Below are 144,179 nucleotides of genomic sequence, written 5' to 3'. Positions count from 1 at the left end.
AGAATATACAGTGACTATAAGATGTGTTTCATGATAGCCATCCCCATGTGCCACCACATCTTACATACACTATAGTATATTCAAGGTCTTCATCTAAACATCTTATAGTATGTCACAACATAATAATATGATAAAAGATAAAGTAAACGCCTTTATAAAAGTGTAAATTATATTAAACAAAAGATTGTTTATACATAGAGTCATAAAAGCCCTTAGCCACAAGTTGGCTCACCGGGCACCCACTCTTTCAGGAACTCGACAACCATTGCACCTGGTATAACTCAACTCAGAGTCTCTGATAATACCATTAGCTCATACCAACCTCCCAAGGTTGAACATACTGATCTTGGAACTAAATCCCAACGGATTCTCAATAGTCAAATTGCTCCCTTTGCCGAACGCATCAGTCTCAGCACTGAACGATCTAACTCGTCGATTCCCTAGTCAATCCTGGGAAATACTTGTGCTCGAAGTAACTTGCCACACAATACGTCTCAGATTATCGTTTATTGCTACCACGCAATATCTTTGACAAATAGTCCGCACGGATGTGACTCACGGCTTGAAAGAATAACTTGATCCTTCACGATCTTGCGAAATCTTCTATCCTAAAGGCAAACCTCGTTGGCTACTAAGTCGATCCTTGACTATCTCTGTCATTTCAGAGACATCGTTCATCACACGCTAGAAGACTAGTGACACATCCTGCTAGATCTCGACGATCAGATCCTAGCTAATGTCACACAGATCAGACAACTGATGTTTCCTTGTTAATGTCCATTAGCATTTCCAACTACTCGTCGGATCCAACCACAACGGTACACATAGATACCCTCACTTAACCGAAATGTCCGGTCAACAATCTTCACTATTGTTGTTCAATGGAAAACTCTCACATGAAACAACAACATGATCCTTTCCTGACCTATTGCTATCACTAAGAAATTGATTGGATCAATATCAGCTTCCTTCTTAACAAGAATGCACTATACTGGAAACTACCAACTCCTTTGTTTGTCTCCACTGTCAAGTTAACACCTAACTTGATCATACAAGTCTACTTGCAATCTTTTAATAGATTCGTCTCTAGAAAACCTAGAGATTCTAAATCATCCGAATTGTCAAATGTTCTGAGATGGTATCCAGTACTCATCCCATAAGAACTATTCGAAAAATACTACTCTAAGTATTTTCTTAATGGCTACATCCTGATCAACCCTGATTGGCTCAACCAAATCGAACTCGTTGATCAACTTAGGCTCGCACTTATCAGATCAAACCACCACTGATCATCCAACCTACATGGCTCGGTCAATAACCATTACTTAGATGCCACAAAGAACCATTTCCAAACGTTGTCAGATCACAGTACATAAGTAGTTTACTTAGCACAATTCTTGCGCCTTTTCAGCACTACTAACCGCTGCTTTGTATTCTGAACTTAATCATCCTAACTCTGACAGAGTTACCCAATAACCACTAGTAGTCACTAGCACAGATCCTGTGCCACCTTAGCACTACTAATCGTTGTCTTGTTCACCCAAGGAAAACATCAAGAGAAACTAAGCCCATTTCCATTCCATGGAAAATCCTACGCTCAATCTCTGAAAATATCAGGCAGTACTTAGCGCAACCACTGGACTCAATACCCTTACCTCGTTCATTCAGAATGAACACCACGGCTCGTCAAGTCCAAGAAGAATAACTAAAGAATCCCAAAGATTTCCTAAAATCTTCGAACACTCTCCTGATCATATCCCTTGTTAAGATTGTGCAACAGTTCAAGACTAAGGTAGCTTACCTCAATAACCCACCTGGACAACCACCAAGGTTTCACGATCATAGGCCACGCTTCCCTCACATCTCAAATCGTCCTGCACAATAATCAACATCTGATATAATCCAATACTGATGAAGCCAATCATCAAGGAGTAGTCCTCGTATTCGAGTTGAAGTCTTAAAATAGCATCCCATCCAAGTTCTTGGATAATTACTATCACAAGGAAATTCTAACCACAACTCTGATGACAACCCATAGCCATCGCTGGTAGAAATCCGTCCACATACTAGATCCACACGTCTAGCAGTAACCCAAAGGTAAAAACCTAACTGCTCAGAATACACACTTATCAAGGAAATCCCTCCAAGACTGGTTCCCATGGCAGAATACTCAATATATATCTCTGGCACACCAGACGATATCGAACCATCGATATCAAACCTGATATCTAATCCAAGGTCATACCTCGTCGTGACTACTACCAAATCCGTAGACTGAGTAGCCTTCCCACTGCCATATCCTGAAGCACCAAGGCTCCCAGATAACCTCTGAAGTACAAGGACTCCCAGAGTAACACTGGCATAGGGTCGCGCCCCATCACGTCTGGTCATGGTCATAGTCCACAACTCTCGGCATATATTGGACTTGGTATCCCTGATGAAAACCTATCATCACAAGCCTCAACCTAACAAAGGTCAGACAACCTACTATTTCAAGAAACAACCTAGAACAAAGCCCAAATGTTCTGATCCGAACAATATCCTTAATGCCTCTAGATGAGTCCACTCATCGCTGGCACTAACATAGTCCACTGACTAACTAGGTCAATCCCAGGAAAACGCCTAGACTAACAACAAGTCATACAGTCACAGTTGGCTCACTCAAATCTCATGAGTTACAGCAGTTGAATACTAATCAAATAAAACAATGTCAATCCTAGCAAAATCACTCGCAATCATTCACGAATTGCTGGATAAATAAAACATGTATCATTGCATCCATTTATGTACAATTTCTCAATTACAATTCCATGTAATATATACAGTATTCAAAATACAATGAAATGTACAATCGAACTTGAAATGATACAACCAAAGTATGATGATTCATTACAACTGAAATACTGTTTACAACTACATCAATACAGTCTTTAAATCATCGTACTAGTCTTCGTTTCTTGAGCATGAAGCTTCTAATCTACACACGCATCGATACAAGCATACTCCCGACCAAGTCTCTCTACACGTCCTCTCTACAAGTCTCTCTGCGTCAGTGCATGTCAGTAAACTCCTTCTGCTCACGCCCTACCATCAGCATTCTTCTCGTAACCAAATCATGCTTTTGAACATGAAGTTTCCCGTGTGCCTACCGAAAGCATCGATATCAGCATACCGGCAAAACCATGTTTTGCATGAGGTTAAAGACCTCACGCTCGAAACCTGTCATGCTTTAGGCACTCGAGGCATTCTCTGGTGAAGGTCTATCTGACAATCTCTCCAACTACGACTGGAGAATTTTTAGAGTAGTGTCATCATGGTATGGACGATACAGATGCAAGCATCAAGTGCATCCCATCCAATGCTATGCCACTGCCTCTGACATCCGGTACTCGATCCAAAACTAGGATCCACCTGAGTAGAAATCTTGAAAACTCGAACACAATCCATCACTCCTGTCCGCACTTGCTGGAATCCCATAAGCCAAATCTTCAGAAATCCTGCCGATGATGATAATCTCTGGGAAAACTAATTGCCGCATCATCACTTCTTCCAAGGTCTCATCAATCCTATAAGGATAACCCAAAGTCTCATTACTATATCCCAAGTCTCTTGCATGCATATGCTCTGATACCAATAAATCTAGTGACCCTACCCGGATCCACCACCTAATCAGAGTTAAGAGAATAATTAAACATGCATTAAATAAATCGCTGCGGAAGACTTAAATAAAAACAGATCGGCTGAATACAACCGGTTAAATAAATTCAATTTATACAACCAAATCGAATAAATAGCCTAAAGGCAAAACCTACAGCTAATCCTGCTGTCTTCACTGGTCACTGGCTACTCCAAGCACCGGGTGCTCAATCCTGCACCTAGAACTGCCCCGTCGAATGGGGTGTCCAGATACACAAAAAAGACTGGATGTGAGCTCTAAGCTCAATACGAAAGCCCTGGGTAAAACATACAGATATGATGCATGCAAATGATAGGGTATCCATATCTGGGATAACTGTATATAACTGCTCAGTAATGGCGCCTAGGATATGAGTGGTACAACCCGGGGATCAAACCCTGCGTACACTGCTCATTCCTACAGGACGTGGACCGTGTCCCCCGATGTTAGCCACCCATGACCCGTCAGTCACTGAGCACTAGTCATCAACCGTCCAGACAGGGCTGAGCAGCCCTACATGGCTCATCTCACAAGATGGACAGACACAATATGATATGCACATGCTGCATAATAATATGACACACAAATGCAACATATAAGCATGCAAAACCCGCTGACAATCTCAGTATGTACTTGCGTACCTTACTACAGGCAGTTCCTAGCAGTCCCACTCTAGGTTCCAAGCCTATATCAGCTCTACAATGCAAATATCAATGCATCAATAATTAAGCTCTAAAAGCCTTAACTAAGCTATTGCATACTCCTAAATAATTTAAGGAGACCATAGCTATACCTGCGTCTGTCGTCAGCCCACTGATGACAATTTCCTCCAAACTAGACCACAGCTCCGCCTCGATGCCTGGATCTCTATGCCACTTCCGGATTCCCAATAGGATGCCTAGAACTCCCTAGATCTGAGTTATAAGGCTTAGGAATCAGAGAGGAGAGAGGAAAAAGGTACACTTGAAAATGAAATCTCGGCCCCCTATTTATAGACGAAGTTCGGAGCCTCCGAACTCGGTTCGGATCGTCCGAACATGATCGGATCCTCCGATCCTATCTTCGGAGCGTCCGATCGCCTAATATTACGTCAGCCATGACATCACCTTGCTGATGTCAGCGATGACACATGCCCTGGTCCCGATCAGAGCGTCCGATCTTACCGACGGAGCTTCCAATCCACTTCGGAGCCTCCGATCCTCAGTTCGGATCCTCCGATCCAGTTCGGAGCCTCCTGACTTGGTTCGGAGCTTCCGAACCCTCCGGACCTTCGGGACCTTTCTGGCTATTTTGAGTGTCCTGAATCCATTTCTGGACTCCGTTAACCCTTTTGGGATTTCCTTAATCATGTTTTACTTAATCTAAACATGATTACAAGATTAATATACTCATTAATCGCAAATTCTGGATACGGGTTACTACATTAGGAATGAGCAGTGTACGCAGGGTTTGCTCCCCGGGTTTTACCACTCATGTCCTAGGCGCCATTACTGAGCATTTGTATACAGTTATCCCAGATATGGATACCCTATAATTTTCATGCATCATATTTGTATGTTTTACCCAGTGCTTTCGTATTGAGCTTAGAGCTCACGTCCAGTATTTTCTGTGTATCTGGACACCCCATTCGACGGGGCAGGTGTAGGTGCAAGATTGAGCACCCAGAGCTTGGAGTAGCCAGTGACCAGTGAAGACAGCAGGATTAGCTGTAGGTTTTGCCTTTACGCTATTTATTCGATTTGGTTGTATAAATCGAATTGGTTTAACCGGTTGTACTCTGCCGGTCTATTTTTATTTAAGTCTTCCGCAACGATTTATTTAATGCATGTTTAATTATGCTCTTAACTCTGATTAGGTAGCGGATCCGGGTAGGGTCGCTACATTTATTGGTATCAGAGCATATGCATGCAAGAAACTTGGGATATAGTAATGAGACTTTGGGTTATCCTTATAGGATGGATGAGACCTTGGAAGAGGTGATGATGCTGCAATTAGTTTGCCCAGAGACTATCATCATCGGCAGGATTTCTAAAGATTTGGCTTATAGGATTCCAGCAAGTGCGGACAGGAATGATGGATCGTGTCCGAGTTTTCAAGATTTCTACTCAGGTGGATCCTAACTTTGGATCGAGTACCGGATGCCAGAGGATTTGTAGTGGCCCTGCATGGAATCACCTACTAACTTGCAACTATTAGCATGCATTAAACTTAATACAGCAAATACTTAACAGAGTAAAAACGTGCGGAAACTTAACCATAATTTACATATCAGCTTAGTATAAAAGGGTCAAGATTTTTCATCAGTAGTGATACAACTATATCGAAATACTTAAAAGTAAACATTATACAGCTATATCGAATCCTGCTGTATAATTAACTCCTCAAGGCCTGCTCCCTAATCCTGCCTTGAACCACCAAGTCCGTCCATCCTGCGACCTGCCCCATGGAATAGGGTGTCCAAGATAACAACTAGGACGTGAGCGCTAACGCTCAGTACATAGACATGAGTAAACATATGTATATAATGCATACAACATGATGACTGGTAAAGGGTCATCTGAAAAGTCATGATCAGTACTGGCGCCACATGAGTGCTGCCACCGCACGGATCAACCTCTGGGTGCAACCACACTCATCTAGTACACTAGAGTAGACAGACATAAATGCCCCCGCCGTCGCGGTACTCTCAGTGACAGACTATCGAGTATAGAGCTGAGCGGCTCTATAGTCAGGTATAACAAGGTATAGGCTCAACGTGTATATGCACATGACATATGACTATAGTATGCGATAAATCATATATCATGCCATATAATAATTCCAAATAAATGCAACATATAAACATGTATACTCGCTGGCAATCTCAGTCAATGTGTACGTACCTCTAGGCTAGTTCAAGTATAGTAGGATCATAGGTTCCAAGCCTATATTCAAAAGTTCACCGTATCACTACATAAATTCTATAAGCCTTAACTAAGCTAATAAGTACTCTCAAAACTTAAATAGATTCCCGGACCATACCTTCGTCCGTAGATAGATTTTTGGAGTCGCTAGTCCCGGATGACTATAACCACTCCTTGGTTATTCCAGAACCTCTATTATAACCGATAGGGCCCTCAAGTGTATATCTCACACTATATAACTGAAGAAAGAAACTCGTGAATTCGTATTTAGAAATGAATCTGGGAAGCCCTATTTATAGGCAAAATTTTCGGCCAGGATCGGAACTTCCGATTTCGGGATCGGAGCTTCCGATCCAGCTCACACCTTGCATGCATGACACGCCGGGATCGGAACGTCCGATCCGATGATCGGAGCTTCCGATCTCGCCTCTGATCAACACTTGTCAAAACTCGTGGCTGATTCATCGGGTAAGCATATACACGTTGAGCCTCCGATCAACGCTTTCAGCTCATGAAATGACTCCTCACAATCCGAGGACCATATGAAGGCAACATCTTTCCGTGTAAGCTGTGTCAAAAGCCTGGCCAACTGTGCAAAATTCTTGATGAACCGACGATAATATCCAGCTAGTCCCAAGAAACTACGAATCTCAGCAACCGTCGTCGGACGAGACCAGTTCAGCACTGCCTCTATCTTACTAGTATCAACAGATATCCCTTCATTAGAAATCACATGACCGAGAAACACTACCCGATCAAGCTAGAATTCACACTTGCTCAATTTCGCATACAGCTGCTTATCTCGTAACGTCTGTAAAACAATTCTCAAATGTTGTGCATGTTCATCCTTGTGATAAGAATAGACAAGAATATCATCAATGAACACGATGACAAATCTATCCAGATATTCTCGAAATACCTGATTCATCAGATTCATAAAGACTGCCAGTGCATTCGTCAAACCGAATGGCATCACCAAAAATTCATAATGCCCGTATCTGGTCCTAAAAGCAGTCGTAGAAATATCTGAGTCCTGTACCCGCATCTGGTGGTATCCAGATCTCAGATCTATCTTAGAATAGACAGAAGTACCCTGTAATTGATCGAACAAATCATCAATCCGCGGCAAAGGATACTTATTCTTGACGGTGACACGATTCAAATGCCTGTAATCAATACACAATCGCATCGATCCATCTTTATTTTTGACGAACAAAACAGGTGCTCCCCACGGAGAAACACTCGGACGAATATATTCCTTATCAAGAAGATCCTGTAACTGCTGTTTCATTTCCCTCATCTCTGACGGTGCCAGACAATAAGGTTCTCGGGATATAGGCGTAGTTCCTGGTACTAAATCAATACCAAATTCAACCTCTCGCACCGGAGGAAAACCAGGAATCTCATCAGGGAATACATCAGGAAACTCACTGACTAACGGTAATTGATCAATACCCGTACTACTCATGGACATATCAACTGCATAGATAAGGTAGCCATCCCCACCTGACTCCAAGACATGACATGCCTTCAGAGCCGAAACAAGTGGCATCGGAGGTCGCGCACCCTCACCATAAAAATACCAACTATCACCCTCTGCAGGATGAAACTGTACCAGACGCTGATAACAATCCACAGTAGCATGATACAAAGTCAGTATATCTATTCCCAAAATACAGTCAAAATCTGTCATCGCTAATATCATCAAATTAGCCGATAACGTATTACCCTCAAACTCTAGAAGGCACCCCATCACTAGACACTTAGTTACTATCTCCTGCTCCAGCGGAGTAGATACAACTAAATCCATATCTAATGATACATAAGGTAATCTATGTCTCTTAACAAAGCGACTAGAAATAAAGGAATGCGATGCTCCAGTATCAATTAAAACAAGTGCAGGAATACCACATAACAAAAAGGTACCTGCCAAAATGCGATCGCTTCCCTCAGTAGCCTGTTCTTGAGACAGAGCAAATACCTGCCCTTGAGACTGGGGACGGTAACCAGAAGAACTCTGTGGTGCTGGCTGCTATCATGGAAAAGTAGAAGCTTGAGATCCAACCCGTGATCCCGATCCACTAGCAGAACCCATGCGCTGAGGACAATCTCTCTGCAGATGTCCCTGCTGACTGCAAATATAACAAGCACCAGTAGCTCTCCGACATGAAGCTGCAGGATGCCTCCCTCCACAGTGACTAAAAAACTCCTCCTTCTTCTTTTTCCCAAAACGGAACATACCTCGTGAACCACGAGATCCAGATGAAGTAGTAGGAGTAGAAGAAGACGTAGGTCCAGATTGCACAACAGATTGAGCTCTAGGCTCAAAAGATCCACTAGGCTGTGCTGGCATCATCAAATGTGCCCGCCTGTTTCTGATCTCTACAAGACGGCAACGGTTCACCAAAGTCTCATAAGATACCGGGTCATCACAGACAACAACCTATGAGTAGATATCTTGGTTCAGACCTTGTAGAAAGAGATCATACTTCAATGCATCACTCTCATTAATATGAGGACAGAAAGGTAGCAGATCAAGAAATCGTTGCTGATATTGATCAATAGTCATTGATCCTTGCCTCAGAGTAAGCAACTCCATCGATCGTGCTTGGCGAACAGCTGGAGGAAAATACAGTTTCTGGAACTACTGATAGAAATCTCCCTAAGTCACCTGTCCTCTCTCAGTACGTGCCTGAGCGGCTTTGGCATCCCACTAAAAACGTGCTCGATCCTCTAGAACAAATTCTAGAACTTCAAATTTCTGATCCTCAGTACAATAGAAAGCACGAAAAGTACTCTCGAGTTTAGACATCCAACTTCTTGCTTGTTCAGGATTCTCGCCTCCCACCAAAGGTTTCGGTCCTACTTGCATGAATTTATTGATAGAGTAGCGACGTCTACCCTCATGATGACGATGTTGATCATCATGATGGCGGTGATGACGATGATGATGACCACCTCCCTGGCCAACACTACCGTGACTCTCGTCAACCATATCCTGAAAAGAATTGCACATTAAAATCCCAAATGCGCAAGAATTACTCAAAACTAATTCTAAATCCCAAGTACTAATCCCAAAATCTAAGCATGCTCTGATACCAAAAATGTAGTGACCCTGCATGGAATCACCTACTAACTGGAAACTATTAGCAAGCATTAAACTTAATACAACAAATACTTAACAGAGTAAAAACGTGAGGAAACTTAACAATAATTTACATATCATCTTAGTATAAAAGGGTCAGGCTTTTTTATCAGTAGTGATACAACCATATCGAAATACTTAAAAGTAAACATTATAAAGCTATATCGAATCCTGCTATATAATTAACTCCTCAAGGCCTGCTCCCTAATCCTGCCTTGAACCACCAGCTCCGTCCATCCTGCGACCTGCCCCATGGAATAGGGTGTCCAAGTTAACAACTAGGACGTGAGCGCTAACGCCCAGTACATAGACATGAGTAAGCATATGTATATAATGCATGCAACATGATGACTGGTAAAGGGTCATCTGAAAAGTCATGCTCAGTACCGGTGCCACATGAGTGCTTCCACCGCACGGATCAACCTCTGGGTGCAACCACACTCGTCTAGTACACTAGAGTAGACAGACATAAATGCCCCCGCCTTCGCGGTACTCTCAGTGACAGACTATCGAGTATAGAGCTGAGTGGCTCTATAGTCAGGTATAATAAGGTATAGGCTCAACGTGTATATGCACATGACATATGAATATAGAAAGCGGTAAATCATATATCATGCCATATAATAATGCCAAATAAATGCAACATATAAACATGTATACTCGCTGGCAATCTCAGTCAATGTGTACGTACCTCTAGGCTAGTTCAAGTATAGTAGGATCCTACGTTCCAAGCCTATATTCAAAAGTTCACCGTATCACTACATAAATTCTATAAGCCTTAACTAAGCTAATAAGTACTCCCAAAACTTAAATAGATTCTCGGACCATACCTTCGTCCGTAGATAGCCCTTTGGAGTCGCTAGTCCCGGATGACTATAACCACTCCTTGTGTTGGAGAACTGTGATCAGATCAATCAGAATTGATACCCGGTGCAGCGGAAGTTTAAAAATTTTATATGGAACGATTCCATAATGGGTATCAAAACTTTACGATTAAATTGTGTGTGTAAAAATTAAATAACAATTATAAATTTTTACCTCCAATCTCGAATCGAGATTATGGACACCAACAGATTACTCTGCTCTTGTTGTATATCCCAGGAACTGATGGACGAACTGTTCTTCAATCAGGTCCACGAACAGAGATTTAATCCCTCTGATAGATTGCACTAGAAAATCTATCAGAAGTTTCTACGAAGAGAATTAACGAATTTGATCCGTTAAACCAGACTGTAATTCAAAATTCACAGGCTGGATTTTTCCCGAGTAGAGGGGAGGGGGGCAGCCACTTTTAGAGAGAAAACTAGGGTTTTTTCGAAAATTGTGACCTGTGATGTGTAATTTCTGTACTGCAATAACTTATTTATAATGTAGCCGCTAACAGCTTAGGGCCCATTAGTCATAAGTTCAAGCCTGACAAGCAAATCCCGCATGTTCAGAAATTAATATAAAATTCATCGTGACTCTGATTGATAAACCGATTTTACCAATGTTCACAGAAACCATTTTTGCACCTTTTAAAGTCAAGATAAATTTTTCTGAATCCGAATTCAGTGATTTCCAAAAATGCCCATCCCTATGTCATTTTAGGAAATCTTACTCCTCTACTCTTAAATAAGAAGTCCCACTTCTTTGTTCATTAAATTTAACTCTTTAAATTTAACTATCTCAACGGGGATTAAAAATCCATTACTCTGTGTGACCCTCAATGGTTCAGGGATACAGCTAGCCGTGGGCTCACAACTCCTTGTGACTCGGAACAACAATTTCCGACTTGCCCATCGAATCATGGTAAGAGCGCCTAGCAACATCGCCCCATGATTCCCTAGGTATCACTGATAGTGCCTGCAAGAACCAATAGATTTTGGTTAGCGTACAGTACGGTCCCTTCATCCATATATCCCGATCAAATCAACAACCATTGGTAAATCGAGAGTCGTTCGAGATTCGATAACTATGCAATGCATCTTGAAGATCAAATAGTGACATCGCATGTGCTACTAAGAAACCATTTCTTAAAACACATCATGTACTCTGGCCAGAGATTCATCACACTAATATCTCCTCAGATTTCATAGGATATCCACACTCGCAAGTATGTGGTGAATCCTTGACAACAAAGCATCGACTCCTATATGTGTCGTAACTGTACCCAATCCCGACACCTGATGACCCCAATAGAGTCGGTAAACGAGTCAAAGCACAGTAATAGCATATAGAGTCTCAATGATGTTTCAAGTAGTAAGGACTAATGATGTACAACCAAAACCGCGGACTTTATCCACTCGATAAATGATAACCACTTGGAAAGTCCGAATAGGGTAGTTCGATCATTCATCGTATGAATATCCATTTGCATGCTTCGAACATCTCTATGTTCCTTACCAATGAAACGTGGTACTCTGCATCGCAAATGCTAGTCTCAAACTTGAGCGATCCTTATCCTTATTTACGGACGGCTCAATCGACTAGGAATCATTTAGAATATACAGTGACTATAAGTTGTGTTTCATGATAGACATCCCCATGTACTACCACATCTTACATACACTATAGTATATTCAAGGTCTTTATCAAAACAACAATAGTATATCACAATATAACAATATGAAGAAAGATAAAGTTATTGCCATTAATAAAAGTGTAAATTATATTAAACAAAAGATTGTTTATACAAAGAGTCATCAAAGCCCTTAGCCACAAGTTGGCTCACCGGGCAACCACTCTTTCAATCTCCCACTTGTCCTAAAGCCAACTAGTCATACTACGTAGACCCATTGCTTCGCTATGTTTGTCAAATAATGGTCCTGGCAAGGGCTTAGTAAGTGGATCAGCGATATTGTCTGCAGAGGCCACTCTCTCAACAGTGATGTCTGCTCTTTCCACGATCTCCCGGATGATGTGGTATTTCCTTAGTACGTGTTTGGATCTTTGATGAGACCTTGGTTCCTTTGCCTGAGCAACGGCACCCGTGTTGTCACAGTACACCGGGACTGGACCAACAACTTCCGGAATAACGCCCAACTCTTGGACGAAATTCCTCATCCAAACGGCCTCTTTAGCAGCAGCTGATGCTGCAATGTATTCTGTCTCAGTGGTGGAATCCGCTGTGGTGTCCTGCTTGGAACTCTTCCAAGAGACAGCACCGCCATTGAGCATGAACACAAATCCAGAGGTTGACTTCGAGTCATCCACGTCACTTTGGAAGCTAGAGTCGGTATAGCCTTCCAATTTTAGATCTCTTCCTCCATATACCATGAACATATTCTTAGTCCTTCGTAAGTACTTAAGAATGTCCTTCACGGCTTTCCAATGCATTTGACCGGGATTATCTTGATATCTGCTCGTGACACTCAGAGCAAATGCTACATCCGGTCTGGTAGATATCATCCCATACATGATACTACCTATGGCTGACGCATATGGTACATGTGTCATTTTCTCTATCTCTTCATCAGTCGTGGGACACATAGACTTGGATAGAGAAACTCCATGACACATGGGTAGATGTCCTCTCTTGGACCCATCCATTGAAAACCTTTTCAATATGGTTTCGATGTAAGTTGATTGAGTGAGTCCTATCATTCTCTTAGATCTATCTCTATAGATCTGTATCCCTAGAATATAAGATGCCTCACCCAAATCCTTCATCGAGAATCTACCTGATAACCATATCTTTGTTGACTGAAACATCCCTACATCAATCCCAATGAGTAGGATGTCATCAACATAAAGTACTAAGAATGTCACAGCATCCTTAAATACTTTCTTGTACACGCATGGTTCCTCCGGGTTCTTGATGAAACCAAAATTCTTTATTGTTTCATCAAATTTCTGGTTCCAACTTCTTGATGCTTGTTTTAGACCATAGATTGATCTCTGAACCTTGCATACCTTATGCTCGCTTCCCATGGATGTGTATCCCTCAGGCTGCGTCATATAGATCTCTTTCTTAATGTTTCCATTAAGAAATGCAGTCTTCACATCCATTTGCCATATCTCATAGTCATACCATGCAGCTATGGCAATAAGGATTCTTATGGACTTGAACATTGCAACTAGTGAAAAGGTTTCATCATAGTCAACTCCTTGTCTTTGAGTATAACCTTTCGCCACCAATCGTGCCTTGTAGGTCAATACCTTACCATCAGGCCCAAGCTTTCTCTTGTATATCCATTTACACCCTATTGGAACAATTCCATCGGGAGGATCTACTAAAGACCAAACTTGGTTTGTATGCATCGAATCTATTTCCGATTGCATAGCTTCAAGCCATAAATTTGAATCCGCATCAGAAATTGCTTCCTTGAAGTTTCTTGGATCACATCCAATGTCGGGATCATCTTGATCCCCCTCAAGAAGAAGACCATATCGAATTGGAGGTCTAGAAGTCCTCTCGGATCTTCTAGGTATAGGAGTGTCCATCAATAGTTCCTGAGGTGTAGGATCATTATTTTGTATTTCGGGTTCTTCTCGAATTTCTTCGAGTTCCATCATCTCGCCTTTCTTATCCAATAAGAACTCCTTCTCCAAGAAGGTGGCATTCCTTGAAACAAACACTTTTGTTTCATTAGGATGATAGAAATAATATCCGATTGAATTCTTTGGATACCCTACAAAATAACATAAGGTGGATCGACTATCCAACTTATCTCCCACTGTCTGCTTCACGTAAGCAGGACATCCCCAAATCCTCAAGTACGAATACTTAGGAGCTTTGCCATTCCATAACTCGTATGGTGTTTTGTCCACTGCTTTGGTGTGGACGTTGTTCAACAACAACACCGCCGTTTCAAGTGCGTAGCCCCAAAACGAAGGTGGAAGCTCAGTGAAGCTCATCATGGATCGAACCATGTCCAACAAAGTTCGATTACGACGCTCCGATACACCATTCAGCTGTGGTGTCATAGGAGGAGTCCACTGAGAGAGAATCCCATTCTCTTTCAGATAGTCCAAAAACTCGGTACTTAAGTATTCTCCACCTCGATCTGATCGAAGTGCTTTAATACTTTTACCTAGTTTGTTTTCTACTTCAGCCTTGAATTCTTTGAACTTTTCAAATGCTTCAGACTTATATTTCATTAAATATAAATACCCATACCTAGAATAATCATCAGTAAAGGTAATGAAGTAGGTGTGGCCATATTGAGTACCAATTTTAAATGGACCACAAACATCTGTATGGATCAAATCCAACAGATTTTGACTACGCTCAGGTTTCCCCTTAAAAGGAGATTGTCATTTTTCCTTTCAGGCAGGACTCACAAGTAGATAGAGAGTTAATATCAGACATATCAAACATGCCCTCTCCCACTAGCTTGTTCATCCTCCTTGAGGAAATATGACCTAGCCTAGCATGCCAAAGGTTTGCCGGGTTTTGACTATCGATTTTCCTTTTGTTCGTTGTTACCGGTTTATCAACATAATTTATTGGAACGTCTTTTAATTTTAAGTTATATAGATTGTTTTCAAGTTGTCCATTTCCAATCAAACATTCATTTTTGTAAATATTGCAAATCTCATTCACAAAATTGCAAGAAAAACCATCTCTATCAAGCATAGAAACAGAAATAATGTTTTTAATCAAATCTGGAACAAATAAAACATCTCTCAAAAGTAACTTAAAATCGTTCTGCAAAATTAAATAAACATCTCCCACAGCTTTAGCTTCAACTCTGGAACCATTTTCGAGCCTCAACTGGGTCTCACCCATTCTAAGCTTGCGACTTCTTGTCATCACCTGCAAATCATTGCAAATGTGAGATCCACATCCGGTATCCAATACCCAAGAAGTAGTATTAAGTGAAACATTTATTTCAATATAGAACATACCCTTCGCAGTTCGCAACTGCTCTAGATATTCCTTGCTGTTACGTTTCCAATGACCGAGTTTCTTGCAGTAATGGCAAACATCCTTGGAATTTTCCATGTTTGAAGCCGTTGTCTTGTTCTTCTTCTCGGGTCCGGTTTTCTTGGGTGGGGCAGAATGTTTCTTACCCTTTGTACTTGGCCCCTTCTTAGCAGAAGAAGAGGAGCCCACCAAGAAAGCCGGTTTATCCTTCTTTAAAGTGGATTCATATGTTACAAGCATATTGACCATCTCTTCAAGGGAGGCCTCTATCTTGTTCATATTGAAATTCACCACAAATCCGTCAAACGAAGAAGGAAGAGAGAGAAGTAATAAGTCCACGTTGAGTTCATGCTCCAACACCAAATCAAGCGTTACCAACTTCTGTATGAGCCAAATCACTTGTACCCCATGATCACGGACCGAAGTCCCTTCATGCATGCGACACGTCATTAGCTCTTTTACAGTAGCGAACCTTTCAGCTCTCGATTGAGCCCCAAAAAGTTCCTTGAGTTGTACGTGAATGTCAGCAACATTCACGGTATCCTCAAATCGCCTCTGGAGTTCATCAGACATCGAGGCTTGCATATAGCATTTGGCCTTGATATCATGGTCCCACCATGTATCAAGTTAGGCGAACTCTTCCGGACTTATATCAGCTGGTGCTTCCTTCGGAGGAGATTTTTCTAACACGTAGAACATCTTCTCCGAGGTCAAGACAATCTTCAACTTACGGAACCATTCCGTATAGTTTGCGCCAGTCAATTTATTTTGTTCGAGGATAGAGAATAGTGGATTGCGCGAATTCATCTTTATGAAATACTGAAAAGAAACAGACAATTATCAGTGATTGTTTAATTAATTTACTAAGACATAAAATAGGCGAAATTTATTTTATGAATCTCACTCCCACTATTTTAACGATTTCACTACCCTCTAGTGAAAACGGGAAACTGTTTTCCTTAGTGAGAACATGGAGTCCAATTGACAAACTATGCTCCCGAATAATATCATCCAACCATAATTTTCAAAAGGTAGAGCCCAATTTCTTCCAAAGCAACCTCCACGTTTTTACCTCATGTCCAATAAGGGCCCAATAATATGACGCCGTTTATTGTGACATGTCAAGATGACCCATCAATATTAAGTTGTGATGGACGGTCGCCATGTGGATCCCCCAATAATATGAGCCGATCCAATGGAAGTTCCACCCAACTTACAACATGTGTCGATCCAATGTACAACTTTCCGACGAACGGGCCCCCTCAATAATATGAGCCGGACCGTATCCGCGGGTAGCATCTCATACATTGATCGTTGATGGAAGGTAGGAACATTTAAACAATTTTAAATTTCCTTTATTTATCTTGATATCAATTTTAAATCATATTTAAAATGAGGGATTTTAATTTTGAAAATTTTTCTCATCATTTTATAAATTTGTATGCTTGCGGGATTCATACAATTTTGTCTAAAACATGCATACAACGATAATATCATATATTATATAGGATGATCGATTCCATTTCTAATCGACCCGTGGTTGCCAATCACGAGTCTTAGTCCAATCCTAGGTAATATGCAGTATGCAATGCAATCCTATTACATTGAGCTTCCAATTTACATTTCTTCTGTCTTTATTGTCTGCTGGGCCCACCTTCATCTTCAAATCTTCATCTCCCACTAAGTCTAATGTATTTATAATAAATAATCATGACAAGTATGGGATACATTTCAAGGGGTGGGAACGGGCCATAAACCAGGCCCACTTTTATTACATATGACAATTCATATTGGGCCATAAACCAGGCCCATTAATAAATCCAACAACAATAAAAACAAATGTAAATTCCTAACATACACCTACAAAATTGGTCATGGCAATCGATCATCCTTATCCAATAATATTTAATTCAAAATTAATTTATTGGATAACATGCAATGGCAATTTAAATTAAAAGGATAAAATCATATTCCATATATAAAATCTTATTTTACATACAAAATCATATTTTATCTTTTTATCAAATAAAATCATATTTTAAATATAAAATCCAATTTTACTCAATATTTCCATAAGATCATATCTTATCATCAATTGTACCAAAAATAATTAATTTCATAAAATCTGATTTAACGGATAAAATATATAAATTTTCCAAAAATTCAAATTTATCCAAAAATCAATTTAAAAATTTTCGAACTCGAACAATTCGATCCGACGCCTCGTGGACCAATCAAAAATAATTTTCGATCGGACCAAAAATAGAAATTTAACATATTAAAATTTTAATTTTTAAAATTAAAAATTAATTTTTTTTCGCGGGCCGCCTGGGACGCTCCCGGGCTGCCCGCTCCCCAAAAAGGGCTCGGGCCAGGCAGCCCGGCTGCCCCTAGCGCAGCGCCTAGCGCTGCCCGGGGCAGCGATCCAATCGCTGCCTGTGTTTTTGCCCGAAAAATTTTTAATTTTAAAAAATTTATTTTGTTTCAAAAAAAACCGAGGCTAAAAAAATTTTTGTACAATCGATTAATTTAATCGCTTGATCTGAGCAACCTGGCTCTGATACCACTGTTGGAGAACTGTGATCAGATCAATCAGAATTGATACCCGGTGCAGCGGAAGTTTAAAAATTTTATATGGAACGATTCCATAATGGGTATCAAAACTTTACGATTAAATTGTGTGTGTAAAAATTAAATAACAATTATAAATTTTTACCTCCAATCTCGAATCGAGATTATGGACACCAACAGATTACTCTGCTCTTGTTGTATATCCCAGGAACTGATGGACGAACTGTTCTTCAATCAGGTCCACGAACAGAGATTTAATCCCTCTGATAGATTGCACTAGAAAATCTATCAGAAGTTTCTACGAAGAGAATTAACGAATTTGATCCTTTAAACCAGACTGTAATTTAAAATTCACAGGCTGGTTTTTTCCCGAGCAGAGGGGAGGGGGGCGGCCACTTTTAGAGAGAAAACTAGGGTTTTTTCGAAAATTGTGACCTGTGATGTGTAATTTCTGTACTGCAATAACTTATTTATAATGTAGGCCGCTAACAGCTTAGGGCCCATTAGTCATAAGTTCAAGCCTGACAAGCAAAGCTCGCATGTTCAGAAATTAATATAAAATTCATCGTGACTCTGATTGATAAACCGATTTATCAATGTTCACAGAAACCATTTTTGCACCTTTTAAAGTCAAGATAAATTTTTCTGAATCCGAATTCAGTGATTTCCAAAAATGCCCATCCCTATGTCATTTTAGGAAATCTTACTCATCTACTCTTAAATAAGAAGTCCCACTTCTTTGTTCATTAAATTTAACTCTTTAAATTTAACTATCTCAACGGGGATTAAAAATCCATTACTCTGTGTGACCCTCAATGGTTCAGGGATACAGCTAGCCGTGGGCTCACAACTCCTTGTGACTCGGAACAACAATTTCCGACTTGCCCATCGAATCATGGTAAGAGCGCCTAGCAACATCGCCCCATGATTCCCTAGGTATCACTGATAGTGCCTGCAAGAACCAATAGATTTTGGTTAGCGTACAGTACGGTCCCTTCATCCATATATCCCGATCGAATCAACAACCATTGGTAAATCGAGAGTCGTTCGAGATTCGATAACTATGCAATGCATCTTGAAGATCAAATAGTGACATCGCATGTGCTACTAAGAAATCATTTCTTAAAAGACATCATGTACTCTGGCCAGAGATTCGTCACACTAATATCTCCTCAGATTGCATAGGATATCCACACTCGCAAGTATGTGGTGAATCCTTGACAACAAAGCATCGACTCCTATTGTGTCGTTACTGTACCCAATCCCGACACCTGATGACCGCAATAGAGTCGGTAAACGAGTCAAAGCACAGTACTAGCATATAGAGTCTCAATGATGTTTCAAGTAGTAAGGACTAATGATGTACAACCAAAACCGCGGACTTTATCCACTCGATAAATGATAACCACTTGGAAAGTCCGAATAGGGTAGTTCGATCATTCGTCGTATGAATATCCATTTGCATGCTTCGAACATCTCTATGTTCCTTACCAATGAAACGTGATACTCTGCATCGCAAATGCTAGTCTCAAACTCGAGCGATCCTTATCCTTATTTACGGACGGCTCAATCAACTAGGAACCTTTTAGAATATACAGTGACTATAAGATGTGTTTCATGATAGACATCCCCATGTACTACCACATCTTACATACACTATAGTATATTTAAGGTCTTTATCAAAACAACAATAGTATATCACAATATAACAATATGAAGAAAGATAAAGTTATTGCCATTAATAAAAGTGTAAATTATATTAAACAAAAGATTGTTTATACAAAGAGTCATCAAAGCCCTTAGCCACAAGTTGGCTCACCGGGCACCCACTCTTTCACCTTGGTTATTCCAGAACCTCTATTATAACCGATAGGGCCCTCAAGTGTATATCTCACACTATATAACTGAAGAAAGAAACTCGGGAATTCGTATTTAGAAATGAATCTGGGAAGCCCTATTTATAGGCAAAATTTCCGGCAAGGATCGGAACTTTCGATTTCGGGATCGGAGTTTCCGATCCAGCTCACGCCTTGCATGCATGACACGCCGGGATCGGAACGTCCGATCCGAAGATCGGAGCTTCCGATCTTGCCTCCGATCAACACTTGTCAAAACTCATGGCTGAGTCATCGGGTAAAGCTGGCAGCCAGAGATCGGAACGTCCGTTCCGGGATCGGAGCTTCCGATCTCGGTGCTTCCGCTGAGCTTCCGAAGTGGCTGGGATCGGAGCTTCCGATCTAGGTTCGGAGCTTCCGATCCTGCCCAAAGTCAAAAGCCCAAATTCTCTTCCGAAGTCTAATAACACTCCAAAATTGATTAATTACCAACCCTTAATCATGTTTATCATATTATTATCTTAAAATGGAATCTGGGTTACTACAGGATTGGTGGGGACTTACTTCATGCTTGCATCTGTACAGTCATTACCATGTTGACACTACTCTGAAGATTCTCCAGTCGTAGTTGGAGAGATTTTCATGCGGAACATAGTTTTGCCGGTATGCTTGTATCGATGCGTTCGGTAGGCACACGGGAAACTTCATGTTGAAAAGCATGATATGAATACAAGAAGAACACTGATGGTAGATCGTGAGCAGAAGGGGTCGACTGACATGCACTGACGCAGAGCATAGCTGGTTAACTATCACGAGTCATTTCTCCGGAGTTCTTCGTAGGAGGACATGTAGAGAGACTTGGTCGGGAGTATGCTTGTATCGATGCGTATGTCGATTAGAAGCTTCATGCTCAAGGAACAAGATTAGTACGATGATTTAAATACTGTATTGATGTAGTTGTAAACAGTATTTCAGTTGTAATGAATCATCATACTTTTGTTGTATCATTTCAAGTTCGATTGTACATTTCATTATATTTTGAATACTGTATGTATTACATGAGATTGTAATAAAGAGAATTGTACATAACTTGAAATAAGTGATACATGTTTTATTTATCCAGCAATTCGTGGATGATTGCATGATTGTGCGGAAGTTTGGATTGGGTTTAGTTGATTAGCGTTCAACTATTGCAGCTCATGGGATTTGAGTGGGCCGACTATGACAGTGTGACTTGTGGTTAGTCTAGGCTTTTCCTAGGATTGACCTAGTTAGTCAGTGGACTATGTTAGTGCCAGCGATGAGTGGACTCATCTGAAGGCATTAAGGGTATTTTTTGGTTTAGAACATTGAACTTTGTTCTAGGTTGTTTCCTTAGAACAGGCTGTTTGACCTTTGTTAGGTTGAGGCTTGTGATGATGGGTTTTCATCGGGATACCAGGTCCAGTATATGGCGAGAGTTGTGGACTATGACCAGGACTGGACGTGATGGGGCGCGACCCTATGCTAGTATTACTCTGGGAGTCCTTGTACTTCAGAGGTTATCTGGGAGCCTTTGTGCTTCAGGATTGGCGGTGGGAAGGCTACTCAGTCTAGGGATTTGGTAGCAGTCACGACAGGGTATGACCTTGGATTAAGATATCAGGATTAATATCAATGGTTCGATATCGTCTGGTGTTCCAGAGATATAGTTTGAGTTTTCTGCTGTGGAACCAGTCATGGAGGGATTTCCTTGACGAGTGTATACTCTGAGCCGATAGGTTTTAACCTTTGGGTTACTGCTAGACATGTGGATCTAGTAGGTGGATGGATTTCTACCAGCGATGACTAGGGGTTGTCATCAGAGTTGTGGTTAGAATTTCCTTGTGATAGGAATTATCCAAGAACTTGGATGGGATGCTGTTTTAAGACTTCAACTCGAATACGAGGACTACTCCTTGATGATTGGCTTCATCAGTATTGGATTATATCAGACGTTGAGGATTGTACATGACTATTTAAGATGTGAGGGAATCAAGGCCTATGACCGTGAAACCTTGGTGGTTGTCCAGGTGGGTTATTGAGGTAAGCTACCTTAGTCTTAAACTGTTGAACAATCTTAGCGAGGGATATAATCAAGATTGTGTCCGAAGATTGTGGAAATATTTGGGATTCTTTAGTTATTCTTCTTGGACTTGACGAGCCGTGGTGTTCATTCTGAATGAACGAGGTAAGGATAGTGAGTCCAGTGGTTGCGTTAAGTACTGTCTGATATTTTCAGAGGTTGAGCGTAGGATTTTCCATGGGATGGAAATGGGCTTAGTTTATCTTGATGTTTGCCTTGGGTGAACAAGACAATGATTAGCAGTGCTAAGGTGGCACGGGATCTGTGCTAGTGACTACTAGTGGTTATTGGCTAACTCTGTCAGAGTTAGGGTGATTAAGTTCAGAATACGAAGCAGCGGTTAGTAGTGCTGAAAAGGCGCAGGACTTGTGCCAAGTAAACTACTCATGTACTGTGATCTGACACCGTTTAGAAATGGTTCTTTGTGGCAGTTGAGTCATAGTTATTGATTGAGCCACGTAGGCTTACATGATCAATGGTTGTCTGATCGAATGAGCGCGAACATCAGTAGTTCGATGAGATCGATAGGATAAATCCAATCAGTGATGGTTTGGATATAGCAATCGAGAAATACTTGGGATAATATTTTATTGCTTAGTGCTTAGGAGATGAGTACTTGGTATAGTCTCAGAGCATTTGACAATTTGGATGATTTAGAATCTCTAGGTTTGCCAGAGACGAATCTATCGAAATATTGCAAGTGGACTTGTATGATCAAGTTAGGTGCTAACTTGACAGTGGAGACAAGCAAAGGAGTTGATAGTTTCCAGTATAGTTCATTCTTGTTAAGAAGGAAGCTGATATTGATCCAATCAATTGCTTAGTGATAGCAATAGGTCAGGAAAGGATCATGTTGTTGTTTCATGTGAGAGTTTTCCATTGAACAACAATAGTGAAGAGTGTCAACCGGACATTTCGATGAAGTGTTCCTGCGAGGAAATCTATGTATACCGTTGTGTTTGGATCCGACGAGTAGTTAGAAATGCTAATGGACATTAGCAAGGGAACATCAGTTGTTTGATCTGTGTGACATTAGTTGGAATCTAATTCTCGAGATCTAGTAGGTCGTGTCACTAATATTTCAGCGAGTGATGTGCGATATGTGACTGAGATAGTCAAGGATCGACTTAGTAGCCAACAAAATTGTTGTGGGAATCAAAGATTTCGCAAGATCGTGACGGATAGAGTTTGTTCTTTCGAGTCAGTTAGTCACATCTATGCAGACTGTTTGTCAAAGATATTGCGTTATATCAATAAACGACAATCAGAGACGCATTGTGTGACAAGTTACTTCGAGCACAAGTATTTTCCAGGATTGACTAGGGAATCGATGAATTAGATCGTTCAGTGCTGAGACTAATGCATTCGGCAAGGGAGCGATTTGACTATTGAGAATCCGTTGGGATTTAGTTCCAGGATCAGTATGTTCAACCTTGGGAGGTAGGTATGAGCTGATGGTATTATCAAAGACTCTGAGTTGAGTTATACCAGGTGCAATGACTGTCGAGTTTCGAGACGGAATAGGAAGAGTTTCCATATGTCTGTGCACTGTGGAATGTCCCAGTCGAGCATATTGGTGGAATCTTGCCTTAGTCATGATGTGCGTACAGTGGTTGCGGTTATGTATAACTATCAGGAGGATGTTTATCGACCAAATTCATGAGGTGAATAACCTATGATCGAGATGGTGTAGATCATCAGAGGTGTAATGACTTCTATTTCAATGTATGCGTGATTTCGCAGGCCAATGGCTAGGAGCTGACATAGCATCATGAATTGCAAGTGATGATATGTAAGGCCCGGGATTAATTAATATTAATCCGACTTTATTTAATTTTAATCCGCGTATATTTAATTTGGGAATATTTAGAGTTTTGATTTAAATTCTAATTTTCTTAAATTATTTAGGATTGAAATTGATGTAGAATAAGGGCCGAGGACCAAATTGCTATTATTGAGGAGTTGAGGGACTAAAGTGCAATTGGATTGAAAGTTATCAGATTATTTTGCATGTGCAACGTGTAAGAAGGATAATTTGTTCAGAAACTTTCGAAAAGTAGAACAGAGAGCCCGTTTTCTTCAATTTCCTTTGCAACTTTGAGTTTCAATTTGCCGTAACTTTTGAACCGGTTATCCGATTTCGATTCCGTAAAGTGTTCTGAAATCCTTACGACGAGGGCTTCTATCTCGTGTAAGTTTTATGTTGTGTTATATGAATTTCGAAATCAATAAAGGGCAGATATAAGATTTTGAATCATTGATCATGTTTTTGAGTTTGTATCGTTTCTATTTTCAAAACCGGATGAAGAGCTTATGTTATTATGTTGAATCTTGATGCTAGCATGTTTTATGATTGTTATGGATGTTTGTGCTGAGGTTTTGAAGATTATATCAGCTGGTTTTCTTGATTGAGAGCACGTACACATGGTTTGAATAAAAGAAATGATTTCAGGATTACGTCGGTTACCGATTTTGAGTCGCTATGTCGTTTAATCAAGTTTTGGAACTGTTTTGATAGCCGATTTCTGAGTTGAAGGTGTTGTTGCAATGTTATGAATGTTATAGTATTTTTATTATTCAGTTTCAGTTGAGTTTGAAGGCTAAACGACACAAGACACCGACGTGAACTAACGAAGAAAGAGTTGAGGTTTGAAATGCGATTGATTGATGAATTCTTGATGGTTTTGACTCATTTCTAAAATGATAGATTGATATGGAGTTTGATATATGTATTTTGATTATATATTACAGATTTGAAGAGTTCAAAACCTCAATAAAAGAAGGTATAATGACGACATCGCGAAGTAGGGACTTTGAAACTCAAGAACGACTAATCTTGAGTTGGCCCGCAAAAACCACATACTTGTTTATGTTTTTGATTTGATTGTGATGTTTTCGATCCATCTCAGGTAGTGGATATTTATATTCGAGTTGATATGATGCTATATTGATTCGATGATGCTATATTGAATCGATTCTATGCCAAGGTTGCGGTTAACCTTATTTGCGAGTCGTTTACAAACTCGTTAGATGGATATCCATGTCAAGATCGTTTACGAATCTTGATGGCACGAAGTTATATGAATCAATTCTTAGTCGAAGCGTTATTTACTCTATTTGTTGAATCGAGTTTAAATAGAGTCGATATGATTTATTTAACGCTTTCTATATATATGTTGGTTATACTGAGAATCGTTTCTCACTGGAGTTCATCCGGCTGTTGTCTTGTTTTGTATGTGTGCATGACAACAGAAGGGGCAGGAGCTAGTCATCGACGTCATTGACAGTTGGGAGAGAGTCTAGCACGTGAGGACTCGGGTTGTAGATGATGTCTTGAACTTTAGAAGCAAGGAACCTTGGTCTAGTTTGTTTTGGACTACATGTATGAAGTATGAAATAATTGATGTCGTTTACCAATATTTAGCGACTTGTTGATGTAATAAAATACATGTATAAATGCTTGAGAACTTTTTTGTATGTAGATGCATGTTCCAGATCTTTTAAACAATGTTTTGCATTGATGTTGGTGATAGGAATTGATGGTGCACGGTTTGACAGCAAAATGTGATCTGCAAATTTTCTGGACTTTGAAGGCCGCTCGATCGGTATATATTGATGGATCGAGCGAGCCTTGTAATTTTGCAAATAGAGGATTTTAGTTTTTAGCTTGCTCGATCCGCAGAAGTTGACCGATCGAGCGAGGCCAAATTATTTTCCATCCGAGAGCTGAGCAATTGTGCTCGCTCGATCGGAGACACTGAATTTTTTTTAAAAAAAAAATTTACTTGGCTCTTGGTTTATTCAATTGATGTTTAATGAATGTTATTTCTTTAGTAATTGCTCTAAATGTGTAAGGCCCCGAAATTATTTATTGCGGATTAGCAAAATTGATTATTTTTTTTATTTTGGATATTTATTTGAGCCGGGACTGAATTGATTTAATTGGGAGTTTCAGGGACCAAAATGCAAAAAGTGGATTTTTTATACAATTTTATCCCTCCTAGTTGACTAAGCCCATACCCCCCATACTCTCTTCCTCCCCTACTCTCTCTCTCTCGATTCCTCTCTCTCCCGGAAGCCATGGAAACCATTTCTTCAAGCTTTCTTTTCATTCGATTCGCACGATCTGACCGTTAGATTTCTTTTCCGAGTTGAGTTTCACGATCACCGCAACTAGAGCTTCATTTGGACGTAAGTTTTGCTACGATCTCTTGAACTTCATTTTGTTGGGTTGTTAGAATTTGATAATCTTGGAGTATGTTGTTCTTGAGCTAGCATAGATCGTGTATTCGAAGTCGAATCGGAAAAAGAACGAAGTTTGGATTTTATATGATTTTTGGAGTTAAATTCGAATGGGGTTGTGAGATTTTGTTGGATTTTGATGGTTTTTGATTTGTTTTGTTGATTGAGGAGTTGTTTTGGATGATTTGGGATTGTTGGTTGTTATCGAAGATTTTTGGTTTGGCCGATTATAGCCGTTATGTCGTCGGAATCGAGTTTGGATTATTGATTGTTTTGTTTCGGTTTGACTTCCGGGTTTGATTGAATTGGTAGATTGTTACCGAATCCGTATATTCTTCATTTTCAGATTTGGATTGGATTCTTGGAATTGGATTGAACTTGGAAGTTGAGTCGTGTCGAGAACTGAAGACGGTATATTGATTGAATTTCCTTGTTATGAAGTTTTGTGATTCGATTGATTATTTATTTGAGTTCGTTATTATTTTCAGATTTGAATCTTCGACGGACTCGAAAGGTAAAAGATGACTTTGAATTGAATGGGGTTGAATACTCGAGTTCGATTGATTCTCGAGCCCCAAAAATCACATACTACATGTTTATTTGCTTGTGTGAACTTGTTTGAGTATCTTGTTACACTTGCATTCATATTGAGCCGATTATTCAATTCGTTTGAATTTAGACGATTTAGAGAGCTATATTGAAGTGGGCTTAGATTTTGAGTTTTTCTAAGTACCAGAATACTTCTTATAGTTGCTCTGAAGTCTAGGGGTTGAGTTGAGCGACATCCACCCCGAATGGGCGTGTCGGTGAGTTGTTGTGAATACTGAAAGAGTGGGTGCCCAGTGAGCCAACTTGTGGCTATGGGCTTTGATGACTCTTTGTACAAACGATCTTTTGTTTAATATAATTTACACTTTTATTAATGGCAATGACTTTATCTTTCTTCATATTGTTATATTGTGATATACTATTGTTGTTTTGATAAAGACCTTGAATATACTATAGTGTATGTAAGATGTGGTAGAACATGGGGATGTCTATCATGAAATACATCTTATAGTCACTGTATATTCTAAACTGTTCCTAGTCGATTGAGCCGTCCGATAATAAGGATAAGGATCGCTCGAGTTTGAGACTAGCATTTGCGATGCGGAGTACCACGTTTCATTGGTAGGGAACATGGAGATGTTCGAAGCATGCAAATGGATATTCATAGGATGAATAATCGAACTACCCTATCCGGACTTTCCAAGTGGTTATCACTTATCGAGTGGATAAAGTCCGCGGTTTTGGTTGTACACCATTAGTCCTTACTACTTGAAACATCATGGAGACTCTATATGCTAGTACTGTGCTTTGACTCGTTTACCGACTCTATGGGGGTCATCAGGTGTCGGGATTGGGTATAGTTACAACACATATAGGAGTCGATGCATTGTTGTCAAGGATTCACCACATACTTGCGAGTGTGGATATCCTATGCGATCTGAGGAGATATTAGTGTGACGAATCTCTGGCCAGAGTACTTGATGTGATTTAAGAAATGGTTTCTTAGTAGCACATGCGATGTCACTAATTTGATCTTCAAGATGTATTGCATAGTTATCGAATCTTGAGCGACTCTCGATATACCAATGGTTATTGATTCGATCGGGATATATGGATGAAGGGACCGTACTGTATGCTAACCAAAATCTACTGGTTCTTGTAGGCACTATCAGTGATACCTAGGGAATCATGGGGCGATGTTGCTAGGCGCTTTACCATGATTCGTTGGGCAAGTCGGAAATCGTTGTTCCGAGTCACAAGGAGTTGTGAGCCCACGGCTAGCTGTATCCCTGAACCATTGAGGGTCACACAGTGTAATGGAGTTTTAATCCCCGTTGAGATAGTTAAATTTAAAGAGTTAAATTTAATGAATAAAGAAGTTGGACTTCTTAAATAAGAGTAAGGGAGTAGGATTTCCTAAAATGACATAGGGATGGACATTTTTTGGAAATCACTGAATTCAGATTCATGAAAATTTATCTTGACTTTAAAATGTGCAGAAATGGTTTCTGTGCACATTGGTGAAATCGGTTCATCAATCGGAGTCACGATGAATTTTATATTAATTTCTGAACATGCGGGCTTTGCTTGTCGGGCCTCAACTTATGACTAATGGGCCCTAAGGTGTTAGTGGCCTGCATTATAAATAAGTTATTGCAGTACAGAAATTAAATACAACAGGTCATAATTTGAGACAGGTTTTTCGAAAACCCTAGCCTCCTCTCTCTCAAATCGGCCGCCCCCCTTCCCTTCTCTGCGTGAGAAATTCCGGTCTGTGATTTTGAATTGCAGTCTGGAATAGCGAATCAAATTCGTTTATTCTCTTCGTAGAAAACTTCTGATAGATTTTCTAGTGCAATCTATCAGAGGGATTAAACCTCCATTCGTGGACCTGATTGAAGGAAAGCTTGTTCATCAGTTCCAGGGAGATACAAGAAGCGCAGAGAAATCTGTGTGGTGTCCAATAATCTCGCTTCGAGATTGAAGGTAAAATTTAATAATTGTTATTTAATTTTACACACACAAATAATTTAATCGTTAAACGGTTGATACCCACACTATGGAATTGTTCCATAATAAAATTTTTAAACTTCCGCTGCACCGGGTATCAATCGTGATTGATCTGAGAGCCGCGTTTTCCAACAGTGGTATCAGAGCCAGGTTGCTCAGATCAAACGATTAAATTAATCGATTGCACAAAAATTTTTGAGTCTTGGTTTTTTAAAACAAAATAAATATTTTAAATAAAAAAATTTTTTCGGGCAAAACCCGGGCAGCGATTGGATCGCTGCCCCGGGCGGCGCGCACAGCGCCGCCAGGGCAGCGCAGCACAGAGCGCTGCGCAGGGCGGCGCACGGCGCCGCCAGGGCAGCGATTGTCGCTGCCCTAAAGGGGCAGCCGGGCTGCCCCGGCCCGCGCCCACGGGTGCGGGCCGGCCCGGGAGTGTCCCGGGCGGCCCGCGGGAAAAATTATTTTTTTTTATTTAAATTAATTTTAATGTGTTAAAATTTTATTTTTGGTCCGGTCAAAAATTGTTTTTGATTGGTTCACGAGGCATCGGATCGAATTGTTCGAGTCCGAAAATTTTAAAATTGATTTTTGGATAAATTTGAATTTTTGGAAAATTTTAATATTTTATCCTTAAATTGAATTTTGAAATCAATTATTTTTGGTACAATTGATGATAAGATTTGATCTTATGTATATATTAAGTAAAATATGATTTTATCTATAAAATTAGATTCTGTAGATAAAATATGATTTTATTTAATAAAAGGTAAAATATGATTTTATATGTAAAATATGATTTTATATATAAAATATGATTTTATCCTGTTTAAATTTAAATTGCCATATGCATGATATCCAATAAATTAATTTTGAATTAAATGTTATTGGATAAGGATGATCGATTGCCATGACCAATTTTGTAGGTTTATGTTAGGAATTTACATTTGTTTTATTGTTGTTGGTTTTATTAATGGGCCTGGTTTATGGCCCAATATGAATGTCATATGTAATAAAAGTGGGCTTGGTTTATGGCCCGTTCCCACCCCTAAAATGTATCCCCTACTTGTCATTGCTATTTATTGTAAATACATTAGATTTAGTGGGAGATCAAGATTTGAAGATGGTGGGCCCAGCAGACAATAAAGACGAAGAAATGTAAATTGGAAGCTAATGTAATAGGATTGCATTGCATACTGCATATTACCTAGGATTGGACTAAGACTCGTGATTGGCAACCACGAGTCAACTAGAAATGGAATCGATCATCCTATATATAATATATGATATTATGATTGTATGCATGTTTTAGACATAATTGTATGAATCCGGCAAGCATACAATAAATTGAAAAATGATGAGACAAATTTTCATAATTAAAAATCCCTCATTTTAAATATGATTTAAAATTGATATCAAGATAAATAAAGGAAATTTAAATTTGTTTAAATGTTCCTACCTTCCATCAACGGTCAATGTATGTGATGCTACCCGCGGATACGGTCCGGCTCATATTATTGGGGGGGCCCGTCCGTCGGAAAGCTGTACATTGGATCGACACATGTTGTAAGTTGGGTGGAACTCCCATGGGATCGGCTCATATTATTGGGGGATCCACATGGCGACCGTCCATCACAACTTAATATTGATGGGTCATCTTGACATGTCACTTTAAACGGCGTCATATTATTGGGCCCTTATTGGACATGAGGTAAATACATGGGGGTTGCTTTGGAAGCAATTGGGCTCTACCTTTTGAGAATTATGGTTGGCTGATATTATTCGGGACCATAAGTTTGTCAATTGGACTCCATGTTCTCACTAAGGAAAAAGTTTCCCGTTTTCACTAGAGGGTAGTGAAATCGTTAAAATAGTGGGAGTGAGATTCATAAAATTAAATTTCGCCTATTTTATGTCTTAGTAAATTGCTTAAACAATCATTGATATATGTCTGTTTTTCTTTTCAGTATTTCATACAATGAATTCGCGTAATCCATTATTCTCGATCCTCGAACAAAACAAGTTAACTGGCGCAAACTATACGGAATGGTTCCGGAAGTTGAAGATTGTTTTGACTTCGGAGAAGATGCTCTACGTGTTAGAGAAATCACCTCCGAAGGAAGCACCAGCTGACGTAAGTCTGGAGGAATTGGCCAAACTTGATGCATGGTGGGACCATGACATCAAGACCAAATGCTATATGCAAGCCTCGATGTCTGATGAACTCCAGAGGCGATTTGAGGACACCGTGAATGCTGCTGACATTCACGCTCAACTCAAGGAACTTTTTGGGGCTCAATCGAGGGCTGAAAGGTTCGCTACTGTTAAGGAGCTAATGACGTGTCGCATGCGTGAAGGGACTTCGGTCCGTGATCATGGGGTACGAGTGATTTGGCTCATACAAAAGTTAGCGACCCTTGATTTGGTGTTGGAGCATGAACTCAACGTGGATTTACTGCTTCTGTCTCTTCCTTCTTCGTTTGACGGATTTGTGGTAAATTTTAATATGAACAAGATAGAGGCCACCCTTGAAGAGATGGTCAATATGCTTGTGACATATGAATCCACACTTAAGAAGGATAAACCAGCTTTCTTGGTGGGCTCCTCATCTTCTGCTAAGAAGGGGCCAAGTATGAAGGGCAAGAAACGTTCTGCCCCACCCAAGAAAGTCGAGCCCGAGAAGAAGCACAAGACAAAGGCTTCAAACAATGGAAAATCCAAGGATGTTTGCCATTACTGCAAGAAGCCCGGTCATTGGAAGCGCAACTGCAAGGAATATCTAGAGCAGTTGGGAACTGCAAAGGGTATGTTCTATATTGAAATAAACATTTCACTTAATACTACTTCTTGGGTATTGGATACCGGATGTGGATCTCACATTTGCAATGATTTGCAGGTGATGACAAGAAGTCGCAGGCTTAGAATGGGTGAGACCCAGCTGAGGCTCGGGAATGGTTCCAGAGTTGAAGCTACAGCCATTGGAGATGTTTGTTTAATTTTGCAGAACGGTTTTAAGTTATTTTTAAGAGATGTTTTATTTGTTCCGGATTTAATTAAAAACATTATTTCTGTTTCTATGCTAGATAGAGATGGTTATTCTTGCAATTTTGTGAATGGGATTTGCAATATTTACAAGAATGAATGTTTGATTGGAAATGGACAACTTGAAAACGATCTATACAACTTAAAACTAAAAGACGTTCCAATAAATTATATTGATAAACCGGCGACAACAAACAAAAGGAAAATCGATAGTCAAAACCCGGCGAACCTTTGGCATGCTAGGCTAGGTCATATTTCCTCAAGGAGGATGAACAAGCTAGTGGGAGAGGGCATGTTTGATATGTCTGATATTAACTCTCTACCTACTTGTGAATCCTGTCTAAAAGGGAAAATGACTAAATCTCCTTTTAAGGGGAAGCCTGAGCGTAGTCAAAATCTGTTGGATTTGATCCATACAGATGTTTGTGGACCATTTAGAGTTGGGACTCAATATGGCCACACCTACTTCATTACCTTTACTGACGATTATTCAAGGTATGGGTATTTATATTTAATGAAATATAAGTCTGAAGCATTTGAAAAGTTCAAAGAATTCAAGGCTGAAGTAGAAAACAAGCTAGGTAAAAGTATTAAAGCACTTCGATCGGATCGAGGTGGAGAATACTTAAGTACCGAGTTTTTGGACTATCTAAAAGAGAATGGGATTCTCTCTCAGTGGACTCCTCCTATGACACCACAGCTGAATGGTGTATCGGAGCGTCGTAATCGAACTTTGTTGGACATGGTTCGATCCATGATGAGCTTCACTGAGCTTCCACCTTCGTTTTGGGGCTATGCGCTTGAAACGGCGGTATTGTTGTTGAACAACGTCCACACTAAAGCAGTGCACAAAACACCATACGAGTTATGGAATGGCAAAGCTCCTAAGTATTCGTACTTGAGGATTTGGGGATGTCCAGCTTACGTGAAGCGGACAGTGGGAGATAAGTTGGATAGTCGATCCAGCTTATGTTATTTTGTAGGGTATCCGAAGAATTCAATCGGATATTATTTCTATTATCCTGCTGAAACAAAGGTGTTTGTTTCTAGGAATGCCACCTTCTTGGAGAAGGAGTTCTTATTGGATAAGAAAGGCGAGATGATGGAACTCGAAGAAGTTCGAGAAGAACCCGAAATACAAAATAACGATCCTACGCCTCAGGAACCATTACTGGACACGCCTGAACCTAGAAGATCCGAGAGGACTTCTAGACCTCCTATTCGATATGGTCTTCTTCTTGAAGGGGATCAAGATGAACCCGACATTGGATGTGATCCAAGAAACTTCAAGGAAGCAATTTCTGATGCGGATTCAAATTTATGGCTTGAAGCTATGCAGTCTGAATTGGATTCAATGCATACAAACCAAGTTTGGTCTTTAGTAGATCCTCCTGATGGAATTGTTCCAATAGGGTGTAAATGGATCTACAAGAGAAAGCTTGGGCCTGATGGTAAGGTATTGACCTACAAGGCGCGATTGGTGGCGAAAGGTTACACTCAAAGACAAGGAGTTGACTATGAGAAACCTTTTCACCAGTTGCAATGTTCAAGTCCATAAGAATCCTTATTGCCATAGTTGCATGGTATGACTATGAGATATGGCAAATGGATGTGAAGACTGCTGTTCTTAATGGAGACATTAAGGAAGAAATCTATATGAAGCAGTCAGAGGGGTTCACATCCATGGGAAGCGAGCATAAGGTAAGCAAGCTTCAGAGATCAATTTATGGTCTAAAACAAGCATCAAGAAGTTGGAACCAGAAATTTGATGAAACAATAAAAGATTTTGGTTTCATCAAGAACCCGGAGGAACCGTGCGTGTACAAGAAAGTAGTTAAGGATGCTGTGACATTCTTAGTACTTTATGTTGATGACATCCTACTCATTAGGAATGATGTAGGGATGTTGCAGTCAACAAAGATATGGTTATCAGGTAGATTCTCGATGAAGGATTTGGGTGAGGCATCCTACATTCTTGGGATACAGATCTATAGAGATAGATCTAAGAGAATGATAGGACTCACTCAATCAACCTACATCGACACCATATTGAAACGGTTTTCAATGGATGGGTCCAAGAGAGGACATCTACCCATGTGTCATGGAGTTTCTTTATCCAAGTCTATGTGTCCCAAGACTGATGAAGAGATAGAGAATATGACACATGTACCATATGCGTCAGCTATAGGTAGTATCATGTATGGGATGATATCTACCAGACCGGATGTAGCATTTGCTCTGAGTGTCACGAGCAGATATCAGGCTAATCCTGGTCAAATGCATTGGAAAGCCGTGAAGGACATTCTTAAGTACTTACGAAGGACTAAGAATATGTTCATGGTATATGGAGGACGAGATCTGAAATTGGAAGGCTATACCGACTCTAGCTTCCAAAGTGACGTGGATGACTCGAAGTCAACCTCTGGATTTGTGTTCATGCTCAATGGCGGTGCTGTCTCTTGGAAGAGTTCCAAGCAGGACACCACAGCGGATTCCACCACTGAGGCTGAATACATTGCAGCATCAGCTGCTGCTAAAGAGGCCGTTTGGATGAGGAAGTTCGTCCAAGAGTTGGGCATCATTCCTGAATTTGTTGGTCCAGTCCCGGTGTACTGTGACAACACGGGTGCCGTTGCTCAAGCAAAGGAACCAAGGTCTCATCAAAGATCCAAACACGTACTGAGGAAATACCACATCATCCGGGAGATTGTGGAAAGAGGAGACATCACTGTCGAACGAGTGGCCTCTGCAGACAATATCGCTGATCCGCTTACTAAGCCCTTGCCAAGACCATTGTTTGACAAACATCGCGAAGCAATGGGTCTACGTAGTATGACTAGTTGGCTATAGGGCAAGTGGGAGATTGAAAGAGTGGGTGCCCAGTGAGCCAACTTGTGGCTATGGGCTTTGATGACTCTTTGTACAAACGATCTTTTGTTTAATATAATTTACACTTTTATTAATGGCAATGACTTTATCTTTCTTCATATTGTTATATTGTGATATACTATTGTTGTTTTGATAAAGACCTTGAATATACTATAGTGTATGTAAGATGTGGTAGAACATGGGGATGTCTATCATGAAATACATCTTATAGTCACTGTATATTCTAAACTGTTCCTAGTCGATTGAGCCGTCCGATAATAAGGATAAGGATCGCTCGAGTTTGAGACTAGCATTTGCGATGCGGAGTACCACGTTTCATTGGTAGGGAACATGGAGATGTTCGAAGCATGCAAATGGATATTCATAGGATGAATAATCGAACTACCCTATCCGGACTTTCCAAGTGGTTATCACTTATCGAGTGGATAAAGTCCGCGGTTTTGGTTGTACACCATTAGTCCTTACTACTTGAAACATCATGGAGACTCTATATGCTAGTACTGTGCTTTGACTCGTTTACCGACTCTATGGGGGTCATCAGGTGTCGGGATTGGGTACAGTTACAACACATATAGGAGTCGATGCATTGTTGTCAAGGATTAACCACATACTTGCGAGTGTGGATATCCTATGCGATCTGAGGAGATATTAGTGTGACGAATCTCTGGCCAGAGTACTTGATGTGATTTAAGAAATGGTTTCTTAGTAGCACATGCGATGTCACTAATTTGATCTTCAAGATGTATTGCATAGTTATCGAATCTTGAGCGACTCTCGATATACCAATGGTTGTTGATTCGATCGGGATATATGGATGAAGGGACCGTACTGTACGCTAACCAAAATCTACTGGTTCTTGTAGGCACTATCAGTGATACCTAGGGAATCATGGGGCGATGTTGCTAGGCGCTTTACCATGATTCGTTGGGCAAGTCGGAAATCGTTGTTCCGAGTCACAAGGAGTTGTGAGCCCACGGCTAGCTGTATCCCTGAACCATTAAGGGTCACACAGTGTAATGGAGTTTTAATCCCCGTTGAGATAGTTAAATTTAAAGAGTTAAATTTAATGAATAAAGAAGTTGGACTTCTTAAATAAGAGTAAGGGAGTAGGATTTCCTAAAATGACATAGGGATGGAGATTTTTTGGAAATCACTGAATTCGGATTCATGAAAATTTATCTTGACTTTAAAATGTGAAGAAATGGTTTCTGTGCACATTGGTGAAATCGGTTCATCAATCGGAGTCACGATGAATTTTATATTAATTTCTGAACATGCGGGCTTTGCTTGTCGGGCCTCAACTTATGACTAATGGGCCCTAAGGTGTTAGTGGCCTGCATTATAAATAAGTTATTGCAGTACAGAAATTAAATACAACAGGTCATAATTTGAGACAGGTTTTTCGAAAACCCTAGCCTCCTCTCTCTCAAATCGGCCGCCCCCCTTCCCTTCTCAGCGTGAGAAATTCTGGTCTGTGATTTTGAATTGCAGTCTGGAATAGCGAATCAAATTCGTTTATTCTCTTCGTAGAAAACTTCTGATAGATTTTCTAGTGCAATCTATCAGAGGGATTAAACCTCTATTCGTGGACCTGATTGAAGGAAAGCTTGTTCATCAGTTCCAGGGAGATACAAGAAGCGCAGAGAAATCTGTGTGGTGTCCAATAATCTCGCTTCGAGATTGAAGGTAAAATTTAATAATTGTTATTTAATTTTACACACACAAATAATTTAATCGTTAAACGGTTGATACCCACACTATGGAATTGTTCCATAATAAAATTTTTAAACTTCCGCTGCACCGGGTATCAATCGTGATTGATCTGAGAGCCGCGTTTTCCAACAAATACTTAGCCCCGGGATCCCAACCGAGTATCGATTGATATTTCGATTATCTGATTTGATAGTCCCGAGTTTTAAAGTCATGCATACATCCCTTTTCTTTGAAGTTGTTGATGTTTGTGGATTTTGATACGAGGTGTTTATTTGATATTGCATGCCTGTCTCTTTTACTTAGAAATTATATTTCTAACCGGATTATTCCGGCTGTTGTCTTTGTTTTGTATGTGTAACTTGGCAACAGGAGGATCAGGAGCTGGACCGAGTCGTCTTGGTTAGCTTGGGGTGAGATGGATAGAAGTGAGACTCCGCGTCGTAGGGTCGAGTCTTTTGAACTTGTATTAGTTTTGTTAAGTCGTTGGAACTCTGATTTTAGAACTCGACTTGTTTTGTATTGCGGGAAGGATTTAGAACTTGTGGTATGTTCTGATTTCGTGTTGTATTGTATGTTGGAGCTTGGATTTGATTTGATTCGTGTTTGGCTTGATTTTCTCCAGGTTCCCCTGTTTTCTGTTCATTTGGCCTGCGCGCGCGAGCTGCCTGAAGTGGCTCGGGTACTTTTGCCCGCGCGCGCGCGAGCCCCTTCCTCACGCGGGCGCGAGCTTCCCTTGAGGCCACTGGCCCTTTTTCCTGCGCACGCGCGAGGCGATAGCTCGCGCGGACGCGAGGCTTGTCTTTTAAAAAAAAAAAAAAATTTTTGATTTGTTCCCGCAACTTACCGTGTTCGATTATGTTTAATTATTTCGAGTTTAGAATCGGGGTCTCACATTAAGTGGTATAAGAGACATAAGATTCTTGGAGTCGAACTAGAGTGAGCGGGGTAGATCGAGTCCGCATGAATTGAATTCTCGCATGTGTTTGATTTATTTTAATGATTATTTTAAATACGTGCGAGCATGCTTTATCGATTCTTGAATTAATTAAAATTACATGAGTTGTGATTTAAGTTATAAAGAATGAATTTCGTGAGATATATTTGTCCTTGTGCTATTATCCGTTTCCGAATATTGTTGAGATTCTTGGGTACTCAGAGCAGAGTTTTGGAAACCGAGGTTATGTGTTTGAGATTGTGTTTGAGATTTTGTGTCCTAACCCTTTGGTATCAGATGGCACCTCGACGATCTTTGAGAAGGAACCAACCACCTTTGACTCCTCCTTCGACTGAGAATCCGCTGCCAGTGATAACTCCTCCGAATGATCAGGACAGTACAGGAGTGGATGAGTTTGATGCTACTGCAACCCCGATGGAGACTCTTTTGAAAAGATTCGGATCGTTTCGACCGCCTACCTTGACTGGTACCGAGAACTCCATCGATTGTGAGAGTTGGCTAGATGACATGGATGAACTCTTCGATTCTCTTGACTACAACGATGACCGCAGAATCAGGTTAGTCAGTCATCAGTTGCAGGGTGTTGCCAAGAAATGGTGGACTACGACCAAGAGGGCGAACGAGAACCGAGGCACCATGATTACTTGGGGTGTATTCAAGACTGAGTTCTACAAGCGGTTTTTTCCTGTCTCGTATCGTAAGGAGAAAGGTGCCGAATTTTCGAATCTGAAGCAAGGAAATTTGAGCATCGAGGACTATGTGAGCAAGTTTGACAGCCTTTTGAGGTTCGCACCTCATGTTGCCAATAACGAGGAAGCCAAAGCCGACCATTTCATTAATGGCTTGAACCTAGAGATCTTTACCTTAGTCAATGCCGGGAGACCCAAAAACTTTGCAGATGCCATGGATCAGGCGAAGGGAGCCGAAGCTGGGATTTTGATGCAACGAGAAAATCAGGCAGCTCCTCAGCAGCAGCAGAGATTTTTTCAGAATCCGCCTGTTCAGTTTCAGCCTCAACAGTCTCAGTATCAGTACCAACCTTCTCCGCAACCGAATCAGTCTCAGAGGGTTGATGGAGGCAACAGTGGCAGAAACCGGCGAGATCAGTATCGACCGAAGGGGAATACTTTTATGAAGTCTGGGAACAGTTCCTCGAGTTCCAGTGGTTCTAGACAGTTCAGTTCTGGGCAGAGTTCAGGGTTCTCTGGAGTATAATGCAGCAAGTGTGGAGGACGCCATCCATCGGATCAGTGCCGTGGTGTGTTTGGTAGTTGCAACATCTGCCAGCAACCGGGTCATTTTGCTAGAGTCTGTCCTCAGCAGGGATCCGATAGAGCTCAGAGCGGTAGTTCTTCTTGACCGTCCTCTCAGCCCGAGAGGTCATCTTCTGCAGTTCATTCCTTTCATCCCCAGCAGCAGACTCGACAGGGAGGTAATCAGAATCAGAACCAACCTCCTCGACAACAGGCGAGAGTGTTTGCATTGACAGAGGATCAAGCCAATGCAGCCCCAAATGATGTAATAGCAGGTAACTGTTCGATTTTTGGTTATCCTGCGTTTGTGTTGATTGATACAGGAGCTTCTCACTGTTTCATTTCTGTAAGGTTTGTCTTGATGCATGATTTATTTGCTGAGCCTTTATATGATGTTGTTTCTATTACTTCACCTTTGGGTGGAGGAATTGTTTCGGTGAGATTAGTTTGTAACTGCGTCTTAGAATCCGAGGGGAATTCGATTGAGATTGACTGCATTGTACTTGGGTTATCTGATTTTGACTGTATCATTGGGATTGACGCACTGACCAAGTACAGGGCAACGGTAGATTGCTTTCAGAAAGTAGTCCGATTTAGACCTATTATGGCAGACGATTGGAAGTTTTTCGGTAAGGGTTCTCGATCTCGAATCCCTTTGATTTCAGCTTTGTCCATGACTCGTTTGTTACAGAAAGGAGCAGAGGGATATTTGATCTATGCAGTGGATGTTATGAGGTCTAGCCCTGAGTTGACAGGATACCAGTGGTTAGCGAGTTTCCTGATGTCTTTCCAGAAGAGATTCCCGGATTGCCGCCGATTCGAGAGATCGAATTCAGCATTGAGCTTGCATCAGGTACTCAGCCTATTTCCAAGGCACCTTACCGAATGGCTCCTTTAGAATTGAAAGAGTTGAAGGAACAGTTGGAGGATCTGATTTCCAAGGGATACATCCGACCTAGCGTATCGCCTTGGGGTGCCCCAGTCCTTTTTGTGAGGAAGAAAGACGGTTCTATGCGACTTTGTATCGATTATCGCCAGTTGAATCAGGCTACCATTAAGAACAGATATCCTCTCCCTCGAATTGATGATCTTTTTGATCAGTTACAGGGTTCTGCAGTGTACTCGAAGATAGATCTGAGATCAGGGTATCATCAGCTGAGAGTTCGCGACGAGGATGTGCCTAAGACAGCTTTCAGAACCAGATATGGGCATTTTGAGTTCTTAGTCATGCCTTTCGGTTTGACGAACGCTCCAGCGGTTTTTATGGATTTGATGAACCGTGTCTTCCAGCAGTATCTAGATGAGTTCGTCATTGTCTTTATCGACGATATTCTGGTCTATTCGAAGAACCGTTCAGATCATGCCGAGCATTTGAGGACTGTGTTGCAGATTTTGAGATCCGAGCAGTTGTATGCGAAGTTATCAAAGTGCGAGTTTTGGTTGGACCGAGTCGTCTTTCTTGGCCACATTGTATCAGGAGAGGGAATATCTGTTGACCCCAGCAAGATCGAGGCAGTTATGAATTGGCCGAGACCGACATCAGTGCCAGAGATTCGCAGTTTCATGGGTTTAGCAGGGTATTACCGTCGATTTATCAAGGGCTTCTCTTCCATTGCAAAGCCGATTACCCAGTTGACCCAGAAGAATGCACCGTTTGTTTGGTCCGAGCAGTGTGAGGACAGTTTCATTGAGCTGAAGAAGAGATTGACCAGCGCTCCGATCATGTCTATTCCATCACGTACTGGAGGTTTCTCCGTGTATTGCGATGCTTCTCACCGTGGTCTTGGATGCATTCTGATGCAGAGGAAGCACGTCATAGCTTATGCGTCAAGGCAGCTGAAGCCTCACGAGACTCGTTATCCAATCCACGATCTTGAGCTAGCTGCAATCGTGTTTGCTTTGAAGACTTGGCGCCATTATCTGTATGGCGAGTCGTTTGAGATATTTTCTGACCATAAGAGCCTCAAGTACTTGTTTTCTCAGTCTGAGCTGAACATGAGACAGAGGCGATGGATGGATCTGCTGAAGGATTTTGACTGTGAGATCAAGTATTATCCTGGAAAATCGAATGCAGCTGCAGAAGCTCTTAGTAGGAAGCTTTGTTCTTTATCTCTTTCTACGATTGGTGTCTCTCGTTTGATTGAAGATTGTTGTACTTCTGGGTTGGAGTTTGAGACCGATAGGAGATCCATCAGAGTTTTTGCGATTCAGGCCGAGCCGGAGTTGTTTCAGTTGATCAGAGAGGCACAGAGGTCAGATCCGAGTATTCAGAGTTCGATAGAGAGAGTCCGATCAGGCCACCAGTCCGAGTTTCAGGTCAGGGATGATGTTTTGTTTGTGAATAGCCGTATTGTTGTGCCCGATGTTTCTGAGTTGAGACAACGTATTCTTCGAGAGGCGCATTGCAGTCGGTTCAGTGTTCATCCTGGAGGCCGAAAGATGTATAACGACTTGAAGACTCAGTTTTTGTGGAAGCAGTTGAAGGAAGCCTTCACGAGGTTTGTGTCCCGTTGTCTGAATTGTCAACAGGTGAAAGCCGAGAGGAAGAAGCCCGGAGGTTTATTGCACAGTTTTCCTGTTCCGGAATGGAAGTGGGATCACATCACTATGGACTTCGTCACGAAGCTACCACGTTCATTCAGAGGTTGTGATGCAGTTTGGGTAGTGGTTGACCGGTTGACGAAGTCTGCTTGTTTCATTCCGTACCGCATGACGTACCGCCACGACCAGATGGCCGAGTTGTATGTTAGAGAGGTGGTGAGATTGCACGGTGTGCCGAAGTCGATCGTATCAGACAGAGATCCGAGGTTCACTTCTCACTTTTGGCACAGTCTTCAGGCGGCATTGGGTACTCGTTTGCACTTGAGCACAGCGTATCACCCTCAAACCGACGGTCAGTCCGAGCATACGATCTAGACTTTGGAGGATATGCTTCAAGCCATGGTACTTGATTTTGGCTCAGGATGGCAGGATTCTTTGCCTTTAGTAGAGTTTTCGTACAATAACAGTTTTCAAACGAGTATTGGGATGACACCGTTTGAATCTTTGTACGGGAAGAAGTGCAGATCTTGTTGGAGAACGCGGCGATCAGATCAATTAGGATTGATACCCGGTGCAGCGGAAGTTTAAAAATTTTGTATGGAACGATTCCATAATAGGTATCAACCTTACGATTAAATTGTGTGTGTAAAAATTAAATAACAATTATAAAATTTTTACCTTTAATCTCGAATCGAGATTTTGGACACCAACAGATTTCTCTACTCTTGTTGTATATCCCTGGAACTGATGGACGAACTGTTCTTCAATCAGGTCCACGAACGGATAATTAATCCCTCTGATAGATTGCACTAGAAAATCTATCAGAAGTTTCTACGAAGAGAATTAACGAATTTGATCTGTTAAACCAGACTGCAAATTCAAAATTCACAGGCTGGGTTTTTTTCGAGCAGAGGGGAGGGGGCGGCGGCCACAATAAATAAAATTAGGGTTTTCGAAAATTATTTTATGACCTGTTGTGTGTAATTTCTGTACTGCAATAACTTATTTATAATGTAGGCCACTAACAGCTTAGGGCCCATTAGTCATAAGTTCAAGCCCGACAAGCAAAGCCCGCATGTTCAGAAATTAATATAAAATTCATCGTGACTCCGATTGATAAACCGATTTCACCAATGTGCACAGAAACCATTTCTGCACCTTTTAAAGTCAAGATAAATTTTTCTGAATCTGAATTCAGTGGTTTCCAAAAATGTCCATCGCTATGTCATTTTAGGAAATCTTACTCATCTACTCATTATTAAGAAGTCCAACTTCTTTGTTCATTAAATTTAACTCTTTAAATTTAACTATCTCAACGGGGATTAAAAATTCATTACACTGTGTGACCCTCAATGGTTCAGGGATACAGCTAGCCGTGGGCTCACAACTCCTTGTGACTCGGAACAACAATTTCCTACTTGCCCATCGAATCATGGTATGAGCGCCTAGCAACATCACCCCATGATTCCCTAGGTATCACTGATAGTGCCTACAAGAACCAATATATTTTGGTTAGCGTACAGTACGGTCCCTTCATCCATATATCCCTATCGAATCAACAACCATTGGTATATCGAGAGTCTTTCGAGATTCGATAACTATGCAATACATCTTGAAGATCAATTAGTGACATCGCATGTGCTACTAAGAAAGCATTTCTTAAATCACATCATGTACTCTGGCCAGAGATTCGTCACACTAATATCTCCTCAGATCGCATAGGATATCCACACTCGCAAGTATGTGGTGAATCCTTGACAACAAAGCATCGACTCCTATATGTGTTGAAACTGTACCCAATCCCGACACCTGATGACCCCAATAGAGTCGGTAAACGAGTCAAAGCACAGTACTAGCATATAGAGTCTCAATGATGTTTCAAGTAGTAAGGACTAATAGTGTACAACCAAAACCGCGGACTTTATCCACTCGATAAGTGATAACCACTTGGAAAGTCCGGATAGGGTAGTTCGATCATTCATCGTATGAATATCTATTTGCATGCTTCGAACATCTCTATGTTCCTTACCAATGAAACGTGGTACTCTGCATCGCAAATGCTAGTCTCAAGCTCGAGCGATCCTTATCCTTATTATCGGACGGCTCAATCGACTAGGAACAGTTTAGAATATACAGTGACTATAAGATGTGTTTCATGATAGACATCTCCATGTTCTACCACATCTTACATACACTATAGTATATTCAAGATCTTTATCAAAACAACAATAGTATATCACAATATCACAATATGAAGAAAGATAAAGTCATTGCCATTAATAAAAGTGTAAATTATATTAAACAAAAGATTGTTTATACAAAGAGTCGTCAAAGCCCTTAGCCACAAGTTGGCTCACCGGGCACCCACTCTTTCAATCTCCCACTTGCCCTATAGCCAACTAGTCATACTACGTAGACCCATTGCTTCGCGATGTTTGTCAAATAATGGTCCTGGCAAGGGCTTAGTAAGTGGATCAGCGATATTGTCTGCAGAGGCCACTCTTTCGACAGTGATGTCTCCTCTTTCCACAATCTCCCGGATGATGTGGTATTTCCTCAGTACGTGTTTGGATCTTTGATGAGATCTTGGTTCCTTTGCCTGAGCAACGGCACCCGTGTTGTCACAGTACACCGGGACTGGACCAACAACTTCAGGAATAACGCCCAACTCTTGGACGAAATTCCTCATCCAAACGGCCTCTTTAGCAGCAGCTGATGCTGCAATGTATTCAGCCTCAGTGGTGGAATCCGCTGTGGTGTCCTGTTTGGAACTCTTCCAAGAGACAGCACCGCCATTGAGCATGAACACAAATCCAGAGGTTGACTTCGAGTCATCCACGTCACTTTGGAAACTAGAGTCGGTATAGCCTTCCAATTTTAGTTCTCTTCCTCCATATACCATGAACATATTCTTAGTACTTCGTAAGTACTTAAGAATGTCCTTCACGGCTTTCCAATGCATTTGACCGGGATTAGCTTGATATCTGCTCGTGACACTCAGAGCAAATGCTACATCCGGTCTGGTAGATATCATCCCATACATGATACTACCTATTGCTGACGCATATGGTACATGTGTCATTTTCTCTATCTCTTCATCAGTCTTGGGACACATAGACTTGGATAGAGAAACTCCATGACACATGGGTAGATGTCCTCTCTTGGACCCATCCATTGAAAACCGTTTCAATATGGTGTCGATGTAGGTTGATTGAGTGAGTCCTATCATTCTCTTAGATCTATCTCTATAGATCTGTATCCCAAGAATATAGGATGCCTCACCCAAATCCTTCATCGAGAATCTACCTGATAACCATATCTTTGTTGACTGCAACATCCCTACATCATTCCCAATGAGTAGGATGTCATCAACATAAAGTACTAAGAATGTCACAGCATCCTTAACTACTTTCTTGTACATGCATGGTTCCTCCGGATTCTTGATGAAACCAAAATCCTTTATTGTTTCATCAAATTTCTGGTTCCAACTTCTTGATGCTTGTTTTAGACCATAAATTGATCTCTGAAGCTTGCATACCTTATTCTCGCTTCCCATGGATGTGTACCCCTCAGGCTGCTTCATATAGATTTCTTCCTTAATGTCTCCATTAAGAAAAGCAGTCTTCACATCCATTTGCCATATCTCATAGTCATACCAAGCAGCTATGGCAATAAGGATTCTTATGGACTTGAACATTGCAACTGGTGAAAAGGTTTCATCATAGTCAACTCCTTGTCTTTGATTATAACCTTTTGCCACCAATCGTGCCTTGTAGGTCAATACCTTACCATCAGGCCCAATCTTTCTCTTGTAGATCCATTTACACCCTATTGGAATAATTCCATCGGGAGGATCTACTAAAGACCAAACTTGGTTTGTATGCATCGAATCTATTTCCGACTGCATAGCTTCAAGCCATAAATTTGAATCCGCATCAGAAATTGCTTCCTTGAAGTTCCTTGGATCACATCCAACATCGGGTTCATTTTGATCCCCTTCAAGAAGAAGACCATATCGAATAGGAGGTCTAGAAGTCCTCTCGGATCTTCTAGGTACAGGCGTGTCCATCAATGGTTCCTGAGGTGTAGGATCATTATTTTGTATTTCGGGTTCTTCTCGAATTTCTTCGAGTTCCATCATCTCGCCTTTCTTATCCAATAAGAACTCCTTCTCCAAGAAGGTGGCATTCCTTGAAACAAACACCTTTGTTTCAGCAGGATAATAGAAATAATATCCGATTGAATTCTTCGGATACCCTACAAAATAACATAAGCAGGATCGACTATCCAACTTATCTCCCACTGTCCGCTTCACGTAAGCAGGACATCCCCAAATCCTCAAGTACGAATACTTAGGAGCTTTGCCATTCCATAACTCGTATGGTGTTTTGTCCACTGCTTTAGTGTGGACGTTGTTCAACAACAATACCGCCGTTTCAAGCGCATAGCCCCAAAACGAAGGTGGAAGCTCAGTGAAGCTCATCATGGACCGAACCATATCCAACAAAGTTCGATTACGACGCTCCGATACACCATTAAGCTGTGGTGTCATAGGAGGAGTCCACTGAGAGAGAATCCCATTCTCTTTTAGATAGTCCAAAAACTCGGTACTCAAGTATTCTCCACCTCGATCCGATCGGAGTGCTTTAATACTTTTACCTAGCTTGTTTTCTACTTCAGCCTTGAATTCTTTGAACTTTTCAAATGCTTCAGACTTATATTTCATTAAATATAAATATCCATACCTTGAATAATCATCGGTAAAGGAAATGAAGTAGGTGTGGCCATATTGAGTCCCAACTCTAAATCGACCACAAACATCTGTATGGATCAAATCCAACAGATTTTGACTACGCTCAGGTTTCCCCTTAAAAGGAGATTTAGTCATTTTTCCTTTTAGGCAGGATTCACAAGTAGGTAGAGAGTTAATATCAGACATATCAAACATGCCCTCTCCCACTAGCTTGTTCATCCTCCTTGAGGAAATATGACCTAGCCTAGCGTGCCAAAGGTTTGCCGGGTTTTGGCTATCGATTTTCCTTTTGTTTGTTGTTGCCGGTTTATCAACATAATTTATTGGAACGTCTTTTAGCTTTAAGTTGTATAGATCGTTTTCAAGTTGTCCATTTCCAATTAAACATTCATTCTTGTAAATATTGCAAATCTCATTCACAAAATTGCAAGAATAACCATCTCTATCAAGCATAGAAACAGAAATAATGTTTTTAATCAAATCCGGAACAAATAAAACATCTCTTAAAAGTAACTTAAAACCGTTCTGCAAAATTAAATAAACATCTCCCACGGCTTTTGCTTCAACTCTGGAACCATTTCCGAGCCTCAGCTGGGTCTGACCCATTCTAAGCCTGCGACTTCTTGTCATCACCTGCAAATCATTGCAAATGTGAGATCCACATCCGGTATCCAATACCCAAGAAGTAGTATTAAGTGAAACATTTATTTCAATATAGAACATACCCTTTGCAGTTCGCAACTGCTCTAGATATTCCTTGCAGTTACGCTTCCAATGACCGGGCTTCTTGCAGTAATGGCAAACATCCTTGGATTTTTCCATGTTTGAAGCCTTTGTCTTGTACTTCTTCTCGGGTTCGATTTTCTTGGGTGGGGCAGAACGTTTCTTACCCTTTGTACTTGGCCCCTTCTTAGCAGAAGAAGAGGAGCCCACCAAGAAAGCCGGTTTATCCTTCTTTAATGTGGATTCATATGTCACAAGCATATTGACCATCTCTTCAAGGGAGACCTCTATCTTGTTCATATTGAAATTCACCACAAATCCGTCAAACGAAGAAGGAAGAGACAGAAGTAGTAAGTCCACGTTGAGTTCATGCTCCAACACCAAATCAAGGGTTACCAACTTCTGTATGAGCCAAATCACTCGTACCCCATGATCACGGACCGAAGTCCCTTCACGCATGCGACACGTCATTAGCTCCTTTACAGTAGCGAACCTTTCAGCCCTCGATTGAGCCCCAAAAAGTTCCTTGAGTTGAACGTGAATGTCAGCAGCATTCACGGTGTCCTCAAATCGCCTCTGGAGTTCATCAGACATCGAGGCTTGCATATAGCATTTGGTCTTGATATCATGGTCCCACCATGTATCAAGTTTGGCTAACTCCTTCGGACTTACGTCAGCTGGTGCTTCCTTCGGAGGAGATTTTTCTAACACGTAGAGAATCTTCTCCGAAGTCAAGACAATCTTCAACTTACGGAACCATTCCGTATAGTTTGCGCCAGTCAAATTATTTTGTTCGAGGATCGAGAAAAGTGGATTACGCGAATTCATCTTATGAAATACTGAAAAGAAACAGACAAATATCAGTGATTGTTTAAGCAATTTACTAAGACATAAAATAGGCGAAATTTATTTTATGAATCTCACTCCCACTATTTTAACGATTTCACTACCCTCTAGTGAAAACGGGAAACTGTTTTCCTTAGTGGGAACATGGAGTCCAATTGACAAACTTATGGTCCCGAATAATATCAGCCAACCATAATTTTCAAAAGGTAGAGCCCAATTGCTTCCAAAGCAACCTCCATGTTTTTTACCTCATGTCCAATAAGGGCCCAATAATATGACGCTGTTTATTGTGACATGTCAAGATGACCCATCAATATTAAGTTGTGATGGACGGTCGCCATGTGGATCCATATGAGCCGATCCCATGGGAGTTCCACCCAACTTACAACATGTGTCGATCCAATGTACAGCTTTCCGACGAACGGGACCCCCCAATAATATGAGCCGGAACGTATCCGCGGGTAGCATCTCATACATTGATCGTTGATGGAAGGTAGGAACATTTAAACAAATTTAAATTTCCTTTATTTATCTTGATATCAATTTTAAATCATATTTAAAATGAGGGATTTTAATTATAAAAATTTTTCTCATCATTTTTAAAATTTTTGTATGCTTGCCGGATTCACACAATTATGTCTAAAACATGCATACAACTATAATATCACATATTATATAGGATGATCGATTCCATTTCTAATCGACCCGTGGTTGCCAATCACAAGTCTTAGTCCAATCCTAGGTAATATGCAGTATGCAATGCAATCCTATTACATTTGCTTCCAATTTACATTTCTTCTGTCTTTATTGTCTGCTGGGCCCACCTCCATCTTCAAATCTTGATCTCCCACTAAATCTAATGTATTTACAATAAATAACAATGACAAGTAGGGGATACATTTTTAAGGGGTGGGAACGGGCCATAAACCAAGCCCACTTTTATTACATATGACATTCATATTGGTGTTGGAAAACTGGCGAGTTCCCAGACCAATTACGATTGATACCCGGTGCAGCGGAAGTTTAAAAATTTTTCATGGAACGTTTCCATGGTATGGGTATCAACCGTTCATCGATTGAATTACGTGTGTGTAAAATTTAAATAACAATTAAATAAATTTTACCTCAAATCTCGCAACGAGATTAATGGACACCAACAGAACAATTCTGCTCTTGTTGTCTCTCCCTGGAACCGATGAACGCCTTCAATCAGGTCCACGAACAGAGGTTTAATCCCTCTGATAGATTGCACTAGAAAATCTATCAGAAGTTTTCTGCGAAGAGAATACACGAATTTGATTCGTTATTCCTTACTGCGATTCAAAATCACAGACTGGAATTTTCTCTGACAGAGTAGGGAGGGGGCGGCCAAAAACGTTTTGAGAGGCTAGGGTTTTCGATTTTTTTTGCTTCTCAAAAATAATGACCTGTTGTGTGTAATTTCTGTACTGAAATAACTTATTTATAATGCAGGCCACTAACACCTTAGGGCCCATTAGTCATAAGCTGGGGCCCGACAAGCAAAGCCCGCTCGTTCAGAAATTAATATAAAATTCATCGTGACTCCGATTGATGAAACGATTTCACCAATGTGCACAGAAACCATTTCTGCACGTTTTAAAGTCAAAATAAATTTTCCTGAATCCGAATTCAGTGGTTTCCAAAAATGTCCATCCCTATGTCATTTTAGGAAATCCTACTCCCTTACTCTTATTTAAGAAGTCCAACTCCTTAGTTCATTAAATTTAACTCTTTAAATTTAACTATCTCAACGGGGATTAAAACTCCATTACACTGTGTGACCCTCAATGGTTCAGGGATACAGCTAGCCGTGGGCTCACAACTCCTTGTGACTCGGAACAACACTTTCCGACTTGCCCAACGAATCATGGTAAAGCGCCTAGCAACATCGCCCCATGATTCCCTAGGTATCACTGATAGTGCCTACAAGAACCAGTAGATTTTGGTTAGCGTACAGTACGGTCCCTTCATCCATATATCCCGATCGAATCAACAACCATTGGTATATCGAGAGTCGCTCAAGATTCGATAACTATGCAATACATCTTGAAGATCAAATTAGTGACATCGCATGTGCTACTAAGAAACCATTTCTTAAATCACATCAAGTACTCTGGCCAGAGATTTGTCACACTAATATCTCCTCAGATCGCATAGGATATCCACACTCGCAAGTATGTGGTGAATCCTTGACAACAATGCATTGACTCCTATATGTGTCGTAACTGTACCCAATCTCGACACCTGATGACCCCCTCAGAGTCGGTAAACGAGTCAAAGCACAGTACTAGCATATAGAGTCTCCATGATGTTTCAAGTCGTAAGGACTAATGGTGTACAACCAAAACCGCGGACTTTATCCACTCGATAAGTGATAACCACTTGGAAAGTCCGGATAGGGTAGTTCGATCATTCATCCTATGAATATCCATTTGCATGCTTCGAACATCTCCATGTTCCCTACCAATGAAACGTGGTACTCAGCATCGCAAATGCTAGTCTCAAACTCGAGCGATCCTTATCCTTATTATCGGACGGCTCAATCGACTAGGAACGGTTTTAGAACATACAGTGACTATAAGATGTATTTCATGATAGACATCTCCATGTTCTACCACATCTTACATACACTATAGTATATTCAAGGTCTTTATCAAAACAACAATAGTATATCACAATATAACAATATGAAGTAATATAAAGTCATTGCCATAAAAGTGTAAATAATATTAAACAAAAGATTGTTTATACAAAGAGTCAACAAAGCCCATAGCCACACAGTTGGCTCACTGGGCACCCACTCTTACAATCTCCCACTTGCCCTATAGCCAACTAGTCATACTACGTAGACCCATTGCTTCGCGATGTTTGTCAAACAATGGTCCTGGCAAAGGCTTAGTAAGTGGATCAGCGATATTGTCTGCAGAGGCCACTCGTTCGACACTGATGTCTCCTCTTTCCACAATCTCCCGGATTATGTGGTATTTCCTCAGTACGTGTTTGGATCTTTGATGAGACCTTGGTTCCTTTGCTTGAGCAACGGCACCCGTGTTGTCGCAGTACACCGGGACTGGACCAACAAATTCAGGAATGACGCCCAACTCTTGGACGAAATTCCTCATCCAAACGGCCTCTTTAGCAGCAGCTGATGCTGCAATGTATTCAGCCTCAGTGGTGGAATCCGCTGTGGTGTCCTGCTTGGAACTCTTCCAAGAGACAGCACCGCCATTGAGCATGAACACAAATCCAGAGGTTGACTTCGAGTCATCCACATCACTTTGGAAGCTAGAGTCGGTATAGCCTTCCAGTTTGAGTTCTCGTCCTCCATAAACCATGAACATATTCTTAGTCCTTCGCAAGTACTTAAGAATGTCCTTCACGGCTTTCCAATGCATCTGACCAGGATTAGACTGATATCTGCTCGTGACACTCAGAGCAAATGCTACATCCGGTCTGGTAGATATCATCCCATACATGATACTACCTATAGCTGACGCATATGGTACATGTGTCATATTCTCTATCTCTGCATCAGTCTTGGGACACATAGACTTGGATAGAGAAACTCCATGACACATGGGTAGATGTCCTCTCTTGGACCCATCCATTGAAAACCGTTTCAATATGGTATCGATGTAGGTTGATTGAGTGAGTCCTATCATTCTCTTAGATCTATCCCTATAGATCTGTATCCCAAGAATGTAGGATGCCTCACCCAAATCCTTCATCGAAAATCTACCTGATAACCATATCTTTGTTGACTGCAACATCCCTACATCATTCCCAATGAGTAGGATGTCATCAACATAAAGTACTAAGAATGTCACCGCATCCTTAACTACTTTCTTGTACACGCAAGGTTCCTCCGGGTTCTTGATGAAACCAAAGTCTTTAATTGTTTCATCAAATTTCTGGTTTCCAACTTCTTGATGCTTGTTTTAGACCATAAATTGATCTCTGAAGCTTGCATACCTTATGCTCGCTTCCCATGGATGTGTACCCCTCAGGCTGCTTCATATAGATTTCTTCCTTAATGTCTCCATTAAGAAAAGCAGTCTTCACATCCATCTGCCATATCTCATAGTCATACCATGCAGCTATGGCAATTAGGATTCTTATGGACTTGAACATTGCGACTGGTGAAAAGGTTTCATCATAGTCAACTCCTTGCCTTTGAGTGTAACCTTTCGCCACCAATCGCGCCTTGTAGGTCAATACCTTACCATCAGGCCCAAGCTTTCTTTTGTAGATCCATTTACACCCTATTGGAACAATTCCATTGGGAGGATCCACTAAAGTCCAGACTTGGTTAGTATGCATCGAATCCAATTCTGATTGCATAGCTTCAAGCCATAAATTCGAATCCGCATCAGAAATTGCTTCCTTGAAGCTTCTTGGATCACATCCAATGTCGGGTTCATCTTGACCCTCTTCAAGAAGAAGACCATATCGAACTGGAGGTCTAGAAGTCCTCTCGGATCTTCTAGGTGCAGGCGTGTTCAGCAATGGTTCCTGAGGTGTGGGATCGTTATTTTGTATTTCGGGTTCTTCTCGAACTTCTTCGAGTTCCATCATCTCGCCTTTCTTATCCAATAAGAACTCCTTCTCCAAGAAGGTGGCATTCCGTGAAACAAACACCTTTGTTTCAGCAGGATAATAGAAATAATATCCGATTGAATTCTTCGGATACCCCACAAAATAACACAAGCTGGATCGACTATCCAACTTATCTCCCACTGTCCGCTTCACGTAAGCAGGACATCCCCAAATCCTCAAGTACGAATACTTAGGAGCTTTGCCATTCCATAACTCGTATGGTGTTTTGTCCACTGCTTTAGTGTGGACGTTGTTCAACAACAATACCGCCGTCTCAAGCGCATAGCCCCAAAACGAAGGTGGAAGCTCAGTGAAGCTCATCATAGATCGAACCATGTCCAACAAAGTTCGATTACGACGCTCCGATACACCATTAAGCTGTGGTGTCATAGGAGGAGTCCACTGAGAGAGAATCCCATTCTCTTTCAGATAGTCCAAAAACTCGGTACTCAAGTATTCTCCACCTCGATCCGATCGAAGTGCTTTAATACTTTTACCTAGCTTGTTTTCTACTTCAGCCCTGAATTCTTTGAACTTTTCAAATGCTTCAGACTTATATTTCATTAAATATAAATACCCATACCTAGAATAATCATCAGTAAAGGTAATGAAGTAGGTGTGGCCATGTTGAGTCCCTACTCTAAATGGACCACAAACATCTGTATGGATCAAATCCAACAGATTTTGACTACGTTCAGGCTTCCCCTTAAAAGGAGATTTAGTCATTTTCCCTTTTAGGCAGGATTCACAAGTAGGTAGAGAGTTAATATCAGACATATCAAACATGCCCTCTCCCACTAGCTTGTTCATCCTCCTTGAGGAAATATGACCTAGTCTAGCGTGCCAAAGGTTTGCCGGGTTTTGACTATCGATTTTCCTTTTGTTTGTTGTCGCCGGTTTGTCAATACAATTTACTGGAACGTCTTTTAGTTTTAAATTGTATAGATCGTTTTCAAGTTGTCCATTTCCAATTAAACATTCATTCTTGTAAATACTGCAAATCCCATTCACAAAATTACAAGAATAACCATCTCTATCAAGCATAGAAATAGAAATAATGTTTTTAATTAAATCTGGCACAAATAAAACATCTCTCAACAATAATTTAAAACCATTATGCAAAATCAAACAAACATCTCCAATGGCCGTAGCTTCAACTCTGGAACCATTCCCGAGCCTCAGCTGGGTCTCACCCATTCTAAGCCTGCGACTTCTTGTCATCACCTGCAAATCATTGCAAATGTGAGATCCACATCCGGTATCCAATACCCAAGAAGTTGCATTAAGTGACATGTTTATTTCGATATAGAACATACCCTTTGCAGTTCCCAACTGCTCAAGATACTCCTTGCAGTTGCGCTTCCAATGACCCGGCTTCTTGCAGTAATGGCAAACATCCTTGGATTTTCCATCGTTTGAAGCCTTTGTCTTTTGCTTCTTCTCGGGTTCCACTTTCTTGGGTGGGGCAGAACGTTTCTTGCCCTTCATACTTGGCCCCTTCTTAGCAGAAGATTAGGAGCCCACCAAGAAAGCTGGCTTATCCTTCTTAAGTGTGGATTCATATGTAACGAGCATATTGACCATCTCTTCAAGGGTGGCCTCTATCTTGTTCATATTAAAATTTATCACGAATCCATCAAATGAAGAAGGAAGAGATAGAAGCAGCAAGTCCACATTGAGTTCATGCTCCAACACCAAATCAAGGGTCGCTAACTTCTGTATGAGCCAAATCACTCGTACCCCATGATCACGGACCGAAGTCCCTTCACGCATGCGGCACGTCATCAACTCCTTAACAGTAGAGAACCTTTCAGCCCTCGACTGAGCCCCAAAAAGTTCCTTGAGTTGCGTGTGAATGTCAGCAGCATTCACCGTGTCCTCAAATCGCCTCTGGAGTTCATCAGACATCGAGGCTTGCATATAGCATTTGGTCTTGATGTCATGGTCACACCATGCATCAAGTTTGGCCAATTCCTCCGGACTTATGTCAGCTGGTGCTTCCTTCGGAGGTGCTTTCTCTAACACGTAGAGCATTTTCTCCGAAGTTAAGACAATCTTCAACTTCCGGAACCATTCCGTATAGTTGGCGCCAGTCAGCTTGTTTTGTTCGAGGATCGAGAATAAAGGATTTCGCGAATTCATTGTATGAAATACTGAAAAGGAAAAACAGACATATATCAATGATTGTTTAACAATTTACTAAGACATAAAATAGGCGAATTTAATTTTATGAATCTCACTCCCACTATTTTAACGATTTCACCACCCTCTAGTGAAAACGGGAAACTTTTTCCTTAGTGAGAACATGGAGTCCAATTGACAAACTTATGGTCCCGAATAATATCAGCCAACCATAATTCTCAAAAGGTAGAGCCCAATTGCTTCCAAAGCAACCCCCATGTATTTACCTCATGTCCAATAAGGGCCCAATAATATGACGCCGTTTAAAGTGACATGTCAAGATGACCCATCAATATTAAGTTGTGATGGACGGTCGCCATGTGGATCCCCCAATAATATGAGCCGATCCCATGGGAGTTCCACCCAACTTACAACATTTGTCGATCCAATGTACAGCTTCCGACGGACGGGCCCCCCCAATAATATGAGCCGGACCGTATCCGCGGGTAGCATCACATACATTGACCGTTGATGGAAGGTAGGAACATTTAAACAATATTTAAATTTCCTTTATTTATCTTGATATAAATTTTAAATCATATTTAAAATGAGGGATTTTATTTATAAAATATTTGTCTCATCATATTTAATTTATTGCATGCATTGCCGGATTCACGCAATTTATGTCTAAACATGCATACAATCATAATATCACATATTATATAGGATGATCGATTCCATTTCTAATTGACCCGTGGTTGCCAATCACGGGTCTTAGTCCAATCCTAGGTAATATGCAGTATGCAAATGCAATCCTATTACATATGCTTCCAATTTACATTTCTTCAGTCTTCATTGTCTGCTGGGCCCACCATCTTCAAATCTTGATCTCCCACTAAATCTAATGTATTTACAATTAAATAACAATGACAAGTAGGGGATACATTTTTAGGGGGTGGGAACGGGCTATAAACCAAGCCCACTTTTATTACATATGACATTCATATCGGGCCATAAACCAGGCCCATTAATAAAACCAACAACAATAAAGACAAAATGTAAATTCCTAACATACACCTACAAAATTGGTCATGGCAATCGATCATCCTTATCCAATAACATTTAATTCAAAATTAATTTATTGGATAACATGCTGTGGCAATTCAAATTTAAACAAGATAAAATCATATTTTATATATAAAATCACATTTCACATATAAAATCATATTTTATCTCCATATCAAATAAAATCATATTTTATCTATAAAATCCAATTTTACAAATAAAATCATATTTTACTTAATATATCATAAGATCATATCTTATCATCAATTGTACCAAAATAATTGATTTCAAAATTCAATTTACGGATAAAATATTAAAATTTTCCAAAAATTCAAATTTATCCAAAATCAATTTTAAAATTTACGGACTCGAACAATTCGATCCGAAATCTCGTGAACCAATCAAAAACAATTTTTGACCGGACCAAAAATAAAATTTTAAATATTAAAATTAATAAAAATATAATTTTTCCCGCGGGCCGCCCGGGACACTCCCGGGCCGGCCCGCAACCAGGGCGCGGGCCGGGGCAGCCCGGCTGCCCCCTTAGGTCAGCAACGTTTGCTGCGATTGCGGCGCCTGGCGCCGCCGCTGGGCGGCGCCGTGCGTCGCCCTGGGCGGCGCCGAGCGCCGCCCCTGGGTGGCGCTGTGCGCCGCCCTGGGCAGCGCCAAGCGCTGCCCTGCGCAGCGCCCAGCGCTGCGCTGGGCAGCGCACAGCGCTGCCCTGGGCAGCGCCGTGCGCCGCCCTGGGCGGCGCCGTGCGCCCCCTTTGGGCGGCGCCGTGCGCCCCCTTTGGGCGGCGCCGTGCGCCGCCCCTGGGGGCAGCGACCATCGCTGCCCCCTCCGGGCAGCGATCCAATCGCTGCCCGGGTTTCGCCCCCCGGAAAAAAAAAAATTTTTTATTAAAAATATTTATTTTGTTTCAAAAACCGAGACTCAAAAATTTTGTACAATTGATTAATTCAATCGATTGATCTGAGCAACCTGGCTCTGATACCACTGTTGGTAAACTGGCGAGTTCCCAGACCAATTACGATTGATACCCGGTGCAGCGGAAGTTTAAAAATTTTTCATGGAACGTTTCCATGGTATGGGTATCAACCGTTCATCGATTGAATTACGTGTGTGTAAAATTTAAATAACAATTAAATAAATTTTACCTCAAATCTCGCAACGAGATTAATGGACACCAACAGAACAATTCTGCTCTTGTTGTCTCTCCCTGGAACCGATGAACGCCTTCAATCAGGTCCACGAACAGAGGTTTAATCCCTCTGATAGATTGCACTAGAAAATCTATCAGAAGTTTTCTGCGAAGAGAATACACGAATTTGATTCGTTATTCCTTACTGCGATTCAAAATCACAGACTGGAATTTTCTCTGACAGAGTAGGGAGGGGGCGGCCAAAAACGTTTTGAGAGGCTAGGGTTTTCGATTTTTTTTGCTTCTCAAAAATAATGACCTGTTGTGTGTAATTTCTGTACTGAAATAACTTATTTATAATGCAGGCCACTAACACCTTAGGGCCCATTAGTCATAAGCTGGGGCCCGACAAGCAAAGCCCGCTCGTTCAGAAATTAATATAAAATTCATCGTGACTCCGATTGATGAAACGATTTCACCAATGTGCACAGAAACCATTTCTGCACGTTTTAAAGTCAAAATAAATTTTCCTGAATCCGAATTCAGTGGTTTCCAAAAATGTCCATCCCTATGTCATTTTAGGAAATCCTACTCCCTTACTCTTATTTAAGAAGTCCAACTCCTTAGTTCATTAAATTTAACTCTTTAAATTTAACTATCTCAACGGGGATTAAAACTCCATTACACTGTGTGACCCTCAATGGTTCAGGGATACAGCTAGCCGTGGGCTCACAACTCCTTGTGACTCGGAACAACACTTTCCGACTTGCCCAACGAATCATGGTAAAGCGCCTAGCAACATCGCCCCATGATTCCCTAGGTATCACTGATAGTGCCTACAAGAACCAGTAGATTTTGGTTAGCGTACAGTACGGTCCCTTCATCCATATATCCCGATCGAATCAACAACCATTGGTATATCGAGAGTCGCTCAAGATTCGATAACTATGCAATACATCTTGAAGATCAAATTAGTGACATCGCATGTGCTACTAAGAAACCATTTCTTAAATCACATCAAGTACTCTGGCCAGAGATTTGTCACACTAATATCTCCTCAGATCGCATAGGATATCCACACTCGCAAGTATGTGGTGAATCCTTGACAACAATGCATTGACTCCTATATGTGTCGTAACTGTACCCAATCTCGACACCTGATGACCCCCTCAGAGTCGGTAAACGAGTCAAAGCACAGTACTAGCATATAGAGTCTCCATGATGTTTCAAGTCGTAAGGACTAATGGTGTACAACCAAAACCGCGGACTTTATCCACTCGATAAGTGATAACCACTTGGAAAGTCCGGATAGGGTAGTTCGATCATTCATCCTATGAATATCCATTTGCATGCTTCGAACATCTCCATGTTCCCTACCAATGAAACGTGGTACTCAGCATCGCAAATGCTAGTCTCAAACTCGAGCGATCCTTATCCTTATTATCGGACGGCTCAATCGACTAGGAACGGTTTTAGAACATACAGTGACTATAAGATGTATTTCATGATAGACATCTCCATGTTCTACCACATCTTACATACACTATAGTATATTCAAGGTCTTTATCAAAACAACAATAGTATATCACAATATAACAATATGAAGTAATATAAAGTCATTGCCATAAAAGTGTAAATAATATTAAACAAAAGATTGTTTATACAAAGAGTCAACAAAGCCCATAGCCACACAGTTGGCTCACTGGGCACCCACTCTTACAATTGGGCCATAAACTAGGCTCATTAATAAAACCAACAACAATAAAACAAATGTAAATTCCTAACATACACCTACAAAATTGGTCATGGCAATCAATCATCCTTATCCAATAACATTTAATTCAAAATTAATTTATTGGATAACATGCAATGGCAATTTAAATTTAAAAGGATAAAATCATATTTCATACATAAAATCTTATTTTACATAAAAAATCATATTTTATCTTTTTATCAAATAAAATCATATTTTATCTATAAAATCAAATTTTATACATAAAATCATATTTTATCAATATATCCATAATATCATATCTTATCATCAATTGTACCAAAAATAATTAATTTCAAAATTCAATTTAACGGATAAAATATTTAAATTTTCCAAAAATTCAAATTTATCCAAAAATCAATTTTAAAATTCTCGGACTCGAACAATTCGATCCGACGCCTTGTGAACCAATCAAAAACAATTTTCGATCGGACCAAAAATAGAATTTTAACATATTAAAATTTAATTTAAAAATTAAAAATAATTTTTCCCGCGGGCCGCCCGGGACATTCCTGGGCTGCCCGCGCCCTAATGGGGTCGGGCCGGGCAGCGACGATCGCTGCCCTGGGCAGCGCCGAGCGCTGCCCTGCGCTGCGCTGGGCAGCGACCATCGCTGCCCCCCCGGGCAGCGATCCAATCGCTGCCCGGGTTTTTGCCCGAAAAAAAATAATTTTATTTTTAAAATATTTATTTTGTTTCAAAAACCGAGGCTTAAAAATTTTTGTACAATCGATTAATTAAATCGCTTGATCTGAGCAACCTGGCTCTGATACCACTGTTGGAGAACGCGGCGATCAGATCAATTAGGATTGATACCCGGTGCAGCGGAAGTTTAAAAATTTTGTATGGAACGATTCCATAATAGGTATCAACCTTACGATTAAATTGTGTGTGTAAAAATTAAATAACAATTATAAAATTTTTACCTTTAATCTCGAATCGAGATTTTGAACACCAACAGATTTCTCTGCTCTTGTTGTATATCCCTGGAACTGATGGACGAACTGTTCTTCAATCAGGTCCACGAACGGATAATTAATCCCTCTGATAGATTGCACTAAAAAATCTATCAGAAGTTTCTACGAAGAGAATTAACGAATTTGATCCGTTAAACCAGACTACAAATTCAAAATTCACAGGCTGGGTTTTTTTCGAGCAGAGGGGAGGGGGCGGCGGCCACAATATATAAAATTAGGGTTTTCGAAAATTATTTTATGACCTGTTGTGTGTAATTTCTGTACTGCAATAACTTATTTATAATGTAGGCCACTAACAGCTTAGGGCCCATTAGTCATAAGTTCAAGCCCGACAAGCAAAGCCCGCATGTTCAGAAATTAATATAAAATTCATCGTGACTCCGATTGATAAACCGATTTCACCAATGTGCACAGAAACCATTTCTGCACCTTTTAAAGTCAAGATAAATTTTTCTGAATCTGAATTCAGTGGTTTCCAAAAATGTCCATCGCTATGTCATTTTAGGAAATCTTACTCCTCTACTCATTATTAAGAAGTCCAACTTCTTTGTTCATTAAATTTAACTCTTTAAATTTAACTATCTCAACGGGGATTAAAAATCCATTACACTGTGTGACCCTCAATGGTTCAGGGATACAGCTAGCCGTGGGCTCACAACTCCTTGTGACTCGGAACAATAATTTCCGACTTGCCCATCGAATCATGGTATGAGCGCCTAGCAACATCGCCCCATGATTCCCTAGGTATCACTGATAGTTCCTACAAGAACCAATAGATTTTGGTTAGCGTACAGTACGGTCCCTTCATCCATATATCCCGATCGAATCAACAACCATTGGTATATCGAGAGTCGTTCGAGATTCGATAACTATGCAATACATCTTGAAGATCAATTAGTGACATCGCATGTGCTACTAAGAAACCATTTCTTAAATCACATCATGTACTCTGGCCAGAGATTCGTCACACTAATATCTCCTCAGATCGCATAGGATATCCACACTCGCAAGTATGTGGTGAATCCTTGACAACAAAGCATCGACTCCTATATGTGTTGTAACTGTATCCAATCCCGACACCTGATGACCCCAATAGAGTCGGTAAACGAGTCAAAGCACAGTACTAGCATATAGAGTCTCAATGATGTTTCAAGTAGTAAGGACTAATGGTGTACAACCAAAACCGCGGACTTTATCCACTCGATAAGTGATAACCACTTGGAAAGTCCGGATAGGGTAGTTCGATCATTCATCGTATGAATATCCATTTGCATGCTTCGAACATCTCTATGTTCCTTACCAATGAAACGTGGTACTCTGCATCGCAAATGCTAGTCTCAAGCTCGAGCGATCCTTATCCTTATTATCGGACGGCTCAATCGACTAGGAACAGTTTAGAATATACAGTGACTATAAGATGTGTTTCATGATAGACATCTCCATGTTCTACCACATCTTACATACACTATAGTATATTCAAGGTCTTTATCAAAACAACAATAGTATATCACAATATCACAATATGAAGAAAGATAAAGTCATTTCCATTAATAAAAGTGTAAATTATATTAAACAAAAGATTGTTTATACAAAGAGTCATCAAAGCCCTTAGCCACAAGTTGGCTCACCGGGCACCCACTCTTTCAGATCTCCGTTGTTCTGGGATGAGATTTCAGAGTCACCTGAGTTAGGTCCCGATATGATTCGTGACATGGCCGATCAGGTGAAGATTATTCAGATGAGGATGAAGACAGCCCAGGATCGGCAGGCCAAGTATGCGAATGTTCGACGTCGACCTCTGAGTTTTGAAATAGGAGACCGAGTTTTCTTGAAGATCTCTCCTTTTCGAGGTACTGTCAGATTCGGGAAGCGAGGGAAGTTGTCTCCTCGTTTTATTGGTCCTTATGAGATTCTGGAGAAGTTAGGCGATCTTGCCTACAGATTGGCTCTTCCCCCTTCTTTGTCCGGATTCCACGACGTGTTTCATGTTTCCATGCTTCGTAAATATCATTCGGATCCGTCCCACGTTCTTCAGCCAGATGAGGCCGAGTTGGATGAGACTCTGAGTTACTTCGAGAGACCGATTCAGATCCTTGACAGAAAAGAAAAGCAGCTCAGAAACAAGTCAATTCCATTGGTGAAGATTCAGTGGAGTCGTCACGGAGTTGAAGAAGCAACCTAGGAGACCGAATCCGATATGAGGCAACGTTTTCCCGAGTTGTTCGATTGAGGTGAGTCCGTCTTCAGTTTGTTCTTACTTGTTTCAGTTTTGATCTGTCAGATTTCGAGGACGAAATCGAATCTTAGAGGAGGATAATTTTAAGGCCCTGAAATTATTTATTGCGGATTAGCAAAATTGATTATTTTTTTAATTTTGGAGATTTATTTGAGCCGGGACTGAATTGATTTAATTGGGAGTTTCAGGGACCAAAATGCAAAAAGTGGATTTTTTATACTATTTTATCCCTCCTAGTTGACTAAGCCCATACCCCCCATACTCTCTTCCTCCCCTACTCTCTCTCTCGATTCCTCTCTCTCCCGGAAGCCATGGAAACCATTTCTTCAAGCTTTCTTTCCAATCGATTCGCACGATCCGACCGTTAGATTTCTTTTCCGAGTTGAGTTTCACGATCACCGCAACGAGAGCTTCATTTGGACGTAAGGTTTGCTACGATCTCTTGAACTTCGTTTTGTTGGGTTGTTAGAATTTGATAATCTTGGAGTATGTTGTTCTTGAGCTAGCATAGATCGTGTATTCGAAGTCGAATCGGAAAAAGAATGAAGTTTGGATTTTATATGATTTTTGGAGTTAAATTCGAATGGGGTTGTGAGATTTTGTTGGATATTGATGGTTTTTGATTTGTTTTGTTGATTGAGGAGTTGTTTCGGATGATTTGGGATTGTTGGTTGTTATCGGAGATTTTTGGTTTGACCGATTATAGCCGTTATACCGTCGGAATCGAGTTTAGATTATTGATTGTTTTGTTTCGGTTTGACTTCCGGGTTTGATTGAATTGGTAGATTGTTACCGAATCCGTATATTCTTCATTTTCAGATTTGGATTGGAGTCTTGGAATTGGATTGAACTTGGAAGTTGAGTCGTGTCGAGAATTGAAGACGGTATATTGATTGAATTTCCTAGTTATGAAGTTTTGTGATTCGATTGATTATTTATTTGAGTTCGTTATTATTTTAAGATTTGAATCTTCGACGGACTCGAAAGTTAAAAGATGACTTTGAATTGAATGGGGTTGAATACTCGAGTTCGATTGATTCTCGAGCCCCGAAAATCACATACTAAATGTTTATTTGCTTGTGTGAACTTGTTTGAGTATCTTGTTACACTTGCATTCATATTGAGCCGATTATTCAATTCGTTTGAATTTAGACGATTTAGAGAGCTATATTGAAGTGGGCTTAGATTTCGAGTTTTTCTAAGTACCAGAATACTTCTTATAGTTGCTCTGAAGTCTAGGGGTTGAGTTGAGCGACATCCACCCCGAATGGGCGTGTCGGTGAGTTGTTGTGAATACTTAGCCCCGGGATCCCAACCGAGTATCGATTGATATTTCGATTATCTGATTTGATAGTCCCGAGTTTTAAAGTCATGCATACATCCCTTTTCTTTGAAGTTGTTGATGTTTGAGAATTTTTATACGAGGTGTTTATTTGATATTGCATGCCTGTCTCTTTTACTTAGAAATTATATTTCTAACCGGATTATTCCGGCTGTTGTCTTTGTTTTGTATGTGTAACTTGGCAACAGGAGGATCAGGAGCTGGACCGAGTCGTCTTGGTTAGCTTGGGGTGAGATGGATAGAAGTGAGACTCCGCATCGTAGGGTCGAGTCTTTTGAACTTGTATTAGTTTTGTTGAGTCGTTGAAACTCTGATTTTAGAAATCGACTTGTTTTGTATTGCGGGAAGGATTTAGAACATGTGGTATGTTCTGATTTCGTGTTGTATTGTATGTTGGAGCTTGGATTTGATTTGATTCGTGTTTGGCTTGATTTTCTCCAGGTTCCCCTGTATTCTGTTCGTTTGGCCTGCGCGCGGGCGAGACTTGTCCTCGCTCGCGCGCGAGCTGCCTGGAGTGGCTCGGGTACTTTTTCCCGCGCGCGCGCGAGCCCCTTCCCCACGCGCGCGCGAGCTTCCTTGAGGCCACTGGCCCTTTTTCCTGCGCACGCGGGCGCGAGGCTTGTCTTATAAAAAAAATAAAAAAAATTTTGATTTGTTCCTGCGACTTACCGTGTTCGATTATGTTTAATTATTTTGAGTTTAGAATCGGGGTCTCACAAAATGAGATTAGCAACCCGAGGTCCCCACAACAGGTGGTATCAGAGCGTTAAGTTTCTCGGACTAGGAATAGATGAGCGGGGTAGATCGAGTCGTCTATTCTGATTTATTTAATCTTGAAGCCTGTTTATTATTTGAAATGATTTAAAACTTTAAGAATTGCATGTTATCTATTTATTTGATGTGATTGAAAGCATGTCTTGACTGTCACTGAATCAGAACTCGATCTTTTGAGAAGTCATTGTGTGCTTATTAGAGGAGGGACTGAAACAAAATTGTGTTATGATGTAATGATGACTTGTACACTAATCTGTTTGATTATCAGATATGCCTCCCCGACCAGCACCGAGAGTTAGACAGACATTGGCTACGAATCAACGTGAACAAAAGAATGCTGCACAGGTCCCAGTGACAGCAACTGAACATGGGCAGGGTAGTACTTCTACTGATGAGTTTAGTGATGCTAATCCGATGGAGAAACTTCTGAAACGATTCAAGTCATTCCAACCACCGAAGTTGCAAGGAACTGAGAATGCTGTGGAATGTGAGAATTGGCTGGAAGATATTGAGCAGTTATATGAGTCTATTGACTATTCAGATGATCTTCGTGTGAGACTGATTATTCATCAACTGCATGGCCTTGCCAAGAGTTGGTGGATAGCGACGAAGAAAGCATTGGAAAACCAAGGTACTGTTATTAACTGGTCTGTATTTCGAACTGCTTTCTATCAGTGTTTCTTTCCTGTGTCTTACCGCAAGGACAAAGGAGCAGAGTTTGCAAGTCTACAACAGGGACAGTTAAATATCGAGGAATATGTTGCAAAGTTCACTAGCTTGTTGAAGTTTGCTCTACATATTGCTGTTAGTGATGAAGCTCAAGCTGATCAATTTATAAATGGCTTGAATCCTGATGTGTTTACACTTGTGAATTCGGGAAGACCGAATACATTTGCCGATGCTCTGAATCAAGCAAAGGGTGCGGAAGCAGGGATATTGAAACAACGTGTAGTGATCCTTACCCGGATCACCTACTAAACAGAACTTAGGCATGCAATTTAACTTAATAAAACAGATATCAGAATAAAACTGCGGAAACCAATAACATTATACAATCCCAAGTAAAGGAATCTGTAATTATCCAATATTATACAACCAAATCGAATAGCTGTATAAACCCAAACAACAGTAATAAAGCCTAGACGAAGCTCCAGCTGGCCAACCACTGACTTGCCCCTCCTGGATCCACCCTCCTCGTCCAATCGCAAACCTGCCCCATAGAATAGGGTGTCCAGAAAAATACAGAGTACGAGAGTGAGCATAAAACGCTCAGTGCGAGAGTATGAGTATACATGCATGCAAAGTGAACTCCCTATAGACTCGAGGTCAAGGATCAGATAACAGAGACAGACCGGGCCCTGGTATGTAGCACGCTGTGCCGTCGCTTCAGGAGGTGGCTCCCATACCGAGATAACCGTGGAAACGCCGGACCCAAATCGATGGAAGTCCATCCACTAACAGGATAGGGTACAACCCTACTAACAGACATCTCGAAAGAGATACAGCAAGATGCAAATGAATGCAGCATAATATCATGGCATATAAATCATGCAGTCACATAATACATGCATACTCAGTCAGGATATCTCGAATAGTACTTTCGTACCTCAAAACAGTGCAAGCTCTACCAACTCTAGGTCCACGCCTATAGTCTGCTCTACACTGCCAAATGATACTACTATCATTAAAGTGCTCTAAAAGCCTAAACTAAGCTATTGCATACTCCTAAATATTTATAGGAAGCAAAAGCTATACCTTCGTCCGTCGTTAGCCCTTTGATGTCGATGCCTCCAGAACTTGGGCACAACTCCGCTACGACTACCGAACGCCTCGCCGACCTCCGGACCAAGCCTAAGAAGACTAGAACAGCTCCAAAAGGACTAGAATGGAAAGGAGAACTCGGAATTGGCAAATGAAAGTGAAGCCTCGGCCTTCTATTTATAGACAACGATCGGAACTTCCGATCCTTGATCGGAACGTCCGAACCTCGATCGGAACGTCCGATCCTGCCATCGGAGCTTCCGAAGATCCTGATCTGCCACGTGTCAAAATATCACTTGACGACTCCGGATAGGGGTGATCGGAGCCTCCGGTCCTGATCGGAGCTTCCGATCCAACCACACGTCATGCCTGACGTAATAACATCGGTGCCTCCGATCGCTCATCGGAGCTTCCGATCCTGTTCGGAGCTTCCGATCGTGCCTTCGGAGCTTCCGATCCGTCCGATGCCTAATTCAATTAATTAGCATTAATCCTTTAATTACTCAATTAGGGTACGGGCTACTACATTCTCCCCCACTTAAGATATTTCGTCCTCGAAATCAGATCTTAAGTACCGAACGCAAACACAGAAATCAGAAACATTCTTTATTCAAATCAAACGTTTACAGAGTTTGCAACTGAATACAACTTAAAGAATGAAATCAAAACAACTCAGGATGGTCTTTACGCATCCTGTCCTCAAGCTCCCAAGTAGCTTCCTCAGTGCCTCGGCGCTGCCACTGAATTAAAACCAAAGGAATGACTTTGTTCCGTAAAACCTTATCCTTATAATCCAGGATACGAAGAGGTTTCTCAACATAAGTCAAATCCTTGTCTACCTGAACCTCAGACCGCTGCAGAATATGAGATTCATCCGCCACATACCGTCGCAACAGAGATACATGGAACACATCGTGAATACTAGATAGATGCGGTGGCAAAGCTAGTCGATAAGCCAAATCGCCAATACTCTCCAAGATCTCAAACGGACCGATAAATCTGGGAGACAACTTGCCCTTAAGGACAAATCTGAGAATCTTGCGGAAAGGTGACACTCTCAGAAACACTTTCTCCCCGACCTCGAACTGCAAAGGCCTACGCTTAGTATTAGCATAGCTGTCCTGACGATCCTGTGCAGTCTTAATCCGTTTCTTGATCTGATCAACAATGTCTATCGCCTGCTGGATAAACTCCAGTCCTTTAGCCTATCTCTCCCCCACTTCTTCCCAGAAGAGTGGAGTACGACAACGTCGCCCATACAACGCCTCAAAAGGTGCCATCTCAATACTAGTGTGATAGCTGTTGTTGTAAGCGAACTCGATCAACGGCAAATGATCCTGCCAAGCTGAACCAAAATCCATGACGCACGCTCTAAGCATATCCTCTAATGTACGGATAGTGCGCTCTGACTGACCATCAGTCTCCGGATGATAGGCTGTACTCAAACTGAGAGTAGTACCCATTGCACGCTGAACACTCCCCTAGAATCTAGAAGTAAACCTGGGGTCCCGATCGCTGACAATGCTCACAGGCACTCCATGAAGTCGGACGATCTCCTGAATGTACATCCGTGCCATGCGATCCACAGAGTACTCTCGGCTATAGGCAATGAAATGAGCTGACTTGGTGAGTCGGTCCACCACAACCCAGATAGCATCACAGTTCCTCGGGGATACCGGCAAATGGGTCACAAAGTCCATTGTGATAAACTCCCATTTTCATTCAGGAATAGGCAGACTGTGAAGCAATCCTCCAGGTCGTCGGTGCTCTGCCTTGACCTGTTGACACACCAAACATCTCGAAACAAACTGATAAACACTGCGTTTCATTCCCTTCCACCAGAAACGAGTACGTAGATCCTTATACATCTTGTTGCTCCCAGGATGAATACTCAACTTAGTGCGATGTGCCTGAGATAAAATCTCCTCTCGCAACTCTTCATCCTGTGGAATCACAAGCCTACCAGACAAACACAGAAAGCCATCTGACTGATAATGAAATCCAGACGAGCTACCCTCGTTAGCTAGACGAGCTAAACGCTGGGTCTTTGAATCAGACATCTGAGCATCTCGGATCCGCGAATACAAGGCTGGCTCAGATAATATCGCAAACATTTGGATACTCTGCATACCTTTCTTATGCTTGAAGGTATAACCTGAAGTACAACAGTCACTGATCGCACTAGACATCGAACAAGTCTGAAGTGCGGATAGTCGCACCTTGCGACTCAAAGCATCAGCGGTGAGATTAGCAGCTCCCGGATGGTACTTAATCTCGCAATCATAGTCCTTAAGCAAGTCCATCCAACGTCTCTGTCTCATGTTCAATTCTGCCTGAGTGAACAAATACTTGAGACTCTTATGGTCGGTGAAGATCTCAAATTTCTCGCCATACAGATAATGACGCCAGATCTTCAAAGCGAACACAATGGCTGCTAACTCCAAATCATGGACTGGGTAGTTGTCCTCGTGAAGCTTCAGCTGTCTAGAAACGTATGCGATCACATGCCCATTCTGAGTCAGGACACAACCTAACCCCTGAAGAGAAGCATCCGTGTAAACTACATACCCTCCAGATCCTGACGGTAATGCTAACACCGGCGCAGAAGTCAACCGCCGTCGAAGCTCACGGAAATTCTCCTCACACTCGGAGGACCACTCAAAATCCACACCCTTGCGGGTAAGCTGCGTCAACGGTCGAGCTAACTGAGAGAAGTTCAGAATGAAGCGACGATAATACCTTGCTAGACCCAGAAAACTACGGATCTCAGCAACTGTCGTCGGACGCGACCAATTAAGTACCGCTTCAATCTTGCTTGGATCAACAGAAATCCCCTCCCTGGATATGATATGGCCAAGAAAGACCACTCTATCCATCCAGAACTCACACTTGCTCAGCTTGGCGTACAATTGCTCATCTCGAAGAGTCTGCAGTACCAACCGCAAGTGAGAAACATGCTCTTCCGTATTACGCAAATAAACCAGGATGTCGTCAATGAAGACCACGACAAACTTGTCCAAATACTCCCTGAAGACACGGTTCATCAGATCCATGAATATAGCCGGCGTATTAGTCAAACCAAATGGCATCACTAGGAACTCGTAATTCCCATAGCGAGTACGGAATGCAGTTTTGGCTACGTCCTGATCACGGACTCTCAACTGATGATACCCAGATCTCAAGTCAATCTTGGGGTAAATTGATGTGCCCTGCAGCTGGTCAAACAAGTCATCAACACGAGGCAACGGATACTTGTTCTTTACAGTCACTCGATTCAGCTGCCAATAGTCAATGCACAGCCGCATCGACCCATCCTTCTTCTTCATGAAGAGAACAGAAGCTCCCCAAGGAGATACACTAGGACGAATGTACCCCTTGTCCAAAAGATCCTATAGCTGATTCTTTAACTCACGCATCTCTGACGGAGCCAGACGATACGGTGCTCTAGAAATAGGCGAAGTACCCGGCATCAACTCTATGCCAAACTCGACTTCCCTAGCAGGAGGAAAACCCGGAATCTCATCAGGAAACACATCTGGAAATTCATCCACAACAGGAATGCTCTCTATCCCAATACTCTCAGCGGACAAATCAACTGCATAGATAAGGTAGCCTTCCCCGCCAGACTCTAGAGCTCGACAGGCTCTCAAAGCTGATACCAAAGGCATCGGGGGTCGCGCTCCCTCACCATAGAAAAACCAGCTCTCACTCCCCTCCGGATGAAAGCGTACTAATCTCTGATAGCAGTCCACTGAAGCTCGATAGGTAGTCAACATATCTATCCCCAGAATGCAATCAAAGTCTTCCATCGCCAGGACCATGAGATTCGCTAACAGAATGTTCCCTTCGAACTCTAAAGGGCAACCCATCACTAGATGCTTAGCCAAAGTAGATTGGCCCGTCGGAGTAGAAACAGACATCACTACGTCTAGTGCAATGCATGGTAATTTATGCCTCTTAACAAAACGTGCAGAAATGAAGGAATGAGATGCACCAGTGTCAATAAGTACAAGAGCGGGTATACCATAAAGCAGAAATGTACCTGCGATGACTTTCTCATTCTCCTCCACAGCCTGATCATGTCTCAGGGCAAACACCTGGCCAGAAGCTCGTGGCCTCAAATGAGAACTCCCAGCAGACTGTCCCTGCGACCTCTGCTGTACGGTGGCCTGAGAACCCGATCCTGAACCAAGATCCAGAACCGACTCCCCCAGACAGTGGACAATCTCTCCGGATATGACCAGTCTCTCCACAACGGAAACAAGATCCAGAAGCTCTACGGCACTTGTAGGATGGATGGTTCTTCCCACAGTGATCACACTTCTCCTTCTTACCGTAACGGACAACACCTCCCGAACCAGAGGAAGAAGAAGATCCAGACTTCTTGAAAGTTTGGGCACGGGGACCCAAAGAACTAGCAGGCCTCGACTGAGAGAAAGACTTGTTCCGCCGAATGCTGTCCTCCGCCTGGTGACAACGGCTCACCAAACCCTCGTAGGACATGTCGTCGCCAACCGCCACACGATCATGGATCTCAGGGTTAAGGCCCTGAAGGAACAAATTATACTTCATCTCTGAGCTATCAGCAATCTCGGGGCAATAGGATAGCAGATCAAAGAACCTCTGCTGATACTCATCAATAGACATGGCTCCCTGTCGCAGACTCAGTAGCTCGCCTGCCTTCGACTGTCGGAGTGCAGGAGAAAAATACCTCTTTTGGAAAGCTGTGCGGAACTCGGCCTAGGTGGCCACTCCTCTCGCCGCAACAAAAGGTGCAGAAGTAAACCTCCACCACCTGCGCGCACGCCCATCCAGAAGATAGCCAAGGGTCTCCACCTTCTGCTCCTCGGTGCATTGGAAAGTCTGAAAAGTCGTCTCCATGCGGTCTAACCAGTTCTCCGCATCCTCCGGAGACTCACCTCCAACTAAGGGCTTAGGACCCATAGCTAAGAATCGACGCACAGTGAAACGCTCGTCGTCATGATGACGATGACGCCGTTCTCGACGAGGCTCCCGGTCGGCATCACCCCAACGCCCACCAACACTGCCATGAGAACTCTGGTCGTCACGATTTGACATCTACAAAAATACCTCAAGATGAGACTAAATCCCAAGAAATCTTTTGCATGCTCTGATACCATAAATGTAGTGATCCTTACCCGGATCACCTACTAAACAGAACTTAGGCATGCAATTTAACTTAATAAAACAGATATCAGAATAAAACTGCGGAAACCAATAACATTATACAATCCCAAGTAAAGGAATCTGTAATTATCCAATATTATACAACCAAATCGAATAGCTGTATAAACCCAAACAACAATAATAAAGCCTAGACGAAGCTCCAGCTGGCCAACCACTGACTAGCCCCTCCTGGATCCACCCTCCTCGTCCAATCGCAAACCTGCCCCATGGAATAGGGTGTCCAGAAAAATACAGAGTACGAGACGTGAGCATAAAATGCTCAGTGCGAGAGTATGAGTATACATGCATGCAAAGTGAACTACCTATAGACTCGAGGTCAAGGATCAGATAACAGAGACAGACCGGGCCCTGGTATGTAGCACGCTGTGCCGTCGCTTCAGGATGTGGCTCCCATACCGAGATAACCGTGGAAACGCCGGACCCAAATCGATGGAAGTTCATCCACTAACAGGATAGGGTACAACCCTACTAACAGACATCTCGAAAGAGATACAGCAAGATGCAAATGAATGCAGCATAATATCATGGCATATAAATCATGCAGTCACATAATACATGCATACTCAGTCAGGATATCTCGAACAGTACTTTCGTACCTCAAAACAGTGCAAGCTCTACCAACTCTAGGTCCACGCCTATAGTCTGCTCTACACTACCAAATGATACTACTATCATTAAAGTGCTCTAAAAGCCTAAACTAAGCTATTGCATACTCCTAAATATTTATAGGAAGCAAAAGCTATACCTTCGTCCGTCGTTAGCCCTTTGATGTCGATGCCTCCAGAACTTGGGCACAACTCCGCTACGACTATCGAACACCTCGCCGACCTCCTGACCAAGCCTAAGAAGACTAGAACAGCTCCAAAAGGACTAGAATGGAAAGGAGAACTCGGAATTGGCAAATGAAAGTGAAGCCTCGGCCTTCTATTTATAGACAACGATCGGAACTTCCGATCCTTGATCGGAATGTCCGAACCTCGATCGGAACGTCCGATCCTGCCATCGGAGCTTCCGAAGATCCTGATCTGCCACGTGTCAAAATATCACTTGACGACTCCGGATAGGGGTGATCGGAGCTTCCGATCCAACCACACGTCATGCCTGACGTAATAACATCGGTGCCTCCGATCGCTCATCGGAGCTTCCGATCCTGTTCGAAGCTTCCGATCGTGCCTTCGGAGCTTCCGATCCGTCCGATGCCTAATTCAATTAATTAGCATTAATCATTTAATTACTCAATTAGGGTACGGGCTACTACACAACGAGGAGCACAGTTTGTGCCACAGCCAGTGAGACAGTCCCAAGAGCAGCCACAGATTCCACCGCCACCTCGATTTGAAGCTGGAGGTAATAGTAGTGGAAAGAAAAGTTTCTTCAAGGGCAAGAGCAAACAATTCAAGAGATCTGGTGGTAGTTCTTCGAATTCTAGTGGATTCAGACAATCTCGAGCTGGAAGGTCAGATGTTTATTGCACCAAGTGTGGTGGTCAACATACCAATGAACAATGCCGAGGTGTGTTTCGAAGTTGCCACATTTGCAACAAGAAGGGAAATTTTGCGAGAGTGTGTCCACAGCGAGGTTCTGAAGGTGCTCAGGGTACTGGATTGTTTAGACCAATAGCTCAGGCTGAAAGACAAGTGTCTTCTGTTCATTATTTTCAACCACAGCCTGCAGCACAAGGAAGACGAGGAGGTCAGACAGTGAATCAACCTCCAAGGCAACAAGCACGAGTGTTTGCATTGACAGAGGAGCAAGCACAAGCAGCACCAGACGATGTGATTGCAGGTAACTGTTTTCTTTCTGGTTTTCCTTCTTATGTCTTATTCGATACTGGTGCGTCGCATACCTTCATATCTGAACAATTTGTTACGTTGTATTCATTGCCTGTTGAGTCATTAGCTACTGTAGTGTCTATATCTTTACCGTTGGGAAAAGGTATAGTATCAGTGAAGTCTGTTAGAAACTATGTACTACAGTACGAAGGTAATGAAGTTGAGCTTGACTGTATCATTCTTGGTTTATCTGATTTTGATTGTATAATCGGTATTGATATGTTAACCAAGTACAGAGCAACAATTGACTGTTTTCAGAAGATTGTACAGTTCAGACCTGATATGACTGATGAATGGAAATTCTATGGTAAGGGATCACGAGCCAAAATTCCTTTGATATCTGTTATTGCTATGACTGATTTGTTACAAAAGGGAGCAGAGAGATTTTTGATCTATGCAGTTGATATACTGAAGTTTAGTCCGAAATTGACTGATATACCCATGGTGAGTGAGTTTGCAGATGTATTCCCTGATGAGATTCCAGGATTGACACCGTACAGAGAGGTAGATTTCGGTATTGAATTAATGCCAGGTACACAACCGATATCGAAAGCACCTTACCATATGGCACCGATTGAACTGAAAGAATTAAAAGACCAACTCGAAGATTTGTTGGCCAAGGGATATATCAGACCGAGTGTTTCCCCTTGGGGTGCTCCGGTATTCTTTGTTCGAAAGAAGGACGGATCGATGAGATTATGTATTGACTACCGGCAATTGAACAAGGCAACGGTAAAGAATCACTATCCTTTACCTCGTATCGATGATTTATTTGATCAATTGCAGGGATCGTCAGTATATTCGAAGATTGATCTTCGATACGGATATCATCAATTGAGGGTTAGAGACGAGGACATTTCTAAGACTGCATTTAGAACCAGGTATGGCCATTACGAATTCATAGTCATGCCTTTTGGTCTAACGAATGCACCAACAGTTTTTATGGGATTGATGAATAGAGTATTTCAAAGATATTTAGATGACTTTGTGATCATATTTATTGATGATATTTTGATTTACTCAAAGAATTTGTGTGATCATGCTGATCATCTCCGTACTGTGTTGAGAACATTGCGAGAAGAAAAATTGTATGCCAAGTTGTCTAAATGTGAATTCTGGTTGCAACGAGTTGTATTTCTTGGGCAAATAATTTCAGGAGATGGCAATTCCGTTGATCCGAGTAAGGTAGAAGCTGTGATCAGTTGGCAGAGACCGACATCTGTGACAGAAATTCGAAGTTTTATGGGCTTAGCTGGTTATTACCGTCGATTTATTCGCGATTTTTCATCGATAGCGAAGCCTATTACACAGATTACACAGAAGAATGCACCATTTATTTTGTCTGAGGCATGTGAAAGAAGTTTCGTTGAACTCAAGAAGAGATTGACTACAGTGCCGATTTTGAAAATCCCTACAGGTACTGGTGATTTTATTGTTTATTGTGATGCTTCTCACTAGGGTTTGGGATGTATTTTAATGCAGAAAGTACATGTTGTTGCTTATGCTTCTCGACAACTGAAACCACATGAAGTCAGGTATCCGATTCATGATCTTGAATTGGCTGCAATTGTCTTTGCATTGAAGATCTAGAGACATTACTTATATGGCGAGAAGTTTGAAATCTTTTCTGATCATAAAAGTCTGAAGTATCTGTTCTCACAATCTGAATTGAATATGAGACAACGACGATGGCTTGATTTGTTGAAGGATTTTGATTGTGAAATCAAATACTATCCGGGAAAATCTAATGCAGCAGCGGATGCCCTAAGTAGAAAGGTATGTGCTTTATCCTTGTCTACGATAGGTGTATCTAATTTGATTGAAGATTGTTGTATTTCGGGGTATGTATTTTAGACAGATAAAAGGCCGATGAGAGTGTATGCAATCAGTGCTGAGCCAGAATTGCTAATTTGTATCAAAGAAGCACAAAAAGTTGATCAGAATGTACAGAAATCGATTGAAATGATTCGATCAGGACATCAGTCTGAGTACAAGGTTAGTGACGATGATATCTTGTATGTGAATGACCGAATAGTTGTTCCCAATATTGCAGATTTGAGACAAAATATTTTGAAAGAAGCCCATTGCAGTCGCTATAGTGTTCACCCTGGAGGTAGAAAGATGTACAACGACTTGAAGAGTCAGTACTGGTGGAAACAAATGAAGTCTGATGTGACTGTATTTTTATCTAAATGTTTGAATTGCCAACAGGTGAAAGCTGAAAGAAAGAAACCAAGTGGCTTATTACAGAGTTTATCGATTCCTGAATGGAAATGGGACCACATTTCCATGGACTTTGTAACGAAGTTGCCACGATCATCTCGAGGATGCGATGCTGTTTGTGTGAGACCTCGATTCTAAACCACTAATCTCGGAGTAAACAACAAGTAAGCGAACAAGAATCCAAGAGTAAAACAATTCAAAGTTTTTTTTTTTTTTAAACGTCGCGCGCCCGTGCGAGGAACCAAGCTCGCGCGTGCGCGGGCTTCAACAACCGAGACCAACCAAAGGCTCGCGCCCGCGCGAGGTACCAAGCTCGCGCGCGTGCGGGCAAACAATTCAGAGGCCCAACAGAGGCCTCGCGCGCGCGCGAGGAACGCCTCGCCCGCGCGCGGAAGGCCTGGGCAGAAAATGCTCAGGTTGCAGAAAATAAAGAAAGGATTCCACGCTTGGTCCGACATGCCTTCAAATACATATGCAATAACAGGGTGTAGGGAAACATTCCATAACAAGTCATGCTTTCAGAAGGCCTAAAAACAACCAGAAGTCTAAAACGATACAACAACAACATACTTCGATTTTAGATTACAATCCGAATACAAACTAATTCGAATAACAAAACATATCAAGTTCGAGTTCTAACATGCTTCAATCTTAAACTAGATAAACATGCTAATTCGACTTCTAAACCGAGTCTCACTTCTACTACTTGCCCTCGAAGCTAACCATGCCTCTTCTGACTTGTTCCTGCCCCACCTGTTGCCAAGTACACATACAAAACAAAGCAACAGCCAGATAACCGGTGAAAACGACATTCCCAGTAAAAGCAACATAACAAGTAATACAAGTAACAAACATGCTTTCAATACAATAACGAAATCAATAACATCGTAATGAAATGCATGTCTTTAAACAGGGATATCAAATCTGATAACGAGGGATTGCTGTTGTGCCTTTGGGATCCCGAGGATAAGATCACGTAACAACTCACCGACTCTCCCAATCGAGGTGGTGCCACGTATCTCACTCCTTTAGACTTTGAGCAACTATAATGAGTATGCTAGCACCAGACGAAACGACTACGACCTGGGCCACTCAATCATAGTTCCCAAACGTCTAAACAAAAAGGGCGGTTCTGCCCGCTGAAACAAGATTGGCTCAAGATGAATGCATAACAGAAACATAAAACATAATCCTTTTAACAAAAACCAATACAATCAAACAATACACAAGTTCCTCATGCTAGAACAAGTGTAGATGCAAGTATGTGATTTCAAAAGGGAAAACTCGAGAACCACAGTCCCGAGTATGCTATCCCGCTACGATGACTGCTTTTACCTTTCTATGCAGTAGCTCCAACTCTGGATAAGCTACAAAAGAGATTGTATAAACAACTACACAATCTAACAACAACAAGGCAACGGTTCAAGGAAAACTCTTTATACCGTTCTTCGTCCAATTCTCTGAAACGGTCAAACAGCTGCTAACTCTGGGCTTGACAACTCCAACGGACGGATCGAGCTCGGACTGGATTTGGAAAGCTTAAAGAAGCGTTTCCTCAAGCTTTAATGGAAGGAATCGATGGAGAGGAAGAAGGAGGAGAAGTGAAGACTAAGTCAAGTCTTTTCCAAGTGTAGATAATATATTAAACTCAAAATTTGCGTTTTAGTCCCTGAAATTTCCAAAATTTGCAAAAAGGACCCTGATCAAAATCAAGTCGGCTCGTGAACTCTGCAATCTCTGATTAACTCAAATAAACTCATTTAAGATAAAAACGGGGCGTCACAATTCTCCCCCACTAAGAAGAGATTTCGTCCTCGAAATCAACGAGAACCACAACTCAAAGATAGAATAAAGAACTAAAGACAGTAAGAAGAACTCACGTCATCCGAATAGCTCTGGAAAATGCTGTCTCATGTCAGACTCTGTCTCCCAAGTCGCTTCCTCAACACCGTGATGGCTCCACTGCACCTTCACTAACGGAATCAACTTGGTCCTGAGTTGCTTTTCTTTCCGATCAAGGATCTGAATCGGTCGCTCAAAATAGCTCAGAGTCTCGTCTAACTCGGCTTCGTCAGGCTGAAGGATATGAAAAGGATCTGAATGATACTTTCGCAGCATAGAGACGTGAAAAACGTCGTGAATACCAGATAAAGACGGAGGAAGTGCAAGTCTGTAGGCAAGATCGCCTATCTTCTCGAGAATCTCGTACGGACCGATGAATCTCGGAGATAACTTTCCTCTCTTACCGAATCTGACGGTGCCTCTGAACGGAGAAATCTTAAGGAATACACGGTCTCCCTGCTCAAAACTCAGAGGTCGACGTCTGACATTCGCATACTTCGCCTGTCTATCTTGAGCTGACTTCATTCTGGTCTGAATGATCTTAACCTGCTCTGCCATATCTCTAAGCATCTCCAGTCCCAAATCTGGTGACTCGGACAATTCATCCCAAAACAACGGAGATCGGCACTTTCTACCATACAAAGCCTCAAAAGGCGCCATACCGATACTCGCATGGAAGCTGTTGTTGTAAGAAAACTCGACAAGAGGCAAAGAATCCTGCCAACTAGTGCCAAAGTCTAGCACTACCGCTCGCAGCATATCCTCCAACGTCTGGATAGTCCGCTCTGACTGTCCATCTGTCTGAGGATGATAAGCTGTACTCAGATGCAATCGAGTACCAAGCGCCTCTTGCAAACTATGCCAGAAGTGCGAAGTGAATCTAGGATCTCTGTCTGAAACGATCGACTTCGGCACACCATGCAATCTCACAACATTGCTAACATACAACTCAGCCATCTGATCATGACGATGCGTCATCCTGTATGGAATAAAACACGCAGACTTCGTCAATCGGTCGATCACTACCCAAATACCATCGCATCCTCGAACGGATCGTGGTAGCTTCATGACAAAATCCATAGAAATGTGATCTCATTTCCATTCAGGAACAGATAGGCTGTGCAAAAGACCACCTGGTCGCTTCCGCTCTGCTTTCACTTGCTGACAATTCAAACACCGAGATACAAATCTCGCAACATCGTCCTTCATTCTCTTCCACCAGAACTGACTCTTCAGATCGTTGTACATCTTACGACCTCCAGGATGAACGCTAAACCGACTGCAATGAGCCTCTCGGAGAATACGCTATCTCAACTCCGAAATATCAGGCACAACAATACGATTATTCACAAACAAAACGTCATCTCTAACCTGGAATTCTGACTGATGCCCAGTTCTGACTTTCTCTACTGAAACCTGAATGCTCGGCTCAGACTTCTGTGCTTCTCTTATTGCAACAAACAACTCCGGCTCGGCTTGAATAGCAAACACTCTGATAGTCTCCCTATCTGTTTCAAACTCTAAACCAGAAGTGCAACAATCATCGACCAACTGAGAAACACCGATAGTTGAAAGAGATAAAGAACAAAGCTTTCGGCTCAAGGCATCTGCAACTGCATTCGACTTCCCTGGATAATACTTGATCTCACAGTCGAAATCCTTCAACAGATCTAACCATCTTCTCTGTCTCATATTCAGCTCTGCCTATGAAAACAAGTACTTAAGACTCTTATGATCAGAAAAGATCTCGAAAGACTCACCATAAAGATAGTGACGCCAGATCTTCAAAGCAAATACAATCGCTGCAAGTTCAAGATCATGAACAGGATAACGAGTCTCGTGCGGTTTCAGCTGCCTCGATGCATACGCTATCACATGCTTATGCTGCATAAGAACACAACCCAAACCTCGGTTAGAAGCATCACAATACACTGTGAAACCTCCAGTACCCTTCGGAATAGAAAGAATTGGAGCACTGGTCAGTCTCCTCTTCAGATCAATAAAGCTAGCCTCACAATCTGTAGTCCAGACAAAAGGCGCATTCTTCTGAGTCAGCTGGGTAATAGGCTTTGCAATAGACGAGAAACCCTCGATGAAACGACGGTAATAACCAGCTAAACCCATGAAGCTTCGGATCTCAGGTACTGATGTCGGTCTAGGCCAATTCATAACCGCTTCGATTTTGCTGGGATCGACAGAAATCCCATCTTCAGAAATAATATGACCGAGAAAGACAACTCGATCTAACCAGAATTCGCATTTCGATAGCTTGGCAAACAACTGCTCAACTCGCAAAATCTGCAAGACGATTCTCAAGTGCTCTGCATGGTCAGTACGGTTCTTCGAGTAGATAAGAATATCATCGATGAAAATAATGATGAACTCATCTAAATAACGCTGAAAGATACGGTTCATCAAACCCATAAAAACAGCTGGAGCATTAGTCAAACCGAACGGCATGACTATAAACTCAAAGTGACCATACCTCGTTCTGAATGCGGTCTTAGGAACATCTTCCTCTCGCACTCTCAGCTGATGGTAGCCTGACCTCAAATCAATCTTAGAGTAGACAGAAGAACCCTGCAGTTGATCAAACAAGTCATCTATTCGGGGTAAAGGATATCTGTTCTTAACTGTAGCCTGATTCAATTGGCGGTAGTCGATACAGAGCCGCATAGAACCATCCTTCTTCCGAACGAATAGAACAGGAGCACCCCAAGGCGATACACTAGGTCTGATGTATCCCTTGGCAATCAAATCCTCAAGCTGCTCCTTCAACTCTCTCAATTCAACAAGTGCCATACGATAAGGAGCTTTTGAAATAGGTTGAGTACCTGGCACTAAGTCAATGCTGAATTCGACTTCTCGAATGGGTGGCAATCCAGGAACATCTTCCGGAAACACATCAGCAAAATCTCTAACCACTGGTAAGTCAACCAAAGTTGGGCTAGATTTCAGTACATCAACCGCATAAACCAAAAATCCTTCTGCACCTCTCTGTAACAAACGAGTCATAGATAACACTGAAATCAAAGGAATTCTAGATCGAGAACCCTTACGAAAGAATTTCCACTCGTCTGCCATTTCAGGTCTGAACCTGACAACCTTCAGAAAACAATCAACTGTCGCCCTGTACTTGGTTAAAGCATCTATCCCGACAATACAATCAAAATCTGACAGCCCAAGTACAATACAGTCGAATTCTAACAAATTTCCCTCAAAACAAAGTTCACAGTTCCTGACTAGTCGGACAGAAACAATTCCTCCACCCAAAGGTGAAGTAACAGCTACTACAGTAGGCAACAATTCAGTTGGCAAAGCATGCAATAACACATATTTCTCGGAGATAAAGGAATGGGAAGCACCTGTATCTATCAAGACATGAGCAGAATGACCGAAAATCGAACAGTTACCTGCTATGACATCGTCAGGTGCTGCCTGAGCCTGATCCTCTGTCAATGCAAAGACTCGTGCTTGCTGTCTCGGAGGCTGATTTGCACTAGAGCTACCTCCTTGTCTGTTCTGCTGTTGCTGGGGTTGGCAAGAGTGTACTGCAGACGACTGCCTCTCCGTCTGAGCTACAGGTCTAGACGAACTCCCACTCTGAGCTCTATCTCTATTACGTTGAGGGCACACTTTAGAGAAGTGTCCCGGTTGCTGACATGTGTTACAATTGCCGAAGACTCCCACACACTGATCCGGTGAGTGTCTTCCTCCACACTTGCTGCAGTACAAGGATGATGACCCAGAACTCGGTCCTGAACCGAATTGCTTCGAACCACTGGAACTGGACGAACTGTTCTCCTGTCTCTTGAACTGTTTACCTCTTGCCTTGTACTGATCCTTTCTGTTTCCCCCACTGTTTCCACCTTCATACCTCTGCTGCTGGTTCTGATGTTGAGGTGGCTGATTCTGGTACTGAGATGGTTGGTTCTGATACTGCCTCTGCTGCTGAGGTGCCCCCTGATTACCTCTTTGCCTCCACGAGCCTGCTTCTGCTCCCTTTGCGTAATTCATGGCATCCGCAAAGTTGCTAGGCCTGTTGGTGTTAACCAACGTGAAGACATCGGGGTTCAACCCGTTAATGAACTGATCTGCCTTAGCTTCTTCATCTCCGGCAATTAGCGGTGCAAAACGCAACAGACTATCGAACTTAGCCACGTACTCTTCAATGTTCAGATTCCCTTGCCTCAGATTTGCAAACTCTGCTCCCTTATCCTTACGATACGAGATAGGGAAAAACCGCTTATAAAACTCAGATCTAAAAAGAGTCCAAGTAACCTCTGTACCTCTACTCTCAATTGCTTTCTTTGTCATGATCCACCAGCTCTTAGCACCACCACGCAGCTGATGAATTACTAACCTGATTCGGCGGTCATCTGTGTAGTCAATGGAATCAAACAACTGATCCATATCATCCAACCAACTCTCACAGTCAACTGGATTTTCTGAACCCATCAACAATGGCGGATTGAACGACTGAAACCTCTTCAGCAAGGTTTCCATAGGAGTCGCTGAAGCATCCAACTGATCAACCTCAGTGCTAGCTTGCTCAGTCGCAGGGATAACTGGTGGTGTGTTTCTGTTTATCACTCGACGAGGACCCATCTGATTATCAAAGGTTAGCACACGAGATATCTCAATCGCTACCATCAGTGCCCTTACAACCGCTTGGAATACCGAATACCAGTCGAGAACAGAAACAGTTGTATCTCAAGTAGATCATGCTTTATTAATTTAAATCACACAACCATGTAATTCAAATAATGCTCAAACAATAAAGCATGCTCGCATGGAATTAAGTACACAATTAAATAATTCAAACACATGCGAGGAGTCATTGCACACAGACTCGATCTACCCCGCTCACTCTAGTTCGACCAAGAATCTTAACGCTTTGATACCACTTAATGTGAGACCTCGATTCTAAACCACTAATCTCGGAGTAAACAACAAGTAAGCGAACAAGAATCCAAGAGTAAAACAATTCAAAGTTTTTTTTTTTTTTTTTTTTTTAAACACCGCGCGCCCGCGCGAGGAACCAAGCTCGCGTGTGCGCGGGCTTCAACAACCGAGACCAACCAAAGGCTCGCGCCCGCGCGAGGTACCAAGCTCGCGCGCGCGCGGGCAAACAATTCAGAGGCCCAACGGAGGACTCGCGCGCGCGCGAGGAACGCCTCGCCCGCGCGCGGAAGGCCTGGGCAGAAAATGCTCAGGCTGCAGAAAATAAAGAAAGGATTCCGCGCTTGGTCCGACATGCCTTCAAATACATATGCAATAACAGGGTGTAGGGAAACATTCCATAACAAGTCATGCTTTCAGAAGGCCTAAAAACAACCAGAAGTCTAAAACGATACAACAACAACATACTTCGATTTTAGATTACAATCCGAATACAAACTAATTCGAATAACAAAACATATCAAGTTCGAGTTCTAACATGCTTCAATCTTAAACTAGATAAACATGCTAATTCGACTTCTAAACCGAGTCTCACTTCTACTACTTGCCCTCGAAGCTAACCATGCCTCTTCTGACTTGTTCCTGCCCCACCTGTTGCCAAGTACACATACAAAACAAAGCAACAGCCGGATAACCGGTGAGAACGACATTCCCAGTAAAAGCAACATAACAAGTAATACAAGTAACAAACATGCTTTCAATACAATAACGAAATCAATAACATCGTAATGAACATGTCTTTAAACAGGGATATCAAATCTGATAACGAGGGATTGCTGTTGTGCCTTTGGGATCCCGAGGATAAGATCACGTAACAACTCACCGACTCTCCCAATCGAGGTGGTGCCACGTATCTCACTCCTCTAGACTTTGAGCAACTATAATGAGTATGCTAGCACCAGACGAAACGACTACGACCTGGGCCACTCAATCATAGTTCCCAAACGTCTAAACAAAAATGGCGGTTCTGCCCGCTGAAACAAGATTGGCTCAAGATGAATGCATAACAGAAACATAAAACATAATCCTTTTAACAAAAACCAATACAATCAAACAATACACAAGTTCCTCATGCTAGAACAAGTGTAGATGCAAGTATGTGATTTCAAAAGGGAAAACTCGAGAACCACAGTCCCGAGTATGCTATCCCGCTACGATGACTGCTTTTACCTTTCAATGCAGTAGCTCCAACTCTGGATAAGCTACAAAAGAGATTGTATAAACAACTACACAATCTAACAACAACAAGGCAACGGTTCAAGGAAAACTCTTTATACCGTTCTTCGTCCAATTCTCTGAAACGATCAAACAGCTGCTAACTCTGGGCTTGACAACTCCAAACGAATCTGTTCAGATACAAGAGATGATTGATCAATAACCACGATCAACTTACAAGCCAAGTTCAAACTCAAAAACGGTTCAAAATCTCCAAAAACTCAAACTGACGGCATAATGGCTATAACTGAACAAACCGGCAATGCAGACAGCAGTTCAATACTGATAACAACTCAATTCAATGCTAATACAACAACAACAAGACAAACCCAACAAATCTCAAAACCATGATTTTCGAAAATGGCTTCCAAAAATCATAACAAATCCGAACGTCGCTCTATTTCAAAACTGACAGATAATAAACGATCAGAACTCTGTAGAGAACAACATACTCGAATCTAGAACGATTCTAACAACATCCAAAAACTAGAATGTATCCGATCGTAGAAAAACTTACGATATAACAGAGCTCTCACTGCTGTGATCGATAATCTGCCTTCAGAAATAAATTCCAACGGACGGATCGAGCTCGGACTGGATTTGGAAAGCTTAAAGAAGCGTTTCCTCAAGCTTTAATGGAAGGAATCGATGGAGAGGAAGAAGGAGGAGAAGTGAAGACTAAGTCAAGTCTTTTCCAAGTGTAGATAATATATTAAACTCAAAATTTGTGTTTTAGTCCCTGAAATTTCCAAAATTTGCAAAAAGGTCCCTGATCAAAATCAAGTCGGCTCGTGAACTCTGCAATCTCTTATTAACTCAAATAAACTCATTTAAGATAAAAACGGGGCGTCACAGTTTGGGTGATCATCGATAGATTGACGAAATCTGCGTGCTTTATTCCTTATCGAATGACTTATCGTCATGATCAAAGGGCGGATCTCTATATTCGAGAAGTGGTAAGACTACACGGTGTGCCAAAGTTGATAGTATCTGACCGAGATCCGAGGTTTACTTTTCACTTTTGGCATATCCTACAGGAAGCTCTAGGTACGCGCTTACATTTGAGTACCGCTTATCATCCTCAAACTGACGGTCAATCTGAACGCACTATTCAGACGCTTGAGGATATGCTTAGAGCTGTAGTACTTGATTTTGGAGTTACATGGCAAAATTCTATACCACTTGTGGAATTTTCTTATAAAAACAGTTATCAGACGAGTATAGAGATGACACCATTTGAAGCATTATATGGGAAGAAGTGTCGATCGCCTTTGTATTGGGATGATGTTTCTGAGGTACCTGAGTTAGGGCCAGATATGATCAGACAGATGACTGAGAAAGTGAAATTGATACAGCAGAGAATGAGAACAGCGCAGCATAGACGGACGAGATATGCAAATGTACGACGATGACCGTTATCTTTTGATCAGGGAGATAGGCAATCTAGCTTATTGACTCGCTCTTCCTATGTCTTTATCTGGGATACATGATGTCTTTCATGTATCAATGTTGAGGAAGTATATATCTTATGCGTCTCATTAGATTCGATCTGATGAAGCTGAGTTGGATGATACTCTTTTCTATTTCGAACGACCTATTCAGATTCTTGATAGGAAGACGAAGCAACTCCGAACGAAGACCATTCCATTGGTGAAGATTCAATGGAATCGACACGTAGTTGAAGAAGCGACGTGGGAAGTCGAAGATGATATGAAGCAACGTTTTCCTTATCTATTCCACTGATGTGAGTTCTTATTCAGTTTTCAGTTATTCTTTATTCTTATGAGCATGCAGATTGCATATCTATACTGTTTATGAATTCGAGGACGAACTCATGTCTTAGTGGGAGAGAAATGTAAGGCCCGTGATTAATTAATATTAATCCGACTTTATTTAATTATAATCTGCGTATATTTAATTTGGGAATATTAAGAGTTTTGATTTAAATTCTAATATTCTTAAATTATTTAGGATTGAAATTGAAGTAGAATAAGGGCCGAGGACCAAATTGCTATTATTGAGGAGTTGAGGGACTAAAGTGCAATTGGATTGAAATTTATCAGATTATTTTTCATGTGCAACGTGTAAGAAGGATAATTTGTTCAGAAACTTTCGAAAAGTAGAACAGAGAGCCCGTTTTCTTCAATTTCCTTTGCAACTTTGAGTTTCAATTTGCCGTAACTTTTGAACCGGTTATCCGATTTCAATTCCGTAAAGTGTTCTGGAATCCTTACGACGAGGGCTTCGATCTCGTGTAAGTTTTATGTTGTGTTATATGGATTTCAAAATCAATAAAGGGCAGATATCAAATTTTGAATCATTGATCATGTTTTTGAGTTTGTATCGTTTCTATTTTCGAAACCGGATAAAGAGCTTATGTTATTATGTTGAATCTTGATGCTAGCATGTTTTATGATTGTTATGGCTATTTGTGCTGAGGTTTTTAAGATTATATCAGCTGGTTTTCTTGATTGAGAGCACGTACACATGGTTTGAATAAAAGAAATGATTTCGGGATTACGTCGGTTACCGATTTTGAGTCGCTACGTCGTTTAATCAAGTTTTGGAACTATTTTGATAGCCTATTTCTGAGTTGAAGGTGTTTTTGCGATGTTATGAATGTTATAGTATTTTTCTTATTCAGTTTCAGTTGAGTTTGAAGGCTAAACGACACAAGACGCCGACGTGAACTAACGAAGAAAGAGTTGAGGTTTGAAATGTGATTGATTGATGAATTCTTGATGGTTTTGACTCATTTCTGAAATGATAGATTGATATGGAGTTTGATATATGTATTTTGATTATATCTTATAGATTTTAAGAGTTCAGAACCTCAATAAAATAAGGTATATTGACAACATCGCGAAGTAGGGACTTTGAAACTCAAGAACGACTAATCTTTAGTTGGCCCGCAGAAACCACATACTTGTTTATGTTTTTTATTTGATTGTGATGTTGTCGATCCATCTCAGGTAGTGGATCTTTATATTCGAGTTGATATGATGCTATATTGATTCGATGATGCTATATTGAATCGATTCTATGCCAAGGTTGTGGTTAACCTTATTTGCGAGTTGTTTACAAACTCGTTAGATGGATATCCATGTCAAGATCGTTTACGAATCTTGATCGCACGAAGTTATATGAATCTATTCTTAGTCAAAGAGTTATTTACTCTATTTGTTGAGTCGAGTTTAAATAGAGTCGATATGATTTATTTAACGCTTTCTATATATATGTTGGTTATACTGAGAATCATTTCTCACCGGAGTTTATCCGGCTGTTGTCTTGTTTTGTATGTGTGCATGACAATAGAAGGGGCAGGAGCTAGTCATCGACATCATTTACAGCTGGGAGAGAGTCTAGCACGTGAGGACTCGGGTTGTAGATGATGTCTTGAACTTTAGAAGCAAGGAACCTTGGTCTAGTTTGTTTTGGACTACATGTATGAAGTATGAAATAATTGATGTCGTTTACCGATCTTTAGCGACTTTTTGATGTAATAAAATACATATATAAATTATTGAGACCTTGTTTGTATGTAGATGCAAGTTCCAGATCTTTTAAACCATGTTTTGCATTGATGTTGGTGATAGGAATTGATGGTGCACGGTTTGACAGCAAAATGTGATCTGCAGATTTTCTGGACTTTGAAGGCCGCTCAATCGGTATATATTGACGGATCGAGCGAGCCTTGTAATTTTGCAAACAGAGGATTTTAGTTTTTAGCTCGCTCGATCCGCAGAAGTTGACGTATCGAGCGAGGCCAAATTATTTTCCATCCGAGAGCTGAGCAATTGTGCTCGCTCGATCGGGTGTTTTTCACCGATCGAGCGAGACACTGAATTTAAAAAAAAATATTTTACTTGGCTCTTGGTTTATTCAATTGATGTTTAATGAATGTTATTTGTTTAGTAATTGCCCTAAATGAGATTAGCAACCCAAGGTCCCCACATGATAGTTATCATCACGGCACAGTGTTGAGGTTATACTAAGAAACGTGGACAGCAGAATGCACTAGACATGATGGTTTAAGTTCCCAGTATTCCTTGGGAAGCCGGTTGTGCTTCAGGAAGAGTGGGGAGGGTAACCAGTCTAGGAAACATTGTGAACAGTTACATTGAAGTATAGACTTGAGTCTACAGGATTATCTTAAAGCGAGATTCATGTTAGAATGTGTCAGCACAATGTTGGGATTAGTGTTTTCCTGACTAGAGGTGTTGAGCACCGAGAACTTTTGGAACCAGTAGATGATTAATTTGATTAGTGATTCGACGATTGTCGTAAGCCAGTCAGGTTATGACTTGGTCTTCGTTAGCTTAAGATTTTACTTGAGATGATGATCTTGATCAAATAGGTGTTTGCATCCTTCGTGATCAGTGAGATCGTGGTTACGACAGAGGACGTATCAGTGCTGTGATATGTTAGTGTCAAGGAATATTGGTTGTCATCAAGTAACGCAGTGGTTTTCAGCTAGGGGAATGCTAATTTGGTTTAGCATTTATGCAGATGGCAGATAACTCGACAAGAGTCTGAGCGTGTTGGAAGCTATTTCGACCAGACACTCGGGCAAGGTTCTTTAATATGTTCTCGAGGTTCTACCCTAGATTTCGAGGATGAAATATTTTAAGGGGGGGGGGGGAGAATGTAGTGACCCGTATTCAGAATTAACGATTAATGAATAATTAATCATTTAATCATGTTTAGATTAAGTAAAAAATGATTAAGGAAGTTCCAAATGGGTTAACGGAGTCCAGAAATGGATTCAGGACACTCAAAAATGGTCAGGAAGGTTCTGAGGGTTCGGATGATTCGAAGGCTCCGAACCGGGTTAGGAGGCTCCAAACAGGAACTGGATCGGAGGATCCGAACCAAAGATCGGAGGATCCGAACTTAGATCGGAAGCTCCGAAGATAATGCGTCATGGGTGACATCATTGATGGGACTTCGGATCGGAGGCTCCGAACAGGAACGAAGGCTCCAAAGTCAGGAACGGGGGATCCAAACCAGTTCGGAGGATCCAAATCCGAGTTCGAACGGCCCAAACTTCGCCTATAAATAGAGGTCCGAAATTTCATTTTCAACTCGCACCTCTCCTTTTCCTCTCTCAATTCCTAGGCCTTCTAACTCAGATCTAGGGAGTTCTAGGCATCCTATTGGGAATCCGGAAGTGGCATAGCGATCCCGACGTCGAGGCGAAGATGTGCCTAAGTTTTGAGGCAATTGTCATCAGCGGGCTGACGACGGACGCAGTTATAGCTATGGTCTCCTTAAATTATTTAGGAGTATGCAATAGCTTAATTAAGGCTTTTAGAGCTTAATTATTGATGCATGGGTATTTGCATTGTAGAGCTGATATAGGCTTGGAACCTAGATTGGGACTGCTAGGACTGCCTGTAGTAAGGTACGTAAGTACTGACAGAGATAGCCAGCAGGTTTTGCATGCTTATATGTTGCATTTGTGTGTCATATTATTATGCAGCATGTGCATATCATATTTTGCCTGTCCATCTTTTGAGATGATCCATGTAGGGCCGCTCAGCCCTGTTAGGACGGTTGATGTCTAGGGACCAGTGACTGACGGGTCATGGGTGGCTAGCATCGGGGGACACGGTCCACGTCCAGTAGGAATGAGCAGTGTACGCAGGGTTTGCTCCCCGGGTTGTACCACTCATGTCTAGGCGCCATTACTGAGCATTTGTATACAGTTATCCCAGATATGGATATCCTATAATTTGCATGCATCATATTTGTATGTTTTACCCAGTACTTTCGTATTGAGCTTAGATCTCACGTCCAGTATTTTCTGTGTATCTAGACACCCCATTCGACGGGGCAGGTGTAGGTGCAAGATTGAGCACCCGGAGCTTGGAGTAGCCAGTGACCAGTGAAGACAACAGGATTAGCTGTAGGTTTTTTCTTTAGGCTATTTATTCGATTTGGTTGTATAAATAGAATTGGTTTAACCGATTGTATTCTGCCGGTCTGTTTTTATTTAAGTCTTCCGCAGCGATTTATTTAATGCATGTTTAATTATGCTCTTAACTCTTATTAGGTAGCGGATCCGGGTAGGGTCGCTACAATTCACTACTGTCGCCGCCCACCATGCCACCGCCGGTTCTCGGCCGGCCGACCACCTCACCTGAACCGCCTTCTCACGACGATGCTACCCTCCAAATTTCAAGCCAATCGAGCGTCATTTGCCCGGCCAAATCACCTCCCGAAATGTCCAAATCCGCGTCTTCTCCGATAGCGCCGCCGGCCAGTCACTTTTCCGGCGTTGCCTTGGTTGCTTCGGTTCATCTTCAACCTCTATTCAAGTTCCGACCACTGCCCCGTCTTCTTCTTCCACACAATCGATGGGCTTTGCGTCGCAATCGGTGTCGGCACTGTTCACCGCGGCACCGCCTGGTTTTTTGGCTTTTGCAGCCACCTTTGACCATCATTCTCCAAACCAAGCCACGATCTGTGATCCTCTTTCCAAGATGAAGAAAATGCACACACCAATTGACCAGATCCGTGCTCCTTCTTGCGTGAATTTTAGATCGAAAAAAGCCAAGCAAAATCGGACCAATTCATCATCTTCTCCGGCCGATTTCTCTACGACTGATGCATCTTTTTCTAATTCATTCCAGGGTTTTACTCCCTCGTCCATGGCCGTAATTTCCCCCCACCCCTCGCCGGTAATTCACCACCATTGGAAAAAACCCAAATCCCGATTTCAAACCCTGTTTCCCCACCGAGTTTGGCCGAGTTCACCCCTCCGCCGCCCGAGTCTGCCGGAATGGACCCCGGTTCCTGTGCCACAAAAATTTCGTCGGCCGCCGGTGATGCTCCGAAGAGTGTAGCACGAGTCAACTCGGACCCAATCGGCCGAGTCAAGCGAGTCAACTCATAATTCAACACTGTTGACCCCCTGGTCAAAATCGTTGACCCACCAGTCAAAATTGTGGTCAACTTTGTTGACCATTTGGTCAACCCTAGTTCTGAACCTGCTGTTTTGCTCCCGGTTTCGTTTCAGGACACTCTGGCACCACCGTCTCCTCGTACGGTGAAGAAAAGCTTTGCAGATGTGCTTAATTCGATGGACGATTTGATTGAGCCGACTTTTATGAATGGGAAACCAAGTATTCGATTCCCGGACGAGGTAATTTCTTCCCTTGTTGAACCATTTAGATTTGCTTTGGTGGGCAAGATTACTGGGAATAGATCTTCTGTTCCTAATTCTGCAATATATGCTGCATTTTCTAAACTGGGTTTTATGGCTCCTTTTAACTTGAAATTCCTCCCCCGGGGTTACTTAGTTTGTACTTTATCTTGCGAGGAGGATTATGCGCGTATCTGGATGCGTGGAATGCCTTATGTGGGGCCGATTGGGATCCGTTTTTCTAAGTGGACCCCGGAGTTTAAGTATGATATGGAATCACCTGTTGCTCCTGTATGGGTTTGATTTCCTGATTTGCCATTGCACTTGTACAATAAGAAAAGTTTGTATGCTCTTGCCAAAATCCTGGGCAATCCTCTTCGAGTGGATGAGCATACGGCTGATGTGTCTAGAGGGGCTTTTACCCATGTTTTTGTGGAGCGGAATGTTTTACAGGAGAGAATTCTGCAGATCTGGGTTGGGTGGGGTGAGCACACTCGAGAGATTGAGGTTGTGTATGAGAGGGTCCCATCTTACTGCACTGATTGAAAGATGTTGGGACACTCCACTTCGGTGTGTTATTCTCATGGCAAAAATCTGAGACACCGACGACCGAAGATAGGGATGTAAACAAGCCGAGCCAAGCCGAGCCGAGCCGAACAATATCAGGCTTGGGCTCGGCTTGTTTGGTATATGTGGAGGCTCGGGCTCGGCTCGAGCTCGAACCAAGATTTTATAATAAAGCTCATCTCGTCTCGTTTACTGCATACGTCGGCTCGGGCTCGACTCGGGCTCGGCTCATTTATCATATTAAACGAGTCTGGCTCAAGTTTGGCTTGTTAAACGGGCTCGTTTTCAAGCTTGCAGAGCAAGCTCGTATTATGGCTCGTTAAGTGAGCTCGGGCTCATTTTCGAGCTCGTGAAGCCTAAATATTAAATATAAATCTCTATATAAACTAAAATTAATTTTTTCTTTAAAAAAAATGACAAACATAATTAAAAAAAAAACGTCTCCAAAATTGTTAGAACCTAATGGGGGGGGGATTTAGGTTCTATTGGCAACTTTAGCAATTTAAAGCGATTATGCAAGTACGCAAGCGGAAGACTTAAGCAATCAAATAATAAGTGCGGTAAATAAATGCGTAATGTAAATAAAGCAGTAAAAGGGATAAGAGATGTTTATGGAAGTTCGACGATAAATCGTCTACGTCTCCCCTTCTTGGTTAAGTCGATTAACCAAGGATCCACTAGCACTTCGAACGTCTTGGCCTTGATGGCTCCAAGGATAGCCTTACAACTTGACACGATCACTGCGCCGATACAACTCAACACTCTTGGCCTTAAGGGCTCCAAGGATAGCCTCAACACTTGTAAAATACACTTGGCTTCACACACAAGTGTTTACAAAACCGAGCAACCAACTCACAAACTAACAACCCTCGATATTACATCCCCGAACACAACTCAATATGTGAATATATTTTGAACACTCAAAAGGGGCTACAAATTGCTCAACAAATGGCTTGAATGATGCTTGAGAGGATTGAGAGACTTGAAGATGTTGGGATGGATTGAATGGCCTCGGAATGCCTCCTTTTATAGCTGAAATTTTGGCATCGATCGGAACTTCCGATCCCTGCATCGGAGCTTCCGAAATTTGAATTCTGAGACACGCGGGTGTACAGGATCGGAACATCCGATCCACTTCGGAGCTTCCGATCGGCGCAATAAATATGGTGTTGGGCAAAAGTCTTTCGGACAAGATTATCAGGCGGCCGTTCAGGATCGGAACGTCCGATCACGTTCGGTGCTTCCGATCGGCTTCACTTCGTTGCCTTCGATCTGCTTCCGAATAATATAATATTACATAGAAAATGATCGGACCTTCCGAACCAAGATCGGAGCTTCCGAACCTGTTCTTCGTAGCTTCCGTTCTGCATTCCGAACAATATAAAAAAATCCCTGAAATAGATCGGAACTTCCGAACCATGATCGGAGCTTCCGATCCACCCTTAGCTTCTGAAGATGCTTCTGATCTTGATCGGAGGTTCCGATCTCCAATCGGAGCTTCCGATCCCGTAGCACTAAACTTCTTCGAATTTTGTTTCTGATCTTGAGTATGAATTTAGTATTAATTCATCTTGAAAATTTTAACTCTGTAATAAGCTCAATGTAAATATTAGTAACATTTTAACCTAGATTTGTTAATCATCAAAACATAGAGAAATAAGACTTGTTAATGCATTAAAAACATTAATCTCATAATTTGAGATTTATATGCGTTTAAGGCGTAACAATCTTCCCCTTTTTGATGATCACAAAACTTGGTTAAAAACAGGAGATAAAATATACGATAATCATAAACAATTTTTATAAGCAACAGATTTTAACGGATAAACAAATTTTATCAGATAAACAAATTTTATCCCAATTAATATTTTATCAGATAAACAAATTTTATCCCAATTAATATTTTAACCATTAATTCTCCCCCTTTGTGATAAACAAAAAGTAATGAAACATAGAATTAAAAAAGTACTCAACAATTTCATTTACAATAATAAATTTTTAATACAACGCAAAAAAGAAAAAATACAGATAAAAATAAAATAAAAATCTAAGAGTCACCATCATGCTGCGGAGGAGGGTAGCGAGCGGCGAAGTCATCAAATAGAGTCTCCAGAGAGGCAACTCTAGCAGTCAAATTGGTAAAATGAGTGTGCATACTCGTCTCAATGCGATGAAGAGCCTCGAAGAGTCGGTCGCTAGGAAATTGGTTTATTGGTGTAGGAGGGACCTCAGGAGCCTGGAAAGGAAGATCACCATGTTGGAGAACGCGGCGATCAGATCAATCAGAATTGATACCCGGTGCAGCGGAAGTTTAAAAATTTATATGGAACGATTCCATAATGGGTATCAAAACTTAACGATTAAATTGTGTGTGTAAAAATTAAATAACAATTATAAATTTTTACCTCCAATCTCAAAGCGAGATTATGGACACCAGACTGTAATTAATCCCTGGAACTGATGGACGAACTGATGGACGAACTGTAATAAGCTCTGCTCTTGTTGTATATCCCTGGAACTGATGGACGAACTGTTCTTCAATCAGGTCCACGAACGGATAATTAATCCCTCTGATAGATTGCACTAGAAAATCTATCAAAAGTTTCTACGAAGAGAATTAACGAATTTGATCCGTTAAACCAGACTGTAATTCAAAATTCACAGACTGGATTTTCTGAGCAGAGGGGAGGGGGATCGGCCACTGTCAGAGAAAAATACTTAGGGTTTTCGAAAATTTGTGACCTGTTGTGTGTAATTTCTGTACTGCAATAACTTATTTATAATGTAGGCCGCTAACAGCTTAGGGCCCATTAGTCATAAGTTCAAGCCCGACAAGCAAAGCCCGCATGTTCAGAAATTAATATAAAATTCATCATGACCTTGATTGATAAACCGATTGTTGGAAAACTGGCGGTCAGATCAATCACGATTGATACCCGGTGCAGCGGAAGTTTAAAAATTTTGTTATGGAACAATTCCATAGTGTGGGTATCAACCGTTCAACGATTAAATTATTGTGTGTGTAAAATTCAAATAACAATTAATTAAATTTTACCTTCAATCTCGCAACGAGATTACTGGACACCAACAGATTTTATCTGCTCTTGTTGTCTCTCCCTGGAACCGATGAACTCCTTCAATCAGGTCCACGAACAGAGGTTTAATCCCTCTGATAGATTGCACTAGAAAATCTATCAGAAGTTTTTCTGCGAAGAGAATAAACGAATCTGATTCGTTATTCCTTACTGCGATTCAAAATCACAGACCGGAAAATCTCGGGCAGAGTATGGGGAGGGTTCGGCCGAAACAATCTTTGAGAGGAACTAGGGTTTTCGATTTTTGCTCTCAAAAATTATGACCTGTTGTGTGTAATTTCTGTACTGAAATAACTTATTTATAATGCAGGCCACTAACACCTTAGGGCCCATTAGTCATAAGCTGGGGCCCGACAAGCAAAGCCCGCTTGTTCAGAAATTAATATAAAATTCATCGTGACTCCGATTGATGAACTGATTTCACCAATGTGCACAGAAACCATTTCTGCACATTTTAAAGTCAAAATAAATTTTCCTGAATCCGAATTCAGTGGTTTCCAAAAATGTCCATCCCTATGTCATTTTAGGAAATCCTACTCCCTTACTCTTATTTAAGAAGTCCAACTCCTTAGTTCATTAAATTTAACTCTTTAAATTTAACTATCTCAACGGGGATTAAAACTCCATTACACTGTGTGACCCTCAATGGTTCAGGGATACAGCTAGCCGTGGGCTCACAACTCCTTGTGACTCGGAACAACACTTTCCGACTTGCCCAACGAATCATGGTAAAGCGCCTAGCAACATCGCCCCATGATTCCCTAGGTATCACTGATAGTGCCTACAAGAACCAGTAGATTTTGGTTAGCGTACAGTACGGTCCCTTCATCCATATATCCCGATCGAATCAACAACCATTGGTATATCGAGAGTCGCTCAAGATTCGATAACTATGCAATACATCTTGAAGATCAAATTAGTGACATCGCATGTGCTACTAAGAAACCATTTCTTAAATCACATCAAGTACTCTGGCCAGATTTGTCACACTAATATCTCCTCAGATCGCATAGGATATCCACACTCGCAAGTATGTGGTGAATCCTTGACAACAATGCATTGACTCCTATATGTGTCGTAACTGTACCCAATCTCGACACCTGATGACCCCCATAGAGTCGGTAAACGAGTCAAAGCACAGCACTAGCATATAGAGTCTCCATGATGTTTCAAGTCGTAAGGACTAATGGTGTACAACCAAAACCGCGGACTTTATCCACTTGATAAGTGATAACCACTTGGAAAGTCCGGATAGGGTAGTTCGATTATTCATCCTATGAATATCCATTTGCATGCTTCGAACATCTCCATGTTCCCTACCAATGAAACGTGGTACTCCGCATCGCAAATGCTAGTCTCAAACTCGAGCGATCCTTATCCTTATTATCGGACGGCTCAATCGACTAGGAACGATTTTTAGAATATACAGTGACTATAAGATGTATTTCATGATAGACATCTCCATGTTCTACCACATCTTACATACACTATAGTATATTCAAGGTCTTTATCAAAACAACAATAGTATATCACAATATAACAATATGAAGTAATATAAAGTCATTGCCATAAAAGTGTAAATAATTATAAACAAAAGATTGTTTATACAAAGAGTCATCAAAGCCCATAGCCACACAGTTGGCTCACTGGGCACCCACTCTTACAATCTCCCACTTGCCCTATAGCCAACTAGTCATACTACGTAGACCCATTGCTTCGCGATGTTTGTCAAACAATGGTCCTGGCAAAGGCTTAGTAAGCGGATCAGCGATATTGTCTGCAGAGGCCACTCGTTCGACAATGATGTCTCCTCTTTCCACAATCTCCCGGATTATGTGGTATTTCCTCAGTACGTGTTTGGATCTTTGATGAGACCTTGGTTCCTTTGCTTGAGCAACGGCACCCGTGTTGTCACAGTACACCGGGACTGGACCAACAAATTCAGGAATGATGCCCAACTCTTGGACGAACTTCCTCATCCAAACGGCCTCTTTAGCAGCAGCTGATGCTGCAATGTATTCAGCCTCAGTGGTGGAATCCGCTGTGGTGTCCTGCTTGGAACTCTTCCAAGAGACAGCATCGCCATTGAGCATGCACACAAATCCAGAGGTTGACTTCGAGTCATCCACATCACTTTGGAAGCTAGAGTCGGTATAGCCTTCCAATTTGAGTTCTCGTCCTCCATAAACCATGAACATATTCTTAGTCCTTCGCAAGTACTTAAGAATGTCCTTCACGGCTTTCCAATGCATTTGACCAGGATTAGACTGATATCTGCTCGTGACACTCAGAGCAAATGCTACATCCGGTCTGGTAGATATCATCCCATACATGATACTACCTATAGCTGACGCATATGGTACATGTGTCATATTCTCTATCTCTTCATCAGTCTTGGGACACATAGACTTGGATAGAGAAACTCCATGACACATGGGTAGATGTCCTCTTTTGGACCCATCCATTGAAAACCGTTTCAATATGGTATCGATGTAGGTTGATTGAGTGAGTCCTATCATTCTCTTAGACCTATCTATAGATCTGTATCCCAAGAATGTAGGATGCCTCTCCCAAATCCTTCATCGAAAATCTACCTGATAACCATATCTTTGTTGACTGCAACATCCCTACATCATTCCCAATGAGTAGGATGTCATCAACATAAAGTACTAAGAATGTCACCGCATCCTTAACTACTTTCTTGTACACGCAAGGTTCCTCCGGGTTCTTGATGAAACCAAAATCTTTTATTGTTTCATCAAATTTCTGGTTCCAACTTCTTGATGCTTGTTTTAGACCATAAATTGATCTCTGAAGCTTGCATACCTTATGCTCGCTTCCCATGGATGTGTACCCCTCAGGCTGCTTCATATAGATTTCCTCCTTAATGTCTCCATTAAGAAAAGCAGTCTTCACATCCATTTGCCATATCTCATAGTCATACCATGCAGCTATGGCAATCAGGATTCTTATGGACTTGAACATTGCAACTGGTGAAAAGGTTTCATCATAGTCAACTCCTTGCCTTTGAGTATAACCTTTCGCCACCAATCGCGCCTTGTAGGTCAATACCTTACCATCAGGCCCAAGCTTTCTTTTGTAGATCCATTTACACCCTATCGGAACAATTCCATCGGGAGAATCTACTAAAGACCAAACTTGGTTTGTATGCATCGAATCCAATTCTGACTGCATAGCTTCAAGCCATAAATTCGAATCCGCATCAGAAATTGCTTCCTTGAAGTTTCTTGGATCACATCCAATGTCGGGTTCATCTTGATCCCCTTCAAGAAGAAGACCATATCGAACTGGAGGTCTAGAAGTCCTTTCGGATCTTCTAGGTGCAGGCGTGTCCAGCAATGGTTCCTGAGGTGTAGGATCGTTATTTTGTATTTCGGGTTCTTCTCGAACTTCTTCGAGTTCCATCATCTCGCCTTTCTTATCCAATAAGAATTCCTTCTCCAAGAAGGTGGCATTCCTAGAAACAAACACCTTTGTTTCAGCAGGATAATAGAAATAATATCCGATTGAATTCTTCGGATACCCTACAAAATAACATAAGCTGGATCGACTATCCAACTTATCTCCCACTGTCCGCTTCACGTAAGCAGGACATCCCCAAATCCTCAAGTACGAATACTTAGGAGCTTTGCCATTCCATAACTCGTATGGTGTTTTGTCCACTGCTTTAGTGTGGACGTTGTTCAACAACAATACCGCCGTTTCAAGCGCATAGCCCCAAAACGAAGGTGGAAGCTCAGTGAAGCTCATCATAGATCGAACCATGTCCAACAAAGTTCGATTACGACGCTCCGATACACCATTAAGCTGTGGTGTCATAGGAGGAGTCCACTGAGAGAGAATCCCATTCTCTTTCAGATAGTCCAAAAACTCGGTACTCAAGTATTCTCCACCTCGATCCGATCGAAGTGCTTTAATACTTTTACCTAGCTTGTTTTCTACTTCAGCCCTGAATTCTTTGAACTTTTCAAATGCTTCAGACTTATATTTCATTAAATATAAATACCCATACCTTGAATAATCATCAGTAAAGGTAATGAAGTAGGTGTGGCCATGTTGAGTCCCTACTCTAAATGGACCACAAACATCTGTATGGATCAAATCCAACAGATTCTGACTACGCTCAGGTTTTCCCTTAAAAGGAGATTTAGTCATTTTTCCTTTTAGGCAGGATTCACAAGTAGGTAGAGAGTTAATATCAGACATATCAAACATGCCCTCTCCCACTAGCTTGTTCATCCTCCTTGAGGAAATATGACCTAGCCTAGCGTGCCAAAGGTTTGCCGGGTTTTGACTATCGATTTTCCTTTTGTTTGTTGTAGCCGGTTTATCAAAATAATTAATTGGAACGTCTTTTAGTTTTAAGTTGTATAGATCGTTTTCAAGTTGTCCATTTCCAATCAAACATTCATTCTTGTAAATATTGCAAATCCCATTCACAAAATTGCAAGAATAACCATCTCTATCAAGCATAGAAATAGAAATAATGTTTTTAATTAAATCTGGCACAAATAAAACATCTATCAAAAGTAACTTAAAACCGTTCTGCAAAAAATAAATATTTCCCATAGCTATGGATTTAACTCTGGAACCATTCCCGAGCCTTGACTGGGTCTCACCCATCCTTATTCTATTACTTCTTGTTATCATTTGCAACTCATTGCAAATATGAGATCTACATCTGGTATCCAATACCCAAGAAGTAGTATTAAGAAAAACATTTATTTCAATGTAAAACATACCCTTTGCAGTTCGCAACTGCTTGGGGTATTCCTTGCAGTTACGTTTCCAATTACCGGGTTTCTTGCAGTGATGGCAAACTTGTTTAGACTTGTCCAATTTTGCATGTAACATTTGGCCTTGAGATCATGGTCCAACCATTTCTCTAATTCGGCCAACCTTTCGGCAGTTACATCAGCCGGGGCTGTTTTCGGAGAAGCCTTTTCTAACACTTAGAAAATCTTTTTCCGAACTTAGGACAATCTTAACTTATGGAATCATTCTGTATTGTTTGCGTCAATAAGTTTGTTTTGTTGGAGAACAGAAACATGTGGATTACTGAGATAAAACAGACAATTATCGATGATTGTTTAAATAATTTACTAAGACATAAAATAGGCGAATTTAATTTTATGAATCTCACTCCCACTATTTTAACGATTTCACCACCCTCTAGTGAAAACGGGAAACTTTTTCCTTAGTGAGAACATGGAGTCCAATTGACAAACTTATGGTCCCGAATAATATCAGCCAACCATAATTCTCAAAAGGTAGAGCCCAATTGCTTCCAAAGCAACCCCCATGTGTTTACCTCATGTCCAATAAGGGCCCAATAATATGACGCCGTTTAAAGTGACATGTCAAGATGACCCATCAATATTAAGTTGTGATGGACGGTCGCCATGTGGATCCCCCAATAATATGAGCCGATCCCATGGGAGTTCCACCCAACTTACAACATTTGTCGATCCAATGTACAGCTTTCCGACGGACGGGCCCCCCCAATAATATGAGCCGGACCGTATCCGCGGGTAGCGTCACATACATTGACCGTTGATGGAAGGTGGGAACATTTAAACAAATTTAAATTTCCTTTATTTATCTTGATATAAATTTTAAATCATATTTAAAATGAGGGATTTTTAATTATAAAAATATTTGTCTCATCATATTCATTTTATTGCATGCTTGCCGGATTCACGCAATTTATGTCTAAACATGCATACAATCATAATATCAAATATTATATAGGATGATCGATTCCATTTCTAATTGACCCGTGGTTGCCAATCACGGGTCTTAGTCCAATCCTAGGTAATATGCAGTATGCAAATGCAATCCTATTACATATGCTTCCAATTTACATTTCTTCAGTCTTCATTGTCTGCTGGGCCCACCATCTTCAAATCTTGATCTCCCACTAAATCTAATGTATTTACAATAAATAACAATGACAAGTAGGGGATACATTTTTAGGGGGTGGGAACGGGCTATAAACCAAGCCCACTTTTATTACATATGACATTCATATCGGGCCATAAACCAGGCCCATTAATAAAACCAACAATAATAAAGACAAAATGTAAATTCCTAACATACACCTACAAAATTGGTCATGGCAATCGATCATCCTTATCAAATAACATTTAATTCAAAATTAATTTATTGGATAACATGCTGTGGCAATTCAAATTTAAACAAGATAAAATCATATTTTATATATAAAATCTCATTTCACATATAAAATCATATTTTATCTCTATATCAAATAAAATCATATTTTATCTATAAAATCCAATTTTACAAATAAAATCATATTTTACTTAATATATCATAAGATCATATCTTATCATCAATTGTACCAAAATAATTGATTTCAAAATTCAATTTACGGATAAAATATTAAAATTTTCCAAAAATTCAAATTTATCCAAAATCAATTTTAAAATTTACGGAATCGAACAATTCGATCCGAAATCTCGTGAACCAATCAAAAACAATTTTTGACCGGACCAAAAATAAAATTTTAACATATTAAAATTAATTTTTAATAAAAATATAATTTTTTCCCGCGGGCCGCCCGGGACACTCCCGGGCCGGCCCGCACCCGGGGCGCGGGCCGGGGGCAGCCCGGCTGCCCCCTTAGGGCAGCAACAATTGCTGCCCTGGGCAGCGCTGAGCGCTGCCCAGCGCTGCGCTGGGCAGCGCACAGCGCTGCCCTGGGCGGCGCCGTGCGCCGCCCTGGGCGGCGACGGTCGCCGTCCTGGGCGGCGCCGTGCGCCCCCTTTGGGCGGCGCCGTGCGCCGCCCGGGGCAGCAACAATTGCTGCCCCACCGGGCAGCGATCCAATCGCTGCCCGGGTTTTGCCCCGGAAAAAAAAAATTTTTTATTTAAAAATATTTATTTTGTTTTCCAAAAACCGAGATTCAAAAATTTTGTACAATCGATTAATTTAATCGTTTGATCTGAGCAATCTGGCTCTGATACCACTGTTGGAAAACTGGCGGTCAGATCAATCACGATTGATACCCGGTGCAGCGGAAGTTTAAAAATTTTGTTATGGAACAATTCCATAGTGTGGGTATCAACCGTTCAACGATTAAATTATTGTGTGTGTAAAATTCAAATAACAATTAATTAAATTTTACCTTCAATCTCGCAACGAGATTACTGGACACCAAAAGATTTTATCTGCTCTTGTTGTCTCTCCCTGGAACCGATGAACTCCTTCAATCAGGTCCACGAACAGAGGTTTAATCCCTCTGATAGATTGCACTAGAAAATCTATCAGAAGTTTTTCTGCGAAGAGAATAAACGAATCTGATTCGTTATTCCTTACTGCGATTCAAAATCACAGACCGGAAAATCTCGGGCAGAGTATGGGGAGGGTTCGGCCGAAACAATCTTTGAGAGGAACTAGGGTTTTCGATTTTTGCTCTCAAAAATTATGACCTGTTGTTTGTAATTTCTGTACTGAAATAACTTATTTATAATGCAGGCCACTAACACCTTAGGGCCCATTAGTCATAAGCTGGGGCCCGACAAGCAAAGCCCGCTTGTTCAGAAATTAATATAAAATTCATCGTGACTCCGATTGATGAACTGATTTCACCAATGTGCACAGAAACCATTTCTGCACATTTTAAAGTCAAAATAAATTTTCCTGAATCCGAATTCAGTGGTTTCCAAAAATGTCCATCCCTATGTCATTTTAGGAAATCCTACTCCCTTACTCTTATTTAAGAAGTCCAACTCCTTAGTTCATTAAATTTAACTCTTTAAATTTAACTATCTCAACGGGGATTAAAACTCCATTACACTGTGTGACCCTCAATGGTTCAGGGATACAGCTAGCCGTGGGCTCACAACTCCTTGTGACTCGGAACAACACTTTCCGACTTGCCCAACGAATCATGGTAAAGCGCCTAGCAACATCGCCCCATGATTCCCTAGGTATCACTGATAGTGCCTACAAGAACCAGTAGATTTTGGTTAGCGTACAGTACGGTCCCTTCATCCATATATCTCGATCGAATCAACAACCATTGGTATATCGAGAGTCGCTCAAGATTCGATAACTATGCAATACATCTTGAAGATCAAATTAGTGACATCGCATGTGCTACTAAGAAACCATTTCTTAAATCACATCAAGTACTCTGGCCAGAGATTTGTCACACTAATATCTCCTCAGATCGCATAGGATATCCACACTCGCAAGTATGTGGTGAATCCTTGACAACAATGCATTGACTCCTATATGTGTCGTAACTGTACCCAATCTCGACACCTGATGACCCCCATAGAGTCGGTAAACGAGTCAAAGCACAGCACTAGCATATAGAGTCTCCATGATGTTTCAAGTCGTAAGGACTAATGGTGTACAACCAAAACCGCGGACTTTATCCACTCGATAAGTGATAACCACTTGGAAAGTCCGGATAGGGTAGTTCGATTATTCATCCTATGAATATCCATTTGCATGCTTCGAACATCTCCATGTTCCCTACCAATGAAACGTGGTACTCCGCATCGCAAATGCTAGTCTCAAACTCGAGCGATCCTTATCCTTATTATCGGACGGCTCAATCGACTAGGAACGGTTTTTAGAATATACAGTGACTATAAGATGTATTTCATGATAGACATCTCCATGTTCTACCACATCTTACATACACTATAGTATATTCAAGGTCTTTATCAAAACAACAATAGTATATCACAATATAACAATATGAAGTAATATAAAGTCATTGCCATAAAAGTGTAAATAATATTAAACAAAAGATTGTTTATACAAAGAGTCATCAAAGCCCATAGCCACACAGTTGGCTCACTGGGCACCCACTCTTACACCGATTTCACCAATGTGTACAGAAACCATTTCTGCACCTTTTAAAGTCAAGATAAATTTTTTTGAATCCTAATTCAGTGGTTTCCAAAAATGCCCATCCCTATGTCATTTTAGGAAATCTTACTCCTCTACTCTTAAATAAGAAGTCCAACTTCTTTGTTCATTAAATTTAACTCTTTAAATTTAACTATCTCAACGGGGATTAAAAATCCATTACTCTATGTGACCCTCAATGGTTCAGGGATACAGCTAGCTGTGGGCTCACAACTCCTTGTGACTCGGAACAACAATTTCCGACTTGCCCATCGAATCATGGTAAGAGCGCCTAGCAACATCGCCCCATGATTCCCTAGGTATCACTGATAGTGCCTGCAAGAACCAATAGATTTTGGTTAGCGTACAGTACGGTCCCTTCATCCATATATCCCGATCGAATCAACAACCATTGGTAAATCGAGAGTCGTTCGAGATTCGATAACTATGCAATACATCTTGAAGATCAAATAGTGACATCGCATGTGCTACTAAGAAACCATTTCTTAAACCACATCATGTACTCTGGCCAGAGATTCGTCACACTAATATCTCCTCAGATCGCATAGGATATCCACACTCGCAAGTATGTGGTGAATCCTTGACAACAAAGCATCGACTCCTATATGTGTTGTAACTGTACCCAATCCCGACACCTGATGACCCCAATAGAGTCGGTAAACGAGTCAAAGCACAGTACTAGCATATAGAGTCTCAATGATGTTTCAAGTAGTAAGGACTAATGGTGTACAACCAAAACCGCGGACTTTATCCACTCGATAAGTGATAACCACTTGGAAAGTCCGGATAGGGTAGTTCGATCATTCATCGTATGAATATCCATTTGCATGCTTCGAACATCTCTATGTTCCTTACCAATGAAACGTGGTACTCTGCATCGCAAATGCTAGTCTCAAACTCGAGCGATCCTTATCCTTATTATCGGACGGCTCAATCGACTAGGAACAGTTTAGAATATACAATGACTATAAGATGTGTTTCATGATAGACATCCCCATGTTCTACCACATCTTACATACACTATAGTATATTCAAGGTCTTTATCAAAACAACAATAGTATATCACAATATAACAATATGAATAAAGATAAAGTCATTGCCATTAATAAAAGTGTAAATTATATAAAACAAAAGATTGTTTATACAAAGAGTCATCAAAGCCCTTAGCCACAAGTTGGCTCACCGGGCACCCACTCTTTCACACCAATGGTAGACGCAAAGGCCTCAAAACTGGAAGAGGATGGAATATCAGTGTTGGGCGGACCAGTCGGAAAGCCTTTGGTTTGGATAGAGTGAGGAAGAGAAGAAAAATCTCGATGAAAATCAGAAATAGGAGAAAATCTAGAAAAAGCTCGACTAGGATCATCAACCCATCGAGAATACACAGGATTCCAAGATAAATCCATCCTGATAATAGACTGATGGTTGATGATATGACTCGACTGGATTTCAAGAGAAGGGATCCCCTCAAAATCAATATCAAAACGACTCAAAATCCGGTTAATAAATCGGGCAAAAGGAAAGGAAACCTTTTTAGCCGTCGTTGCCGTGTGATGCATAGTCTGCATAACAAAGCGTGGAAGGTTAAAAGGTCGAGAGGAGATGATATGAAAAAGAATATACAAATCTTGATATTTGCAAGTGGAGAGGTCTTCACTGCGAGGAACTATGGATGTGGTGATGAGTTTTTGAATGATTTGGAAATCAGGACAAAGACTCTTGAGATGGATTCGATCGTCAGCAGCAGTGGCTTGACGACCGAGAATAGTAGAAAGAAAGAGATCTCGATCAAAGTTTGGATCATTTTGTGGCCAAGTTTGGGAAAAGTATTCACCGGGTCCATTCTTGGGAAGATCAAACCAGGAGGACAGATCAGCAAAAGAAAAAATGATATGCCTACCTTGAACGATGGTGGCAATGGTGATATCACCATGCCCTAATTCGAGTTCAAGGTTTGCATAGAACTCGTGAATCAGTGAAGGAAAGATTCGGTCGGGGACAGATGGCTGGAAAAAGGATTCCCAATGTTGAACATTGATTAAGTTCAACAGTAGGAGATGGGATTGGGCCAAGTAGGTAGTATCTAAGATACGACCCGGATGAATCTGACGATGTAAATAATCATCATGAATGGGCCTAGACACAGCTGGTTGGGTAGGATCACGGACAATAATAGGACGACTAGAACTCGCCTGATCGCGACGGCGTTTGACAGGCATTTTTATAGATAGGAATCGGATAAAATAGAGATAAGAGAAGAATTTTAGGTGCAAGAAATCGGACTGAGCGATCTGATATTTATAGGGGTTGGAACGATCGGAAGCTCCGATCTGGATCGGTCGTTCCGATCATGCGGTCCATTGAGGTAACGCCACGTGTCGATCGGAAGCTCCGAACAGGCTTCGGACGTTCCGATCCTTAGGCGGTAATTAAAGATAAGGCGGTGAAAAGTAATTTGAAAAGTCGGATTAGATGGGGATCGGACGTTCCGATCGTGATCGGTGGTTCCGATCGGCATCTTGGAGGGAAAAATTACCGCGCAAGATGAAAAGTGGCGGGATACAGATCTGAGGTTCCGATCTTGATCGGTGGTTCCGATCTGGAGCGGTGGTTCCGATCTGCCTTAGGAAGAATGCATGATTTCGACTCTTTAAAATTTATTTTATTTAACATTTAAGCAAATAATTCACATAAAAATGTGAGCTTCTTAATTTTGAATAAATACAATTGATTTGTATTATCCAAAATTAATTTGCTCGAATTTAATATTAAGTTCCCCCTTAATATGACATTAAATTTTAATTTATGCCTACAAGTGATTACAACTCAATCATGCCAAGTTCACCACGCAAACGAATAAAAGTATTTTCATCTAGTGGTTTTGTAAAAATATCAGCAATTTGATTAGTTGTGTCAACATATTGAAGTTCAACTTCATTTCGTTCGATGTGGTCACGAATAAAATGATGACGAATGTCAATATGTTTGGTGCGCGAATGTTGAATCGGATTCTTTGTAATACAAATGGCGCTAGTGTTGTAACAGAAAATAGGGATTTTTGAAAAAGAGACGCCATAGTCGAGCAATTGATGCTTCATCCAAAGAATTTGCGCACAACAACTACCGGCAGCCATATATTCGGCTTCGGTCGTTGATAACGCAACACAGTTTTGCTTTTTGGAAAACCAAGAAACTAAACAGTTTCCTAAAAAGAAACAAGTTCCACTAGTGCTTTTCCGGTCCACCTTATATCCACCAAAGTCGGCATCACAGTAAGCTTTTAAATCAAAGAAAGAATTTTTCGAATACCACAAGCCGAGGTTTGGAGTATTTGAAATATATTTGAAAATGCGTTTTAAGGCGAACAAATGTGATTCCTTTGGACATGATTGAAATCGTGCACACAAGCAAACACTAAACATAATGTCCGGTCTACTAGCAGTAGCATATAATAAGGAGCCAATCATACTACGAAAGGAAGATTGATCTACAGTTTTACCATTTTCATCCTTGTCGAGTCTGATTGCTGTGCTCATCGGTGTGGATGATGATTTTGTGTTCTCCATTCCAAACTTCTTTAGAATCTCCTTGATGTATTTGCTTTGGTTCACAAAGAACCCATCTTTGCACTGTTTGATTTGTAATCCGAGGAAATAGTTATGTTTCCCCATCATGCTCATCTCAAAGTGTTCCTGCATAAGCTTGGAGAAATCTTGACAAAGAGTTTCGTCAGTAGAACCAAAAATTATATCATCAACATACATTTGCACGATCAAAAGATCATTTTTGACATTTTTGGTAAATAAGGTAATGTCGATCTTTCCTCTTGAAAAACCATTTGAAAGCAAGAAAGTAGACAGTTTATCATACCAAGCTCGAGGAGCTTGTTTCAAACCATACAATGCTTTGTTTAGTCTAAACACATGATCAGGCAAAGAAAGATCAACAAAGCCATCAGGTTGCTCAATATAAACCTCTTCTTTCAATTCACCATTAAGAAAGGCACTTTTGACATCCATTTGAAATAACTTAAAATTTCTAGAGCAAGCAAAAGCAAGTAGCATGCGAATGGATTCTAGTCTAGCAACAGGCGCATAAGTTTCATCATAATCTATGCCTTCTTCTTGACTATATCCTTTAGCAACAAGCCTAGCTTTATTTCTAGTGATAGTGCCATGCTCATCAAGTTTATTTCTAAACACCCATTTAGTGTCAATGATAGATCTATCATGCGGCCTAGGAACAAGAATCCAAACATTATTGCGTTTAAACTCATTCAACTCATCTTGCATCGCAATTATCCATGCATCATCTAACAAAGCATCATCTATGCATTTAGGTTCAACATGCGAGACAAAGGCAAGATGATTACAAATATTATTAAGAGAAGAACGAGTGGCTACTCCCTTTGAAGGACTTCCGATGATAAGATCCATTGGGTGATCTTTGTGAAGCGTCCAATCCTTCGAAAGTGGTGTTTCCTCAACGGAAACATCTATATCATTTAGGCTTGAGGAAGCCAACTCTTCTTCGAGTAATTCTACATCATCAATGTTAGTGCGAACAATAGTAGACATAGATTCATCAAAAATAACATGCATAGATTCTTCAACAAGTAAAGTGCATTTATTAAAAACTCTAAAGGCCTTACTTGAGGTAGAATATCCGAGAAAGATACCTTTGTCGGATTTGGCATCAAATTTGCCAAGGTTGTCCTTACCATTGTTATGGATGTAGCATTTGGAACCGAAAGCTCGAAAGTAAGAAATGTTAGGCTTTCTCCCTCTCCATAATTCATATGGAGTTTTCTTGAGAATTGGCCTTATTGATACACGATTAATGATGTAACAGGCAGTGTTCATTGCTTCAGCCCAAAAATATTTTGGTAGAGAATGCTCACATATCATGGTCCTCGCAATCTCCACAAGTGTCCTATTTTTCCTCTCAACGACCCCGTTTTGTTGAGGAGTCCTAGGACAAGAAAAATTATGACCGATGCCTTTCTCTTCACAAAAGTTTGAAAAACTCTCATTTTGAAATTCAGTTCCGTGGTCACTACGAATCTGCTTTATTAAAAGATTTTTCTCATTCTCAACTCGTTTGACAAAAGTTTTAAAATAATCAAAGGCATCATTTTTGTGGGCTAAAAACAATGTCCAAGTGTAACGTGAAAAATCATCTACAATGACAAATGCATAAAGCTTCCCTCCTAGGCTAGCGTTCCTCGAGGGACCACATAGATCTAGGTGAAGAAGTTCAAGGGGCATAGAAGTAGATATAAAATTTTTGCTTTTAAAAGATTCCCTTGTATGTTTGCCAAGTTGACATGCATCACAAATAGAATCTAATTTTAAATTGAGTTTTGGCATACCAACAACTAAATCAAGTTTAAAAAGTTTTTCTATGGTACTAGGACCAACATGACCTAGTCGTCTATGCCAAAGAATGTTGTCATCAACATTCAAGGATACAAGGCTTTTAATATTTGATAAAGATAAATTGTTTAAAGAAACCTTGTAAACATTTTCACTTCTATATCCTTTGAAATTTATGGATTTGTCACTAATAAATGATACAGTGCAGTGTTGGGGAGTGAATTTGACTTCATAACCTCTATCGCACAATTGACTTATGCTTAGTAGATTATGCTTAAGTTCTTTCACTAGGAGTACATCATCAATTAGGCAAGAATTAGATATACCTATTGAGCCGATACCTTCAATGACTCCTTTGCTGTTGTCTCCAAAGGTGACTGTTCCCTTCTCCTTAGGTTTGACTGATTGGAGTAGATCCTTGTTCCCCGTCATATGTCTAGAACATCCACTGTCTAGATACCATATGCTAGGGAGAACAGTTTTCCTAGTTCCCTGAAAAGAATTGTTTTGGTACCCTTTAGTTCTTTTGGGTCCACAATGTTAGAAAAGAGAGATACAAAATAGACTTCTAAGAGTTCAGTCTCTCATAGCAACATCATCGCCACTTTCTAAGAGTGCTCCCAGTAGTAGGTAGGGCATATGGCCACTTTAAAAACCTATTTCCTTGGACAGAGCAACGTTCAACAGGGAGACCAGCCGCAAGTCAAGGCATTTTTAAGCCGGTCTATATTGAACTCCCTTAGATTGTGATCTCATAATGCCGACTAATGAGTTGTTAAGTACTCTTAGGCCTCCATTTCATATAGCTCTTTTGAACATATTGATATTTCAATGATCTGCATTTATGTCTAACATGACCAGATTTGCAACAATAAGAACAAGTAGGGGGTGATCTCATCTTAGACTTAGCTATTAGACTAGCAAAGTCTATAGACTTCTTACCATAGCCTATTCCTCCCTTATCAAAGCTACATTTCTGCATGCTAAGTAGGTTGTTCAATTTATTGCTACTCACATTGAATTTATCGAATGATTTTTCTAGGTGATCTAGGTCATCCTTAAGTCTAAGGTTATCATGCTACTTAGTTTCTAATTCCTTTTTAAGATTTCTATTCTCTTTTCTAAGAACCTTAGCCATATCAAACATATCTTTATAAGCATGTAAGAGTTCATTGTAAGTAGGTACCTCGTCATCGTCGTCAGAGATGATGTCATCACTCTTAGCCATGAAGCAGAGGTTTGCTTCCTCGTCGTCGTCGTCGCTATCACTCCAGGTAGCTAGTAGGGCTTTCTTCTTTCCTTTGTCCACTTTCTTCTTGAGTGGGCATTCATTGGCGTAGTGACCTTGTTGTTGACAGTTGTAGCAGGTCACTTCTCTTTCAGGTTTCTTGTCTTTCTTGAATTTGTTTCCTCGCATGAATTTCTTGAGTTTTCTTGCGAGGAGAGCCATGTCATCATCGTCATCTTCTTCGACTTGTGTAGTCAAAGCTATCCCTTTGTGCTTGACATCTTCTTTCTTTGATTCTTTTCTTGTGGACACTTCTAACTCATGGGTTTTTAGGGTCCCATGTAGTTGATCAAGATCATAGGTGGCAGTGTCCCCTTTGTTGGATTCGATGATGGCGGTTCTCTTTGCATCCCATTCTTTTGGTAGGGCACGAAGAGCTCTCCTCCAAACTTGCTTGGTAGGATATTGTTCTCCCAATTGTGCTAACTCATTGATGATTTGAGTAAGCCTTCGGAACATGGTGTCAACATCTTCATTGGATTCCATCTCAAATGTTTCGTATTTGAGTTGGAGTAAGTCGATCTTTGTCTCTTTCACTTGGTTGGTGCCTTCGTGACATATCTCTAGCTTGTCCCATATCTCTTTAGCGGATGAGCACATCGATATCCGGTTGTACTCGTTCATATCTAAAGAATAATGCAAGATATTCATAGCTTTAGCATTTTGCGAAATTAATTTCATGTCCTCTTTTGAAAAGTCATCCATTCCCTTAGGAATTTCAACCCCATCAACTATTTTCATAGGTGTATAGGGACCTTTCACCGTCACTTTCCATAGGTCATAGTCTACGTATTGGATATATAGGGACATACGATTTTTCCAATACCCGTAGTTTATGCCATTAAAAAGAGGAGGACGATTAGTAGATTGCCCTTGAGCATAATCACTCGCTAGGTTTTCCATAAAAAGGATTTGAAAAGTATTTTCAAATGGCTCTGATACCACTTGTTAGAACCTAATGGGGGGGGGGGATTTAGGTTCTATTGACAACTTTAGCAATTTAAAGCTATTATGCAAGTACGCAAGCGGAAGACTTAAGCAATCAAATAATAAGTGCGGTAAATAAATGCGTAATGTAAATAAAGCAGTAAAAGGGATAAGAGATGTTTATGGAAGTTCGACGATAAATCGTCTACGTCTCCCCTTCTTGGTTAAGTCGATTAACCAAGGATCCACTAGCACTTTGAACGTCTTGGCCTTGATGGCTCCAAGGATAGCCTTACAACTTGACACGATCACCGCGCCGATACAACTCAACACTCTTGGCCTTAAGGGCTCCAAGGATAGCCTCAACACTCGTAAAATACACTTGGCTTAACACACAAGTGTTTACAAAACCGAGCAACCAACTCACAAACTAACAACCCTCTATATTACAACCCCGAATACAACTCGATATGTGAATATATTTTGAACACTCAAAAGGGGCTACAAATTGCTCAACAAATGGATTGAATGATGCTTGAGAGGATTGAGATACTTGAAGATGTTGGGATGGATTGAATGGCCTCGGAATGCCTCCTTTTATAGCTGAAATTTTGGCATCGATCGGAACTTCCGATCCCTGCATCGGAGCTTCCAAAATTTGAATTCTGAGACACACGGGTGTACAGGATCGGAACGTCCGATCCACTTCGAAGCTTCCGATCGGCGCAATAAATATGGTGTCGGGCAAAAGTCTTTTGGACAAGATTATCAGGCGGCCGTTCAGGATCGGAACGTCCGATCACGTTCGGTGCTTCCGATCGGCTTCACTTCGTTGCCTCCGATCTGCTTCCGAACAATATAATATTACATAGAAAATGATCGGACCTTCCGAACTAAGATCGGAGCTTCCGAACCTGTTCTTCGTAGCTTCCGTTCTGCATTCCGAACAATATAAAAAATCCCTGAAATAGATCGAAACTTCCGAACCATGATCGGAGCTTCCGATCCACCCTTAGCTTCCGAAGATGCTTCTGATCATGATCGGAGGTTCCGATCTCCAATCGGAGATTCCGATCCCGTAGCACTAAACTTATTCGAATTTTGTTTCTGATCTTGAGTATGAATTTAGTATTAATTCATCTTGAAAATTTTAACTCTGTAATAAGCCCAATGTAAATATTAGTAACATTTTAACCTAGATTTGTTAATCATCAAAACATAGAGACATAAGACTTGTTAATGCATTAAAAACATTAATCTCATAATTTGAGATTTATATGCGTTTAAGGCGTAACAAAAATATTATTGTCAAGCTTCGAAATACCATATTGTTGGAAAAAACTGGCGGTCAGATCAATCACGATTGATACCCGGTGCAGCGGAAGTTTAAAAATTTTTATCATGGAACAATTCCATGGTGTGGGTATCAACCATTCAACGATTAAATTATTGTGTGTGTAAAATTCAAATAACAATTAATTAAATTTTACCTCCAATCTCGAAGCGAGATTAATGGACACCACACAGATTTCTCTGCGCTTCTTGTATCTCCCAGGAACTGATGAACTCCTTCAATCAGGTCCACGAATGAGGTTTAAATCCCTCTGACAGATTGCACTAGAAAATCTGTCAGAAGTTTTTCTGCGAAGAGATTAAACGAATCTGATTCGTTATTCCTGACTGCAATTCAAAATCACAGACCGGAATTTTCTCTGACAGAGCAAAGGGGGGCGGCCGAAAATATTAGAGTGAGAGCTAGGGTTCGAAAATTTTGTCTCTCAAAATAATGACCTATTGTGTGTAATTTCTGTACTGAAATAACTTATTTATAATGCAGGCCACTAACACCTTAGGGCCCATTAGTCATAAGTTAGGGCCCGACAAGCAAAGCCCGCACATTCAGAAATTAATATAAAATTCATCGTGACTCCGATTGATGAACCGATTTCACCAATGTGCACAGAAACCATTTCTGCACATTTTAAAGTCAAAATAAATTTTCCTGAATCCGAATTCAGTGGTTTCCTAAAATGTCCATCCCTATGTCATTTTAGGAAATCCTACTCCCTTACTCTTATTTAAGAAGTCCAACTCCTTAGTTCATTAAATTTAACTCTTTAAATTTAACTATCTCAACGGGGATTAAAACTCCATTACACTGTGTGACCCTCAATGGTTCAGGGATACAGCTAGCCGTGGGCTCACAACTCCTTGTGACTCGGAACAACACTTTCCGACTTGCCCAACGAATCATGGTAAAGCGCCTAGCAACATCGCCCCATGATTCCCTAGGTATCACTGATAGTGCCTACAAGAACCAGTAGATTTTGGTTAGCGTACAGTACGGTCCCTTCATCCAAATATCCCGATCGAATCAACAACCATTGGTATATCGAGAGTCGCTCAAGATTCGATAACTATGCAATACATCTTGAAGATCAAATTAGTGACATCGCATGTGCTACTAAGAAACCATTTCTTAAATCACATCAAGTACTCTGGCCAGAGATTTGTCACACTAATATCTCCTCAGATCGCATAGGATATCCACACTCGCAAGTATGTGGTGAATCCTTGACAACAATGCATTGACTCCTATATGTGTCGTAACTGTACCCAATCTCGACACCTGATGACCCCCATAGAGTCGGTAAACGAGTCAAAGCACAGCACTAGCATATAGAGTCTCCATGATGTTTCAAGTCGTAAGGACTAATGGTGTACAACCAAAACCGCGGACTTTATCCACTCGATAAGTGATAACCACTTGGAAAGTCCGGATAGGGTAGTTCGATTATTCATCCTATGAATATCCATTTGCATGCTTCGAACATCTCCATGTTCCCTACCAATGAAACGTGGTACTCCGCATCGCAAATGCTAGTCTCAAACTCGAGCGATCCTTATCCTTATTATCGGACGGCTCAATCGACTAGGAACGGTTTTTAGAATATACAGTGACTATAAGATGTATTTCATGATAGACATCTCCATGTTCTACCACATCTTACATACACTATAGTATATTCAAGGTCTTTATCAAAACAACAATAGTATATCACAATATAACAATATGAAGTAATATAAAGTCATTGTCATAAAAGTGTAAATTATATTAAACAAAAGATTGTTTATACAAAGAGTCATCAAAGCCCATAGCCACACAGTTGGCTCACTGGGCACCCACTCTTACAATCTCCCACTTGCCCTATAGCCAACTAGTCATACTACGTAGACCCATTGCTTCGCGATGTTTGTCAAACAATGGTCCTGGCAAGGGCTTAGTAAGCGGATCAGCGATATTGTCTGCAGAGGCCACTCGTTCGACAATGATGTCTCCTCTTTCCACAATCTCCCGGATTATGTGGTATTTCCTCAGTACGTGTTTGGATCTTTGATGAGACCTTGGTTCCTTTGCTTGAGCAACGGCACCCGTGTTGTCACAGTACACCGGGACTGGACCAACAAATTCAGGAATGACGCCCAACTCTTGGACGAACTTCCTCATCCAAACGGCCTCTTTAGCAGCAGCTGATGCTGCAATGTATTCAGCCTCAGTGGTGGAATCCGCTGTGGTGTCCTGCTTGGAACTCTTCCAAGAGACAGCACCGCCATTGAGCATGAACACAAATCCAGAGGTTGACTTCGAGTCATCCACATCACTTTGGAAGCTAGAGTCGGTATAGCCTTCCAATTTGAGTTCTCGTCCTCCATAAACCATGAACATATTCTTAGTCCTTCGCAAGTACTTAAGAATGTCCTTCACGGCTTTCCAATGCATTTGACCAGGATTAGACTGATATCTGCTCGTGACACTCAGAGCAAATGCTACATCCGGTCTGGTAGATATCATCCCATACATGATACTACCTATAGCTGACGCATATGGTACATGTGTCATATTCTCTATCTCTTCATCAGTCTTGGGACACATAGACTTGGATAGAGAAACTCCATGACACATGGGTAGATGTCCTCTTTTGGACCCATCCATTGAAAACCGTTTCAATATGGTATCGATGTAGGTTGATTGAGTGAGTCCTATCATTCTCTTAGACCTATCTCTATAGATCTGTATCCCAAGAATGTAGGATGCCTCTCCCAAATCCTTCATCGAAAATCTACCTGATAACCATATCTTTGTTGACTGCAACATCCCTACATCATTCCCAATGAGTAGGATGTCATCAACATAAAGTACTAAGAATGTCACCGCATCCTTAACTACTTTCTTGTACACGCAAGGTTCCTCCGGGTTCTTGATGAAACCAAAATCTTTTATTGTTTCATCAAATTTCTGGTTCCAACTTCTTGATGCTTGTTTTAGACCATAAATTGATCTCTGAAGCTTGCATACCTTATTCTCGCTTCCCATGGATGTGTACCCCTCAGGCTGCTTCATATAGATTTCCTCCTTAATGTCTCCATTAAGAAAAGCAGTCTTCACATCCATTTGCCATATCTCATAGTCATACCATGCAGCTATGACAATTAGGATTCTTATGGACTTGAACATTGCAACTGGTGAAAAGGTTTCGTCATAGTCAACTCCTTGCCTTTGAGTATAACCTTTAGCCACCAATCGCGCCTTGTAGGTCAATACCTTACCATCAGGCCCAAGCTTTCTTTTGTAGATCCATTTACACCCTATCGGAACAATTCCATCGGGAGGATCTACTAAAGACCAAACTTGGTTTGTATGCATCGAATCCAATTCTGACTGCATAGCTTCAAGCCATAAATTCGAATCCGCATCAGAAATTTCTTCCTTGAAGTTTCTTGGATCACATCCAATGTCGGGTTCATCTTGATCCCCTTCAAGAAGAAGACCATATCGAACTGGAGGTCTAGAAGTCCTTTCGGATCTTCTAGGTGCAGGCATGTCCAGCAATGGTTCCTGAGGTGTAGGATCGTTATTTTGTATTTCGGGTTCTTCTCGAACTTCTTCGAGTTCCATCATCTCGCCTTTCTTATCCAATAAGAATTCCTTCTCCAAGAAGGTGGCATTCCTAGAAACAAACACCTTTGTTTCAGCAGGATAATAGAAATAATATCCGATTGAATTCTTCGGATACCCTACAAAATAACATAAGCTGGATCGACTATCCAACTTATCTCCCACTGTCCGCTTCACGTAAGCAGGACATCCCCAAATCCTCAAGTACGAATACTTAGGAGCTTTGCCATTCCATAACTCGTATGGTGTTTTGTCCACTGCTTTAGTGTGGACGTTGTTCAACAACAATACCGCCGTTTCAAGCGCATAGCCCCAAAACGAAGGTGGAAGCTCAGTGAAGCTCATCATAGATCGAACCATGTCCAACAAAGTTCGATTACGACGCTCCGATACACCATTAAGCTGTGGTGTCATAGGAGGAGTCCACTGAGAGAGAATCCCATTCTCTTTCAGATAGTCCAAAAACTCGGTACTCAAGTATTCTCCACCTCGATCCGATCGAAGTGCTTTAATACTTTTACCTAGCTTGTTTTCTACTTCAGCCTTGAATTCTTTGAACTTTTCAAATGCTTCAGACTTATATTTCATTAAATATAAATACCCATACCTTGAATAATCATCAGTAAAGGTAATGAAGTAGGTGTGGCCATGTTGAGTCCCTACTCTAAATGGACCACAAACATCTGTATGGATCAAATCCAACAGATTCTGACTACGCTCAGGTTTCCCCTTAAAAGGAGATTTAGTCATTTTTCCTTTTAGGCAGGATTCACAAGTAGGTAGAGAATTAATATCAGACATATCAAACATGCCCTCTCCCACTAGCTTGTTCATCCTCCTTGAGGAAATATGACCTAGCCTAGCATGCCAAAGGTTTGCCGGGTTTTGACTATCGATTTTCCTTTTGTTTGTTGTCGCCGGTTTATCAACATAATTCACTGGAACGTCTTTTAGTTTTAAGTTGTATAGATCGTTTTCAAGTTGTCCATTTCCAATTAAACATTCATTCTTGTAAATATTGCAAATCCCATTCACAAAATTGCAAGAATAACCATCTCTATCAAGCATAGAAATAGAAATAATGTTTTAATTAAATCTGGCACAAATAAAACATCTCTTAACAATAATTTAAAACCGTTCTGCAAAGTCAAACAAACATCTCCAATTGCCGTAGCTTCAACTCTGGAACCATTCCCGAGCCTCAGCTGGGTCTCACCCATTCTAAGCCTGCGACTTCTTGTCATCACCTGCAAATCATTGCAAATGTGAGATCCACATCCGGTATCCAATACCCAAGAAGTTGTATTAAGTGACATGTTTATTTCAATATAGAACATACCCTTTGCAGTTCCCAACTGCTCAAGATATTCCTTGCAGTTGCGCTTCCAATGACCCGGCTTCTTGCAGTAATGGCAAACATCCTTGGATTTTCCATTGTTTTAAGCCTTTGTCTTTTGCTTCTTCTCGGGCTCAACTTTCTTGGGTGGGGTAGAACGTTTCTTGCCCTTCATACTTGGCCCCTTCTTCGCAGAAGATGAGGAGCCCACCAAGAAAGCTGGCTTATCCTTCTTAAGTGTGGATTCATATGTAACGAGCATATTGACCATCTCTTCAAGGGTGGCCTCTATCTTGTTCATATTAAAATTTATCACAAATCCATCAAATGAAGAAGGAAGAGACAGAAGCAATAAATCCACATTGAGTTCATGCTCCAACACCAAATCTAGGGTCGCCAACTTCTGTATGAGCCAAATCACTCGTACCCCATGATCACGGACCGAAGTCCCTTCACGCATGCGGCACGTCATCAACTCCTTAACAGTAGCGAACCTTTCAGCCCTCGACTGAGCCCCAAAAAGTTCCTTGAGTTGCGTGTGAATGTCAGCAGCATTCACCGTGTCCTCAAATCGCCTCTGGAGTTCATCAGACATCGAGGCTTGCATATAGCATTTGGTCTTGATGTCATGGTCACACCATGCATCAAGTTTGGCCAATTCCTCCGGACTTATGTCAGCTGGTGCTTCCTTCGGAGGTGCTTTCTCTAACACGTAGAGCATTTTCTCCGAAGTTAAGACAATCTTCAACTTCCGGAACCATTCCGTATAGTTGGCGCCAGTCAACTTGTTTTGTTCGAGGATCGAGAATAATGGATTTCGCGAATTCATTGTATGAAATACTGAAAAGAAAAACAGACATATATCAATGATTGTTTAACAATTTACTAAGACATAAAATAGGCGAATTTAATTTTATGAATCTCACTCCCACTATTTTAACGATTTCACCACCCTCTAGTGAAAACGGGAAACGTTTTCCTTAGTGAGAACATGGAGTCCAATTGACAAACTTATGGTCCCGAATAATATCAGCCAACCATAATTCTCAAAAGGTAGAGCCCAATTGCTTCCAAAGCAACCCCCATGTGTTTACCTCATGTCCAATAAGGGCCCAATAATATGACGCCGTTTAAAGTGACATGTCAAGATGACCCATCAATATTAAGTTGTGATGGACGGTCGCCATGTGGATCCCCCAATAATATGAGCCGATCCCATGGAGTTCCACCCAACTTACAACATTTGTCGATCCAATGTACAGCTTTCCGACGGACGGGCCCCCCCAATAATATGAGCCGGACCGTATCCGCGGGTAGCGTCACATACATTGACCGTTGATGGAAGGTGGGAACATTTAAACAAATTTAAATTTCCTTTATTTATCTTGATATAAATTTTAAATCATATTTAAAATGAGGGATTTTTAATTATAAAAATATTTGTCTCATCATATTCATTTTATTGCATGCTTGCCGGATTCACGCAATTTATGTCTAAACATGCATACAATCATAATATCAAATATTATATAGGATGATCGATTCCATTTCTAATTGACCCGTGGTTGCCAATCACGGGTCTTAGTCCAATCCTAGGTAATATGCAGTATGCAATGCAATCCTATTACATGTGCTTCCAATTTACATTTCTTCAGTCTTTATTGTCTGCTGGGCCCACCGTCTTCAAATCTTGATCTCCCACTAAATCTAATGTATTTACAATAAATAACAATGACAAGTAGGGATACATTTTTAGGGGTGGGAACGGGCTATAAACCAAGCCCACTTTTATTACATATGACATTCATATCGGGCCATAAACCAGGCCCATTAATAAAACCAACAACAATAAAAACAAAATGTAAATTCCTAACATACACCTACAAAATTGGTCATGGCAATCGATCATCCTTATCCAATAACATTTAATTCAAAATTAATTTATTGGATAACATGCAGTGACAATTCAAATTTAAACAAGATAAAATCATATTTTATATATAAAATCTCATTTCACATATAAAATCATATTTTATCTCTATATCAAATAAAATCATATTTTATCTATAAAATCCAATTTTACAAATAAAATCATATTTTACTCAATATATCATAAGATCATATCTTATCATCAATTGTACCAAAATAATTGATTTCAAAATTCAATTTACGGATAAAACATTAAAATTTTCCAAAAATTCAAATTTATCCAAAATCAATTTTAAAATTTACGGACTCGAACAATTCGATCCGAAATCTCGTGAACCAATCAAAAACAATTTTTGACCGGACCAAAAATAAAATTTTAACATATTAAAATTAATTTTTAATAAAAATATAATTTTTCCCGCGGGCCGCCCGGGACACTCCCGGGCCGGCCCGCACCCGGGGCGCATGCCGGGGGCAGCCCGGCTGCCCCCTTAGGGCAGCGACTCTCGCTGCCCTGGCGGCGCCTGGCGCCGCCCCTGGGCGGCGCCGTGCGCCGTCCTGGGCGGCGCCGAACGCCGCTCCTGGGCGGCGCACAGCGCCGCCCTGGGCAGCGCCGAGCGCTGCCCTGCGCAGCGCACAGCGCTGCCCTGGGCGGCGCCGTGCGCCGCCCTGGGCGGCGACGGTCGCCGTCCTGGGCGGCGCCGTGCGCCCCCTTTGGGCGGCGCCGTGCGCCGCCCGGGGCAGCAACGATTGCTGCCCCACCGGGCAGCGATCCAATCGCTGCCCGGGTTTTGCCCCGAAAAAAATTTTTTTTATTTAAAATATTTATTTTGTTTTCAAAAAACCGAGACTCAAAAATTTTGTACAATCGATTAATTTAATCGTTTGATCTGAGCAACCTGGCTCTGATACCACTGTTGGAAAAAACTGGCGGTCAGATCAATCACGATTGATACCCGGTGCAGCGGAAGTTTAAAAATTTTTATCATGGAACAATTCCATGGTGTGGGTATCAACCATTCAACGATTAAATTATTGTGTGTGTAAAATTCAAATAACAATTAATTAAATTTTACCTCCAATCTCGAAGCGAGATTAATGGACACCACACAGATTTCTCTGCGCTTCTTGTATCTCCCAGGAACTGATGAACTCCTTCAATCAGGTCCACGAATGAGGTTTAAATCCCTCTGACAGATTGCACTAGAAAATCTGTCAGAAGTTTTTCTGCGAAGAGATTAAACGAATCTGATTCGTTATTCCTGACTGCAATTCAAAATCACAGACCGGAATTTTCTCTGACAGAGCAAAGGGGGGCGGCCAAAAATATTAGAGTGAGAGCTAGGGTTCGAAAATTTTGTCTCTCAAAATAATGACCTGTTGTGTGTAATTTCTGTACTGAAATAACTTATTTATAATGCAGGCCACTAACACCTTAGGGCCCATTAGTCATAAGTTAGGGCCCGACAAGCAAAGCCCGCACATTCAGAAATTAATATAAAATTCATCGTGACTCCGATTGATGAACCGATTTCACCAATGTGCACAGAAACCATTTCTGCACATTTTAAAGTCAAAATAAATTTTCCTGAATCCGAATTCAGTGGTTTCCTAAAATGTCCATCCCTATGTCATTTTAGGAAATCCTACTCCCTTACTCTTATTTAAGAAGTCCAACTCCTTAGTTCATTAAATTTAACTCTTTAAATTTAACTATCTCAACGGGGATTAAAACTCCATTACACTGTGTGACCCTCAATGGTTCAGGGATACAGCTAGCCGTGGGCTCACAACTCCTTGTGACTCGGAACAACACTTTCCGACTTGCCCAACGAATCATGGTAAAGCGCCTAGCAACATCGCCCCATGATTCCCTAGGTATCACTGATAGTGCCTACAAGAACCAGTAGATTTTGGTTAGCGTACAGTACGGTCCCTTCATCCAAATATCCCGATCGAATCAACAACCATTGGTATATCGAGAGTCGCTCAAGATTCGATAACTATGCAATACATCTTGAAGATCAAATTAGTGACATCGCATGTGCTACTAAGAAACCATTTCTTAAATCACATCAAGTACTCTGGCCAGAGATTTGTCACACTAATATCTCCTCAGATCGCATAGGATATCCACACTCGCAAGTATGTGGTGAATCTTTGACAACAATGCATTGACTCCTATATGTGTCGTAACTGTACCCAATCTCGACACCTGATGACCCCCATAGAGTCGGTAAACGAGTCAAAGAACAACACTAGCATATAGAGTCTCCATGATGTTTCAAGTCGTAAGGACTAATGGTGTACAACCAAAACCGCGGACTTTATCCACTCGATAAGTGATAACCACTTGGAAAGTCCGGATAGGGTAGTTCGATTATTCATCCTATGAATATCCATTTGCATGCTTCGAACATCTCCATGTTCCCTACCAATGAAACGTGGTACTCCGCATCGCAAATGCTAGTCTCAAACTCGAGCGATCCTTATCCTTATTATCGGACGGCTCAATCGACTAGGAACGGTTTTTAGAATATACAGTGACTATAAGATGTATTTCATGATAGACATCTCCATGTTCTACCACATCTTACATACACTATAGTATATTCAAGGTCTTTATCAAAACAACAATAGTATATCACAATATAACAATATGAAGTAATATAAAGTCATTGCCATAAAAGTGTAAATTATATTAAACAAAAGATTGTTTATACAAAGAGTCATCAAAGCCCATAGCCACACAGTTGGCTCACTGGGCACCCACTCTTACACATATAAAATAACATCAACATAAAATCTATTATCCAAAATCTCACTAATCGCAATAGTCCAATACTTTGATGCTAATTTGACGCTCGAACTCGATCAATCCTTATACTCCAACTTCTTCACAAGTACATAGACAAATACAAATTAGAAAAACCATTAAAAAAGTGCAACAAAATATCCAATAAAAATTAAAAACCATCCTGCAACCACCATTATTTGCAACATCATCTCCAATAAAAATTAAAAACCATCCTGCAATATAAAAATTGAAGTCACTATCACAAAGTAATATAAGCAAACAGAAAATTAAATGCAGCCACCATTCTTTGCGTCATCATGATTTCATAATTTGTGTTCCTTACTGTTGAGAGGGAATATGTCGTAGTAAGTGCTGCCAAGTAGATACTTAAATTTAACCAAACAAAAGAATCAAAGAAACTATGCATCGCCTTAGAAAACTGTACCATGCCTAAGAAAATGTGATGTAGGACCAGCCTTAGTATATGACATTCGACATTTGCAATAAATACATTCAGCCTTCAGCAACCCATCTGAATGAATAATCTCTTTAAAATCAGTCCATACCTTAGATGTGCATTTCCTTTTCTTTGGTCCATATGAATCGTCGTCCTGAACTTCATTATTATCAAGTTCAATCACATCCTTGCTTTTAGAAGTTTCATTGGTATCATTTGTACTTGGTTGATCTCCTCCCACCACTGGAGTTGTGCTAGATTCTTGAGCAAATAATGTGTTTGGATTTGACATGTTTGGAGCTGATCAACAAAAACAAAAACGGCATTAATTAGTAACCAAAAAATAACGACATCCAGTAGGAAAGAAATACGATGCTCAGTCTATGGATTCATCATGAATGAAGGCCAGCATCGAAGAAAAACACAAAAACCAGTCTGCAATTCGAGACTAATCTGGAGATACAATCAATACAAGGCAGTGATCCAAATTGAATTAATGATTGATAACAACTTATCTCAGAACATAATCACCAGTAATTAAATTAAAATCAGTCACAAATCAACTGCAATTCAAGACGAAAATATAGGCCTGATACATTCAAACTCGAGAAGACCAAATAATTGTTCCTATTCGAATAATATATTTTCAATTGAATAAAATAATCGTCCAGAGCAGAGTAATCCATCGATTATCAAACATCAAGATTCAAGCAACGATAAAATAAGAATCTAAAAACCAAGAATCGACCAGAAATAGCACGGTGGTAGCACGACCAGAAAAAACAAGTCTAAAAGTCTGCTCGAATTAAAGGAAGAGGAAATCAGTCACACTTACACCCGTAAGATATGGAAAAACGATAAAAGAATATAAGATGGAAACGAATAAAAGACCAAAAATAGCTCAAACATCTCAAAGAACAAGAATCAGGCAGCTCTAGGCACGAACATGGCGCGACGATTTGAGCTTTGGGCCTAGATTCCTTAATATTTTTGTATTACATTGAAACCAAGGACAAGCTCTGACCTTTTCTAGCTTCAATCGGTAGCTTTTCGGCGGCTAGGGGCGGCGAATCATGACATTAAGAGGCTGCTAGGGTTTGAGGAGAATTTGAGAAAAGGGATCGCGTGAATTGGCTTTGGGAAGGAGAGAGAAGAAGACTAGTTACATATGTGTTATGTGTACACGTATCAATGTATATATCTATGTGTAGAATATAGATATATTGATATGTATATATGTCGATAAATCATATCTTTTGTATTATTGTAGCTCTAATATCTATTTTATATAATTCAAATCTTGATATTCTAAAATATGTTTTTTTAAAATACTTTTGTAATTTATTTGACACGGCTAAATATTTTAATCTAACATATCAGTAATTATTCTAATTATTTCACAAAAAAAAAAAGAAATTTCAGAAAATAAGGTGTTGTTTCTAATATCGATCTCCGTAATTTTCGCTGTGACAAACATTATTCGTTGTCGGCAACTAAAATTTTGAAAATATTATATGAAGTTCTGAAAATATTTTAACAAAAACTTCGGCCTACCACAAATTTATCAACACCTACATGGTCACATAGTTTTAAAATATCATTCGACATTATAGTTCTAATGATCGCATAATAAACATCATATTATTTAACAAGAGTGAATTCATAGATTTAAGTTTTAATCATAATAAAATTTGATTTTAGAATTTATTTGATCATTGATAAGCTGATTTTTATTACTTAAACCAATTAAATTAGATTATTATTCCACAAATTCTCTTAATTATATATAATGATTTAATTAGTTTTTAGAATAAACCAACGTGTTATAAGATTTATATCATAATCTTTCATCTCAATTATTTATACCTAATTTTTTTTCCACACAGATAAAGAAAAATCATTAAAAGATAATGTATAAAATGAATGAAAAAATTTGTTTCTATGTTCTTCAAGGCTATATATATGCGTGTATTTGTGTAAAAAAATTAACTAAATACAATATAAATTATAAACCTATATATCTTACATTTGATATGAGATAAACAAAGAGAAAATGAAGTAGAGTTGTTGTTTTTCATTTTCATTAGGTCATATTTGCAAATCAAAATTTTATTTCATTAAGGTTGTTTTTCTAAACAACATATATAATAGAACTCATGTATTTAAGAAATTATTATATTTTGTTAATATAACCAGAAGTATATTAAATTTTAAGATATTTTGTGTTTTACTCAAACTTTTACGTGGAAATCATGGATACCTACATGATCAACAACTAATATGACAATAACTGATTGGATGTACAAAGTGTCACATCAGTTGCTGTCCATGTAAGTGCTTATGGTTGTTGTCCATGATACCAAATTTCTATATATATAGTGATTTCTTATCAAAACGTAATTACCAATAACAGAAACAAAGTTAATCAAATATATGATTTTAAGTTCAAAATTTGATATGATATTATCATTATTTTTTATTTTAACTAGTTTTTATGTGCAAAAATATCCACAAACGATATATATAATAATGTATCTATTTTTTTATCAAAATTTAAATTTTGATTAATTAAATGTAATCATTATTTTTTAATAACATTTAAATTTTTTTGTATCCATATATATGTGAAAATATCCATAAATTCTATCTGTAATGATATTCTGAATTTTGATTCATAATTTGAACCAAATGTTTTTATAAATTACATATATTCTTTGTATACACATATGCGTGAAATTTTTTATTTTATAAATTACATATATATATATATGTACTAATTTTCATATAAAATTTTGAAATTCGATAATATATTATCACTTTTTTAAAAAAAAATAGTTATTTTTAACCTCACAAAATTATCATATACATTTAAGCGTTATCTAAAATAATATTAATATTTTTTACAATAATATTTTAAAATCAAATAAAATTATTATATCATATCAATAGATTTAGATAAAATTATTATATCATATCTATATTTTAGATAAAATTTCAAATAAAAATTTTTCATTAATATTAGTTGACATAAAAAGAAAGGTTTTGTACGTATAACATATTTGAGTTTTTAAGTAAAATCAAAATTTTATTATTTAAAAAAAATCTTTCTTTTGTATGTATAACGTATTTGAGTTTTTAAGTAAAATCAAAATTTTATTATTTAAAAAAAACAAGATTTTTTTTCAATAAATATTTAATTTAAATTTTAATATTATAAATTTAAATTTATTCAATGAGCATATAAATTACTAAATCGACCGAGTTCGAGAAACTATATAAATTAGTATACTTTCATTGGCTAACAAAATGAGCCGAGCCCGATCGAGAACCCGAGCTCAATCTGGCGAGCCACAAAACGAGCCGAGCTCAAGCCTGAGCTGAAAAGCCACTAAAAGAGCCAAGCCCGAGCCCGAGCCAAAGAGCCACTAAACGAGCCAAGCCCGAGCCCGAGCTACGAGCCATTAAACGAGCTGAGCTAACGAGCCATTAAACGAGCCGAGCCCGAGCCCGAGCCCGAGCTAACGAGCCACCTAAACGAGCCGAGCTCGAGCTCGAGCTTCCGAGCCTATTAAAGAACATGTTTGCGAGCTAACGATTCGAACATCCTTAAGCTCAAGCTCGGCTATTTAAATTGTCCGAGCTCAAAATAAAGCTCGGGTTTGGCTCGATAAGCTTAACGAACGAGCCCGAACGAGCTTTTTTACGAGCCGAGCTTCGAATAGCTCGCGAACAGTTCGGTTCATTTACATCTCTAGCCGAACCCAAATGTTGGGAAAGGTAATATTGCGAAAGGGGGTTCCGCATCGCAGTCTCAGGAAGAGAGAACCTCTGGGGCCCTGCTGGGTCCTGAGCCTTTTGGCACGGGGCCAGGCACTTGGGTCATTGATATGTCTGATCCGGATGAAAGTCTGGATCCGAGCCAGGTCCTCTCAGTGGAGAGAGATAGTGCCCCTGCTCCCCAGTCAGTCCAAATTCCCCTATCAGTTCATATTAACCAGTCTGTACCTATTCCAAAGGATGGGTTTGACATTTGTCCAGGATTCCCTTGGCCTCCTCAAGGGGAGGAAGATGAGGGTACATCTTTTGTGGATTGTGCGGAGGATCTGGGATCTCCGCATGGCGTTCTGGTTTCTGCTTCTGCGGAACCTGTTGCCTGTGTTCTGAATCATAGCAGTCAATCAATTCCTTCGAATCCCGGGACTCCTGGTAAGACTTCCTCCTTGTTCATCTAAGGACTCATTTCTCAGCAGGGCCGCCTCTGCCAGGAGTTTGGCCCGGTGAGGGTTGACACTACTTGTGAGGATGACTCGGGATCTTGTTATGGTTCTGATTCGTGTGATGTGAGGGAACTTGGTAGGGATGAGCGGGACATTGATATGTCTGATCCGCTCAAAAGAAAGACTTCTCAGAGGTAGAAAGTCCTGCAGGCCCTTACGGGGCCGAGGAAGAAGAAGGGGTCTCAACCTAATTTTTCCTCATGAATTGTCTCATCTGGAACATTAGGGGACTCAGGAGCTCTGAGTCCCAAGAGAGGCTTCATGCCTTGGTGAAGGAGAAGCGTATCAAGATTTTGGTCATCTTGGAGCCGATGATTGCTCTTGATCAGCGTTATATGACGCGTCGTCTTGGTTTTCAGAGAGTTCTGTCGAATCTCTATGATAATATCTGGGTTTTTTTGGCTGAGGATGTGAAGGCCGAGTGTTTTTTTTATCACACTCAATTCCTCCATCTCAGTGTGTCGGCTCCCTTTCTGCCGGTTGATGTCTTTTGTTCTTTTGTCTATGCCAAGTGTGACTACATTGGACGGCGCGACTTGTAGGATTATTTGCTGCAGGTTAAGCCCGATAGTGGTCTTTGGCTTGTTGGGGGGGATTTTAATGTCGTGAGGGATGCCTCTGAATGTCTTGGCTCATCTGGTGGGAGGCAGCTCCCTATTGATGAGTTCAATAGTTTTGTTCTGGAGTCTGCCCTGGTTGACGCTGGTTTTGAGGGATCTTCGTTCACTTGGACGAATAAGACCATTTGGAAGCGTTTAGACAGAGTTTTTGTATCTGTGGATTGGGGTGATCATTTCAACTCTATTAGGGTTGAACACCTTGTCCGCACTGTCTCGGACCATTGTCCAATTTTGGTTTCTGCTCCTGTCTTTGCTTGGGGACCGAGTTCTTTTCAGATCCAGAGTATGTGGATTCGTCATCCCGGGTTCCTTCAGACCGTAAGGCTGAATTGGAACACGCCCTGTCATCTGCACGGAATGCCGAAGCTTTTTGCGAAGCTGAAGCGTCTGAAGGGCCACCTTAAGTGGTGGAACCGGGATGTTTTTGGGAACATTTTTGATAAGATTACTGAGGCGGAGAAGTCTGTTAGACTTTCTGAGGCTGCCTGTGAAGCGGACCCCTCGGAGCACTACTGGAATCTTTTGTCCAAATGCAATGAGGATCTGGCTCGAATCACTGCCATGGAGGCGGACTTTTGGAAGCAGAAAGCTGCTTGTAATTGGCTTGAGGATGGGGAGAGGAATACGAAGCTCTTCCACAATATGGTGAAGAAGAAGCGTGTGACTAACAAGATCTTCCGCATTTGGGAGGATGGGACCTGCTTTACCTCCCTGGCACTTATCCAGCAGTCCGGGGCTGCCTACTTCCAGCGCCTCCTCACCGGGGATCCTTTTGTCCTGGATATCCCAGATTTTTCTGGTTTTTCCCCGGTGATCTCGGATACGGAGAACATCTGCATTGCGGCCACCCTCACTTTGGAGGAGTTTTGCTCCATTGTTTTCTCCATCCCAAGGGATAGTGTGGCTGGCCCTGATGGGTACTCTTCCGTATTTTTTCAGCACTGCTGGGATTTTGTGCAGCAGGACGTTATGGACGCTGCCCTTGAATTTTTTCAGGGTTCCCCTTTGCCCCAGGGCATCACTGCCACCACGATCACTTTGGTTCCCAAAGTTGAGGGTTCTCATGCTTGGACGGATTTCCATCCCATCATCTTGTGTAATGTCACGAATAAGATCATCTTGAAGCTGTTGTAATCTCGGCTGAGGTCAGTGGTTGGGGGTCTTATTTCTCAGAGTCAGAGTGGCTTTGTGCCGGGTCGGATGATCTCTAAAAATATCCTTCTCGCTCAGGAGCTCACTCACAGTCTCAATCTCCTGCCCGTGGTGGCAACGTCATCCTGATGTTGGACATAGCTAAGGCCTATGACAGAGTCCAATGGTCTTTTCTCTTGGATGCCCTTAGGCAGTTCGGCTTCTCCGAGCAGGTTGTGAGGATGGTGAGGGCTTTCATCTCTTTTAGCAAGTTCTCGGTCAATGTCAATGGTACTCCCGCTGGTTTTTTTGGTTCTACGAGGGGTTTGAGACAGGGGGATCCTTTGTCCCCCCTTCTCTTCATTATTGCAGTGGAGTACCTGTCTCACGGTCTGGATCGGTTGTTCCTTCAGAACGCTTCTCTGAGGTACCACTCTGGGTGTGATATGATGATCTCCCATCTGGCTTATGCTGATGATGTCATTATTTTTGCCAATAGGGGGTCTCGGGGTATGCAGCGCCTCAAAGATTTCTTGGCTCATTATGAGAACTGCTCGGGCCAGTTGGTGAATGTTGCCAAGAGTGCCATGATTTTTCCCCCGCGTTGTACTGATCGTCGCCGTTCTCATTGCTGCGCATCACAGGGTTTGCGGAGGGCCAGCTACCTTTGAGATACCTTGGAGTTCTGCTTTTTCGTGGGAACCGAAAGTGCTCGTTGTTTGAGCCCCTTTTGCAGTCGGTTCGGAAAAAGCTGGAGGGTTGGGAGAATCGATCCCTCGCACCTTGGAGCATGATGACCCTGATCAGTAGCGTGCTCCTTTCGATCCCGATCTATCTCTGCCAGGTGATTCAGCCTCCTTTGGATGTCATGGAGAGATTGGAGCTCATCTTTAATGCTTTCCTCTGGGGTTCTAGACCCTTGGAGAAGAAGCGGCACTGGGCTCGTTGGTCTCGTGCTTGCCTCCCGGTGAAAGAAGGGGGCCTTTGTTTTCGTAGGTTGAAAGACATAGTGGATAGCTTCTCCATGAAGCTATGGTTCAGATTCCGATAGGGCTCCTCTCTCTGGGCGAGATTCCTCATGAGGAAGTATTTTTGGACTGAGAGCCCCATTTGTGTCACTTCCCGTGGTGCTATTTCTCCGACTTGGCGTCGTATGTTCCAGGTTCGGCCTCGTGCGGAGCCTGGCAACCGATGGAGAATCGGCTATGGGGATATTTCTTTTTTGGATGATACCTGGTTGGGTGATACCCCTCTGTCGAGCAGATGTGATGCCAGAGGGGATAGGAGAGTGTGTGTTTCTAGCTTTCTTTCGGAGGGAGCATGGGATTTTGATCTTCTCTGTGCTGTTGTTGCTCCCTCGGTGGAGGAGGAGATCGCACAGATTATTGTTTTGGTGGATGATCCGGATGTGGCTATTTGGATCCACAGCATTGATGGTGCTTTTTCCGTGAGATCTGCGTGGGAGCAGGTCCGTCCGAGAGGCCTGGTATCAGACATTTTGACCCCTTGCTGGGGGCGTTGGATGAGGCCCACCATGTCCTTTTTTCTGTGGAGATTTTGGCATCGGTGGCTACCTGTGGATGAGGTGCTTCAGCAGTGCGGTTTTTTACTAGCGTCCAGATGTCAGTGTTGTGAGATGTCGAAGACGCTCACACACATTTTCATTGACGGTCCCATCGCCCGTTATGTGTGGCATTTCTTTGGGGCTGTCTTTCGTGTTCGCATCCCAATCACTGAGGACTTCCGTTTGTTTCTCAGTTCCTGGAAGAGGGGTCGCGAGTGGTCTCCTGGGGGTAATGTGAAGGAGTTCATTCCTTTCGTCGTGCTTTGGTTCCTTTGGACCGCACACAATGATTCTAAGCAACGTCACTTACCCTCTTCTGTGGAGACGGTCAAATTCAAGATCTTGTCGTATTTGAGACTTGCCCATTCTGCAGCCACCATCAAGCCCCGCCTCTGGCTGGGGGCTATACAGGCTATGCGTATGATGGGCATCTCGGTTGGCCTCCAACGGACACACAAGACTGCCATTGTCCATTGGTTGCGGCCGCCGCCTGGGTTCTTTAAGCTTAATGTTGATGTGTTACGCCTTAAACGCATATAAATCTCGAATTATGAGATTAATGTTTTTAATGCATTAACAAGTCTTATTTCTCTATGTTTTGATGATTAACAAAACTAGGTTAAAATGTTACTAATATTTACATTGAACTTATTACAGAGTTAAAATTTTCAAGATGAATTAAGACTAAATTCATACTCAAGATCAGAAACAAAATTTGAAGAAGTATAATGCTACGAGATCGGAAGCTCTGATTGGAGATCGGAACCTCCGATCATGATCAGAAGCGTCTTCGAAAGCTAAGGGTAGATCGGAAGCTCTGATCAGGATTCGAAAGCTCCGATCTATTTCAGGGAGTTTTATATTGTTCGGAATGAAGAATGGAAGCTACAAAGAACAAGTTCCGAAGCTCCGATCTATGATCGGAAGGTCCGATCATTTTCTAAGAATATTATATTGTTCGGAAGCAGATCGGAGGCAATGAAGTGAAGCAGATCGGAAGCACCGAATGTGATCGGACGTTCCGATCTTGAACGGCCGCCTTATAATCTTGTCCGGAAGACTTTTGCTAGACAACACATTTATTGCGCCGATCGGAAGCTCCAAAGTGGATCGGACGTTCTGATCAAGTACACCCACGTGTCTCAGAATTCAAATTTCGGAAGCTCCGATGCAGGGATCGGAAGTTCCGATCGATGCCGAATTTTCAGCTATAAAAGGAGGCATTCCAAGGTCATTCAACACATCCCAACATCTTCAAGTCTCTCAATCCTCTCAAGCATTATTCAAGCCATTTGTTGAGAAATTTGTAGCCCCTTTTTAGTGTTCAAAATATATTCACATATCGAGTTGTATACGGGGTTGTAAAATCGAGGGTTGTTTGTTTATGAGTTGGTTGCTCGGTTGTTTGTGAAGCCAAGTGTATTTTACAAGTGTTGAGGCTATCCTTGGAGCCCTTAAGGCCAAGAGTGTTGAGTTGTATCGGCGCGGTGATCGTGTCAAGTTGTAAGGCTATCCTTGGAGCCATCAAGGCCAAGACGTTCGAAGTGCTAGTGGATCCTTGGTTAATCGACTTAACCAAGAAGGGGAGGCGTAGACGATTTATCGTCGAACTTCCATAAACATCTCTTATCTCTTTTACTGCTTTATTTACATTACGCATTTATTTACCGCACTTATTATTTGATTGCTTAAGTCTTCCACTTGCGTACTTGCATAATCGCTTTAAATTGCTAAAGTTGCCAATAGAACCTAAATCCCTCCCCATTAGGTTCTAACAAGTGGTATCAGAGCCACCTTTTTTACAAAATATTTTCAAAAAGGCTCTATGGCAAATCTAGCGAGCGACTATGCTCAAGGGCAATCAACAAATCGTCCTCCTCTTTTCAGTGGCATAAACTACAGATATTGGCGCTCTTCACAAGAAAGTTCAAACGATTCATGCGAGGAAAAAAATTCCAAAAGAAGCCAGATAAGGAAGTTACTTGCTACAACTGTCAACAACAAGGCCACTGTGCAAATGAGTGTCTTCTTAAGAAGAAAGTTGACAAGGAAAAGAAGAAATCATTTCTAGCCACTTGGAGCGATAGCGATGATGACGAGGAGGAAGCCAACATCTGCCTCATGGCTAAAAGTGATGAAATCGTCTCCGACGACGATGATGAGGTACCTTCCTATGAAGAACTACTACATGCATATAAAAACATGTTTGATATGGCTAAATCTCTTAGAAAAGAAAATAGAAAGCTCAAACATGAATTAGAAACTAAGGAGAATGAAAACCTAAGATTAAAGGATGACATAGCTCACTTAGAGAAATCTTTTGATAAATTCAATGTAAGTAGTAATAACTTGAATAATTTACTAAGCATGCAAAAATGTAGTTTTGATAAAGGTGGAATATGGTATGGTAAAAAATCTATAGATTTCACTAGTCTAATTGCTAAAGCAAAAATTATATCACCCCCTGCATGTTCTTACTGTTGTAAAATAGGACATGCTAGAAATAAGTGTAGATCTTTAAAATATCAATATGATAAAAAGAGCTATATGAAATGGAGGCCTAAGAGTACTTAACAACTCATCAGTTGGCATTATGAGATCATGATCTAAGGGAGTTCATCATAGACCAGTTTAAATTGCCTTGATGCGACTGGTCTTCCTGATGAACGCTGCTCTGTCCAAGAAAATAGGTTTTTAAAGAGGCAAAGCCCTACCTACTACTGGGAGCACTCTTAGAAAGTGGCGATGATGTCGCTATGAGAGACTGAACTCTTGGAAATCTGTTTTGTATTTTTCTTTTCTAACACTGTGGACCCAAAAGAACTAAAGGGTACCAAAATCTCTTCTTGTAGGGAAATAGGAAAATTGTTCTCCCTAGCATATGGTATCTAGACAGTGGATGTTCTAGACATATGACGGGGAACAAGGAGCTACTTCAATCAGTCAAACCAAAGGAGAAGGGAACTGTAACCTTTAGAGACAACAGAAAAGGAATCGTTGAAGGAATCAGCTCAATAGGTATATCTGAATCTTGCTTGATTGATGATGTACTCCTAGTGAAAGGGCTTAAGCATAATCTACTAAGAATAAGTCAATTGTGCGATAGAGGTTATGAAGTCAAATTCACTCCCCAACACTGCACTATATCACTCACGACTGACAAATCCATAAATTTCAAAGGATATAGAAGTGAAAATGTTTACATGGTTTCTTTAAATAATTTATTTTTATCAAATATTAAAAGCCTTGTATCCTTGAATGTTGATGACAACATTCTTTGGCATAGACGACTAGGTCATGTTGGTCCTAGTACCATAGAAAAACTTTTTAAACTTGATTTAGTTGTTGGTATGCCAAAACTCAATTTAAAATTAGATTCTATTTGTGATGCATGTCAACTTGGCAAACATACAAGGGAATTTTTTAAAAGCAAAAATTTTATATCAATTTCTATGCCCCTTGAACTTCTTCACCTAGATCTATGTGGTCCCTCGAGGAATGCTAGCCTAGGAGGGAAGCTTTATGCATTTGTCATTGTGGATGATTTCTCACGATTCATGTGGATATTGTTTTTAGCCCACAAAAATGATGCCTTTGATTATTTTAAAACTTTTGTGAAACGTGTTGAGAATGAGAAAAATCTTTCAATAAAGCAGATCCGTAGTGACCACGGAACTGAATTTCAAAATGAAAGCTTTTCAAACTTTTGTGAAGAGAAAGACATCGGTCATAATTTTTCTTGTCCTAGGACTCCTCAACAAAACGGGGTCGTTGAGAGGAAAAATAGGACACTTGTGGAGATTGCGAGGACCATGATATGTGAGCATTCTATACCAAAATATTTTTGGGCTGAAGCAATGAACACTGCCTGTTACATTATCAATCACGTATCAATAAGGCCAATTCTCAAGAAAAATCCATATGAATTATGGAGAGGGAGAAAGCCTAAAATTTTTTACTTTCGAGCTTTCGGTTCCAAATGCTACATATATAACAATGGTAAGGAAAACCTTGGCAAATTTGATGTCAAATCCGACAAAGGTATCTTTCTCGGATATTCTACCTCAAGTAAGGCCTTTAGAGTTTTTAATAAACGCACTTTACTTGTTGAAGAATCTATGCATGTTATTTTTGATGAATCTATGTCTACTATTGTTCGCACTAACATTGATGATGTAGAATTACTCGAAGAAGAGTTGGCTTCCTCAAGCCTAAATGATATAGATGTTTCCGTTGAGGAAACACCATTTCCAAAGGATTGGATGCTTCACAAAGATCACCCAATGGATCTTATCATCGGAAGTCCTTCGAAGGGAGTAGCCACTCGTTCTTCTCTTAATAATATTTGTAATCATCTTGCCTTTGTTTCGCATGTTGAACCTAAATGCATAGATGATGCTTTGTTAGATGATGCATGGATAATTGCGATGCAAGATGAGTTGAATGAGTTTAAACGCAATGATGTTTGGTTTCTTGTTCCTAGGCCGCATGATAGATCTATCATTGGTACTAAATGGGTGTTTAGGAATAAACTTGACGAGCATGGCACTATCACTAGAAATAAAGCTAGGCTTGTTGCTAAAGGATATAGTCAAGAAGAAAGCATAGATTATGATGAAACTTATGCGCCTGTTGCTAGACTAGAATCTATTCGCATGCTACTTGCTTTTGCTTGCTCTAGAAATTTTAAGTTATTTCAAATGGATGTCAAAAGTGCCTTTCTTAATGGTGAATTGAAAGAAGAGGTTTATATTGAGCAACCTGATGGCTTTGTTGATCTTTCTTTGCCTGATCATGTGTTTAGAGTAAACAAAGCATTGTATGGTTTGAAACAAGCTCCTCGAGCTTGGTATGATAAACTATCTACTTTCTTGCTTTCAAATGGTTTTTCAAGAGGAAAGATCGACATTACCTTATTTACCAAGAATGTCAAAAATGATCTTTTGATTGTGAAAATTTATGTTGATGATATAATTTTTGGTTCTACTGACGAAACTCTTTGTCAAGATTTCTCTAAGTTGATGCAGGAACACTTCGAGATCAGTATGATGGGGGAACTTAACTATTTCCTCGGATTACAAATCAAACAGTGCAAGGATGGGTTCTTTGTGAACCAAAGCAAATACATCAAGGAGATCTAAAGAAGTTTGGAATAGAGAACACCAAATCATCATCTACAACGATGAGCACAGCAATCAGACTCGACAATGATGAAAATGGTAAAACTGTAGATCAATCTTCCTTTCGTAGTATGATTGGCTCCTTACTTTATGCTACTGCTAGTAGACCGGACATTATGTTTAGTGTTTGCTTGTGTGCACGATTTCAATCATGTCCAAAGGAATCACATTTGTTCACCTTAAAACGCATTTTCAAATATCTTTCAAATACTCCAAATCTCGGCTTGTGGTATTCGAAAAATTCATTCTTTGATTTAAAAGCATATTGTGATGCCGACTTTGGTGGATATAAGGTGGACCGTAAAAGCACTAGTGGAACTTGTTTATTTTTAGGAAACTGTTTAGTTTCTTGGTTTTCAAAGAAACAAAATTGTGTTGCGTTGTCAACGAACGAAGCCGAATATATGGCTGCCGGTAGTTGTTGTGCGCAAATTCATTGGATGAAACATCAATTGCTCGACTATGGCGTCTCTTTTTCAAAAATCCCTATTTTCTGTGACAACACTAGCGCCATATGTCTAACAAAGAATCCGATTCAACATTCGCGCACCAAACATATTGGCATTCGTCATCGATTTTTTCATGACCACATCGAACGAAATGAAGTTGAACTTCAATATGTTGACACGTCAAATCAAATTGCCGATATTTTTACAAAACCACTAGATGAAAATACTTTTATTCGTTTCCGTGGTGAACTTGGCATGATTGAGTTGTAATCACTTGTAGGCATAAAATAAATTTAATGTCATATTAAGGGGGAGCTTAATATTAAATTCGAGAAAATTAATTTTGGATAATACAAATCAATTATATTTATTCAAAATTAAGAAGCTCACATTTTTATGTGAATTATTTGCTTAAATGTCAAATAAAATATTTAAATATTTATTCAAAATTAAGAACCACCGATCCAGATCGGAACCACCGATACAGATCGGAACTTCCGATCTGTATCCCGCCACTTTTCAACTTGCGCGGTAAATTTTCCCTCTAAGATGAGGATCGGAACCACCGATCACGATCGGAAAGTCCGATCCCCATCTGATCCGTCTTTTCAAATTACTTTTCACCGCCTTATCTTTAATTACTGCCTCAGGATCGGAACGTCCGAAGCTTGTTCGGAGCTTCCGATCGACACGTGGCCTTACCTCAGTGGACCGCATGATCGGAACGACCGATTAGGATCGGAGCTTCCGATCGTTCCAACCCCTATAAATATCAGATCGCTCAGTCCGATTTCTTACACCTAAATTTCTTCTCTTTTCTCTATTTCATCCGATTCCAACCTATAAAAATTCCTGTCAAACGCCGTCGCGATCAAGCGAGTTCTAGTCGCCCTATTATTATCCATGATCCAAACTTTGATCGTAATCTCTTTCTTACTACTATTCTCGGTCGACAAGCCACTGCTGCTGACGATCGAATCCATCTCAAGAGTCTTTGTCCTGATTTCCAAATCATTAAAAAACTCATTACCACATCCATAGTTCCCCGCAGTGGAGACCTCTCCACTTGCAAATATCTGGATTTGTATATCATTTTTCATATCATCTCCTCTCGACCTTTTAACCTTCCGCGCCTTGTTATGCAGACTATGCATCACACGGCAACGACGGCTAAAAAGGTTTCCTTTCCTTTTGCCCGGTTTATTAACCGGATTTTGAGTCGTTTTGATATTGATTTTGAGGGGATCCCTTCTCTTTAAATCCAGTCGAGTCATATCATCAACCATCAGTCTATTATCAGGATGGATTTATCTTTGAATCCTGTGTATTCTCGATGGGTTGATGATCCTAGTCGAGCTTTTTCTAGATTTTCTCCTATTTCTGATTTTCATCGAGACTTTTCCTCTCTTCCTCACTCTATCCAAACCAAAGGTTTTCCGATTGGTCCGCCCAACACTGATATTCCATCCTCTTCCAGTTTTGAGGCCTTTGCATCTACCATTGGTGATCTTCCTTTCCAGGCTCCTGAGGTTCCTCCTACACCAATAAAACAATTTCCTAGTGACCGACTCTTCGAGACTCTTCATCGCATTGAGACGAGTATGCACACTCATTTTACCGAGTTGACTGCTAGAGTTGCCTCTCTGGAGACTCGATTTGATGACTTCGCCGCTCGCTATCCTCCTCCGCAGCATGATGATGACTCTTAGATTTTTATTTTATTTTTATTTGTATTTTTTCTCTTGTTTTGTACTAAAAATTATTATTGTAATGAAATTGTTGCGTATTTTTTTTAATTCTATGTTTCATTACTTTTTGCTTATCAAAAAGGGGGAGAATTAATGGTTAAAATATTAATTGGGATAAAATTTGTTATATTAATTTGGATAAAATTTGTTTATCTGATAAAATTTGTTTATCCGTTGCTTATAAAAATTGTTTATGATTATCGTATATTTTATCTCCTATTTTTTTAACCAAGTTTTGTGATCATCAAAAAGGGGGAGATTGTTACGCCTTAAACGCATATAAATCTCGAATTATGAGATTAATATTTTTATTGCATTAACAAGTCTTATTTCTCTATGTTTTGATGATTAACAAAACTATGTTAAAATGTTACTAATATTTACATTGAGCTTATTACAGAGTTAAAATTTTCAAGATGAATTAAGACTAAATTCATACTCAAGATCAGAAACAAAATTCGAAGAAGTATAATGCTACGAGATCGGAAGCTCCGATTGGAGATCGGAACCTCAGATCATGATCAGAAGCGTCTTCGGAAGCTAAGGGTAGATCGGAAGCTCCGATCAGGATTTGGAAGCTCCGATCTATTTCAGGGAGTTTTATATTGTTCGGAATGAAGAAAGGAAGCTACGAAGAACAAGTTCGGAAGCTCCGATCTATGATCGGAAGGCCCGATCATTTTCAAAGAATATTATATTGTTCGGAAGCAGATCGGAGGCAACGAAGTGAAGCAGATCGAAAGCACCAAAAGTGATCGGATGTTCCGATCTTGAACGGCTGCCTGATAATCTTGTCTGGAAGACTTTTGCTCGACAACACATTTATTGCGCCGATCGGAAGCTCCGAAGTGGATCGGACGTTCCGATCCAGTACACCCGCGTGTCTCAGAATTCAAATTTCGGAAGCTCCGATGCAGGGATCGAAAGTTCCGATCGATGCCGAATTTTCAGCTATAAAAGGAGGCATTCCGAGGCCATTCAACACATCCCAACATCTTCAAGTCTCTCAATCCTCTCAAGCATTATTCAAGCCATTTGTTGAGCAATTTGTAGCCCCTTTTGAGTGTTCAAAATATATTCACATATCGAGTTGTATACGGGGTTGTAAAATCGAGGGTTGTTTGTTTGTGAGTTGGTTGCTCGGTTTTGTAAACACTTGTGTGTGAAGCCAAGTGTATTTTACGAGTGTTGAGGCTATCCTTGGAGCCCTTAAGGCCAAGAGTGTTGAGTTGTATCGGCGAGGTGATCGTGTCAAGTTGTAAGGCTATCCTTGGAGCCATCAAGGCCAAGACATTCGAAGTGCTAGTGGATCCTTGGTTAATCGACTTAACCAAGAAGGGGAGACGTAGACGATTTATCGTCGAACTTCCATAAACATCTCTTATCCCTTTTACTGCTTTATTTTACATTACGCATTTATTTACCGCACTTATTATTTGATTGCTTAAGTCTTTTGCTTGCGTACTTGCATAATCACTTTAAATTTCTAAAGTTGCCAATAGAACCAAAATCCCCCCCCCCCCCCATTAGGTTCTAACATGATGGATGTTCGAGAAAGAACCCGGGTGAGTCTTCTGTGGGAGGTGTTGTCAGGGATTCTTCTGGGCGGATATTGGCATTTTTTAGTGAGTTCATAGGATTGGGGTCCAATGTCCGTGCAGAGCTTTGGGCGGTTTGGAGGGGTATCCTTTTCTGTTCTGACCTTAGCCTTTTTCCCCTTTGGATTGAGACAGATTCCCAGATGGCCATTCAAATTTTACGATCTCGGAGGTGTCGTTGGGATTTGGACCACATTGTGTCGAGGACACGTGTTTTGGTGACGAATAGGCCGGTTCATTTATCTCATATCTATAGGGAAGGGAATTTGGTTGCGGATGTGCTGGCGCGGCATGCCCATGATCATAGGCAGTGTTTGTTGGAGTCTGGTACTCACTTACCCACTCACATTTTTTCCTTGGCCCGTTCCGATTATTCCGGGCTTCCCTACCTTAGATCTAGGTTTTTATAGAGCCTCACGCTCACTTATATCCGTTTCTCTTGGGGTTTCTTTTTCTTTGTTTGTTCCCCATTTTTGTCTAGGTCATTCTAGATTTAGATATATGTAGATATTTATTTTTATTTGCAGGTACAGCTCTCCGGTATCTTTCCGGAATCTCTGGAGTTCATGTTCTTACCATTCCTGGCTTGCCTTGATTTTCAATGGGTTCGATCTTGTGGGGCGTTTACTGTGGTTTTCCCCTTGCCCGATTCTAGATTCTTGTTGATTATCTTCATTGGCGGGTTCAGACGCTGGTTCTTCTATGGTCTCACAGTATAGTTGGTGCAGATGAGTCTAGACAGATAGAGGTGGTGACTTTTGCTACACCACAATCTGATGTTCTTGCTGATGGTCAGGGCCAGGACTTGGTTATCCCAGCCCCTGTACAATCACCAGTGATTGATGTTGCTACTGATAAGGGAAAGAATGTAATGATTTCGGCGGCACCCCATGTCCCTGCGACTCATTCTCCTTTCCTATCTGTTCGCACGCGCTCTCAGATGCGCCATGGATCTTTGACACAGCAGCGCAGACGGAGTTCTTCTTATTCTGGGCGGCACCCCATGTCCCTGCGACTCATTCTCCCTCTTCAAGTTCCACCATTTTCATTTTAATCATCTGCTCTGAATCCATCGGGCTTTTCAATTGAAGACGCGCAGGTACTGTTCATAGCGCCAGCTCCTGGTTTTTCCGATTTGCCGGCCAGCTCCGATCGTACTTTTCTGATCCAAGACCCGATCTATAACCCCCTTGTCCAAATGAAGAAAACTCACAAATCAATTTCACAGATCCATGCGCCAACTGGCCTGAATTTCAGATCGAAAATCTCCAAGCCATCTCGCCGGATTTCTTCATCTTCTTCGGCCGATTACTCTGCCATGGCTGCAGCATTTCCTAATTCCTCCCAGGGTTTTACTCCCTTGTCCATGGCCGTCATTTCCCCCCTACCCCTTGCCGGTAATTTGCCGCCATTGGAAAACACCCAAATCTCAATTTCTAACCCTATCACACCACCGAGTCAGGCTATAGTAACCCGCATTTCTAAATTAGTGATTAATGAGTAATTAATCATGTGATCATGTTTAGATTAAGTAAAACATGATTAAGTAAGTTCCTGTTGGGATAACGGACTTCAGAAATAGATTCAGAACACTCAAATTAATTGAATTGTTCCGAAGAGGAGTTCGGACGATCCGAAATGGATCGGAAGCTCCGTGCCAGGATCGGAGGCTCCGATCGAGATCGAACGCTCCGTCGGAAAGATCGGAAGATCTGATCTGGACCAGGGTACACGTCATTGCTTACATCAGCAAGGTGACATCATGGCTGACGTAATATTGAGCGATCTGACGCTCCAAAGGTGCGATTGGAGGTTCCGATCGAGTTCGGACGATCAGAACCAGGTTCGAAGGCTCCGAACGTTGCCTATAAATAGAGGGTCTGAGAATTCATTTTCTCACACCAATTTCCTCTCTTCTCTCTCAATTCCTAAGCCTTCTAACTCAGATCTAGGGAGATCTAGGCATCTTACGGGAAATCCGGAAGTGGCTTAGTGATCTAGATGTCGTCGCGGAGCTACGGCCTAGTTTTGAGGCTATCGTCAGCAAAGGGCTAACGACGGATGCATGTATAGATTTGGAGTCCTAAAAATAATTAGGAGTATGAAATAGCTTAGTTAAGGCTTTTAGATCTTAATTGTTGATGCATGGATATTTGCATTGTAGTAGCTAGTAAGCTTGGAGTCTAGACCAGCAGAGCTAGGTTTGACCAGCAGTGTTAGAGGTACGTAAGTACTGACCGAGATAGCCGACATGATATATTTTTTTATATGCTGCATGAGTATGTGCTATATGTTTTATCATGTTTTAGCATGTTTTACCGTCTTAGCACATACATGATTTTACGTGTGACTGCATCCGGAGAGATGTGAGTCATTTACAGTCTCCATAGGGAACAATGATCTTATTTTGGACTCGAGTCAGGTATGACAGTTTCCGTATGAGACTTGTATCCTGTTTTGGATTTGGGTCAGGATGGGGTTGGCTCAGCCCTGATATGGAGTATACGAGTACCCCGCGGAGTAGCTCTCTAGCCGGTACTGTATATTTCCGGCGCCATGAGCAAGTGTTTTCACTTGGGTTTTAAACCAACTATGTGTGCATATTTGTATTTATATCATTGCTTCGTATTGAGCATTCTAGCTCACGCCCCTGTGTTTGGGTATTGTGTACCTTGTGGCAGGGCAGGTTTGAGGCTGAACGGTCCAGGCGGCTCTCAGCAGGATTGAGCTTTGGAGAGTGCGAGGTTTTAGAGGGTAGGGATTTATTTACCCTGAACCTTCGATTTGGTTGTATAATAGTATTTATACACTTGTGATAGCGTCGGTTGTATTCTGCCGATTGGATTTATTGTATTTTAATTATCCGCATTTTACGCTTTAAGCTTTGATTGCGTGCGTTTTTACTATAACTCTGATTAGGTAGTAGATCCGGGTTGGGTCACTACATTTTTGGTATCAGAGCGACGCATTGCACTGGGAATATCGTAAAGCGGATTAAGTAATTATCTGTTCTTATGTAACAGATGGCAGATTACGACGAGAGTCACGGTAGCGTAGACGGTGGTCGTTGGGGTGATCCGGACGATCGTAGATGTCGGGGACAACCCAAGGAGCGCAGGCGAGTAAGAATGCGTAGATTTAAGGAAGTTAGCCCGAAGCCTTTGACGGGTGGTGAGACAGCTGAAGAGGCGGAGGATTGGATGGAGAGGATGGAGCAGTGCTTCCAAGAGTTCCGTTGCACGGCTGAGGATAGGATGGAGATTCTTGCCTTTATGCTTGAGGGCAGAGCGAGGAAGTGGTGGAGATCTACTTCCGCACCGTTCATAGCAGCTAGAGGTGCAGCTACTTGGGTGGAGTTTCGTACTGCTTATCAGAGATTTTATTTTCCTCCAGCTCTTCGTCAGGCGAAAGCCAGTGAGTTGTTGAGTTTGCGACAGGGGACGATGACGATCGAGGAGTACCAGCAGAAGTTCTTTGATCTGCTACCCTTTTGTCCTCATATTCCTGATAGTTCTATGGCAAAGTTTGATCATTTCCTTCAGGGTTTGAACCCTGACATTCATCGTATGGTTGCTGTGGGCGGAGATGGGACCTATGAGGATTTGGTGGACCGTTGTCGCCAGGCCGAGGACAGTATTCGGAGGAACAGGGGACTTTTCTCTTCTTCTTTCAGGCCAGCGAGCTCTAGTCCTTTGGGTCCGAGATGACAGTCCTTCAAGAAGCCAGGAGGTACTTCTTCTTCTTCCTCTGGATATGGTGGAGTGCATCGTTTTGGTGGACAGAGACCGAACCAGTGTATTCAGTGCCGATGCAGACATCCTCCAGGGCAGTGTGGTCGATCGGCCACTGCATGTTTCCAGTGTGTCCAGGAGGGTCACATGAAGAGAGATTGTCCTATGCTGGTTGGGGTAGCTAGTGGTTCCGGAGGTTCTCAGGCATCTGTTCAGCCACCTCAGTACCAGCAGCCACCTTTCCAGCAGCAGTATTCGCAGCAGCGCCAGCATCCGCAGCAGTCTCAGAGACAGCCTACTCAGACTCCTTCTCGGGGTCACTCTTCTTTGAGGCCATGTGCCCAGGGACAGGTCTTTGCGCTTAACCAGGAGCAGGTAGAGGCTGACAACGATCGGATGATTGCAGGTATCTGTAGTTTATGTGGATTTCCTGCATATGTTTTAATTGATACCGGTGCATCGCATTCTTTTGTCTCAGCACGTTTTTCTAAGAAGTATAGATTGCCGTTTATTCCTTTAGACGTGTTGCTAGTGGTTTCTACTCCTATGGGGAGCGAGGTTTTAGCCAAGCGTCTAATTGTGGGTTGTGTTTTGGATTTCGAGGGAGATCAGCTTAGTGCTAACCTGATGATTCTAGCAATGGAGGATTTTGATTGCATCATTGGGATAGATCTATTGACTACCTACCGAGCGATAGTGGATTGCTATCAGAGGTTTGTCCAGTTTCGTCCAGAGGATGACGAGTCATGGTATTTCTATGGTGAGGGAGCGCGACCCGCGATGCCAGTGGTTTCAGCTCTGAAGGCCCGGCGTGCTTTAAAGTCTGGCGGGGAAGGCTACCTTATCTACACCATTGATGCATCCTTAGGGGAGCCAGATATCCAAGAGATACCAGTGGTGCGTGACTCTAGATGTGTTTCCGGAGGAGATTCCAGGTTTGCCACCAGGAAGGGAAATTGAGTTTGGCATTGAGTTAGTGCCAGTGACTGCACCGATTTCCAGAACTCCTTACCGATTAGCATCGTCAGAAATGAAAGAGCTGCAGAAGCTATTGCAAGATCTTCTTGATAAGGTTTATATTCGACCTAGTGTTTCGCCATGGGGAGCTCCAGTACTGTTTGTCAAGAAGAAGGATGGGTCGATGCGGTTGTGTATTGACTACCGTCAGTTGAATCAAGTGACAGTGAAGAATAAGTATCCTCTTCCGCGGATAGATGATCTCTTTGATCAGTTGCAGGGTACTTCTGTCTATTCGAAGATTGATCTTCGGTCTGGGTATCATCAGTTGAAAGAGTGGGTGCCCGGTGAGCCAACTTGTGGCTAAGGGCTTTGATGACTCTTTGTATAAACAATCTTTTGTTTAATATAATTTACACTTTGATTAATGGCAATGACTTTATCTTTCTTCATATTGTTATATTGTGATATACTATTGTTGCTTTGATAATGATCTTGAATATACTATAGTGTATGTAAGATGTGGTAGTACATTGGGATGTCTATCATGAAACACATCTTATAGTCACTGTATATTCTAAACCGTTCCTAGTCGATTGAGCCGTCCGAGAATAAGGATAAGGATCGCTCGAGATTGAGACTAGCATTTGCGATGCCGAGTACCACGTTTCATTGGTATGGAACATATAGATGTTCAAAGCATGCAAATGGATATTCATATGATGAATGATCGAACTACCCTATTCGGACATTCCAAGTGGTTATCACTTATCGAGTGGATAAAGTCCGCGGTTTTGGTTGTACACCATTAGTTCTTATTACTTGAAACATCATTGAGACTCTATATGCTAGTACTGTGCTTTGACTCGTTTACCGACTCTATTGGGGTCATTAGGTGTCGGGATTGGGTACAGTTATGACACATATAGGAGTCGATGCTTTGTTGTCAAGGATTCACCACATACTTGCGAGTGTGGATATCCTATGCGATATGAGGAGATATTAGTGTGACGAATCTCTGGCCAGAGTACATGATGTGTTTTAAGAAATGGTTTCTTAGTAGCACATGCGATGTCACTATTTGATCTTCAAGATGCATTGCATAGTTATCGAATCTCGAACGACTCTCGATTTACCAATGGTTGTTGATTCGATCGGGATATATGGATGAAGGGACCGTACTGTACGCTAACCAAAATCTATTGGTTCTTGCAGGCACTATCAGTGATACCTAGGGAATCATGGGGCGATGTTGCTAGGCGCTCTTACCATGATTCAATGGGCAAGTCGAAATCGTTGTTCCGAGTCACAAGGAGTTGTGAGCCCACGGCTAGCTGTATCCCTGAACCATTGAGGGTCACACAGAGTAATGGATTTTTAATCCCCGTTGAGATAGTTAAATTTAAAGAGTTAAATTTAATGAACAAAGAAGTTG

This window comes from Henckelia pumila, chromosome 3 (genome assembly GCF_033568475.1).
Source record: "Henckelia pumila isolate YLH828 chromosome 3, ASM3356847v2, whole genome shotgun sequence".
Classification (NCBI taxonomy): Eukaryota; Viridiplantae; Streptophyta; class Magnoliopsida; order Lamiales; family Gesneriaceae; genus Henckelia; species Henckelia pumila.
This window is presented reverse-complemented; position numbering follows the sequence as displayed.